Source organism: Carcharhinus amblyrhynchos, chromosome 6 (assembly GCF_965287045.1).
Source record: "Carcharhinus amblyrhynchos chromosome 6, sCarAmb.v2.hapA, whole genome shotgun sequence".
Taxonomy (NCBI): Eukaryota; Metazoa; Chordata; class Chondrichthyes; order Carcharhiniformes; family Carcharhinidae; genus Carcharhinus; species Carcharhinus amblyrhynchos.
The window spans coordinates 94719242-94863420 of record NC_137329.1 but is presented as its reverse complement, the minus strand read 5'-3'; the positions used below and the strand labels follow the sequence as shown (position 1 = coordinate 94863420).

At 44.0% G+C, this 144179-nt stretch overlaps 1 protein-coding gene across 1 annotated transcript; it reads left to right on the top strand.

Annotated features, from left to right (window-relative positions):
* The first annotated feature begins 66990 nt into the window (after positions 1-66990).
* LOC145344132 (sodium- and chloride-dependent GABA transporter 2-like) lies at positions 66991-137948 on the top strand. The gene is made up of 14 exons (XM_080191004.1): positions 66991-67339; positions 74670-74804; positions 82529-82669; positions 87927-88014; positions 92675-92807; positions 103809-103943; positions 106347-106450; positions 106889-107013; positions 113842-113954; positions 114956-115093; positions 121912-122014; positions 127850-127950; positions 130823-130993; positions 134711-137948. The coding sequence occupies exons 1-14, from the start codon at positions 67144-67146 to the stop codon at positions 134921-134923; spliced, it is 1896 nt and encodes a 631-aa protein (XP_080047130.1). The 5' UTR covers positions 66991-67143; the 3' UTR covers positions 134924-137948.
* The last annotated feature ends 6231 nt before the right edge of the window (positions 137949-144179 follow it).

Here is a 144179-nt window from a genome sequence, read left to right as displayed (position 1 = left end):
CCAGCCTGCTGCACTGTTCTGTGCAATGGATCAGGAGACATTAGTGGAGGCTGTTTAGCGAGCTCTTCGTTGGGTGCCTGGGTCTCTGTGAATCTCCATGCTGGCATGGAGGTGATTTGAATATTGAAATTAACATTTGCATCCAATTTGTGGGCCCAGGACTGAAATCTCCAGGTCCGCAAATTCCACCGCCCCCCGCCCCCGTCAACAGTGGTTCACTCCAGTGGGGTTTACTCCCCACTAACAGGCGGCCCGACACCACTGCAGAGAACAGAGGCCATTGAGGCCCCCTGCAGGTGGTCGGTGATAAGGAGAAATATCCTCTGGGCACTGTTAGCCTGGCAGTGCCAGCCTGGCCCCCTGGCACTGTCTGAGGGGTACACTTGGCACTGTCCATTGGCTATCAGACAGTGCCACGGGTCAGGACAAGAGGGGGTGGGGCCTATTAAGGAGGCCCAATTGGTGGAGGTGGGCTGTCCCACTGCCACTCTGCCAGAGGATTGCTGGGAGAGGGAGGATAGGGGATGATCAGGGCTGGCCATCCGAGTGGGGGAGAGGGAGGTTGGAACTGCCATGGGGGTGTGATTGAGCCTGTGAGGAGAGGATGGGGGGTTTGGGAAATTGGAGTGGTGAGGCCTGGGAGGCTAGCGATTGTGTGGGGAGGGTCAGTGTAGCCACAATGTGGGGTTGCAAGGCTGGCCAGAAGTCAGGAGGCCGGCAGTGTGAAGCCACTGCGCATGCACCGATCTCCACTCTGACAGATAGGCGCATGCATGGTGGCCTGCTCAGCACTGCGCTGCTGGCCTCTTCAGCAGGAATAAGGCCTACTCCCCAGGAATGCAAATCAGTGAGCTGGATTCCTAACCCAAAAATGATCCCACCATTTCAGCAGGGACTGAGATTGGAAGATTCTGCTCAACGTTATAGTTCGATGACCTTTCACCTAGCTTTCCCACCAAGGATTCTTTGATAGCACTTTCCAAATCTTTGACACCTATGACCTAGAAGGACAAGGGAAGCAGATGCATGCAAATACCACCACCTTCAAGTTCCCCTTGAAGTCACATACCAATTTGACTTAGAAGTATATTGCCAGTCCTTCACTGTCACCAGGCCAAAATCCAGGAACTGCCTCCCTAACAGCATTCTGGATGTACCTATACCACATGGACTACAGCAGTTCAAGGAGGCAGCTCACCACTACTTTCTCAAGGGCAATTTGCGATAGACAATAAAAAATGGTGACCTAGTCATTGATGCGCACATGCCATGAATCAATAAAAAAAACATTGACCTTAAAGGTTAACTCTGTTTCTCTCCAATAAATAATGCCTGACCTCCCACGCAAGAATCCCATTGCTTCAAACTACCTTTTTCTATAAGCTTTTAATGATGGCCCCTGTGTGACATTCATTATAAGTCTGCTAAATAAAAGTCATTCGCTTCTTACTGGTGTTCCATTCCAGATGGATGAGTTTTTTTGTTAGCTGACAACTGTTGCCTTATCAAGAGAACATCTTATCTTCTTAACTGACTTGGTTTTTCTGAAGTTTGTACATATTTCAAAGTATAACAATTATGTTGTTATCACTCCTATCAACTTGCGATAGACTGGAATCTGAATAGCTCTGTGATGCCAATTTATTAGATAAAGCACTTGATTCAGGATGGCACCATTGGACAGCCAAGGGCTTGATTCAATTTATTATTGTTGCATGTATTAGTATACAGTGAAAAATATTGTTTTTTGTGCACTATACTGACAAAATATACCGTACAAAGGGAAAGAGAGGAGAGGGCGCAGAATGTAGTGTCACAGTCATAACCAGGGTGTAGAGAAAGATCAACTTAATGCAAGATAGACCCATTGAAAAGTGTGATGGCAGCAGGGAAGAAGTCGATTGTTACGTCGTCAGACTTTTGTATATTTTTCCCGATGGAAGAAGGTGGAAGAGGGTATGTGTGGGCTGTGTGGGGTCCTTTATTACACAGGTACAGTAAGTGTAGACAGAGTCAGTGGATGGACAAAAGAGGTGAAATGTCTGACCTCCTTCTCTTTGTTTCACAACATAGGTTCTGCCAGTGAAACAAAGAATTCCTCACCATAGCCTCTTCCCCCATCATCCCCAACCACTGAAGGTGGTGGCAGCTGCCGGTACTACACCCACCTAAGACCTCTGATCGAGGAGGGATATAAGCACAGCTGAGTGATGAGGGTGTGGGCAGGCGGAGGGGAAGCTTGCAGATGGGGGAGCAGAGGACGGTCAGAAGCAAGGACAGAGAATGTTATTTCAGGACCATTCCCTCCAGCCTCCCCACTTTCCCCCTTCCAGGTGTTGGGTCTCTCAATTGGGCACTGAGTACCTTCAAACAAAGGATTTCTCACCCAGCCCGCAGCCTTACCCCCATTAACCCAACCACTCGCTTGTCACGCATTGCAACTCCTTGCCCGCCATTGGGTTAATGGTAGTGGTGATGGGATGAGACTCTTAAGTGGGCAATTCCTCAATTGGTGGTGGGGTGACAAAGATGTCCACAAGCCTTCTCATTGCATTTATTTGGGGTGGGGGCAGGCTGGCACCTGCCAATCTCCCACCCAATTTAAAGAACTCGCTATATTGAAGGGCACAAGATTCTAATCCAATGTTTCAGAAAAAAGAACATTGCAGGAAATTGATTTTAAAATGAGGCCTTGATTTAAAAAAAAGACACAGTTTTCTTCAATGGATTTTAAAACAGAAAAAATGTTCTGTATTTCCAGATATTCCAGATATAACACAAAATATTCTGTGGTAGAATTTACAAAAGCTTTGAGGTATAAAGAAATTGGCATTAAATAGTCTGTAAAGCACCAGTTGGAAGTGCCCAACTGAAATAAATACCAAGAATATTATCCCTGAATAACTATGTTTATTCAAACTCTTTGTCATTTTGTGTTGATGAGTTCTGAAATAATTATCTCACATTTCAAAATGTAGTGTTTATACCGCGTTATGGTGTACAAGCCTCTCAATACAAATGATCAGCACACTCCTTCTGTAATTGTGGTATGCTTTGTTTATTGATACTTCAATGAATATGACATCTCTGTTAGAATGAAAGATCGCCTGGTAGAGTGATCATTTTATTAAAATATGTGCCACGTTGGATATTTGTACAGGGTATTTCCATTAGGTCATCACAAAATGAATCATCAACAATATCTTAAGATAGAAATACTATGGGACAATAGGGCTAATGAAATATGTTGCTCCATATGTTCCACATTATTGTGGCTAAGTGACATGAAATCAACACTGGCTTGTGTTACAGGCATCTAACTTTAACACATTCTCAAAAGTATCCACGCCAATGGATTTCTATTAATGACCATTGTGTTTGTGTGCCCATTAACATCTTCCAAAAATGTATGGACGAAAAGTGCTACAATATTACAGGCCTGTGACATTTCCATTCTCTTATGTACTTGAACACAAAGAAATGACTGCTTAGCAGTGTAATCCATAGAGGAGACAAGACTGTCTAATTAATGAACAGCACTGTGGGTTTCAGTACTCTGATACTAAGATTAAATTCCCATGTCCTCAATGCCATCATTTATTTTTATGTAGAGATCAATAGTTGCATGAAATGTTATATTTTCAAAAGGGACTGTTTTATTAACAAGGCGAGGCCTAGACTGTTAAGTACCAATGTGCCAGCTTTCTAAGAGCTGGTAAACAGCAGCAGTGCAGTTATAGGCTTAGGAACCTCACATTGGAGATTACTCCGCACTTTGGTGATGGATCTATCAGGCAAAGACGCTCTGTTGGTTCACTCCTGAACATATTTGACTCTGAGTTCAGTGGGGAGAGAACTGATCTGCTGGGAACGCTTCAGTAGAAGTGTTACTATCAGTCCCGCCAGTTGAAAAGTACTGAAAAAGATGGGTGAATTGTATTTATAGATCTGCATGGGAACACCAAACACGTTAAACAGTCTCCTCCATGATACATTTTCAAATTATTTACTAGAATTAGGGCTGACATTAACTTTAGTTCTTTCATTAATTGATCAAATCAGAGACATGTTTTGTTTCCCTTAGAGTTTTGCATGCACTGATAGATCATTAAGACACCAACTCTATTGGAGCATACTTTTGTATTTTAATAAGTGATCATATTAGATGCACATAGCACACCATTTCCTTATGGAAATTTTAAATAAATGATGCATTAATGATAAATTGTTGGCGTGTCAAAATAAAACCATGGTGCCATCATTACTGGTAGAAAAAAATCAGCTCTATGATTAATTAATTAAGAATGATAAATGTGTGAAATAACATAAAGCATCCTAAATGTTTTATTGCTAATGGGTGGCAGTCTTATGCACTAACTGATGCACCAATTGAGATCTGTATGTCAAATATATATCTGTGTCTATATTGTATTTATGTGTAGGAAGAGAGGAAGAATATATACATATATTTCTATGGAAAAAAGACTGAATGATGTACATATGATGTATAAATATTTATATAAAATTGTTTTAATTATTGCACTGTGGCAGTTCAGCAGATAGGTGTACCAACATGCGATGCAAGGAAGTTTTTGGTTACAGATTGAACATGAAATGAGAACCTGATTTCAGCCCTGCTGAAAGGGGAGGGTCCACTGTGTTCCTAGTGTACATATAGTGACAGTTATCCCAAAGTGGCATTGGCAATGGTATGAATAGACACTGCTTTCTGTGTTCTCATGTACATTTGTGGTGTGCAATTCAGTGAACCAGAATGTGGTAAAAGGACAGCACAGTGATTAGCACTGCTACCTCACAGTGCTAGGGGTGCAGGTTTGATTCTCGGCTTGGACCAATATCTGTGTGGAGTTCTCCCCATGTTTGCATGGGTTTTCTCTGGGTACTCCAGTTTCCTCCCACAGTCCGAAAGACGTGCTGCTTAGGTGCATTGACCATGCTAAATTCTTCCTCAGTGTACTCAAGTGTGGTGACTAGGGGATTTTCACAGTAACTTCATTCAGTGTTAATACAAGCCTACTTGGTGACACTAATAAAAAGTAAGAAAAGGAAGCCTATGCCTGCTATCTTCTAAAATGTTTATGTCATAATTTTAAAATTAATTTATATGCAATTTCGATTTTAAATACTTTGCATCACTGGTGACTATTTCTCATCCCTAGTGACCCTAAGAAAGTTTGATAGAACTGAATTGATTTCTAGGTCACTTCAGGGAATAGTTAAGGGTCAGATATGCTAGTGTGAGACAAAAGTCTCATATAGACCAGACTGGGTAAGATCTACAGGTTTTGTTCCCCAAAGGGCATTCTTGATCTAATGGGTTTTTACAGTGATTTGATAGCTTTGTGGTCACAAATATTGACATCTACTTTTTACTTCCAGGTTATTGAAAAAATAAATTCAAATTGCCAAATTGCCATAACCAAATTTGAATCCATGTTCCCTAGAGCATTAGTCCAGTCTACAGATTACTACATCAGTAACATAACCATGCTGGTAACATGCTCAAATTGTACAAGTGTGTTGTGATGTGCTGTGTCTGTCTGCTTAGAATTATTGTATATAAAGCAATTGAAGTTTCTGTGACAGATCCACGTGTGCATGTCATCATTCAGATAACATAACGGTCAAGAGCGCTGGTTTGGAGTATTCGCAAACAAATGAACAGAATTGCTGGAATAATTTACACCTTTGCAAATTGGGTCGAGTGCATCATTTTCCCATAATGGGAACTAACTGCCCAGTTTTAATGTCGACTGGTTCAAACATTAATGAAAATTGGGAGTGAGCAGGAGTGGTCCTATAGCAGGTGCATAATGCAGTCACTTTACCACCCAATTGGTAAAGGTGAGACATTAATTGGAATTACCAAACCACAGCTAAAACACGGCACAGTGGCACAGTGGCACAATGGTTAGCACTGCTGCCTCACAGAGCCAGGGACTCGGGTTCAGTTCTCGGCTTGGGTCACTGTATGTGTGGAGTTTGCATGTTTCCCTGTGTCTGCGTGGGTTTCCTCTGGGTGCTCCGGTTTCCTCCCACAATCCGAAAGACATGCTGGTTAGGTGCATTGGCCATGCTAAATTGTCCCTCAGTGTGCCCAAACAGGCACCGGAGTGTGGTGACTAGGGATTTTCACAGTAACTTCATTGCAACATTAATGTAAGCCTACTTGCGACACTAATAAATAAACATTAAAACACAATCAGAATTCCACCTAGTAACAAAGGAATTTGATCCATTCAAGTTGTGTAAACCATAGGCCCTCATCTGCGAAGAATGCCATTGCCAAATGCAATCTTCCCCCAAAATCCTGGATTCCTATGTAATATCAATTATATTTGACTTAATCAGTCAACGTGCATCAGTCACCTGAACTGAGCAAAGTGCAAGTCAATGAGCAGCCTGGTTATAGTTTATTGATTATTTTTTTCAAGCAACATTGCTGGGCTGGGTTTGAATATGTTACATGTTAAATTTGTCAATCATTCCAAAACGATCCTGCTGGATGGCCAGGTATCCTTTCATGTGAAAACTTTAGCTCCATTTCTGATGATGCTGGAGGAAGACATGTAAACGTTCATAGCTACAGTTCTAACTATTGCCTACATAAGAAGTCACTCCCAATAAACATAATTTATTTGTTGGAGGTGTTTAAACATGATGAGGCACTACACAAATGCAAGCATTGTTACATTTTCAGTGCTTTGTAAATAAAATGCACTTATAATTATATTTTGATTGAAATTTAAGTCAATGCTGGTTTTCAATGTTCCTTTTGGCATCTGTTTGATTATGTAAATACTAACTAATTGGAAGTGTTACTTATTACGGTATTCAATTAAAACGTTAAACGTGACTATGACAGTTATTTATTTATTAAAATGTAACATCTTAAATTCAAACCATCAGAAAGCTAAACATGCTAAGCAACCTTAAGGATGGACTAGAGTCTGATTCATATCTAAAATGCAAACAGTTGAACATGCATCTGAAGTTGCTTCTTCCAGATGTGTGGTTTCACCTTCAATGATTAAAGGCAAACATTCCACAGCAACATTAATCTTTGTTAATTTTTCTCCAAGCGAGTTATGAGGTGAACTCTGTACTTGCTCTATTGTTGTTACCGTGGGTGAAGCTGATTAATTCAAGGTTCTCTCCAAAAGACTGGTGCTGCAGCACCCTTGGCATTTTCCTCTTTGCACTGTTGGGTCCCTTTTGGTTGTGTAGGATCCTGATGGGAGCCCTCTTTGCATTGGAAATGAGCCTTTACGCTGTGAAGTGTGCCTGTGTGGATTTAGAGGAGAAAATGGAAACCTGTTCTTGCTGGAATTCCATCCCAAATACAAGAATCCTGGCCTGTGGCTTGATGCATTGTACAGCTATTGGCAAAGTTGGTGATGTCACAGCCATTTCATGAAGGCAATTGTTGCAGTGGCTGCCGCAGGGAAATGCAGCCAGTGTCCAGGAGCATCAGAGCACAATCATAAGCACATCTTGCCTACTGCAACTGACTGTTCAGTAGCCAAGGCGGCCTTTAACTTTTAAAGCTAAGCATCTGAGCAATGCTAGGGTGGCACAATGGTTAGCACGGCTGCCTTACGGCACCAGGATCCCAAGTTCAATACCTGCCTTGGGCCACTGTCGTTACAGAGCCTCTCCAAGGGTTTCCTCTGGGTGCTTTGGTTTCCTCCCACAGTCCGAAAGGTGTGCTGGTTAGGTGGATTGGCCTTGCTAAATTCTCCCTCGGTGTATCCGAACAGGTACGGTGTGTGTGACTCGAGGATTTTCACAGTAACTTAATTGCAGTGTTAATGTAAGGCTACTTGGAATGAAATAGTGGATAACTTGTCCCCTTTAATGCATCATTTCAATATTCCCACTGTAACTTCTTCAAAAATTCCTGGAAATGTCAAGAAAGGCCAATGGCTAGGAAATTCCTCACCTAATCTTCCATTCATGATCACTCCATTGACATTCAATATCAGGTAACAGTGGACAGAAAATCCTGTGCGTGTTGTATTTGTTGTTATTTTGTGAATGCTTCCCTCTATGAATCAATCCAAAACGTCATGATCTGAGCTGTGTTTATCAGCTTGTAACACCTTGCAATTATCTGTCTTAAATAGATTTTACATTTGGTTTGTAGGGTTTGAATTCCAGTAAAAACTTACATCAGTGCATCCCAAACTTCTTCCCCTTCTGACCCCATGTTAGTGCTTTCAAGTTGGTTTGACCCGCAGCGTGAGAGTGTAAGTGGCGGGAAGGGGGTGATCATGGGCAAATAGTTTGTCCACAAGAGCTTTGATGCTCTGATGGGACCTTGGAATTAAGAATCATGCAGACACATGCAATGAAGCCTCAGCAATGATTCCAGGAATGACCTGCTGTTTGCGACAGCGAAGCACTGTTGTATCTGCTGCTTAAGCCATTGATATAAAGAATATTGAGTTGATACACATGGGTTTGTGGTAAACAACAAGCAGGTTTATTAAGAGGTGTTCACTGTACAAGGGGTGGATCCCAACTAAGGCAAAGCCCATGAAATACCCGATGACATCACAGTGATCATGTGATCACATCCTTATAGTGGCCGTAGAACAATACAACAACAACTCAAATTAATAACATTCCTCCCCCTTTACTTCTAGGGTCCACAACAGCAAATAACTATAGTATTATACATAGTCATCAAAATATTCAGAATATGGCAGGCAATGCATTATTACACTATAACAATACAATCAGTAGGAAAGACAAACTGGCTGGTGAGTACAATGAGACAACAGTGGTGCATTCTTTATGCATGCACATTACTGGTGCAGTCCTGATTTTTCCTTGATCTGAGCATCCAGTCCAGTCTCCCAGAAGTTGCCCCTCGCAAGTTCTTTCATTTGAACTACACCTGGATGTTCTTTGTGTAATTGTTCCAATACTCTTTGTCACAAGTTTGGAGATATTATCCTCATCCCCCACGGCAAGCAACTGCCCTGTACTGTCAACTAGAGTTTTCTGGAAACATATGGCTTTAATTTGGAATATATTTCAGATATCTGCCCTGTTAACACCATTTTCAGTACCTTGCCCATCACGGGATCATATCTGGTCTGTATTGGACTTGAGCTGCTGTCACTGGGTTGTGTTCTGTCTGTGAAAAATAGAACATATTGGAACCACTACTGGATGATTCTTATCACGGTAATCGTGATAGTGGATCACCATTAGCATGGCTCTCTGACTGACGGTACTTTACCTCATAGGAAGGTGTAGATAATATTAAAGACCATCGTTGAAGCCCGAATGCGGAAAGCACTAGAATACCTTTAGGTCGCCCAAAAATAGTTGTTAAGGGATGACGGGCTGTCAGCAATATGAAGTGAGGTATCATAGAGGTATTGGTGAAATTTCCACACTCCAACGATAAAGCTCAGTGCCTCTTTCTCAAGCTGATTTGATTCAGCACTCGTCAAGGTGCGCAATGCAAAAGATATGGTTCTTTCTTCCCCTGATGGTAGCATGTGTGACACCACCACATCAACTCCATACGATGAGGCATCACGGATAAGTTGTAATGGCAACTTCGTGTTGAAATGTACAAACACCTCTAGCTTCTTAGGGCTTCATTAGTATCCATTGTCATGCTTGCTTTATGCACAACAAATTATGCAATGGCTTAAATAGGATTGCTAGAATCAAAACAAATTTGCCATAGTAATTAATTCAGTTTAGGAAAGATGTTACATTTGTTGGTTGTGGAGCTTTCGTAGTTGCCTCCATCTTCTTGGGTGCCTTGGGCAAACCTTTGCAATTGATTACATGGTCTAAATATTGCACTGACATTTGAAAGAAATCACACTTTTCTTTCCTGACATAAAGACTGCGCTTGAAGACTTCAATGTGGCTCGTAGGTAAGTGTTCCTGTTCATTGGTACCTGTGATCAGTGTATCATCAAGGTAAGATTGTACCCCCTCTCAACTGTTTAAGATCTGGTCCATGGACTGTTGGAATAAAGTGGGTGATGATGTTATCCTATAAGGTAATCTCTTATAATGGAATAGGCCTTTATGTGCTATGATGGTTAGCAAGGGTTAAGATTCAGCTGCAACATTCATTTGCAGATGGGCCTGTGATGGGCTGATTTTGCTGAATCTTTCTCCTACTGCTAAGCCGGCAAACAAGTTCTTGATCAAAGGTAACATGAATTGATCTGCACACTGAATTGGATTGATTGTTGTTTTGAAAGCTACTCAAATACATATGGACCCATCCTGCATCATTACAGGGACAATAGGGGTGCCCAGGCAATGGTGGTGAAGGGTTCTAAAACTCTACAAGTTTCATTAGATCTGATTCCATCTTTGTTTGCTCTTGCCTCAAGGCCCTTAGGCTGCCTGTTTGTTTTGATCTTGAGTGTCACTTGTACTTTCACGGAACCTAAGGTAACCTCAAATACACTACTGTATTTCTTTAAGATGCTCTGCAGATCTGTTTTGGAATCAGGTAACCTGTTCATAACGCTCCAGTTCAACTTTATCTTCTCTAGCCAAGAGCAGCCAAAGAGAGCTGGAAAACTTCCTCAGACAACATGAAGTGGCAGCTGTATGGTTTGTCCACTCAACTCTACCTTGATGATGGTCTCAGCTTTCAGAGGCACAATTTCTTCAGCGTATGTCCTTAAGATCACATCTGCCGGCTTCAGTGGAAGATGCTACAATTGCAAGTTGAGATACAGAAGCTTGTACGTTCAACTTAGGAACAATCAGATCCTATGTGATTCACCTTGAATGGATAACACATTCAACTTCAGCTCTTCATCAGACTTTTGAACTATTTCTTCATTAATTTTGTTGTTCTTCTCAACCATTTTATACATTCTTTTAGTTAATTTTGTTTTATTTATCTTTTTAAATGTGGACTTTTTTTTCTGGACGTTCTTTTTGTAGAAACTTATTACCTCCAGCAAGATCTTACAATGTGACCAATCTTGCCAGAATTTTTCCATTGGCTGTATTTGCTCCAGCACTCAACCCACAAAGTGTCTGTCCTTGCATAGCGATGGCACGCCTGTTGCTGGGTAGACTTTCACTGAGTTGCTGCCATTTTATGGATCCCTGTGCCTGAGCTGAGCTGAGAAGTCTCCTGAGCAGCAGGCTCCATCGAAATAGTTAAATCCAGAACTGCTTTCAGACCCAAATTTCATTCAGTTAGTAATCTCCTCTATGTAGCCTTATTTCTCAGCCCACAAACCAGATGGTGTCTGATCATATCACCCAGAGTGTAATCAAATTCACAATACTACACGAGGCCTCCACAATAATTAATGTTTTGGGTGAAAAATGGTCCCATACTAATGTGGTTAATTTCTGATATGTAAACAACTGGGTTTCTTCGGCTGAACCAGACTACGGAGCAAATTATAAGTTTTACTGCCAATGGTACTACAAAAACAGGGACTATGAAATCCTCAGGAATCTTGTTTGCTTGAACATAATATTGGAATCTTTCTGCATAAGAATTCCAGTTTTCTGATTTTTCATCAAATGGACCAATGGCACCAAACTGACACGTCATTTTGTACAGACTCTGTGATCTACACAATACTTTTCCTAGAGTTTCCCTAGATGTTAAGTGACACTGATTTAATTTCTAAATTGAACCAATTGTAACAGTAATAACTAATGCTCAAATTCAATACAATACATGAATTAATGCTTGGAGTCTTTGCATTGCACTTTATTTCTGTGGCTTTCTTTGCAACTGTGCATGTGGCCAGCACTACAGCCTGACCTCTCCAGATTCCCCGATTACCTTTCCGGTGGAGATATTTCCTCCTGCCTCACTACCTTACCAGATATCAGGCTGGTGCCAGGTGTGACTATTGACCTGCTGCTAATTTTTCTCCAATCCTCAAAAACATCGAGGTTCAAGTTCCCAACAGTAAGAGCAGCTTCAATATTTTTCCTTTACTTTATATCCATACTTGTTGCTAGTTTTCTTTTTATCTTCTTGTGTATGCTGCTTTAGATGTTGATAATAAGAATGAGGGTTTTTTACAAAATAACAAGCAGGTCCATTAAGAGGTGTTCATGTACAAGGACTGGATCTCAACTAAGGCAAGGTTTGTGAAATACCCAATGACATCAAGGAGTGATCACATGATCACACTCTAAAAGTGGCCATGCAGCAACACAACAACAACTCAAATATATAACAAGTACCTCCTCCATTTTGAGCACAGCCAAGGAAATCCATGATTTCCCAGTCAGAGAACTGAATTTGATGACAAATCAGGGCACTAAAAGAACAGCCAGAGGACAGCAAAAAAGCTATCCCTTGATGAACTATTTAAGAACATAAGAACATAAGAAATAGGAGCAGGAGTAGGCCATCTAGCCCTTCGAGCCTGCCCCGCCATTCAATAAGATCATGGCTGATCTGTCGTGGCTCAGTTCCACTTTCCCGCCCTCTCCCCATAACCCTTAATCCCTTCTCTTATCAAAAACCCATCAACCCGCTTCTTAAAAATATTTAGCGAGGCAGCCTCCACCACTTCAACGGGCAGAGAATTCCAGAGATTCACCACCCTTTGAGTGAAGAAGTTCCTCCTCAACTCCGTTCTAAACCGCCTCCCCTTTATCTTGAGGCTGTGCCCCCTAGTCCTACTGTCTTTTTTGAGCGGGAAGAGTCTCTCCACCTCTATCCTATCCATCCCATTCATCATCTTATACGTCTCAATGAGATCTCCCCTCATTCTTCTAAACTCTAACGAGTACAAGCCTAGTTTATTCAGCCTCTCCTCATAGCTCAATCCCCTCAACTCCGGTATCAGCCTAGTAAACCTCCTCTGCACTCCCTCCAGGGCCAAAATATCCTTGCGCAGGTGCGGCGCCCAAAACTGCACACAGTACTCCAGCTGCGGCCTCACCAATGCCCTATACAGCTGCAGCAAGACCTCCCTACTTTTATATTCAATCCCCCTCGCTATGAAGGCCAGCATCCCATTCGCCTTCCTGACCACCTGCTGCACCTGCAAGCTGGGTTTTTGCGACTCATGCACAAGGACCCCGAGATCCCTCTGCACCGTCGCCTGCTGCAGTTTTTCGCCACGTAAGTAATAGTCCTTCCTACCATTCTTCCTACCAAAGTGGACCACCTCACACTTGCCAACATTAAATTCCATTTGCCATTTCCTGGCCCATTCGCCCAGCCTATCTAGATCCTTCTGCAGACTCTCCACACCCTCCGCACAATTTGCCGTTCCCCCAATCTTGGTGTCATCAGCAAATTTCGACACCCTGCACTCGGTTCCCTCCTCCAGATCATCTATATAAATGGTAAATAGCTGAGGCCCCAGCACCGACCCCTGGGGCACCCCACTAGTCACCATCCGCCAATCCGAATAGCACCCATTGACCCCCACTCTCTGCCTCCTATTTGACAACCAATCCTCTATCCACGCTAACACCCTACCCCCAACTCCATGTCCCCTGACCTTTTGCAATAACCTCTTGTGAGGTACCTTGTCAAACGCCTTCTGAAAATCCAGAAAGACCACATCCACCGGCTCTCCTCTATCCACTGCCCTAGACACATCCTCATAGAACTCCAGTAAATTTGTCAGACACGACTTCCCTTTAATGAAACCGTGTTGCGTCCGCCCTATCAAGCAATTCCCTTCAAGATGCCTCGCAATTTCCTGCTTAATGATGGATTCTAACATTTTACCTACCACAGACGTTAAACTAACCGGCCTATAATTCCCCGCCTTTTGCCTGGCACCCTTCTTAAACAACGGCGTAACATTAGCCGTTTTCCAATCTTCCGGCACTTCCCCAGAATCCAGCGACGTCTGGAAAATAACCACCAAGGCATCCACTATCACCTCCGCCATTTCTTTCAGAACCCTCGGATGCATTCCATCCGGTCCTGGGGACTTGTCCACAATCAGCCCCTCCAGTCTGTCGAGCACCACCTCTCTAGTAACAGTAATGTCATTAAGACCCTCCATTCCTACCACCTTTCCATCGCTAACACCCGGCAAATTATTCACGTCCTCCTCCGTGAAGACAGAAACAAAAAAGTTATTCAAGACCTTCGCCATATCCCCATCCCCTACCACTAGCTCCCCTTTCTCATCCTCTAAAGGACCAACGTTCACCCTAGCCAGCCTCTTCCTTTTTATATATTTATAAAAACTCTTGCTATCCTTTTTTATATTAAGTGCTAGCCCAGCCTCATAGCTTCTCCTACCCTCCTTTATCAACTTCTTTGTCAATCTTTGTTGACATTTAAACCTTTCCCAATCCTCTTCTCGCCCACTGCTCTTAGCTACTCTAAATTCCTCCGCTTTTAATTTAACACTTTCCTTCACCTCCTTCGTTATCCACGGCTTATTACCTCTCTTCCTACTGTCCTTTTTAACCATTGGAATAAATTTCTGCTGAGCACCAAGAAAGATCTCCTTAAAGATCCTCCACTGCTCCTCAGCAGACCTACCTTCCAACACATTCCCCCAGTCCACATTCGCCAATTCTTCTCTCATCCTACCATACTCCCCTCTATTCAAACAAAGGACGCGCATCCGGGAACCCACTTTCTCCTCCTCCATCTGCACCAGAAACTCCACCATACAATGATCACTCTCTCCAAGAGGATCCTTCACCGCAAGGTCCCTAATTCTACCCGCCTCATTACATAGCACCAGATCCAAGATAGCTCGCTCCCTCGTCGGCTCCAACACACACTGTTCAAGGAAATTATCCCGGCAGCATTCCAAGAACTCCTCCTCGAGCCCACCTCGTCCAACATGGGTCGACCAATCAATATGCAGATTGAAATCTCCCATAACTACTGCCGTCCCATTCCTGCACGCCGCACTTATTTGCGTGTTAACAGCCCACCCCACCTCCAGATCATTATTCGGGGGCCTATAGACGACACCCACCAGCGTCTTCCTCCCTTTGCTGTTCCTAATCTCCACCCACAACGATTCCACGTTCTGCTCTTTGGCTCCGATTGGGGCAGAAAAATTCACGACCTGGCTGGAGTCTCCGCTCGGCAGTCACCATTGCTGCCTTGTGGGAGCTCGTGACTCTAAATTGGGATCATGGCCCACATTTTGGGAACCGCTGACTGATCATACCCTATCCTCCTGGGGAAACCCACTATGCTTCCTGCAGCACCATTACGCTTGTATTTGATGGTGATATTGGAGTTTCCAATATAAGTGATGTCACATATTGGCTGCCATTTAGCCTTCTGCCCAATACAGCAGAAATGATTGTACCATAAGAGTTTTAATACTATGGGGCTATATTTTATTTTAGGTGGATTGTAAAACTGTGGCAGTCAAGACGCGTAACAAGCTAGTGATCGTTATTGGTAGTACTTCCTCCAAGGCTGTCATATCCCTCCTAATGGTTCACAGAACTGAACACAGTGCTCCAGCTGTGGTCTAACTTATGCTTTGTAAAGCTGTAGCATAATTTCTAAGATCAAAAGAGAAAATGCTGGAAATTCTCAGCAGGTCTGGCAGCAGCTGTAAGGAGAGAAAAGAGCTGATGTTTCAAGTCCAGGCGACCCTTTGTCAAAGCTAAAAGGCATAGAAAAGCGTATAAAGTAGGAGATATGTCCCACTAAATATCTCCCACTTTCTATACCTTTTAGCTTTGACAAAGAGTCATCTGGGCTTGAAGCATATCTGGGCTTGAAGCATCAGCTCTTTCTCTCCTTACAGATGCTGCCAGACCTGCTGAGATTTTCCAGCATTTTCACTTTTGGTTTCAGATTCCAGTATCCGCAATAATTTGCTTTTTCCATAATTTTTAAGTCTTGGTATTGTAGTCTTTGGATATGAAGACCAATATCCTGTTTGTCTTTTGATTATTATCTGTACTTGTTCATGACATTTTAATGATCTATACAGATGCCCCACAAGTCTCTTTGGATCTCCAATCACTTCTAGCTTTTCAAATTTACAAAGGAGTTTTTAGATCCCAGGTGGATGACTTCAGGCCTACTACATTGAAATCCATTTGCCTAGTTTGGCCCATTGACTTATCTATCAATATTTTTTAAAAATGTTACACTTTCAATGACACAGTTTACAATCCTGTTTATTTTTGGGTCATTGCTAAATTTGGAAATGTGGTTTTCTATCCCATTAGCGAACAAATAAGGTGGATAGTTGAGGCTAATACAGTTAGAGCATCTGTCCATTACCCCTGCAGTCTATCTCCTAATCAGGTCAATAATTTGTCCTCAGTGCCATGTGCTTCAGCTTTAGCTGTTGAAAATTACTCCCCACATCCTACTCTACAACAAAAAAATAAAAAAAAGCAAATAGTTCTAACTTTGGCTGTGACTGCAAAAGAGGACTGTTGACTACTAATTTCTTCACTGCTGTAGCACTCAACTTCTCTTGTATGGCTGTCACTACAATTGTCCCAAGTAGTAATTTGGGCAAGTTTTGAAAGTCTGTCATACCTCCAAATAAAATCAGCATGAAGTTCTTGTTATCGGACAACTTTTCTGAAATTGGGTACACAATATGGAAGCAGAATAAAGCTGCACTCAGAACGTCCCCACTAAAGATCACAAGGGAACAGATCTAGACAAGCAGGCAAAAGGACATGTTTTTAAAATGCAAACAAGGGCTAGCACACAAAGGGAACTGGACAAGATGGCACCTACAGAAACTAAATTAAAAGTACACCCCCATCTAATCAAATCAGCACCTCTGATCTAATCAAGTAAACCTCTATGGAGACACCTAAGGATTAATATAACTAAGGAAGCCCCCCTGGCCTCACAGATTTCCTGAAATCAGCCAAACACCCATTGTTCAAACCCTGGAGATTCTAGACCATTGATAAACCCATCAGACAGAAATGATTAACACGTTGTTACGATACTTGAAAACATCGAAACAGAATGGTCAGAGTCAAATACTGTGAACAAAACATTAACATTTGAATCATACAATGTGTCAAAATTCAAGTATAACTGTAGCCCATTGCGGCAGGCCTTTAGAGTGCTTTAGGGACAGTTCTGTTGTAAGTCCTGACTACACATCCGTCAACGTTAAAATAAAACTGTACTGTTGTTGAACCTGACTCTGAGTCTGTAGTAGTTGTGTATGCTCACTCGCGCTAACAGTCTGAAACAAAACTATGATTGCACACACCATTTCATGCACAGACTTCATAAATTAGCTCTTGAATCATGGCTTCTTTTAGGCATGCTGCATGATGGGAATTGTTTATTCCTGTCTGATGCAAACTGGAAACTGGAAAGGTGGCCAAACCATGGCTTACTGGGGAAATTTGGAATAACATTAGATCCAAGAAAGAGCCATACAAACTGGCCAAGAAAAACAACAAACTTGAGGATTGGGAACAGTTTAGAATTCAGCAAAGAAGGACCAAAGAACTAATTAAGAAGGGGAAAATAGAGTATGAGTGTAAGCTTGCGAGGAACAAACAAACTGACTGTAAAAGCTCCTAAAGGCATGTGAGGAGAAAAAGATTGAAGACAAATGTAGGTCCCTTACATTCAGAAACAGGACAATTTATAATTGGACACTAAGAAATGGCTGATAACAGTTTTGTTCTGGCTTCACAAAGGAGGACACAAATAAGATACCAGAAATATTGGTGGTCACATGACACCAGGTGATAGTCCAACAAGTTTATTTCAAATAACAAGCTTTTCAGAGCACTGTTCCTTCATCAGGTGAAGAAGAGCGGTGCACAGGCACAGAATATAGAGGCAGAGTGATGATAACCCGATACTCATAGGTATTCAAGATGGGCTATCGTCGCTCTGCCTACATATTCTGTGCCTGTGTGTCTCTCTCCACTTCACCTGATGAAGGAACGATGCTCTGAAAGCTTGTGATTTCAAATAACCCTGTTGCACAATTACCTGGTTTCAGGTGACCGCTCATCTTGTCCACTCCAGTCTGGCATCTCCACATCAGAAATGTTGGAGAACACAGGGTTTAGTGAGAGGGAGGGATTGAAGGAGGTTAGTATTAGTAGAGAAATGATGTTGGGGAAACTGATGTGATTGAAGGCTGACAAATCCCCAGAGCCTGATAAATACACCCCAGTGTATTTATGGAAGTGACCCAAGAAATAGTGGATGCATTTGTGATCATCGTTCAATATTCTACAGACTCTGAGATAGTTCCTACAGATTGGAGGTAAAAAAGGGAGGTAGAGAGAAAACAGGAATTATAGATCAGTGAGCCTGACATTGGTAATGGAGAAAATTCTAGAATCCAATATCAAAGATATTACAGCAAAACATTTGGAAAACAGTGGCAGGATCGGACAGAGTTGCATGGATTTATGAAAGGGAAATCATGCTTGACAAATTTATTGGAATTCTTTGAGGATGTAACTAGTAGAGTTAATAAGGGGGAGCTAGTAGATATGGTTTATTTTGACTTTCAGAAGGCTTTCGACAAAGTCCCACGTAAGAGATTAGCATGTAAAATTAAGGTGCATGAGATTGGAGGTAGTGTATTAAAATGAATAGAAAACTGGCTGACAGACAGCAAACAAAGAGTCAGAATAAATGGGCCTTTTATCAAATGAAAGGAAGTGACTAATGGGGTACCGCAGGGATCAGTGCTGGAATTCCAGCTATTCACAATCTATATTATTGATTTAGATGAGGGAACTAAATATCTCCAAATTTGCAGATGACAAAATATTGGATGGGGGGGCGTTGGTGGTGGTGGTGAGCTGTGAAGAGGATGCTGAGCTCCTTCAGAGAGATTTGGACAAGTTGAGTGAGTGAGCAAATGAATGGCAGATGCAGTAGAATTTGGATAAATATGAGGTTATCCACTTTGGTCACAAAAACAGGAAGGCAGGTTACTAGCTGAATGGCCGGGAGGTTCTGGAAAACTTCTGATAGGCTCCAATGGATTGAATGCTTTTGCAGACATTATGGCTGGAAGAGCCAGAGGAGAAAATGAAGGAGGAGTATTCTAAACTTTTCTAAACCAAGAACCAACATATGAGTGGGCTGCAGGGAGATTGTCACAGAATTCTACTCTATGCTGCAGGTCAGCACAAGGCCATGTACATCCTTGTCTGTGACTGTGAAAGCCACTATGGCTCTGAACTTTTATGTCTGTGAGTCCTTTCTCTTTTAACAGATGGCATGGCAACATTAACCAAGTGGTTAAGTTTCCAAAGGCAACTTCTTTATTTCTTTTTCAATGGATGTCTAAATAAAAATGTATTGCACAGTTTTGTACCAGGTTTACTGATAGTTGGAATGATGCCTTCATTTTGTGCCAGTCCTCAATCCTCCACCACCCCTTCTCCCCCTCTTTACACAGAGTATTGACTCAAAGGCTGCCTGCTTGAGAATAAATGCCATCCTTCCCAATTATGGCTAATGATACTTCTCAGGAACCGGAGCATAGACGCTGTGATGAGGTATAATCAGTGCCATTTAAATTTCTGATTAAAGAAAGCAGAGGTCTCCTGAAACAACATTTCCACTGCTCAAATAGGTTTGGAGGAGTACTCTGAGAATCCCTAGTATTATTTTTGTCTGCTGAGTTCTATGCTCCTTAATGGTCCTTCAAAGTAGAAAGACTGAGGTACTGACACCATAGGAACTTATAGCATAGGGGGCCATTCAGCCCACTTTCTTCAAAGAACTACCCAATCCCCCACATTTCTACCGCTAACTCAGCAAATTAGCCTTCTTTGATGATTTATTCAATTCATAAATTTTCTGATAGGATTTGAGTTCTCTGTTTGAATTATTATTCCAGTACAATAACCTCTATAGTACTGTAGCCTGCTATCCCCTTGTACCGATATTGCCCGTATGATCAACTCTTGCACCCTTTTCCTGTTACTTACTGACTGATACAATGTTGATTGTCTTTCATTATCACTTGAGTCATGTTTCTGCCAAAACTCCTGAAGCCTGCTTTGTGCTTCCAGTATCATCATCGATAATTTCACTTGTTTGATATGAGAATTAGTGAGCAATTTTATTGAGGAGTTGATTAGAGAACGTAGTTTGTTGGCTAAATTAGCTGAGCACATTATCTTCCAATCATTTCTGTTGTCTTGGCAATCAAATGTGTACTACATGCAAATATCTGCAAAACAAAGCCTAAGGTTTACTTAGAATATATCATTGCTGTTTCTGATACTCAACTCTCATTTGCAATATGCCTGAAACACTGTTATCTCAACCTGATATCGAACTGTAGTGTAAGTGAACTGAAAGAGAAATGAGATTCATGTCACCATGGCAACTGGACAGCCTGGGAGTGATGGTAAAGAAAAACAAATAAGAACACAAGGCTTGACTTACCCATATTTCGCTGCCATCCAGTGTATAAATAAAATGTGACGGAACTTACTCATACTCCTGTATCAGCCAAGCTATGAATTAAAGCATACTGTACCATTGCCTGTGTCTTCTGTTGCATGGCATAATAATGGATGCATTGATTTTACCTACACCCATTAGGAATTTAAGAGAGCCAAATATTAACTTGCAGTAAAGGTGCATTCAGATCCTGTGACCCCTTAGTGCATATAGGCACCTGAGTTTAGTTTGGACATCCACTGAAGTGGGACTGGATTCTGCCTCAGCAGTTTCGTAGCCTAATCTTTAGGACAGTCATGGACAGGGCACACAATAAATTCTTGTTCTCTTATTGGAAATAATTTCTTGCCTCTAACCCTCCCCCCTCTTTTATTGTAAACTGCAGGGGGGAGTATATAGTATGAAGGTTTGGGAATGTAAAAGGAACAGAAGAGAATATTTTCAAGTACTAACGGCAATGGCAATATTGATTAAACAGGAGTAGACAAGAAAATGGGGAGATTGGGGGAAAGGAGGGGTTTCCTGTTCCAGGGCATAACATTTGTTGTGTCTGGTCCATGACTGCCTTGATGGTTCAGCTACAAAACTGCTGAGACATCAGCAGCTGTATTGTGGAGAATATGCCCCTTTTGAGATTCCTTTGCATGATATCACTTTGTAAATCTTTCAAATAAAGGACATAAAACCTATTTTTGGAAAATAATTACTAAAATTTCTTGTATTCCTAAAAGTATTCCATTCATAGAATCCCCACAGTGCAGAAGGAGGCCACTCGGCTCATCATGCCCACACCAACAACAATCCCACCTAGGCCCTAACCTCACAATCCTCCGCATATTTACTCTGATAATCCCCCCTAACACTAAGGGACAATTTAGCACAGCCAATCAGCCTAATCCACACATTTTTGGATTGTGGGAGGAAACCAGAGCACCCAGAGGAAACCCAGGCAGACACAGGGAGAACTTGCAAATGCCACCCAAGGCCGGAATCAAACCCAGGTCCCTGGTGCTGTGAGGCAGAACTGTTAACCACTGTGCCACCGTGCAGTTGAACTCCTGCATTTAGCTCTATTGTAGTGAATGTAAATATTGCTTTATTTAATCAAATATATTATGTTGTTAATATTGGAAGTTAAAAGATATATTAAAGGTAATTATAATTTCCTTGGAAAAAACACAAAATAAAGAAGTGATTTATTTCCCTAGGAAGTGTGTACTTACATGATTACACTCCCATTTCTTTCCCAAAGCACAGAAGAGATACCTGCGCTGGAAATGTAGCATCAACCATCTGTAGGAGCGCACAGGCAGAACTTGCAGAAAGTGGTATCCACCTCACTTCTCTGATACCTTTCTGCATTTCCTGCACCCAGCTCCGTCATGGCATGGATGTTGCTGAGGTGAAAGTTAGGGGAATATGTAGGAGGAGTGCACTTGAATCCAACCTGGCCTTACAGGGGACTGCCTGATGATTTACTTTGGCAGGATAATGCAAGTGGGTAGAAAGGGAATCCTCAGGGAATCCCCTGCCCCAGCCCTGCGCACTGCTACACTGATGGGTTTGTTTGTGGGGGTGTGGGGTGGGGTGTGCTGACAAGGAACTCTGACAGAGGTAGAAATCTGGCATATCTAGGTTCTAATCTAATTTGCAGCACCCTCACTGGAGAGGGCTGTGAGTTTTTTTTGGACTTTTAAATAACATTACAACCATATTACACAGCACTTACAAAAAAAAGCATGATTTTTATGTTGGATCTTTAGATGGCTACGATTGACTTCACTGATCTGATATTGGTGACTTCTTAAATAGGCAATTTCAAGGGCAGCTGTGGGAGTGGGAATAATGTGGTTTGATCAGTTGCAGATGAGAGGTTTTGTAGTAAAGCAGGCATTGTTCAGTCTACGCAAGGGTCAATTGGTAACTTGTAAAAATGTTCATCTGCATGGGTGATGTAAAGTATGAAATTATTTTATGCCACAAGAGTATGAATTATTAACGTGCAGGCAGACTTACTCTGATCAAAACTGCCTAAAAATAGAAATAGCCAATTCAAAACAACTAGCCAAAATAATCAGCTGAGAGGAGTTTCATTTCACAAGTGCCCTCCCATTCTAAAGTACGTAATTCTAATTTCATTAAAGGGTGACTTGAGGTGGATTGAATTATCCTACTTTCTGCACAAGAGGTTTCAATCTGAATCTGGCTGAGGTTTGAATGACGGGCAAAACAGATAGTGAGAGAGAGATGAGAGAGAGGGGGGGAAAAGAGGAGATGCAGTCTAAATAGAGGCTCAGTGAAACTCCATGGATTGAGGTACAAAGTAGACTGTGTGTGAGTCCAGTGGAATTTTCCATTTTTGGTAATGAGCAGAGAAGTCAGTGCACTTCCTATTGGATGGCAGGAAAGCTGAACACACATGATCCTTTCCTATTTATACTTCCATGAGGAGCTTGGTGAATCTTGAGATGGGTTGACACGAAGTTGCCCGCCCCATCTGCACCTCATGGGATCAAAGATCCTAATGACATATCTAAAAGGCATCTGGACAGATGTTCTCTCAATGCAGGCTGCGAGCTCTGCATTACTCCTGAGGCCTTGCAGCCACAGCCCATATACGAAGGTGCCTTTCACTCATTCTGGATAAGAACATCACCAACAATACACCCAGGGTCAGGCCAATGCTTGCCAGCCTTTTGACCTTTCAGAGCCCCCCCCTGCCTTTTGTTGTACAGCAACTGCACCTCCTGGCCTTATGCAAACCAGCGATAACTACTCTTCTTCATCTTAGAGCCATTACCAAGGGAAGGTCACTTGCAACCTGTATCATCAACACCTCAGTGGATTTATGAATGGATTGAAGTGATACATTTAGTGAATATGTCCTTTATATGTTGCCATCCATCTCTAAGTCACTAGGCCAGTGCCAAGCACTTTGCCTGGCCTCTGTCTAGACATGGCATCCACACTCCACCCCTTCCAAGGGAAGGACATTCTAGGGTACCAGAGATGGGTGTTCCTTCTGTTCCTACTTGACAACACATAGAGACATTACTCTGTGATCAAGGTGATGAGAGCCATGTGCAAGAAGACTCACGCCAGAAATTGTCACCACAGCCCTCAAAATTCTATAGGGGTCCATGGCGTAGGCAGCATATGGAGACTAACTGCATGATCGCTTGTCAACCCTGACCATTCATCTGGAGACTAGAGGTTTGGAGTCACAAGTTAGCCGCTGTCCACCAGCTGTACCCCATGGAGACATCCACCTCCCTCCCTTTATCCCTGCCTCCGACTGCAGCTGATAGCATATTGCACAGAATGAACAGCAGCTCCACATCTTGTTGGGATCTCAATGTTATGAGACCTATGAATTGGGAACAAATCTGCAGTCTATGGGCTTCACCATAGACAGGATAGTATGGCTAATATCCAATTGACCCTTACTTATCAGGATGTCATTTGAGCTGACACTGAACTCCACCCACCTGAAAAAAAAATCCCTCTCACCTTGAGGGATCTCACTTACTGATTAACCACATGGTCAATGTAAGATTGGAAAAATGGTGTGTGTCACCATTCAGTCTCACTCCAACACCATCTACTCTCCCCCGACACCCACCAACTTCCCCTCGTCACTTTCGATCCACCCAACATCACCAGCCCTGTCCCCTCTGTCAGCCTAGAGCCTCCCCCTGATACCCTGGACCCTATCATTATCCACCTTCACTCATCTTCCCTCGCCTCTGAGCCAACACTCATTGCTACCCCATACCCACTCTGGGTCCAGTCCTCATCCATTTTCCAAACCACCTGACTAGTATCCCACCGTGGTCCTCCCCCCCACCCCTCAATAATGAGATCATCATCTGCCAGATTCTCACCTTGGACCTGCCACCTTATTGCACACCACTTCCCCACACCCAACTGTAACTGTTCCACCATTGATACAAAATATTACCCAGAAAGTGATGAGAGAGCATATAAACCACACCTCATGGTCAGTGTTACATTGGATAGACTTGTGTAGAGACGCAAGCATAGAGACAGTTTCTGGCTTGGACCTTTACACAGGCCCTATGCATAGCTAGAAGTTAATAAAAGCTAACTGTTGAACTATCTGACACTACAAATTCCCAAATAAGACTTACTGAACTACAGCCAACATCTTACAACATAACGGCATTAGATGAACTCAAAAGCTTACAGAGACTGCAGAAGAAAATTAAAATCCTGAAAAACTGAAAGAAAAATTAAACCATCATCTTGACCTGAAGAAAAGCTCAAGGAGTTATGGCACCAAAGGTAATCAACAAAGAAAAGCACCAAAGGCTTGGAAGCTGAAGGCAAATATTAAATTCCTCACTGCATTAGGGTACTCCTTTGACTATCTAGCTTCAATATCCAGCCTCAATAGAACTAATGGGGGCAAGTGGGGGGGGGGGGGGGGGGGAAGGACTTCAAGGTTGAAAATACATAAGTTTAAACATTAATCAAAACAAGTCAGGAGTGACATTGAACGAACAATCCTATCTGGAAAATGTTAGTTGCATCTCAATAAATCGGGTCAGATCTTCACAAAAAGAGGAGCCAATGTCCAAGGAAGAAACCAATCATTGAAAAGTTTAATTGGACAATTGAACAGGTTATGCACTCAGACTAAACCTGATGCCAATGTTAGGGTCCGAATCAGAAACTCTAAGGTATATTATGAAGTTAGACTAGATACAAACTATTTTTGACTTTGGCACTGTTGGGAGGAAAAGGTGTTCCACTCCAGGTGCAATTCTATTGACTCACTGGGAAGCTTTTATAAACATAGCCTTTATTTAACATTATATTTTAACCATAACAAAAAAATGTAACTTTTACCAATTGAAACATTTAAACATGACAAGATACAATTCTTAACTGCTAACCTATTTCTATTGGTTCCAATTTAAGCAATATTCCTCAGAGCTAGTCCCTTTCTTCAAAATCAATTAGCAAACAACAGGCTTATGTGCTGGTATGCAGGTTTCCTCAAACCTCCAGAATACCTCTTGAGAGACTTATCTATTTTCTAGCATGTCCCAGATTCCAATTTCCAGAGAGCGAGAGGGGGAGAAAAGAGCTGCTGCTCCTTGAAAATCCAAGCAGAAAATCCTTGCTTTTTCCCTCTGTAATCTAGCTCCTCCTATGAGGACATGACACACTCTTGTTAATCAACCTAATTAAACATTACTCTGAAACCCCGGGGAGCAACCCAATAAATAAACAAAACTGCATTAGCTCAGCTCAAAACAAACACCCCAATATCAATTATGCTTCCACATTCTCAGCATGTGTGCCACCTGGAGCTGATAAATCAGCACCATAATCAGAGCTGACATTGAAAACATTTGCTTCACAAGAGAAATGATGTAAATACATTTGTTAAAGGCACAGTATCATCACACCAGTTACATGTTGGAGCTGAATACCATGATGAAGAATGTCATGGTAGAGGAAGTTCTGAGGACAAACAAAACATTAAAGAAACTGAACTTGGAGAAATGGACAATCAAGTTCCCAGACCTGGATGAACTGAATGATATGAGATTGATTGTCTTCAATGATGTTTTGAATGCCAATCTTATGGATGAATATTTGCACATTGCAGGGTTTGTCAGATTTTTGGAAGGAAAGAATGATAGATCTTGTCCCTTGCCTTGGGAAGACAAGAAAATTAAAAGGGTAGTGAAAAGCCCCTTAGGGCTCAGAAACACTAGTGTTGGCTGAAGCCAATGATATGGAGGTTTACTTATCCAATATACTGACAGAAATATTGTACAAGGAACAAGGTGAGAAGAACCTGCTCATAGGGTGCTATGTTGATAATCAATCCTGGTGGGACAATATCCATTCAACTGTAAGTATCATGAGAACAGGCAAAGAATATACTTATCTAGCAGAGAAGAAATGTTGGGAAGAAGGGGGATTTCTATAATGCAACAAGTCACCAATTATCAAACTGTGTTACAAAAAGAAATGCTTGCTCCAAGAAATTGCTATTTTATATATTGTATCAAAGGTGTTTTATGTTATAGTAATAAAATGGAAAACTAATATTTGTTTTGTACTTATGTGTATATATAAATATGGTAGAGGGAATGTGGGATATATAATGTTGAGGCACATGACTTTGGTTCCAATCGTTCTGGATTAAAAAATGGTGTAACTGCATCTTTTTTCCCAAAACTTTAATTAAAAAGACAGAGAGGGGGTTTGTCAATGTATCAGCCAGCATGTGCATGCTTTGCTAATTACACAGTTGAGCTAATTGCATTGTTAAAGACTGGTGATGATCAGCTGATGAATGATCTACCTTCAAAAAAAAGGATAAATGGGCACACCTGGAACAGTTGGGGGAAACCATTAGGAGTCTGTAACTCTACTGAACTGTTTGAAGAATAAACTTGCTGATGGCAAAAGACAAGCTCCTATTTTATTCTTTCACCATATGCTATTATTGATCTTAACGTGAACGTTCACAGGGGCATCTGAGTGCTCACAGGGCGTATGAGCGTTCACAGGGTGTATGGGCATTCAAATGTTAATTTGTCAAGCTTAGTGGATGACTTTCAAAACCTTATTACATAGAGTTACTTCGACTCCCACACAGGAGCAGGCCAGTCATATCTTCTCCTATCTTTCATCCTCTCACTCTGGCAGTATATCTTTCCATTGCTTTCTCTCTCCTGTGGTGATCTCGTTTCTGGAATGTCCGCTCTCATTAACATGGACACACACAATCTACATCTGGTTTGCTGCAAATTTCCCTTGGATCATGATCTGACCATTGCCTCAATGCCGTCAGTGGGACCATGCTGAGCGCGAATTGGCTGTTGCATTTCCTAGAATACAACAGATTACACTTCAAAAGCATTCTAATTAACTAAAGAATTTTGGGATGCCAGGAAGTTATAAAAGATGCTATAAATGTGTGTCTTCCTTTTTCTCCTGCAGCTAAACTAACATGAAATGCAGAAACTGGTATCTGTAATTTAGGTGAAAATGTTAACACTGAATAATGGAACACCACTTATTTGCTGATTCAACTTATGCATTTCAGCATGTGTGGTTTATTTTAATTTTGAATGCCCCAAAATGAGGATTTACAATGTTTATTGTAAACATTAAAGCTTGGCTTTGCTTTCTTAAAGTTATATTGCACTTTCAAGCTCAATAGAAGATGTACCACATTCACCATGCCAAGTCAGTAACCATGGGCTTTGTTGAATTTTATGGAGCTTTTTTAAAATTAACTTTCCTGCTCTATAGAGCTGATGACATTTGCAAAACCCCAGTAGAAATTGATGGCTGAAATCATTGCCAATTTTATCAGTTACATGGCAGTTTAGTTGCTTGATGAACATCATTATTACAAGTGGTTTTTGATTAAGTGGAGATTGTTCAAAGAGACCACTGATTCTGAGGTTTAAACTATTCGGTGCTGAGAGCAGGAACACAGAATAGGATTTAGTTTAATTGGAAATACCAAGATACTGAAGTGATAACAGATGTTAAACGTGCAAATTTTTTACTTAAACTATGCTTTCAGAACAAAAAGCACAAGGACAAAATTAACAGATCTTGCTGCAAAACAAGGATTGAATTGAACAAATATTATATTGGGGTTCTGGAAGTCTTAACGCAGATTTTCCCTTACCCACCTCTCTATTGTGATAGTCCTCTACTGGCCCCACCAATCTAGTAGTTTCATGATCATTATGAATGAGATTACAATATTATTCCAGATTTGCGAATGAATTGAATTTCAATTTTCCCAGTTGTCATGGTGGGATTTGAAGTCCTGCTTCCAGAATGTTAAGCTAGGCCTCTGAACTACTATCCAGTGTTGCAATACAGTAAATGTGTGTATATGTGTACAAGGAAAAAGAAGTATAGTGAACTGTGATGGAATGCTTGTAGGAGATTGGAAGGAAACAAGAAACTTTGTGTGCCATGAGGCTAGAGGATGTGAAGGTTTCAGCAGAGGATGAAGAATATAGTATTCACACTTTGACAAACCTTTTGAGCAAGCAGTCATGAGCTGGGGGCTAAGTTCAGGAACATTGTCCCAGTGGCAGTGGAGGTCTTGTCTGGTGAGCTTGCTGCCCGCTGGTGGAACACAATCAATCCCTGTCTGTCCGCTGTGAGCATTACAGCCTCCCATGTGCTTCTGAGAAACTAAATCACCTCTGGGCCACTCATTTGATTTTCAAATTTTCCTATTATCTATAACCAGAAGGTACATCCCCTTTAAGAGGTGCTGGCTGCCTTTACAAAATGTCGGTAGAAGACTGATTTTCTGACACGTAGTGAATGAAGAGTGTTAGTAGTGCAAATGCACAACTGAATCCTTTTAGTATGGTGCCAATGCCAATTTCCTATGTTCCCAGGTAACAAGTGAACTGATGTCCACTCTATCCCCCACTATCAGCTTGCTTCTGAGGGTGATCAGTTCTCTAGGAATATCTCCAACCTGCCAGCTGTGTGTGTCCCTTTGGCGGGAAGTGGAGCATTGTTTGCTGGTGGTGGGATTCTCTGCTCCCACCGCTGGGAATTCTAATTGACATCACCCCACACGGGTGGGAAAGGCAGGATTGCACTGCCAGCAGAGCCAGATAATCCCACCGGCGTGAACGGCCAGAGAATTCTGGCCATCATGTTCTATTAGAAATTGCTGTTGTTAAACCATAATGTGAAGCTTGCATGTTCTCCCCTGGTCTACATGGGTTTCCTCCAGGTGCTCCGATGTGTGAGTTAGGCTGATTGGCCATGCTCAATTGAACCTAGTTTCGGGGGGATTAGCAGGGTAAATATTTGGGGTTACAGGGATAGAATGGGATTGTTGTTGAAGCCAGCTTGTTGGGTTGAATGGCTTCCTTTTGTATTGTAGAGATTCTATGATTCTATGACATACTTTAGATGGAATCATTCTCAATCTACTATCTGGTGATCCAAACAAAAGGTTTGTTTTCAGAGCAGTTTAGTTGTCTTTGTGACAGTGAATATTTCCAGTCCATTGAGCCAAGACAGTTTTGGAATAATAATGACAGTCACAGGAGTTATTTCCGCAAAGCAGAGACATTCCTACAGAATGCACTGCCTTTTGCTGGAGAAAGATAAGGCTGTCAGTTAAAATTGTTCTTAAAATGATTCAGATTTCAAAAAGATCTCATACGAATTTTCATAAATCCACAGCTTGTGACAATGTTCAGAACATATGCCATGGCCATCAAATAAATTGTTCATTTTCATTCAAAGCACAATCAGAGTGCTGCTACTCACAGCTCGGGCTAAAAGACAAATCAGATCAAATTCCTAAGGCAGATAATTAAATTGGTTGATGAGGGCAATCTAGCGGAGATTATCTTCTTGGATTTTCAGGGACCATATAATGTAACTCTACAATTGAGTCTCACAAAGGAGATAAGGTTTGTGGAATTAAATGTATATTTGTTAACTGGAATCAAAACTGACCATCAATTAAAGCCATTCACCTCGAATGTTATTCAGATGTAAGGTCATCAACCTGAAACGCTGACTCTGTGATTTCACCATTGTTGCTGTTATTAATATGTTTTAATGTATATATAATCATTTTCCTGTTATTTCCTCCACTTTTCACCCCTCCTCTTCAGAGGTCATGAGTCCTTTCTCTAGAATTGTTCTGCTGACATTGAATGCTTCCCAGCGCCTTGTCCAATAGGTCATTGCCCCTTCCTGGAGCCACCATACCAGACAAATCATCTAATCTATTAGACCCTAGTAACCCTAATAACTGCTTCCAGCATTTTCTGTTCTTAGTTAACAACAAAAGATGCTCTTAAACTGGAAGCCTGAGAGGTTACTGGTACATATTTGCAGGGATCAGTTCTGATTCTCTTGTTGTTCACTTTATTTATAGATGATACAAAGGAGAATATTTTTTGAAATATTATAAAATTTGCAGCAACTCCTCAGAGGCAGTGTGGTTCAGGTGGGTGAGAAATAGACCAAGAGTGTCCTGGGCGTGAGGTTCTACTTGATTACTGAACCCAGCCGGCTTTTCTGATAGTGTTAACTTTTCTTCCCTCGAGCTGAGCAAACTGTCCCAGTTTCTACTCAATCCAATGATTACTGCTGGAAGTACCTGGATGTGGATGCTGGACAAGCATAGGGTTGGTTTTGGTGATTCTCTGTAATAGATTAGTTGATTTGTCTGGTATGGTGGCTCCAGGAAGGGGCAATGACCTATTGGACAAGGCGCTGGGAAGCATTCAATGTCAGCTGAACAATTCTACAGAAAGGACTCATGGCCTCTGAAGAGAAGGGGTGAAAAGTGGAGGAAATAACAGGAAAATGATTATATATACATTAAAACATATTAATAACAGCTAGTGAGAGTATAAGATCCGCAGATAACATACAAAGCGGCTTGATTCAACAAAGAAGATATAAAATATTGGATATGAAAATAAAGCAGAGGTACATAAGAAAAGGAAAAAATTAAGTGTAACTATTGATGATTTATTGAAGGATACCACTAATGTGCATTTGGAATCAACAACATCAGTTACGACATAAATTATGGGACCCCAATGTATATTTATTGATGAAAATCCCAGCAAAGTCCAGCAAGGATAAAATGACATTCATAAGAACATATGAACTAGGAGCAGGAGTATGCACCTCGAGCCTGCTCCACCATTCAATAAGATCATGGCTGATCATTTTGTTGACTCAGCTCCACTTACCCACTCACTCACCATAACCCTTAATTCCTTTATTTCAGGACAGGCTTTAATGCAGCACTTTACTAGATTGATCTAGGTACCTGATGCTGTGCTTAAGAAACTCATTAGACCCCTTCAATAAGATTGTCCTTCACACCTTGTTCTTAGATACGTCAATGGGATAAGCAGTTGGCTCATTATCTCAATTCAAACTCTTCCAGGAGTCATTCAGGAATAAGAGTTTGGAATGAATTGAATGCATCCCCTGTATAAAGAAGCCTGGCTGGTCCACCACGCAATGACTCATTTAATTGAAGCATGTAGTGTCCAACCCTTGGATGGGGTGATGGTATAACTGTCTATTGTGCTGAGAGATGAAACAAATTAACTAAAGCATATGTTCAAGCTCAGTTCCAACAAAACTGATCAGATTGGAACTCGCTGTTGACCATAACATTAAACGCGTAGCCATTATTTTGTAAAGTGTGAGCTGCTTCTTGTTGCTAAGGGAATTGTTGTAGAAGCACCACAGGAAGTCTGCAATGGTCAGCCACCGGTAATCTGCAAAATAAGCCATTTTCTCCATGTTGCATTTACCCTGTCACACCAAGGTGCTCGTCACTTCCACCTCTTGGCAATTTGGAGAAGTGCATGTGAAACCTTATTTAAATCACTCAAGTAGATCCAAGTATTGCTGCAGTGTAACATCATGCAATGTTAATTAAAATTGTTCATATTGCTGTGAGCGGTCCCCAGGTGAGGTTAACCAAATTTGTTATCCCAGATGAGGAATGATGATGAACTTACTTCCTTCCTTTATTCAACCCCCTTGGCTAGTCGGAACAATATTAATTTTAAAAGGATCCCTTCCCTTGCAGATAACTTTTCCTCGGCCCAATATTTATCTTTTAAAGGAAGCCAACATAATCAGGCTTTCCTGAGAGTTTATTAGCTACTAAATGCTGGAAAATGATATTTCACACAGGCAAGACATGAGAATTGAATGCAAAGTTAAAAAATATATGAATTAGTCTTTGACCTGTTTGTGAAGAATAGATGGTGGAATATTTCAGCTGTTGCGGTTTATGATTTTAGTAGTGCTGATTTCAGCAGATGAATAGTTGGTTTGGCGATTCCAGTGCTCTGCTGTTTGTCTGAGAAGCTGCCCTGTTGTATTTTCAGCTGCGGCTTTGCTGAATTGACCTGTTTCAGCAATGAGAGAGTGAGAGGCTTTTGGGGGTCTGCTGCTGTCTTTCCTTCTGTGTCATACATTGACAGACCCAGCGCTAGTTGATACTCACCATGTCTTTAGCTAGCTTTTATCTCAGTGTATATATATATAGTTATATATATTCCTGAAAGTTGAAAATCCACAAACCAGTCTGGGGCATTCTTCATATCCTTCCTGCTAAGATGATAATCAGGTCCCATTGTCTCCACATGGGATGACAGTGAGTTCTTGTATGACTTGATATAGCCACGTTGTTCTCTTAGTAAATAATCCACCAGCCATCCAGCCATTGACTGAATTTATTTCCTCAGCCACCTCTGATTTATATGTCCATTTTTAAATCCATAGGTATTATTTAAGGCTTCAATATGTCCATATGTAATTCAGGGTTTTCTCCATCATTATTTCAACGCACATTTAGGTCTTTAAAAAGATTCCTCCTACAGTGACTGAAAATGAAAGCTTATATTGGCATTGGTGAGTAACACCTATATGAATGATGGAACCAACAGGCTAACTCCAGCCAGCAACAGGCAAAGCAGCCAACATAATCAAGGTCCCCACGCACCCCAGACATACTCTCTTTCACCTTCTTCTGTCGGGAATAAGATACTAAAGTCTGAGGACATGTACCAACCGACTCAAAAACAGTTTCTTCCCTGCTGCCGTCAGACTTTTGAATGGACATACCACGCATTAAGTTGATTTTTCTCTACACCCTAACTATGACTGTAACACTATATTCTGCACTCTCCTTTCCTTCTCAATGAATGGTATGCTTTGTCTGTATAGTGTCCAAGAAACAATACTTTTCACTGTTTGTGACAATAATAAATTAAGTCAAATCTTAAAAGACTGAGAACTAAACAAAGGATAGAATGATAAGGCAGTATAAATCATAATGTTAAGTCAATGTTAAGTCAGATACTAAACTAAAGAGAGGGAGAATGAAACATTAGTTGGGAGAGCAATAGAGTCAGAAAAGCAAAGCTCAAAAAAAATTATAAATTAATAATGATAGTTTAAAAATCATGACAACAGTTCAGAACCTAAAGGAAGGAGAGACCAAACTTTCTGATTGCCAGTCATGAACAATTATCATGCAATTAAAATGGGTCTTACTTTGCAAATTCCTAGACTTAACTTTATGTTGTAAGTTAAATGGATAACTAATGTGCAAATGTAACAGTGTCATGAAAATCATAGGATGGTTAAGGGGGAAGTGCTGTTTTTGCAAAGCTTACTGTGAAATGGCAGAAACCATCCCACAGACTATAGAAATTTGCTGTCTCTTGATCATCACAAATTGAGTGAGATTGACACTGGATAGTAACAAATAATTCACCTTTTTTAGCACTATCTGGATCATAAAATTAGAAAGGACAGCCCTACAGTGGATCCTTGGGGCAAACAAGCAATCATATCCTGCAAAACCTAATTACTCCTTGTTTTCTATTCTGGCCCTCATGTAACCATGTGGTTGCTTTTCATGTGCTTGAATCTTCTTACTAACGTTTTTGTCTTAACCTTCTCTCAAACCCATTTGCAGACGAACATGAATGATATCTATGCAATAATCTTCTTTGAATTTCATCACTTTCAGTTATTGCTTATCTGATCTTAGCCTGTTTTTAGTGCATGTTCTTGAATATTTGGTTTAGAAAGGGACGTAGCCAGACACTACTGGCAGAGTGGAAGCTGAGAGTCTATAAGGATTTCTCAGACTGAACATTTGGAAATAGCAGAGTCAAACAGAGAAGCAAAGTGTTTAAACTAAATAATTAAATAACCAATTCACCACTCAGGATAAAATGACAGATGGGACAGGCCTGAAAATGATCCTACAGCCAATACTTTTCAGCATTTTTGGATAATGAGAGTGGATTATATCATCTGAGATTGCTGCTATCGTTTAGCCCTTGGCCCAGGCATCCAGGCAGTCATTGTACAAGGCGTTGAATAATCAGAATTTAGCTGTTTAACATAAGAGTAAAAGTGGTAAGGCAGTCAACGAATTCACATAGTTCTAACAACAAGAGCATTGTCAAAGATATTTTGCACGTGGAAGAACATATATTAGATACTTAATTTTAAAGGAATGAAAATGTTATGGAGCATGAAAACTTGTCCCATTAAGCAGAGCAGGTGAATAGATTCCCACAGCAAAGAGCAAATACAGGAGAGAAGTTGATTCTTTCACTGGAGCAGACAGTACTGGAATGCATTAAACATGACTGGAGTTTTGCATGGTTATTTGAGATATCTGTGCTTCCAAAGTCTGGGATGTTAGTCCATAATAGGATTTAAAATGCTAAATGTTTCCTGATGTGGGTACGACTCCGATATTTTACTAGGGAAAGGAAAACATCTTGAAGACATAAGAGTTGATGAACACACTGCTGGTGAATTGATTACTTGCTAATTAAGTTCTGTTCCCTTGAACTATGCTGGTTTTTTTTATGGTCTGCTGCCATCATTCTTTATTTTCTCTGCATTAGTTGTTTAATGGAATGGCTCAATCTAATAAAGAACCATCCTTCTAAACTAGATAATTGTTCTTGTAAACAACTTTGTTGATGCATGATTTCAAGTTGTGAGCTTTGTTCATGAACTTTTATATTTTCTGTGTAAATTAACTTCGGTTAAACAGATTCAGTACTTCTGAAAGAAAAATGGAAGCGATTGGAAATGGGCAATGAGGAACTGAAAGCATAAAGATGGGTTAACATTTGGAATGGAATTTCCATAGAATCACAACAGCGATGAAGGAGGCCATTCAGCCCATCAAGTCTACACCAACTCTCTGACAGAGTAATTTACCCAGGCCCTCTCCCCTGCCTTATCCCTGTAACCCCACACATTTACCATGGCCAATCCACCCAACCTATTCATCTTTGAATACTAATGGGCAATTTATCATAGCCAATCCACCTAACCTTCACCTCTTTGATTGTGGGAGGAAACCAGATCATCTGGAGAAAACCCACACAGACACAGGTAGAATGTGGAAACTCCACACAGACAGTCACCCAAGGCCAGAATTGAACCCGGGTCTCTGACGCTGTGAGGCAGCAGTGCTAACCACTGTGTCACTGTGCTGCCAGGATCAGGACTATGAAAAAGTTGATTGTCTCTTTGGTCTAATTATACTAGAGCCTAGAACACACTTCCATGGCAACAAATGCACACCAGTTATAACTAATTAAAAATGAATCAGCATGTTGTTTCAAAGTACACAACAACATTCCAACAAGCAGAGCTCAAAATTAAGCTGCTAAGTAGTCAGACAAAGCTCAGTGCCAATGATGGCACAGATGGTGTTGAGCATTTTCCTCTCTATGAATAAAGCTAGGTGTCACCATTACCACGTGATGGTGAATTCTTTCTCTGTTCTACATATTGGTGATTTCATTGCCAACCCCTGTAGACCGATGCAAAATGACACAGATGAATTCCCTCTTTGCCCACTTTGCAACAATTGTGCCCTTCATGATGTCCCATTAAGGTGTGCAATCTGTCGCACACTCAGTTTTGAGGTAAAAAGTTGTGGGATCAAATCCCATTCCCAAGATTTTAGCATAAAACTCCAGGCTGACACTTCAATGCAGCACCAAGACAATACTGCACCTTTGTCGATGCTTTCTTTTGAATGAAACATTGAACTGAGGTCTATCAGCTCTCTCAGGTGAATGTGAGAGACGCCACTGTGTTATTTTAAAGAAGAGCAGAGTAATTAACCCTGGTGCCCTGGCCAATATTTACTCCGCAATCAACATTACTACAAAACAGGTTGGCCTAGATCTTTGAGTCAGTGGTGAATTTGCACATATTGCCACTGCCGAGGAAGATCTCTGTACCCTGATACTCTTGTTATAGAGTAGAGGCTGATACCCCTCTCTAAGAACTAACACTGAACACTCAGAGAGTGAAACAATCACCTTATAATCTGTACAAAAGTGCGTGTGAAGTGGTGTGACCTGCTCTTCAGCAACTTCTAGTGGTTAAATATATAATAAATCCCTGACACTCACTCAAAAATCAACATTTAATAATTTATTTATGTAACTTACAATGAACAAATTAACCAAACTATTAACAACCCAAATAAATCCCTTCTAACTATTTACTTTTCCTGAATAAACAAGATTCTAACGGTATGCTGTTCAAATAAATACAATTCCCATTCATTTACAAAAATAGAATTTAATCACTCTCTAAATTACAACCAGGTTTTGTGTCTTCTGGAATATTCTGGGCCTTCTCTGTTGATTCTTCTATCCGCAACCCCTTTTTCTTTGGTATCTTTGCTACCTAGATGGTGCTTTCTCCAAGACATAGATGAAGTTATGACAGTCAGTGATTCCTTCTCTTGGGAGCTGAAAGCTAAGAGTTGAGACCTGTTAACTCTGGCAGATGGCAGTTGCTATACTCTCTCTATCCCACTGCCCCCATCTTGATGACGTATCAATATATCCCACAATAGGATTGGTCCTACGTTGTCAAAACCATCAGATTTAAATTTAATAGGTTTTTGGTATCTAAGTGCCTGATTCATATTGATTGGCTAATTTCAAAAGCTTGTTGTCTTAGTAAAAACTTTTGCTGGGTCTTTCAATCCAAGTGTTTCAGTTTTGACCTCTCTATGTACTTGCAGTTTGAATCTTCAAAAAAACACCTTTCAACATACAATTTTACAACCACCAGATTTGCAACATTCTTTCCACTCTTCCAGCTGGCTTTTCTGATTCTGGCTGAAGCAGCAATGAATCAGAGCAAAGTCGATGAGTGCAGGGGAGACAGGCTCCTCTCATAAGAACGTAAGAACATAAGAAATAGGAGCAGGAGTAGGCCATCTAGCCCCTCAAGCCTGCCCCGCCATTCAATAAGATCATGGCTGATCTGTCGTGGCTCAGTTCCACATTCCCGCCCTCTCCCCATAACCCTTAATCCCCTCGCCTATCAAAAACCCATCAACCTGTGTCTTAAAAATATTGAGCGAGGCAGCCTCCACCACTTCAACGGGCAGAGAATTCCAGAGATTCACCACCCTTTGAGTGAAGAAGTTCCTCCTCAACTCCATTCTAAACTGCCCCCCCTTTATCCTGAGGCTGTGCCCTCTAGTCCCACTGTCCTTTCTGAGCGGGAAGAGCCTCTCCACCTCTATCCTATCCATCCCATTCAACATCTTATACGTCTCAATGAGATCTCCCCTCATTCTTCTAATCTTCTCCCCTCATTCTCTCCAGAGGAACAGCATAGAGAACACCCTCCTTTTTACAACATTCGCTGCTGCATTCAGGTAAATTTTTAAAAGTGAAATCTTAAAGTGAGTGAGTGGGTGAGTGAAAGTGTGAGTGGTGAGTGGATAGGTGACGTTGTGAATGAGTGGGTAGACAGCGGGATGGGCGCAGGTAGTTATGTTAGTGGGTAGTTGGGTCAAGTAGCTAGTTGGGTCAGGTTGAGTAGTTCGGTTAGGTTGGCAGTGCTTAGAAGGTTTAGGTCATGGATGTAGTTGGGTCAAAGGGGTAGTCAGGTCATTGGGAGGGTAGTTGGTTGGGGTGGAGGGGTAGCTAGTTTCAGTTGAGAGGCGAGCTAGGCTGGGCCGGGGTGTTTTTGGGTGAGGTTAGGGTGGGACTAGTTGCGTGTAGTTCTGGAGCAATTTGGGTTGGGTTGGTGGAGGTAGTCGGTTTGTAAAAAGGAGGTAGTTTAGTTAAGTTGTAGTAGGGTAGTGAGATCCTGGTATAATGGATAGTTATTTCATATAATCATAGAATCCCTGTGACTCTGTATAGTCCCATACAGCCCATGGAGTCTGCACTTACTCTGTGGCAGAGTATTTTACCCAGTGCCTCTCCTCTGCCCTCTCCCCCACCCTATCCCTGTAACTCCACGCATTTACCCTGGTTAATTATAGAGTCCCAGCAATGAATAAGACGCCATTCGGCTGATCGAGTCAGCACCGACTCTCTGACAGAATATCATGGAGAGAAGGTGCAAACTCCACACAGTCACTCAAGGCCAGAATTAAACCAGGGCCTCTGGAGCTGTGAGGCAGCAGAGATAACCACTGTGCCACCCAAGGGTGTAGTTGGATCATGTGAGACTAGTTGGGTGAGGGTGTAGTCAGGTTGAAGGGGCTAATCGAGTTGGGTCTGAGAGTACCAGGATTGGGCCAGGGGGAATAGCCAGGTATAGTGTTGGTCTGGCTTTGGGGGGGAGGGGGGGTTAGCTGTATCAAGCTGGCAGGGTGGTATCCGGGCCAGGTGTGAAGGTTGAGGGGGTATTCAGGGCAGGCCGGAGATGGGCATGTTGCATCACATGGGGTCAAATGGTGGGGGTGTTTTGTTGAATGTGAGATTTGGTCAGGTTAGTGGGATGTTTGAGAATTTTAAAAAATTCATTTGTGGGCATCACTGGCAAGACCAATGTTTATTGCTCATCCTTAGTTGCCCCATAGAAGGTGGTGATTAGCTGCCTTTTTGAACCACTGCAGTCAGACGTGCACATGTGCTGTGCTGCTGTGGGGAAGAGGTGGATTGAGTTAACCACTGAGTTAACTCAAGCCACCACAAATCTAGGCCACATCTCTGATATGAGATTAGTAGAGTAGATATTTGTGTAATGTCCTGGGCAGCTCAAGTCAGCCCATTGGAAGCTTAAACGTCCCAGGCAGTTACAGCACCTCTGGACTTATCAAGAGTTGTATGATCCTGATGTGCAAGGTCCTGATGTGCATTGCAGACTTAAGCCTGATTTTGTTGTTCTGGGTCTCAGGCTATTGGAGGGCACCTTATCATCACATTGTTGTTTTCGGGGAACTTGCTGCGTGCAAATTGTCTGTCGTGTTTCTCACATTATAACTGCACTTCAAAAAACACTTCATGGCTGTAAAGCACTTTGGGATGTTCTGAGGTCAACATGAAGGGTGCTAAATGAGTTGAAGATTTTCCTTTTCTGTGGCTGTGAAGCCATATCCTAATGATGATGTGTGATTCGGGAAGTGAAGTTAGGTGATGGCTGTGCTTTATTTACAGGGTATCCAAAGTACTTTGAGTGGTAGAGCAGGACCACAACATACAACCTGACTGTATCTCTGTGAAATATACATCTTCTGTTGATTTAATAACCAACTTTTTTTTCTGTATTGCAATTATATTGTGCTCCCCGTGAATGTAGAAAAGAGAAAAAAGCAATTATGGGTAGCGTGAATGAGTGACCAACACCCTAATTTAAACAAATCCGATTTTAGATACTCATCACCAAAATCCAACTATTGCTACAGTGAAGAGAGCAGTGATGTCTCCAAGCTAAAAGTTTTTTAAAAAGTTCATTTATTAGTGTTGTAAGTAGGCTACATTAATTTTGCAATGAAGTTACTAGTCACCACATTCCGGTGCCTGTTTGGGTACACTGAGAGAGAATTTAGCACAGCCAATGCACTTAACCAGCATGTCTTTTGGACTGTGGGCGAAACCAGAAAAAACCCACACAGATATGGGGAGAACATGCAGGCTCTGCACAGATACTGACCCAAGCTGGGGATCGAACCCAGGTCCCTGACGCTGTGAGTCAGCAGTGCTAACCACTGTGCCATTGCGTGTGGGTAGTTTCCCAGTTTCGATATAAGGGTAGAATCTCACAGTAATAAAGCAGTCTCTCCAGTGAATTGTTGTTCATTTGTCACAACTCATTGGTACCCATTACTGATCACCATGAACAGTTAAGGGCTAATAATCAATCTTCCTTGTATCCTGGAACAACATTCAATCAGGCTTTCGATATAAACAAGATAGCTTCAGGGTAGCACAGAGGGAAAAAAAAGAACATAGCTTATTTTCTGCTTTTGATGTCTGAGATTAACGAGACACTCTGTGCAAGGAAATGACTGAGAAGACATTAAGCTTGAGAGCTTAAAGAATAATGTTCTTGGTTAGTGTAATGAACATGGGCAAATACATTAACTATGGTTTCAAATAGTAATAGTTAATAAAACCACTCTTCAGAAGGTAAGAGAACAGTTAAGTCAGGAAGATTAGTTTGAGAAGATCAACATCGATGATTGTTTTTGTGAGTAGACTGTTTTCAAAGAATTCAGAAGCAGTTATATCATAATTGTGACATGGACCATTGGTACAGGCAATGTAAACCCGGGTATTCCAGGTATTCACAGGTTGGAAGATGTTGGAGGGAAGGGGTCCTGAAGAGGCTAAAGGACTCGCAACACAAATAAACTAGGTACCATTAAAGCGCAAGTGAACTATATTTATACAAGTGTCACAACAACCAAAGTGCATCTGCACAATGACATGTGAATTCAAAACATTTTAATCTGGTGTTCTCTACCACCCCTTCTTGATGCTTCCCCAACATCCACAGCAGGGTGGAGGCAGCCTGAGGATCAGCTTGTCCTGTTGTCTTGGATGACTTCAGCGAGCACCCTCAAGAAACCTGAGGCCCGGAGTGCCCAGGTTTACTTTGGCTGCCCTGCTGTGGGGGCAGCTGCTCCCTCTGCAGTCACATAGGAAGAGGCTGATGAGGTAACGGGCAGTGGGAATTCTGAAAGGCCAGACACTCTCTGGGTCTTGAGTACAGGTCTCCAAGAGGTGTTCAAAAGCTGCTCCTCCTCCCTTGGGTGCCCTGCCTGACTCTGAGGGAAAGGGTCATCCAAAAGGAAGTTGAAGTACACCACTCTCCTCTCGCATAGCCATTGTGAAAGCTCACCCGTGGTTACAGCGATGTAGTGTGGGTCTGCACGCATCTCAGCACGCGTCTCTTCGCTGGACCAAGTTTTCCATGGTATGCACCAGCATGGAGTCCTCAGTGTGCGCAAAGATCAGAATCACTTCATCAGAGAGCAGGTGGATTGCCTCCTCCGCCTTACGTGCCACGCTGGTAAAGGCCTCTCTCTTTGATGTTCTTCTGCTTCTTGTTGCCTCTCCAGCATTTTGTGCATGGCTAATTCTAGAGGCCTGTCATTGGACTCAGACATCACTCACCTCTTCCCCAGCAGTCCTCAGGGAGTTGGAGAACTTGACTGACCCTGCCTCCTCCTGATGGGGACACATGCCCATACAGTGACCATCAAAATGGAAGAAGTCCAGGCAAGGACCCTTGAATTACATGTGCCTCCCTGCACATGTACAATGACTGGACAAAGTACTGGAATGAAATAGAGAATCTGGTGAACTGATGCGGCAACAATAATCTCCCCCTCAATGTCAACAAAACAAGGGAGATTGTCATCGACTTCAGGAAGCATAAAGGAGGACATGCCCCTGCCTACATCAATGGGGATGAAATAGAAAGGGTCGAGAGCTTCAAGTTTTTAGGTGTCCAGATCACCAATAACCTGTCCTGGTCCGCTTATGCAGACACCATTTCTCAGAAGACTAAGGAAATTTGGCATGTCAGCTATGACTCTCACCAACTGTTACAGATGCACCATAGAAAGCATTCTTTCTGGTTGTATCACAGCTTGGTATGTCTCCTGCCCTGCCCAAGACTGCGAGGACCTACAAAAGGTCATGAATCTCGCCCAATCCATCATGCAGACCAGCCTCTCATCCACTGGATCTGTTTACACTTCCTGCTGCTTTGGCAAAGCAGCCAGCATAGTTAAAGACCCCATGCATCCCAAACATTCTCTCTCCCATCTTCTTCCTTCGGGAAAAAGATACAAAAGTCTGAAATCATGTATCAACCGACTCAAGAGCAGCTTCTTCCCTGCTGCTGTCAGGCTTTTGAATGGACTTACCTTGCATTAAGTTGATCTTTCTCTACAACCTAGCTATGACTATAATGCTACATTCTACCCTCTCTTGTTTCCTTCTTTATGAACAGTATGTTTTGTCTGTATAACATGCAAGAAACAATATTTTTCACTATATATTAATACATGTGACAATAATAAATCAAATCAAATCAAATCAAATCGATTCCAGAAGACATAGACTCAGTCTGGGTGTCCCAGATTTCCGAGATGTGAGTCTCTCACAATTACAGATGCGCTTTCCTCTTCCTCCCCTATGTCCTTGGTCCCTCATGGGCTAGTGTGACTACTGGACAGGACGTCGACCTCTTGCCTTTGCCCACTTCTTGCTGGCACCTCTAAGTGAGAGAGCAGAGAGGGAGTGACTGCATGAGTTGTTGCCAACATGGAGGAACGCAGGACCCTTACGTTTCTATATTACATACATGGATTCTTACTGAGTGGGAGCTGCCTGGCAACCTCTCTGTCTCTACAGATTCAGTCTGCTTCCTCCTTGGCCAGCTGGACTGCCAGCTTCTTGGAGTCCAAGAGGTTCTTCAGATCAGGTCCCCTCCGGTCTTCTCCCTCACTCTCTCTCTCTCTCTCTCTCTCTCTCCTATTATGCCATGGCTTTTTCTGAACAAAGGGAAAAGATGGGGTTGAGAGCCGTTGGGTCTTAAGTATCTTTTTCATGATTTCAGTTTTACAAATACTCCACTAGATTGTGTGCTGTGTGACTGATGTACTGCATGTCATTAGAGGTTCTTGCTGGTGCCCTCAATATCTGAACTCATACCCCTTCCCACCACTCCATCCCAGAATACTTCCAAGCTTTCTGTGTGGAAGGATTTGGGACCTACTGGGCTTTTGATGATGCATCACTTTATTGTGTTGGCATTGAGGCCCTCTCGCATTCAGTGAGGTGAATGTGAGCAGTTAAGCTATGAATGAGGTAATTCAATCATTTCCAACATTGCAGGGCAGTCCTCCAGTGGAGGCCCTGGGCACTGGCCTACCCTGGAGATTTCATCCCATGCTGGCTGGTCAGTCAGCTCAGCCTTCTCCTCCCATCCATCCTCTCCCAGCCTCCATTTCATTCAGGGATGCATCAATTAATCTGGGGCTGGAGGCCCCTGTGATTGGTGGGCCATCTTCTCCTTCAGCAGTGGGTAAGTATGATACCCGCATGCCTTCCAAAAATGGCACTCAGATAAGATGGCGGAGAGTGTGCCATCTAGACAGAAAATGACATGAAACCCCATCTGCATAATTAAAGAGGCTGGCATCGCACAATATGGCACAAATTCCCACTTGTCTCTGATGGGAAACATTCCTTGTTCCTGCCCCTGGCATAAGACTTGGGGCAGAAACCTTGTTGAATTGCACTGAGCATGGTGGGGGGCTTGAAAAAGGACATTTTATACACTGAGCACAATGGCCAATTTCCACATCATCATTATATTCCTACCACAATCTCCCTCCACAGATCCTTCCTGTGCATGTTTGATCTCGATAGTGTAGCTCCCCCCTCTCTCCATACACCTTCCTCCCTCTTACTCCAACATTCACTCATACACCCTCACCCTCTTAACATAAGAACATAAGAAATAGGAGCAGGAGTAGGCCATCTAGCCCTTCGAGCCTGCCCCGCCATTCAATAAGATCATGGCTGATCTGTCGTGGCTCAGTTCCACATTCCCGCCCTCTCCCCATAACCCTTAATCCCCTCTCTTATCAAAAACCCATCAACCCGCGTCTTAAAAATATTTAGCGAGGTAGCCTCCACCACTTCAACGGGCAGAGAATTCCAGAGATTCACCACCCTTTGAGTGAAGAAGTTCCTCCTCAACTCTGTTCTAAACCACCGGCCCTTTATCTTGAGGCTGTGTCCCCCTAGTCCTATTGTCCTTTCTGAGCGGGAAGAGTCTCTCCACCTCTATCCTATCCATCCCATTCATCATCTTATACGTCTCAATGAGATCTCCCCTCATTCTTCTAAACTCTAACGAGTACAAGCCTAGTTTATTCAGCCTCTCCTCATAGCTCAACCCCCTCAACTCCGGCATCAGCCTAGTAAACCTCCTCTGCACTCCCTCCAAGGCCAAAATATCCTTGCGTAAGTACGGCGCCCAAAACTGCACACAGTACTCCAGCTGTGGCCTCACCAATGCCCTATACAGCCGCAGCAAGACCTCCCTACTTTTATATTCAATCCCCCTCGCTATGAAGGCCAGCATCCCATTTGCCTTCCTGACCACCTGCTGCACCTGCAAGCTGGGTTTTTGCGACTCATGCACAAGGACCCCGAGGTCCCTCTGCACCGTCGCCTGCTGCAGTTTTTCTCCACGTAAGTAATAGTCCTTCCTACCATTATTCCTACCAAAGTGGACCACCTCGCACTTGCCAACATTAAATTCCATTTGCCATTTCCTGGCCCATTCGCCCAGCCTATCTAGATCCTCTCCTTTATCTCTTCCTTCACCCTCACACCTACTTCCCTTTGTAATTTTCTTCTCTGTCACACTTTCATCCCCCTCCTTCCCTGCTACACCCACCCTCCACATCTTCATCCCCCTTTCCCTGCCACACCCCCTTCCCTAAGACCTTTGACTCCTCTCCCCCCACCCATTCAGACTCAGGCCTCTCTGATTCAACTTCTCCTCTCCCCCACCCTCTCCGGTCATCCTCACCTGTCCATGATGAAGTTCCTGAACTTCTGCAGCAGGTTTGAAGCCTCAGCAAAGTCACAGTAACTGTGTTGAGATCTTCTGCTCTGCGAAGCCTGCTTCACAGAGGAGCCATGTGGATGAGGCTCCATCCATCAGACAATGCATGTGTTCCTCCAGGGTCCAGCAGTCGTAGACCTCCATCATCTTCCTCTCCTGGGATATCTACAATCTCAGCAAGGCCCCAAAGGTAAGTTCCAACTTTTGCATGACACAGTTTCCAGATGTATTCTGGACCGCAGGCATGATGGTACATCAGATGTGGGGGATGTTTCCTTTGCATCCCATTCACCGAATGAAAATCAGGTCCACACTGGCCTCTATCCATGGCTGACACCACTGAATGACCCCACTGTGCTTTCACATTGGTGTGAAACCAATTTTTGCCCTTCCAACCATCTTGTTCATTCATATCTTCAAGCACATCTGCCAACAATGGGGACGGTCAGTTTGGGCCCTCTTCCCAAAATGGTAAATTCTGCCCCTGAGATTGCAATCACATGCAAACCTGCTCCATTGCCAGTGAGAACGGAGAATATGGCACTGAGACAAAACTCCATTCACTGTAGCAACATTGCAGAATCCCAGCCATGGACAAGGCCAGAGGTTTACAGCCTATATGGCATCTGCACCATATTGCCTTGTCTGTTTGGAAAGTTGTTAAATACTGCATTGTCAGGCATTGAGCTAACTTTTAATCATCAGGTTAACAAGCAAGATAATTACAAAAAGTTGGCGCAGGAAATTATAATCTTTTGTTGATATTATCCTGAGCTCTCTGAGCCGCAGCTCTGTAGATTTAAATTATTCAACCTGCTTCCTATTTTTAAAAAAAGAACACAGGGCACAATGTTAATTATAAACCTATAAATCTCACTGCACTGTGAGGAAATTAAAGTGTCCCTCATGAGACATGATCAAGGTTAATCTTTAAAGATGGGTTTTTAAGAGGTAGCCATTATTGTTATATTAAATCGTGCTTCACTGGATTTTCTTAAGGAGGTTACGGCATTGATTTTAATTAAAGACTTGGGGAAAGGCAACTCCTGCATAAAGTCAAACCTGCCAAAGAGACCTGATGGGATGTAGGAGAGGGGCCAGAAGAATCCATGGCAAGTAACATTGCTTTAGTCCTTGGATTCCTTGTAGGCAAGGAGGAGCAGAAGTTCTCTTTTGGGCATCAGAAGAAACCTTTGGGTCTCTCTTATAACAGCCCTCCCCATCAATTTTTTCATCTTCCCTTAATCCTCTTAATCATTAATTAATACCAGGCTTCACTGGGTCTTTTCCCTGGACCTTTGGAGATAGTCTCATTTTGCTGCAACCCGTCAGCCTTAATGTTTACTGCAAATGATAATTACCAATGTGCATAAATTATGACAGGCTAAGAGAAGCTATGTCCAGGGTAGAAAAGTGGCAGTATAATTCACAGATCTGTAATATGATTGAGTCCAGATGGGAAGCCAATAGGGGCATCATGTCTGCAATGGATTTTTGAAGGTTAAAGTTAAAGTTTATTTATTAGTCGCAAGTAGGCTTACATTCATAGTGCAATGAAGTTGTTGTGAAAATTCCTTAGTCGTCACACTCTGGCGCCTGTTCAGGTACACGGAGAGAGAATTTAGCATGGCCAATGCACCTAACTAGCGCATCTTTTGGACTGTGGGAGGAAACCAGAGCACCTGGAGGAAACCCACACAGACACAGTTAGAAGGTGCAAACTCCATACAGACAGTGATCCAAACTGAAAAACAAACTCGGGTCCCTGGTGCTGTGAGGCAGCAGTGTTAACAACTGTGCTATTGTGCTGCCCTTGAATGATCCATCTGGCCCCAGTCCCCTGCTCTTTTCTGATAGACCAGCATAGTTTTACTTCACATGCAATTTGCTAATTCCCTTTTGAAAGTTATTATTAGAACATAAGAACATAAGAAATAGGAGCAGGAGTAGGCCATCTAGCCCATAGAGCCTGCCCCGCCATTCAATAAGATCATGGCTGATCTGTCGTGGCTCAGTTCCACATTCCCGCTGAACCTACTTACTCAACTTCTATGAATTCCAGATCATAAAAAACATTGTGTGTTTTTTAGGTACCTTCAGGTTCTTTTCCAAATCATGTTAACTGTATATTCTGCTTATGGATCTCTTCTGCCACTGGAAACTCTATTTACCCTTCAAAATCCTACAGTATTCTGAACACCTTAATCAAATCTCCCTTAGTCTTAACTGCTGTGCAACTTCAATTCTCAATCTCTCCAAATAGTTGAAGCATTTTGCTCCTGGTGCCATTCTAGTAAGTCTCATAGGATCCCATACGTCTGTTTAAAGCCTTCTCGACATGGCCTACTACCTTCAAAGACTTCTGTATGTGCAATAATCATACAAGCAGTGTGCTGGTTAAAAATGCTTCTTCACAAAATATTTCTTACACAATCAGTGTAATCTTCAAGACTTTTGTAGGAAATAGTCTTTCATAGACATTCCCATGTGAACATTGTACATGGTGAGGTCATTATTTCTACCTATTGTGTGAAGTTCAGCTGTCAGTTTGGATTCTCCTGACACTGCTGTACTGCGGATATTGAAGAAAGGCTCAGTGTATATTCCCCAATCAACGAACGTCAGATTAAAGACATGTCAATCAGTCAAGTTCAAAGTTTCTATCGTGTATGTAGGAACAGAATTACTTTCTGTTTACATTTCACCCAAGCCTTCTACTAATCCGCTAATACTGTGTCCATTTAAAATCTCATTAATCCCATTGTAAAATATCTGCATTCTGACTAATCTGCAGTCCTGTAGATAACTGAGCCCATGCCCCTACATACCTTATAACTTAGTGGGGAAAGACAGCTTCCACATCAGCCTTAGCTATTTTTAAGGCAATGTTACCCTTTCTAGCTAAAATCATGAAAAGACTAAAAGTAAATTCTCAGACTATGTAGTGGCAGTGCACATATCAAAGTTTCAAATCTATTTTCAAAGAGTGATGGGTAGGTTTAAAGACATGCCATCATTTTACATTTCTGCCACATTTTTGTGAAAGCTTTTTCTAATTTTGATTCCCTATGTCTATCTGTAGACTTGTTATGGCATAATTTCATTATCTGATCACTTAGTAGTTTTATGGTCAATCTGTGAATACTGTAGTCTGGTGGGGATTCATAAAGGCACCCGAAACATTGATCAACAACACAAAACCCACCGTTCATCCCTCGTTTTGAAACTGTTACTCAGAAACAGCTGGGGAACAAAATCCTGAACATTTTCCATCTTTCTTCTCCAGGACCATTGTGGAATTCCATTGTGTTGGCAATGACATGAAAGGTAGTTTCTGCATAAAATTCAACTTATTGTCAGTCTTTCAAAGCATGGTGTGATAACACAGGAGGAATTAATAGACATACAAAATCTTCCTTTGTACAATTGAGTTATATTTCATATTCTGCCTACCACAACACAAAACACCCAGAAACAAAAGATCACTCCATCCCACTAGCTCCAGGAGCACCCTCTGCCTCCCCACCAGGTGACCCCCCCTCCCCCAACAGACACATACACTGGAGGTAAAAGAGCTAAGACATTGGACTCAATAAATCACCCTTCAACTCACTGCACCCATCAACATCCCTATCAGGAAAACCCAGGAATCTTCCACGCATCACTTGACCTTCCCCAGTAGCCTACCTGCAACTGCCCCCCTCGACCCCCCCCAAAAAAAGTCTAACTCAGCAACTGACACAAAACATCCCCAGCCAGGAGACACAAAAAAACCTCTTCAACACACACACCACTTTGACATCCGCCCCAACCCCCAGTAACACAGCAAAAGTTCCTTATCTTACAGCCCCCTCCCTCTAACACACATCACCTCAACCCAACCATAAGGCAGAACCCACACACACACTACCCTCTTCCTCAAGGGGTCCTGACCAACACTTTCTTCCCCCAACTCTTTTTCCTCCTCCACACAAATTCCCCTCCCCCCACCCCATTCATTGCCCTGCACAAGAGAAAACTAAGAAGAGTAATAAAAAAAAGTAAAAAGGCCCAGGAGTCAAGAAGACAACAAGCCACAACGTTAGGGCAAGGCATCACAGGCGGCAACAAGAGTTGGACGTGAGCTAAATGAGAAGAGGCAGCGCATGAAGAAAGGGGACATGTTTTCTCTCTGTCCGACCCCAAAAAGACCTGCGTATAACTGGTGTTAAATTCATTTAAACCAGTCACACATGACACTGTATATAGGCAGACTGCCTACATATTTTATCCACTGCTCATATCTGTAATCATCCAGAGAATTAGTCAAACTGAGTGGAGACCCTGATGCAGTAAAAGTATTCTGACAGTTTATAAGTACACATGAACGTAAACTGTGTTGGTTTGATTTTTGATAACATTGAAAAGATTAGCCACTCACCAAATTATTTTTTTGTTTTTGAAAGCTAAACAAATAATGCTAGTCAGCGGCTCTAATAATATCTTACTAATTGTTTTTCAACCATTTGCCACAAATGCAAATACTGTAAATATTGTATAAATTAATAAAACACACACTGTTATTGGCACTATACAGAGATTCCACTTGCAGTGATGAATGTCATCATGCACATACTTTAGTTTACTTCTGAAACTATCTCAGGGAAACAGTAATGAATCTTTGGTTAAACTGCACACAACTGACCTTAATATGTCTCCAGCAAATAGTTCCAATCTTCCACTGTCAAGCTGGAGTGAAAGCCCTTATTCTGTCATGGAAACACTACATCAATGGTAGCTTTCATTATAGCCTACTGGAGACTATCTGATATCACCGAGATATTTCCAGAACTTTGACTCGCATTTTCAAGGTCACCTAGACATGGGATCGTTGAAATGATTTCGAAGCCAGCAGACGTATTGCAACATCAAGAGCATCGCTACGTGGGATGGAATGATCTGGAGCTAGTAAAAAGTATTTATATTGTGGAAGAATAGCCCTGAAATATATAGTGAAGGTAACTTGCGGACATGGCCAATCAATGCAGGGGGGTGGGGGGTGAAGATTGTGAGGGGGAATGGCAGGTGGTATGCTCGTGAATGTCACTTCCAATTAAGGGAGGGGGGCATTGTTGGGGAAAGCCCTTGAGACCTCCGTGGTAGGGGCTAGGGTGGAGATTTATGGTGTTCTGATTAGGGCACCCTTTAAATATGGCTCTCTGATCTCAGTGCAGCCTGGCATGGTGGGACCCCAACCCCTGAATAATGGCATGAAAAACACTCCCTTGATTTTTTTTGACAGGGTGTCATAAGATCTGGGGAGAAAACGGATCTGTCTCTCTGGAGAGAAACAAGTTGGCTTTCTCACCGGAAACAACACTCTTTCATTTTTTGCTAAGATGTTACCTTATAGCTACTCTTAAGTGTGGAAGCCCTGTGGCTTGAGCACAGCTACTCTGATCCCTGCTCTGATGGCTGAAATGCCAATGTCCCCTAGGTTTTGCAGCCTGTAAGAGTTTCGGCGAAGACAGCTGCTGGAGTGTCTGGAAAAATATATTTACTAAAGAGGCTTAGTAAGAGCTTCTTGAACTCACGATCAACCCCAGCAAGTTAGGCACAAGGCTTCTGACACAGTCTTCCTTCTGTGCACAGGGACATAATGACATTTCCTTTTTAGTGAGTTGTAGCAAATACAGACTGAACTTGTTGGAATGCAGCAACGCTCCTTTACTTTGGAGAGTTGGTCTACTTAAGGCAGCAATCATCAATTAGTAACAAATGTAATTTTAACACCTCAAGCCTATTCGGATTGGCAAACTAACAGAAAACAGTGAGTCTGGATAAATGAGTCACTTTCAAACTTGGCAAACCGTAACAATTGGAGTGCCTCAGGAACCAGTGCTGTGGCCTCAACTATTTACTATCTATACTAATGACTTGGATGAAGGGACCGACTATATTATAGCTAAATTTATGGACAACGCAAAAAATAGGTAGGAAAGCAAATTGTGAGGAAGGTACAGAGTCTGCAAAGTCACATGGGTAGGTTAAGTAAGCGATCAAAAAACTGGCAGATGGAGCATAATGTGGAATTTGGCAGAAAAAGTTGAAAACCAGAGCATTGTTTAAATGGAGAGGGACTGCATAGTACTGCGGCACAGAGGGATTTGCTGTCCTCATACATGAAACACAAAACAGTTAGTTTGCAGGTACAACAATAATTAGAAGGCAAATGGAATGTTTGCCTTTATGGCAGCGAGAATGAAGCATCAAAGTAGGAAAGTCTTGCTAGTAACTGCGCAAGACGTTGATGAGACTACACCTGGAGTACTGTGTACAGCTTGGTCTCTTATTAAATGACGGATATGGTTGCATTGTAAACAGTTCAGTGGCTGATTCCTGGGATGAAAAGGTTATTTTATGAAGAAATACTGAGCAGGTTGGGCCTATATTCATGGGAAGTTAGAAGAATGAGAGGTGATCCTATTGAAACATATAAGATTCTGAGGGGCTTGGTAGGGCAGATGCTGAGAGAATGTGTCCTCTTGTTGGGGGGGATCTTGAATTAAAGGGAACAGTTTCTAAATAGGAGGTCTCTTGCTTAAGACTAAGATAAAGAGAAATTGCTTCTCATGGATGATTGCTAGCCTTTGGAATTCCCTTCCACGGTGAGAAGTGGAGGCTGGGTCAATTGGGCAGATTTTTGATCTACAGGGAAGTCAAGGTTTCTGGGGGTCAGACAAAAGTGGAGTGAAGGCCACAGTCAGATTAATCATTATTTTATTGAATGGTGGAGCTGGTTCAAGGGGTCAAATTGTTTAATCCTGTTCCTATTTCTTACGTTCTTATGAGTTCATGGCTTATCTGTGACCTTACTCCCCATACTTGCCTTTGCTTTATTGCTTAATACCTTTAGTTAACAGAAATCTATCAATCACAGGTTTGAAGTTATTTGACCATGCATCATAAAAACTTCCTTATTTTATCCCTCTTTGTGTGCATAAGTATTTTCTAACCTCACTGCTAAATGGCCTGAATATAGTTTTTAAAGTATGACCCCCAAGACCTAGATATCTCAACCAGCAGAATTGCTTTTTCTCCATCTATTCTAACAGTTTCCCTTTGTATCTTGGAGCGCTTTGAGATTCTTCACCATTTCCTTTAATTGTTCCTGTTGATCTATCACTGGCCCCGCAAGTTGCGAGGATCCAAAATGGACAGAAAGTTAATGAGGAAGGACAGTTGCCACTCCTAATGGGAATTAATGATATCCTTTCAGAGAGCAATGTTGAGGAATGGAATCTTCAAAAGAGTTCAGCTTTGGTTCTGAAAAGCATATGCCTCTGGTAAGAGTATGTTTAATATATATGCCTGTTGCAGCAATTTCGCTAGGGATGAGCATTTTGCTTTCATTGTTATTGCAGCTTGTATCTTACAATCTCCACATACATGCCATCAATCTGCTTCAAGGACTTGTGAAGGAGTCAGATGGAAACTATTTGTATCGCTTTCTACTTATCAGTTGGACAGTAAGTAGTTTGACTCAGTCCTGAACACTTTATTTTTCAATCTGTTATAGTAAGGAGATGAGGTGGATATTTGTCACAAGAAATACCTTTATTGTATATTTTAGAATGTTGCAAAATAATTTAATTTTCTGTATTTTTGATCGTAATTCACGTCTTATGACATCAGGAATCTGCCGCGTGAACAATTGTGCTAGAACATTCCACAAAGTCTTATCCAGAATGCTATAGATGCATGTTTTTGCCACTCCCGTCATATTGTATGTTCTGACACATAACCAGAGATCTATGTGCTCACATGTGGACCTGACTGGTTTGGAATAGCTAGAGATAGAGGAATCTTAAGACTGTGTGATTCAAAATGAAATAAAGTTGAGGGTAATGAGACAAGAAGGATAAGATTGTTCTGTGTGATATTAAAATAAACCTGCTTATCTTAAATGAATCGATTAGGCCAAAAATCCGTCACCCTTTCAGTTCTGCAGATTACATCAGAAAGACCATAAATCAGGCTGGATCAGTCTCAGCTAGGATCTGGTTTTGTTTCCATCAGCTTGGGGACATTTAAGCCCCTGCTCACACCAAATTAAAGCCAAGTAGATGCAAGTAAGGTGGCTCAAGCTGATAATTTCTCTATCCCTGTTCTTTTTTTTTCACTCATTTATGAGATGTGGGTATTACTGCTTAGGTCAGCATTTATTATCCACTCTAACTGTCCTTGAGAAGGTGATGGTATGCCCTCTTTTTGAACCGCTGAAGTCCATATGGTTAGGTACACACACAGTATGCAGAAGGGAGGAAGTGTGTGGATTCGACCCAGCATCAGTGAAGGAATGGCGATATATTTCCAGGACTAGATGGTATGTGACTTGGAGGGAAAGTTCCACGTGTTCCTCTGTATCTGCTGCCCTTGTTTTTCTAGATGATGATGTTTGTGGGTTCAGAAGATATTGCATCTAAAGAGCCTTGGTGAGTTTCTGCAGTGCATCCAGTAGGTGGAACACATGGCTATCACTGTGCATTAGTGTTGGAGAGAGTGGATGCTTAAGGTGATGTCAGTCAGGCAGAATGCTTTGTCCTGGATAATGTTGAGCCTCTTGAGTGTTGTTGCTGCACTCATCCAGACAAATGGAGAGTATTCCATCATACTCCTGATCTGTGTCTTGTAGATGCAAGAGTCCTAATTTTTATCTGCTCTTGCAGCCATGGTATTTACATGGCTTTTCCAGTTCAGTTTCTGATCAATGATAACCCCAGGATGCTGTTAGTGAGGGATTCAGTGATGATTCAGTGCCATTGAATATCAAGGAGTAATAGTTAGATTCTCTGTTGTTGGCATGGTCATTGTCTGGCACCTCTATACTGCTAATGTCATATCACTTGTCAGCCCAAGTCTGAGTTTTGCTTATGTCTTCCTGCATTTGGACGTGGACTCCTTCAGTATCTGAATGGTGCTCAACATTGTGCAGTCACCAGTGAAAAGTTCCACTTCTAGCCTTATGATGGAAAGAAGCTCATTGATGAAGTAGCTGAAGATGGCTGAGCCTCAGACACTGCACTGAGGAACTCCTGAAGAGATATTGTGGGACTGAAGTGATGTCCTGAAATTGAGATAATTGACCTCCAACCACACCAACCATCTTCCTTTGTACCAGGTATGACCCCAACTAGTGGAAAGATTTCCTCTTAAGTCTCCTTGATGTCTCTAAGATCATTGAAGCTGAGTGAGATCGGATGTCTGGGCCTCACAGTTGGTGAAAATAGCGCCTGCCAACGTGATTAAGAATTCCACCTTAATCACTGAGCTGTATTCCAGATGTTGACCGACCTGCCAAGTCTTTCTAGCATTTTCTGTATTTAAGACTTTTAAAAAACAGAAATTTTCATTTTCCTCCCTAGAAACTGGTATTCACTTTTATGGACATTATTCAGACTCCAGCACTGGAAAGATCAACTCAATTTAAATCCTTAGGTATGGAGTTAGTTGCTGCTCCAGACAGCAAAAGCATTGTTTCAGCTGTACAGCTTTCCTTTACGTGCAAAGATTATTTATATGCTTTTTCTTGTGATAGTTGAGGGGAAGTGCTGAGGGAGAAACAGTGATTAGTTGGCAAGTGAGTGCTGATGATGGATTACAGCAATGTAATGCTTCGTTTCACCATTGATTGCTGTGCAGAGGAAAGATAATACAGAGCAGCCAAGCAATCGATGAGTACAGGTCCTCTAGCATGGCCAGGCAGCACTGCACAAAGAAACGACTGAACGTTGTGACTTAAAGTTCAATCTAAACGAACGCATTAGAAAAGAACATTCGCCATCTCATTCATATGAACTTTCGATTGGGCTCTTCTTCAGGCTAATTAATGGTGCAAAATTATTTCTTCTTGTCCTCTTTCTTCAATCTGGTAGCATTGTGAGACAATTTTTATGTCACATTTAAATCCAGCTAACAGGGTCCGTATTTTCCTTGGCCTGGAGTTTTGTTTTTTTCTCCGATAAGCTGCAAACAATTTATGTGACTTCAGAGATCATGGAACTTTGGGTGGAAGTAAATGTCATTCATCATTGCAATGGACCCGAATCTCTTCATTTGTTTTATATCAGTTCATCAAACTGTCCCCTTCCGGAAAAGTCTTGGCTGCAGTGAGGCCATGTTGCTGACTCGCTGATGTGAAAATTCTTCATCTATACAAGTTCAGACGAGGCTTGTCAACATTTAAAGTAAAGTTTATTTATTAGTTACAAGTAGGCTGACATTAACACTGTAATGAAGTTACTGTGAAAATTCCCTAGTCACCACACTCCAGCACCTGTTTGGGTGCACAAATAGAGAATTTAACACGGCCAATCCGCCTAACAAGCACACCTTTGGACTATAGGAGGAAATTGGAGCACCCAGCGAATCTGGTTGAAAACCACACAGACATGTGGAGAACGTGCAGGTTCCGCACAGACAGTGACCCAAGCTGGGAATCGAACCCAGGTCCCTTGTGCTGTGAGGCAGCAGTGCTAACCACTGTTCCACTGGGTCACCTCATTTCAGCTGTGACAAGAAAGAAAACTAAGTTGATGGTCTTTTAGGACAGGATCTTGAGCCCGTTTTCGCCATCCATGGGAATGGCAATGTGAGTTCAAAATGTAGAGAGTTTGGAAAAACAGGATTCTTGCCTGCACAATGGCCTTTTCCAATTTTGAGCTGAGCTTCCTGGCAAATTGATGTGGAACCCACCAGGGAAGGGAACATATGTAATTTCAATGCATCAGCATATCTTTAGTGAGGACTCAGTCTGGATATTGAGCCTGCACCAAACATTCAGATGGGCTGGCAGGACGTAATGCCACCACCAGTTACAACATGTCTAAATAAAACATGAACTTGTCACCGTCACCTCCGACATCGGAAATGAGCCCTCAGGCAACCATTATTTCCTGAGCAGTACAACATGCAAAGGGCAATAGGGAGAGTGCTGGAGGTGCAAAGAAGTGCAGCTCAGGGCAGGGGGTGAGGATTACTGTTGTCATTGGGGGAGCGGGGGAGGTGAGTGTGAGTTGCTCAGGGGGCTCACCTTACCTTCATTTTGGGTTGCCCCTTGCTCTGAGGGGATGCGCTGGTTGTCAAGCAGGCATCGCTTCCCAGTTCCTCCATGCTGCGCTACTGTTCCAAAAATAGTTGAGTGGATATCCTCCTACAGAACTGCAAACTGGGTGGGAGGCGGTCACAATAGAGGGGCAGTAATGGGAGCGACTTTGAGCTCCTGCGGTCCTGCTGTGTGAGAGGCCATGCTGCAAGGGCAGTGTGGAGATTTCAGTGATGTGGAGCTATTCTGCCTCATCTGCATTGAGACCCTGTCACTTGGGGAAGAAATGCAGTGAAATCTATAATTTTCACTCTGTCAATGGTGTGAGGCCAGGGGGGATTACTGGACAGAAAGTTCAAATCCACTTCCCTGTGAACTGGGACTCTCAGGTACAGCAGTGAGAGTGCATTGATTCCTCTTATGCAAGGCTGCTTAACTGCACAGCATTGAAGACCTCGAAGAATGAATTGTTTCAAAAGCTAATTGCATACCTCTCAAAATTCAGCAGTGTCTCATCAAGATGAATGTTGCTGCCAGAGCGACTAGCTGACAAATCTTGGTGGAGTCCAGCATGCCAGTTTAATGTCCAGCGCTAGATCTAGTTGCACAGTCTGGGAACAAAGGTTAATTTTTGGGACACAAACTCAGGAATGTACATGTGTTTTACAATTCAAGCCTCAGCTGTACATAGCTTGCACTGTAGAGAACCTCCAGCAAGGTAGGATGGTGATAGCTAGCATTATTCCCTGTTCAATATTATCTTTGGCACCATGTTTGACATTGTCCAGCAGGATGCAGACATTGTTGTCATGTGTTCCCTCTGATGTGCTATGCAAGGTCGAGATTTGTGTTCTTTTGCGGGTGGGAGGAGGGAAATGTGAGGGACGATAGAGGCTCAATACCATTCATCCTATTGCAGTACAGAGGAGGCTATGTGGGATTGTGGATGTAATGTCAGAGGGGGGTGGTGTGAAGGAGAGCAGAAATACACACAGGTAATGGGAAGCACTGGGATGGAAGTCACAGATGTATGGAGCGTTGAGAGCCATTGCTCTGTGATGACTCCTCAGCACACACGGTTGTGTTCTTACTCTTTCAGTGCATGATTCATGAGAATCATGGAGCCTGTTTTCTTTTGATTGGGATTGATCAGTAGCAGAGACAATGACATGTTGCTGCATGTGTCCAGCCTGCAGCTGTTCAGGGAGCAGGACCACACATGGAGGAACAATGTCGGAGACAGCGGCAGCCAAGAATCCTCCAGCGTTGATGTTCTTACCTACAAATACCCGAGCTGCTGTACCCGCAGAAGGCTGCATCTGTCCCAGGGACAATGGATCACCTCTGCTACATACTGCATGAGCTAGTACCACACGGAGCTGGAGGATATCCAATGCCTGTGGCCCTTAAAGCACAGCTGCTCTGAACTTTTACACTAGCAGTTCATTCCAGGACAGCACAGGGGGCATGTGTGGCATCTCCCAATCTGCCACTCACAAAAGTATTAGGGAGATTCAAGATACTCTTTATGCCAGGGCTGAAATATTTATCAACTGGGACCAGGTGAGCCAGAACGCCAGGACCATGGGCTTTGCTTGCCAAACAGGGATGCGCCAGGTGCGAGGGCTGATAGACTGTACCCACGTGGTGTTTAAGTCACCATGGCAGCATTCAGGGACCACAAAGGATTCCAGTTGCTCAACATCCAACCTGTCTGTGACCACATCATGCAAGTGAATACCCGTTTGCCAGGAGGCGCCCATGACAGTTACATCTTGGGCTGCTCGCAAATAATCCCAGCAGTCTTTGAGGGAGAGCAGCGGCTGGAGGGACGGAGAGATGGTTCCTTGGGGGTAGCGGTACCCACTCAGGAGGTGGCTGATGACACCAGTGCAGAGGTCACAAACATCAGCAGACTCGACACATTGAGTCCCAGGCTCCTACGCACGTGTTGGTGGAGCAGCCAGTTGGACTGTTGAGGATGTGGTTCCAATGCCTGGATGAGTTGGAGGGTAGGTGGTGGAGAGGGCAGTGGCTACCCTACAACACAAGCCCCAGAGGGTCTCCTGCATTATTGTATTCTGCTGCATTCTCGACAACCTAACGCTGTAGAGGGGGGGACCACCTAGACCTGGAGGAAACAAAATCAGAAAACGCTGGAAAATTTCAGCAGGTCTGACAGCATCTGTGGAGAGAGAATAAAGTCAATGATTCGAATCCGGATGACCCTTTATCAGAGCCTGGAGGAGATGGGTGGGCACCAGATTTCCTCGGTCAAGGAAGATGGTGAGAAGGGCAGTGGGCTTGATGATGCCGAGCAGGAGGAAAATGAATGCTGGGCAGTGGATAGGACCAGGAATGTCCGACAAGCAAGGGATGCCCTGATCACCTCTTGTTTCAGGGAGAGGAGGAGTAGCCGGTAGTGAACTCTCCCACAATAGGTGTAAGGCCAAGCTAATGATGGAGTGCCACCACTATCTAACTGTTTGGTTGCATATTTTCAATAGCAGGAGGCTGAAACCATTGGACTGACTCTGCAGGAGAATAATGATGAATAGTAAGGAAGACAAAGTGATCCTTCTGTCATTCTCTGCAATATGTTCAACTCCTGCCTCACAGGGAGCTGCATGTCAATGAATGAGCACATCATGGAGTCCACCAAAGCTGGAATAATAGTTTCAGGCACTGCAGACCCTTCTATGGCTCGGTTTTCACTTTCTTCTTACACCCAAAGATAGACAGGCAATCAGCCTCTTCTGCCCGGGTGAAGAGATGCAGAATTGAACTGCTATAAACTTGATTAATGGGTAGGGGGGGAATGTGTTTCTGTGGGTGGGCCTGTCTGCAGCAGGGCTTCTTTACTCTGTCCTCAGTGTGGCAGAGACATAACACAGCTATTCTCACACTCCACAGGAATGAAGCGCTGGGTGTATGCGTGGATCTGTCTAATTTGGCGGCATGGAATGACAGGGTGGAGGCTCTGTGAGTGAATGGACTGATTTATTATTTGTTACTGTATACAGTGGTGACCTTTCTACACTAGTGCCTACTTTCACCCATGCCAACTAAGTGCCTAACACTTCTTAATCTTCTTCAATTTCCCAACTATGTCCAGGTGTTTCCCCAGGATCTGCAGCTCAGGTTGAGGAGGCCTGGTGACTTCTATGCTGCGTTGCTGAGATGGCCTTGGCAGCCCCTCTCCTTAGGGAGCCTGGGCCTTGAGGGCCCTGGCCTACTTTCGGGCAGCATGGGTATTGCAGTGCTGCCTCATTGTTGTGTGGGGCTACAGGTGTCACTCACAGGAAATGGGGATTCAGTTTGGCTGGAAACCTCAGATTTTCCTGGATGGAAGGCTCAGGGCTGTGCACCAACACATCCTTATCCCTTAGGTTGCCTGATGGGCTCGGTGGATTTCCATGAGATAGAGGGGCAGCTGGAATGAGGTCCAGAAGCCCCAGCATCCTCTGGCACAGATACCCGTGAATTCCCAATAGTGCTTGCACCATGCAGTTGAAGCCATCTGTACTGCGGATGCCAACCTCACCGTATTGGTCTCATTGTGCTGAAGTGACGGGACCATCTCCTGGGACAGAAGACAATGGGACTCTTCCAGTTGGCCTTGTAGTCCAAGGAAGGATGCTTTCATCCTCCTGCTGATACTCGCGACTCTCCCTTTGCAGCTCCAGCAGCTCTGGGATGACTGGGTCCAAAGCTACATCATCGGGCAGTGGTCCAGCAGAGTCCTGATCTCCGGCATCCCTCCGAGTGCCAGTTTCCTGGGACATCCCTGCCTCACCTGTTGTGTATCTTCAGCTGTGAGGTGCTCAGCAGTAAGCAACCCAGAGCCTGTTTACTTAAGCACATCCTTGCTGCTGTCTTGTCTCTATTTTGTTTTTCATTTATTAATTTTTATGGTATAAGAATAAGTTACACTAACAATTCAACATTTTCCTGACTGCGGTTTCTTTTTTTTTAATATTGGCAAAATGGCTTTAGGCACATTTTCTGGTTTAACTTCACCCATGGAGAAAACTCAAGGCTGCTTGCTGGTTTGGCAGCTTTCATTTCTTGACATGAAAGATGTACAGTATGGATCATGAAACTGCTCCACTAGCCATTCACCCTGCCTGACTGAACAATTTACTCTGCCTCTGGATCTGTGTTACTCTGCCAAAACATAACTTAAGTAGCAACAAAAACAGAAAAATGCTGGAAAATCTCAACAGGCCTGACAGCATCTGTGGAGAGAGAGTAGAGCCAATGTTTTGAGTCTAGCTGACCCTTTGTCAGGGCTGCTTTGACGAAGGGTCATCTAGACTCGAAACATTGTGTTCTACTCTCTCCACAGATGCTATGATGTGGAGATGCCGGCATTGAACTGGAGTGGACACAGTAAGAAGTCTCACAACACCAGGTTCAAGTCTAACAGGTTTATTTGGTATCTTGAGCTTTTGGAGTGCTGCTCCTTCATCAGGTGAGTCAGCTGATGAAGGAGCAGTGCTCCGAAAGCTTGTGATACCAAATAAACCTGTTGGACTTTAACCTGGTTGTTGTGAGACTCCTTACTGCGTCCACAGATGCTGTCAGGCCTACTGAGATGAATCAGCATTTTTCTGTTTTTGTTTTAGATTTCAGCATCCATCGTATTCTGCGTTTGTCATAATGTAAGTAAGATCTGGTTTTGCTGGATTTCCACCCTCTTCCCAACATTGGCTAATTCTGTCAGTTGTAGCAGTTTACATTTTCGTTGGATATGGCCATCAATGGAGAAGGCAGGAAAGGTGGATGACGAGATCCCTCAATGTCCGACATTGATATTCTCTGTGCTCCCGAAGCAGGTCCCTACAAAAGTTAGGTCCATGACTGCAGCTGAGAGGAAGACAAATTTTATATGCTCAAAATACCTATGGGTATTAGTATCTGGTGCTTTGTATTTTGAATTGTACCAGAACTGCGTTTATCAGAAATATTTCTCCTAACTGGGGAGGAGCAAAGAGGTCAGAATGTGTATTAAAAACTATGAGCATATATACTAAAAGTGCAAAGATAACCTGGGGCTATGGAAGTTCAGGTATAATCCTTCAAAAACATGCGTGTGCTGGAAGAAATATTGTAAGTTGTGAAGATCAATCTACTTAGTTTGAACAAATGTAAATTTCTGGCTGCAATTGGCTTCATCTATAATGATAACTTAGCATAAATAAGTCTAATACGTAGCGATGGTGCCTGCAGGCCTGTCAAATGATATACGCATCAGGATAGAATAAGCACACAGGAGAATGTCTTGGATTGCTGTGACCAGCAGGCATAGAATGCAGACATATCCTATTGCAAGGGTATCATAACATCTCATTCAAATATCTTCACCTTACCCATGTCATAGTCTACTTAATTTCAAACAAGGAGAGGAATTGTTTGGCATCACATTTTTTTGTATCAGCTGGTTCAGTAATACAGCCCCAACCACTTAAAACATCCACAAGGGGTTTCGTATATCGTCAAAAAATGGCTAACCATGATCTATTTGTATCAGTTTCAATTTGAAAGTTGCAGATTATAGTCTCTTAAGTAGTCTATTTATTTCAGGGAAAAATAGCTTTGTTTACTTACCAGTTTATACTTAATTCATCTCACCTATAGACCTTCTTTTCTCTCTTATCAGTTTGCCATGAATTGCCTAATCAATTTGACACAGATTGTAAAGGTAGAGTTGCATTGACCTAGATGACCATAGGCTGTGACTGGTGGTGATTTAACCTGGGGTTCACCACACCTCAGGTGAGGGGCAAGGTTGAGAATGTGGGACCTTCATGAATAACTTCAGCTGATATGGGAATTGAACCCTCGCTGTTGGCATCGGGAGTTGGCCATCCAGCCAACTGATCAAAACTTAGCACCCCTCCCTTTAGATCTGTATTGTCTATTTCTCCTCTTTGTTCTTGCCAAAATGTATCAATTCACATTTCTCTGTGTTAAGTTTCTGCCACTTTGCCATTCATTTTGTCAACTGGTCTCTCTGCTTTTGAAGGTTATCACTATCCTCCTCACGGTTCATAATGCTACCAAGTTTTGTGTCATCTGCAAATTTTGAAATTGTGCCTTCACACCAAAGTCTGGATCATTATGCACCAAGGAAGCCAGTGGTCTTAACACTGAGGCTTAGGGAACCACAAAATGTATCTTCCTTCAGTCCCAAAAAACAGCCGTTCACTCTGTTCCCTGTGATTTAGTCATCTTTGTATCCATGCTGTCACTGTAACTTTCATTCCATTGGCTCGAACTTTGCTGGCAAACGTATTATGTGTCACTTTATTAAATGCATTTTGGATATCCATGTATACCATGGATGCCCATGTACACCATATGATTGCCATGGATGCCCACGTATACCACATGTATACTATGGATGCCCATGTATACCATGGATGCTCATATATGCCACATGTATACCATGGATGTCCATGCTTGTAATTTTTCAGGGGGATTCTAAAAGTCAGTTTTTTTTATATTTCCTTTTTTCTTTTCCTTCCTCAATCAAAGCTTTCTTTCCCACTCTTATTTTTTCCTGTACCTAATTTGACATTGTATACACCACATTCAATAAATCCTCCCCCTTTGGTCCTTCTTGTGTTTATTTTCCAAACCATAAACATTATTGGTTCAGGGGTTGTCCTATCAGTTGCTGCCCTTTCAGCAGCAGAATGGACAGATGTTTTTTGATCTGAAAGGTATAGCAGCAAGTCTAATAACGTCAGGTACCATTACGTGCCTTATGACAGGAAATTCTGAAAAATTCCTGTTCCTAGCTTTGAGGAGTCTTTCATTAAGAGGATAAAGATTATTTAACATGTTGTTCAGAGGTTGTAAGTTCAAGGCTCACCCCAGAGACTTGAGCCTATAATCGAGATTGACAGTTCAGTTTGGAACTGAGGCACCGCTGTTACTTTTACAAATTTGATGTTAAACTCATCTAGTTTCTTTATTAGTTTCAAGGTAGGCTTACATTAACACTGCAATGAAGTTATTGTGAAAATCCTCTAGTCGTCACACTCCGGCGTCTGTTCGGGTACACTGAGGGAGAATTTAACATGGACAACACACCTAACCAGCACGCCTTTCAGACTGTGGGAGGAAATTGGAACACCTGGAGGAAACCCATGCAGAAACTCCACACAAACAGTCACCAAGCCGGGAATTGAAGCCTGGTTCCAGGCGCTGTGAGCCGGCAGTGTTAACCATTGTGCCACCATGTCACCCACTGTCCCTGCACCCTCTCAGGTAAACAATCCCCTAAAAGTATTCAAATAAGAACACAGTGATCTCCTGTTATTCTTCAAACAGCACCACAAAACCGATGACCTGGTAATGTTTTCCATTGCCGCTGTGAGATTTTTCAGTACACAAATACGCTGCCATCATTTGGATATTAAAGTTGCCTGTAAAACACTTTGCAACCCTTTAAATTGAATGTGTTGGAAGTGCAATTGTTTCTTTCTAATTTATTTTTCAGGGGAACTGACTGCTGCAGAATACAAGCTCCCCCTGCAGATAATATCCAGTATTATTTCTTTGTGAACTTATGTCTGTTAGGTAGGCAGAGAATGCTGGAATGGGCACAGGCTCACAGCTCAGCCCAATATACCTCAGCCAAATGTTCTAATATGGCTGCTGGATTGAGATTTAGAACATTAAAAATCCTCAATTCAGAGTTCAAAGCTGGAAATTAATGAGTTATAGAGTCATAGAGTGCAGAAAATGCCCTTCGGTCCATTGAGTCTGCACCAACAATAACTACCACTAAAGGCTCACTAATCCAATTTTCATGCACTTGTCCCATACCCTTGAAAGTTATGATAGTTCAAGTGCTCATCCAAATATTTTTTAAAGGTTGTAAGGTTTTTGGCCTTCACTGCCTTCCTAGGTGTGTAACAAACGGTACTTATACCATGTACAAGATTAAATGTTAACTGCTAAGTGGTGTTGCAGGAGACTGGGTTCTTTGTTCCAAATCAGTACCATTAACATGGAAGGGAAACAGACTGTCTGAATACAAATTCTGACAACAGCTGAGTATCCCAAAGACCACCCTGAAAAAATGGGGAGTTAGAGCAGCATAGTGACACAGTGGTTAGCACTGCTGACTCACAGTGCCAGGGACCTGGGCTCAATTCTGACCTTGGGTAACTGCCTGTGTGGAGCTTGTGCATCCTCCGAGTGTCTGTTTGGGTTTCCTCCGGGTGCTCCGGTTTCCTCCCATAGTTCAAAGATGCATGGGTTAGGTGGATTGACCATGCTAAACTAACCCCTACAAGATGTGCAGGTTATGGGTAAACACATGGGGTTACAGGGATAAGGCCTGAATGGGATACTCTATTGGAGGGTTGGTGCAAACTTGATGGGCTGAATGGCCTCCATTTTCACTATAGGAATTCTATGACTTATGACTCTATGAGAGTGGGGAGCCCAAGTCCTGTTCTTCCTGGCCCCTCAAAAATAAATTTTGCACTTAGCTGTGAAGGTATCTGCTCCGTACCTGCTCCACTTCACCAGGCAGAATGCCTATAGAGGACTCTTCACCTAGTTAAACCGCTTTGGGGTGAACGCTGGTCTACATGACTATTTACAAGGTTTTGGTCACTGCCTCAACTTCTCAACACAATCATGTCAATTGGAAAGGCCTTGGAGGGAGTTCAAACTTCCCTTTCATAAAATGGCAGCTATTCTGCTCTTGAGCAGAAGTTATCACTCAAAATAATTCATTCCAGTAAATGTGTGACAAGTAAACACATTGCTTTAACATGTTTTCACACAAGAGGCGTAGATTAAATAGTAAAAGATACAAATAATTTAGTTATGTAATGTAATTGCATTATGTAATTGTATGAATTCCGTAGTCAAGAGACCTGCGATCTTCAGGATTAGTACAGAAATTTTGATATTTTTTCATGAGCAAGGATAAAAACTCTAAATGTAAAAGCCAAGTTTAAACTTAGCCAGGCTGTGTAACGTGCAAACTGCAGAGTTAGAACAGACAATATTCATGCAGCCAGGCCTTGGACAATTAAATTCCCATTGACAGGCCTGGTGCTAATGGCCATAATGTTTTCTCAGAATGAACCTCCAGTGAACCTGCTTTGTTAGAAGAATGCTACACAGACTTTGTGGCCCCTAGCTTAGTATGAGGCCAGAGGCATAATGTGACAAGGACAGCACTTAACAGTTAAAAGTTCAAAACCATGTTCTGTGGCCTTCAAACATGGAAAGTAGTCACCTCTTTGGATCTTCCTACCATCTGCCCAATGCTAGTACTGGACACAGGCCACAGAACCTTCAAGAAGGCCACATAGAGGAGGATAAAAGAGGCAACCTGGGGCCCAACTCTTGTTGCTTTTGCATCTTCTTCAACTGTGTCTCCAGACAGACAGTCAAGCGGCACAGTGTCCCCAGGTGAATTGATTCATCCACCCCACCATTACCTAATGGGGTCAAAGGTCTGGGTGTCATATGTAAATGCCATCCAAGCATAAACCTTCACTCTCTTCAGCCCAGTTCTCTTTTGGGGACTGACAGATGAAAGGAAGAAGGCTGCACCCAGGTTTAGCTCTAACTCCCTCGAGGCTTCAATAAGAGGAGTACACTAACATTAGTATGTACTGTACCTGAGACTCCACGGAGCACACCAGCCTCATCTGTCCAGCCTGGAAGGAGGTAGCAGAACAGGTCAGCGTGGTCTGCAACTGCCCCTGCTATCCAGTGCAGGAAGAGGATAAATAATCTCATCCCACTACCCAGTCCAACAGGGTAAGTGAACCTTTAGATCACTAAAATTACACTCTCATCATGGCATCATGCAGTCAAAGATCTACACTCCCCAGGGTTCTCACACTACAATAGGATATTTATCAACACAGATCGCCTCACAGATACATTCACATCCCATGATCTGAACTGTCATCCTCAACCGTTTCACCACATATATGGGAGGCAATGTTTCCTCTGTTCCATCCTTTTTCATTATGTTTGTTCCTTTTACCTTCATGCAGGCCAAGCCTACCTACTGTAGGACCAATAGGTCCCAGATTGGAAAGGGACGGCCAACATCACAGATGTATCCAAATTTGAGGAGAATGCCACCAAACTGGCTGGTGACAATAGGGATTGTTCCTACGGGGAAAGTGAGATTGGTTTCTCCCAGCAACCTAGTAGAGATGAGGCCTCCCTGAATTGATCATCTGCTGACATTCACATTGAGTGACATGCAATCTGGTATTCTGCCGACTCTTGAAGTAAATCTGTCTTCTTTCAGGCACCAGCAAGACTAGGCAGAGGAGTACGACTAACATAAGGCCTAGCCCCCCACTCCAGCCAACCTGAAACAAGGATGCCGAGGAGCCATTTGAAAAATCACCCGCATTCTCCACCATCGCAGAGGAACACATCTTTGTGGGTCATTGTTTTAGATTAGACTTGGAGCCCCTTTCTGGAGAACTCCACTGATACATCTCCACAGCAACAAGTGGGGTGGAATCAATGAAAATCCCATTGATATCAGTGTGACCTGAAGAACTCACCACTGACCAATGGCATGCAGTCTCCCACTGCTGAGAAACACACTGCAGGGAAGCCAGATCTTGCTCAGGGTGTATGAGTCATGGGATCACCCAGAGTAACTGGCACAAACATGCATTCTGTGCTTCTGATGATCACACGCACACAGCGAGTAACATATTTAATGAGCGTTCAGGACATAGCAAATGGGGTCGCCACCATGGATCAGCCGAAAACCCAACTCACCTTTCATGAAAGTGATGAGCGAGAAATTCCAAACTGTTTTCCCAATGGTGGGAATCTGATTTTTGGCCATTGTCCAAATTTTCCAGCCCCACCCACCATGAAACCCACCATGGAATGGAGGAGAAAATTCCATCCCTTGTTTTTCCTTTTAATCATCTATATTTGCTTAGCTGATTTATAATTGTTTACTTCCTTCTAAACTGTGTTTGAATGCTTTACTTATCTAGCTGAATTTGGCTGTTTCCTGTTTAATATGTGTTTTGGAACCTGACTTTGACCTGAGTAAATAATCATTGGAGATGTTCATGGCGCTGCTGTGTCATGCTGACACACTTACTGCTGTGAATATTTTAATTACCAGGCACCTTACTATTTATTTCATCTCATACCTTTCTTCTTCATTCACCTGGCAGAAGAATTTCAGAAAATGAACAGCGACATTGGGTTAATGAAACAAAAAGGGGTTGCCTCATTCCAGAACTACCTCCGTGAAAAGAACAAGAAGCTGAAGGAGAGAGAAAGGTGGAACAATAAGTTGGAATTTATCCTGTCGGTGGTTGGAGGATTAATTGGACTGGGGAATATTTGGAGATTCCCTTATCTCTGTTACAAGAATGGAGGAGGTAGGCTGTTAAAAGCAAGCAAATGGCTATTATAGCAAGGACAGTAAAACTGTAATTAAAGCCTTAGTGAAAGCACAAGTAGACTATCATGTGCCATGTAGAGATCCAACCAATATGAAGAATTTAGCATGGATAGAAAAATGCTCTTTCACCGGCATACTGCCTTGTCATAAAATATCAATACACAGACTTGAGAAATTAGGTTGATTTTCATTAGAATGGAGGAGTATTTGTATTGGAAATATGGAAGAATAGGACAGAGTAGATAGGAACAAAAGCACAACAGAAAATGTTGGAGAAACTCAGCATCTGTGGAGATAGAATAGAGCCAACGTTTCGAGTCTGGATCATCCAGATTCAAAACGCTGGCTCGATCTCTCCAGATGTCCAACAGCTGAACAGGTCAAACACATACACAGAAATGAGCTCAAAATAGTCTTGTGCATAGGTTAGGTGTGGCACATTTTCCAAAAAAATTTCAATCATCCTTTCTTATGCCTTCCTCTTTGGCTGGTTAATTTAGTTGCCATGTCTTAGTTTATTATTCCAGTGACCTGCTTCCTGGATGAAAGGAGGTTTAGTGATGTGCAGCTGAGATGTTTTTCCTGCCAGTGTGAAGGTCGAGATGGCTCTTATCGCTGAGTGACCTGCTGTTCTCGTGTTTGTCCAAGGTCTGCAGCTCCCCATTTTCAGGCATTGCAAGCTACCCGAAAGTAGCAGGTTCTTCTGGGAGTTAACATCTGTGCTGACACCCTACACCATACATCTTGTAGATGATACATGCTGCTCCCACTACGCGTCCTTAACGGAGGGTCTGAATGTTTGTGGAAGGGATGCCAATCAACCAGGCTGCTTTGTCCTCGCAAATGTCAAGTTTCTTGAATATTCCATCACACTCCTAACTTCTGTCTTGTAGATGGTAGACAGGCTTTGGGAAGTTAGGAGGTGAGTTGCTCACCACAGGATTCTTAGACTCTGATCTACTATTGTAGCCACAGTATTTATGTTGTTAATCCAGTTGAGTTCTGGTCCCTCCCCCCCCCACAATAATGGAGTCAGTGATGGTAATGTCATTGAATGCCAAGGGGTGATTCTTTCTTGTTGGAGATGGTCGTTGCCTGGCACTTGTGTAGTGCAAATGTTACTTGGATATTGTCCATATCTTACTGCATTTGGATATGGACTGCTTTAGTATCTGAGCAATTATGAATAGTGCTGATCATTGTGCAATTATCAGCAAACATTCACACTTCTGGCCTTACAATAGAGAGAACATTAATGAAGCAGCTGAAGGTGGTTGGGCCTAGGGCATGACGGGTCAATTAGACTCCTTCTGTGCTGTAACCATTCTGCAAGTCTGTGATTCTGTCTGTTTTCTCATGTTTCTTTGCTGGTTTGATCTTTCATTTCTCTTATTTTCTTAACCTTGCATTTAGACAGCAAGTGTTCATTATCCTACCATGCACACCTCCTCTAGACAGAGTTCAACTTGTCCCATTCATTACCTCTGGCCTTGCATCATTGAGTCTTTTTTTATTTACTCTCTCCTTCCCTCCAACCTTGCCAGAGTCTTCCTTTTGTTCTTCTTCTCACCCTCCCCACTTTAACTTGCTCAAAAACTATTACATTTCTATCAGTTCTGATGGAAGGTCACAGATGTGAAACATTGGCCGGAATTTTTCAGCCATTCTTGCCAGTCAGATCTACTGGTCCACCAACGGTAAACAGCCAGTGGAGGGAGTCCATACTACGGGAAATCCTACAGACTATGGTGGGATCAGTCCAGAGATGTGCAGGTTAAGTTGATTGGCCCTAATAAATTGACCCTAATGTCAAGGGGATTAGCAGGGTAAATGTGTGAGGTTATGGGAATAGGACCCAGTTGGGATTGTGGCCTTGATGGCCAAAAGACCTCTTTCTGTATTGGAGGATTCTATGATTCTATGGTTCTATGACCAGAAGTTCCTGTCACCAGCCAATGATGGGCTATCTCTGCTAATGCTAAAGATGTGCCGGGGCATGTGGAAAATCCCACCCATTAACTCTTGCTCCTCTCCACAGATATTACCTGACCTGCAGGCAGCATTGCAACCACACCGCCCCCCCACCAAATACCTATCAGTAATTGACTTGATTGTGAGAGAAGCTGAGTACCCAACTTGGCATCTGGGAAAGGCTGCTATCACTTTGTTAGGATTGAGGGAGACTCTGTGAAACTATCCTGGCTTCTCTCGGAACCTATTGGACCTTGATGGAGAGAAATTGTTTGCCTGGTTCGATCTTGGGGTTAGGCTATGAGTAATTGGCTAAGTCTTGAGTTAGACTGGTGAGAAGCAGGTTAGGCCCCAAGCAGAGGATTCAATAAACGTGTATATCGCAATATCAATTCCAAAAGGGCCTACATCTTAGCACAGAGAAATTAGTTAATTTTCAGACATTTGATGAAATAGACTTTTTTTCCCAAAATGATTATTTTAGGAAGGGAAAACTTAATTTAAGGCATCTTACGCCAATCTAATTGAAATATTCAGTTAATTGTAGAGCATGAAAATGTTTAACAATGTATGATTAGTGGACTATTCATTGAATGAGTGAATGAATGTCTGTTCATTACTGTGTAACAATGTGGAATTTATTCCTTCCCATTCACACTTTTGACCCTTTCCAACGTAATCACCCTTTATGACGCTAGGCCCTTGCTGCACGTAGTTAATAGGAAGCTCAGAAAGGAATCGATTAGTTACAAAGAACATTGTAACTTCACTGTTTTAAATCATGTCACCTTGACAATAAATGTACTGTTTGAATGTTGATTGTGAGAGAGAAATCATAGCATCAGTTTTATTAATTTTACCATACTTGACAGGATCATTGGATCACAGATCAACAATAAGATGATATGCTGCCACTGTGGAATATATTATGTCAAAATTATTTTTTGATTGTACTCTTGTTCTTAAAATGGAGAAATTTAAAAATTATTAACATGATTCTTTTCACTTGGGGCTGGATTTGTGGGACTAAGTTCCAGTGACAAGAGCTGCCAGCCTATCTGATTGTCCTGAAGCCCTAGCAGTGCCAACAGCACCAGAATTCCATGGTTGCTGCTGCCAGGACTGCAAAGAGCCATCGGGAAGAATATTATGGTGACTTAAGATGGCTAAGTCCTGGGCTTTTAGGGCAGTGAAGAATCAGAGAAGTTGGGGCAGGGGGAGAGCAGGGTGGGAGTAGGGTTTTCTGAGGACGAACACAGTAACAAGTCTGACAACACCAGATTTGAAGTAAACCTGGTGTTGTCAGACTTCTTACTGTGTTTACCCCAGTCCAACGCCAGCATCTCCACTTTCTGAGGGCAGACACGAAGGAGCCAAAGGGGGTTGATGACACCCTGAGGGAGGGTGCCCTCACAGCACACAAGACAACCTCTGAGTGATGAGCCCACCCTTCCATCTTCCTTTTTCATGGAAGCCATTTCAATAATGGTCTTTGTACACTGCCCACCTGCCACTGCCCAACATTTTGTGGCAGCGGAAGTGGATCATATCCCTTAAGTGCCAATTAATTGGGTCTCAAATAAGCCCAAGGACGGGTGATCTAGTGATTGAGTCACCCATCCCCTGCACTGTAGGAAACAGGTCAAGGCTGGGCGAGAAGGCGATGGGCAGATTTTACGTGGCGTGAAGACATACAAGTATTTGTTTAATGCCTCTGTCATTTCTACATTCCCCATGATAATTTTTCTTTTCTCTGATTCTAATGGACTAATGGACTTTTGCTACTCTCTTACTTTTATATAGTTATAAATGTGTCTTTCCTGCTCAGTTTTTGTTTGGCATGGAATATATTTGTTAGGCATTTTGAATTATTTCTTTAAATGTTTCCCACTCTTTATTTATAGCTGTATCTTTTAGATTATTTACCCTCATTACCTTCACCAGTTCTCTCCTCATACCGCAGTAATTGGCTTTGTTTAAGTTTAAGATTCTTAGTTATGATTGGAAGATGTCACTTTCAAATTTAACTTCGAATTCATGGTGTTATGAACATTATTTCCCAGTGGAGCTTTTACTACAAGATTACAAATTAAATCTGCTTCATTGCACAATATTAGACCTAAGACAGCTGCATTTCTAGTAAGTTACAAAATGTATTGGTCCAAGAACTTATCATGAAAACATTCCCCAGCTTATCTTCTGGACCATTCATGCACATTTGATTGTTCCAGTCTATACAAAGATAAACGTTCCCGCAATTATTACATTGCTATTGTTACAAGCTCCAATTATTTCCCGTTTAATGCTCCACACAACAGTATAACTACTTCTTAGTTATCCACATTAAAGTTCAACGGTATCGATGTCACATAGCTGCTTTTATCCAACTTTTTCAACTCTTATTTGTGCTGTGTGTGTGGGAGCTGGACAACTACTTAATTTGGAGCTTGCTTTCATAACTCTGAAATCCAATATGATTCATTTCTTCTGCACAGGCGTTGAAACATTAAACATGTGCAGAGTTAGTCACATCGGATTATAGACTTAATTAATTCAGCTCAAAATCATCTTTACTTTGCAAGTTCGCTGTTTGGCAATTATGTTTATAAAAAAATCAAAATTAATTGTTGAATTAGATGTGAATAGTTGTCAAAATTTTGACAGGAAACACCTTTAACTGGTTCAGTACAATTAACTGTGACACTAACAATACGGTAAAGTTTTTTTTAGGATCATAGAATCCCTAGAGTGCAGAAGGAGGCCATTTGGCCCATCAAGTCTGCACCAACAACATCCTGCCCAGGCCCTTTCCCCGTAACCCCACTATTTACCCTGCTAATCCCCTTGACTAAGGGGGACAAAGGTTAACTTAGTATGGCCAATCTAATTAACCCACACATCTTTGGAATGTGGGAGGAAACAGGAATACCCAGAAGAAACCCACACAGAGAATGTGCACATTCCACATAGACAGTGACTCGAGGCCAGAATTGAACCCGGGTCATTGGCGCTGTGAGGCAGCAGTGGTAACCACTGTGCCATTGTGCCGCCTGCAAATTATTTTGCATTTTTTCTATCTAATCCAATAGAACTGTCCTACAGTGTCTATTGATGTTGCTAACAATATCTAGATGACTACCAGTCGTGAAAATATTAAGCACTCGAGGGGAACTTTTCACAATGTTAAGGAAATGGTAAATGATTTGCAGGATTGTAAATAATTCCCTTGAACAATGCCCGGAGGCTGAAACTCATTAAAGCAGCCAAGTCCTGACACTAATTATCATATGACATGTTGACGTTACAAGTCACATGAATCTTGAATCTATTCTAGCCTATCTCAGTCATTGTGATGCAGGTAAAATTAGGATCAAAATTGATTTGTGGCATGTTTTTCTATTTTCTTACACTGCATAATCAGAAATGTTATGTTGGATGTACATGTTGATGAATGACAGTACTATTAATACACAATTTATCCACGTGTGCATCTTGCAAATATTGGGGTGTCTTATTAATGTGATTCCTCTGTATGGCAAAGCAATGGCTTAGTGGTATTATCACAAGACTATTAATCTAGAAAGTCAATGAATGTTCTGGGGATCTGGGTTCGAATACCACCACAGCATTTGGTGGAATTTGAATTCAATACAAAATGTTTGGAATTAAGAATCTATTGATGACATGAAACTGTTGTTGATTGTCAGAAAACCCATCTGATTCACTAACATCCTTTAGGAAAGGAGATCTTTCCTTACCTGGCCTGGCCTACATTTGACTCCAGAGCCACAGCAATGTGGTTGACTCTCAACTGCCTTGTGAAATGGCCTAGCAAGCCACTCAATTCAAGTGTGACAAGGGATGGGCAATAAATCCTGGCCAGTAAGTGATGCCCATGTCCCATTAATGAGTAGTAAGAAAAACATTTCTATTCAATTGAAATTAAAGTACACCCATGCTTGCCTCTAAAGTGGTCTGGCTTCTGACATTATTTTAAATAGAGCTTTTGCATTTATTTTTCAATTATTTCTTGGTTCTCTCTTCACAAGAAAACATAACTCAGGTCATTGTCATTTTCTAAAACAGTGACACTCGCCAACATAATCATTCATATTTCACATGAATTATTGCCAATTGCTTCTTCTTAAAGAGTATACTCCAATGCATGATAAGACAGATGGGTAGAACATAGAATATAGAGCATAGAACAGTACAGCACAGTACAGGCCTTTTGGCCCTCGATGTTGTGTTGAGCTTTGTCCAAAATCAAGATCAAGCTATCCCACTCCCTATCATTCTGGTGTGCTCCATGTGCCTATCCAATAACCGCTTGAAAGTTCCTAAAGTGTCCAACTCCACTGTCACAGCAGCCTGTCCATTCCACACCCCAACCACTCTCTGAGTAAAGAACCTACCTCAGACATCCCTTCCATATCTCCCACCATGAACCTTATAGTTACACCCTAGTAACAACCACATCCATCTGAGGAAATAGTCTCTGAACGTCCACTCTATCTATCTCCCTCATAATCTTATAAATCTCTATTAAGTCACCTCTCATCCTCCTCCACTCTAAAGAGTAAAGCCCTAGCTCCCTTAACCTTTCCTCGTAAGACCTACCCTCCAAACCAGGCAGCATCATGGCGAATCTCCTCTCCAATGCTTCCACATTCTTCTTATAGTGAGGTGACCAGAACTGCACACAATATTCAAAATGTGATCTCACCAAAGTCCTGTATAGTTGCACCATAGCTCGTAAATTCAAATCCCCTGTTAATAAATGCTAACGCACTATAGGCCTTCTTCACAGCTCCATCCACTTGAGTGGTAGGTCTAACAAACTGGTTTGTTTCTCAAGCGATAATTGACAGTTGAAAACATTCCCATGGTATTGCATGCCTTCTCCAGACATCACTTCAGTTCAGGGACTTTCAAAGCTTTGGTCTTAGAAAGTCAAGGTTCCTGTCCTTGATGAGATGAAATTCCACCAAACTGTAGCTTTTTTTTGGGAGGAAACATTTTTCTAAACGGAATGATTAACTTGTAAGAATGCCGGTATTCCAGAACAGTTAAAGCAACTCAGAAGTAAATATCGCAAATAAATTTACAGGATTTTCCAGGCCCCCAACTCTGAGACTGGAAATTCCCTTCTGAGGTCAACAGACCTTTAAACGGATTGTCCGGGTTTCCATTCTGCCTGCGACTATATGCCTATTAGGCAGGACTGGAAAACTTACCCTGCCGAAAAGAGTTGAGACATTCAGGACCAAAGTATATTTATGTCCACGCTGATAAAAATGTTTGGTTAATGCTTTTTACTATCTGCTTCCATTCAGGTGCTTTCCTCATTCCATATGTTTTATTCCTCTTTACTTGTGGAGTCCCAGTGTTTTTTCTTGAAATTGCCCTTGGACAGTATACTAGTCAAGGTGGAATCACAGCTTGGAGGAAGATGTGCCCCCTCTTTGAGGGTAAGTTGCTAAAGGAAGGTTCAACATGATCTGAAGAAACTAGCAGTGTGTATCGGAAAGTTTTTAGTCAGCGGAGATAAAGAAACAGAACTGGAAAACTATTAGATATAACTACATTTTAGAGTTACTTGGTTTGTTCTCCTTTTTAGATTGTCCATTATTTTAAGTTTTTAAGTTTATTTATTAATGTCACAAGTGGGCTTACATTAGCACTGCAATGAAGTCACTGTGAAAATCCCCTAGTTGCCACACGCCGGTACCTGTTCGGGTACATAGAGGGAGAACTTAGCATGGCCAATGCACCTAACCAGCATTGGCGCTGTGAGGCAGCAGTGCTAACCACTGTACCACCATACTCCCATCATTCAGTCCCAGCATCAAACCTCAGTGGTTGCTTATACTAAACATTGTTAGAACTAAGGAGAGTTAAATTGATGTAATGGTTATCTGAATTCAGACTGGGGGCATATCAACAAGCTGCAACAGAGAATGATATAACTTCATACTGTGCCATGATTGCTCCTATAGAGCAATTTAGCAATCCTGCTACCATGAAGCTGCACCACTTTCTGGTCAGTGTGACTGGGTAGATGATTGCTTCCATGGGGTAAGAGGCTGATTTTGTGTGACAACCAGTGTTCCATCTCACCATAACTGTTATCTTTTTGGATGTGGTAGGACTGTGGATGCGGTGTTTTTCCAACCGCTAGTCTATAGCGAGCTTGATCTCAGATTCTAACTGACTCTTCTGGTTGGAGATCTGGCAGATGGCTTTGCTTGTGATGCTTGTCATAGTTTCACATCCAGATAGAAGGATAGATGTCCTCTTTCTCAGGGTGACAGCGAGCTCCAGCCATAAAATGGATCATTTATCTGCTTAGGCATTTTAGGATAGCCAGATGTCCTTGATGCAATCGCAATATGTCAAGTCTCAGAACTCTTGAAAAGACCACTGTCTCATCAACCACACTGAGGTGACCTCTCTGTTCATGTTATTGTCTGAGATTGTGTGGCATGTATGCTGGCCATCCTTTGACACAGAGCTCCCTGATCTGGACAGCTGAGTCATGGCTGGTAAACTAGTGAGGACCAACTCTCCCAAAAGAATTTTAAGTGTCAAATTTGGTAAAACTGAAGTAAATTCTTCTCTGCAGATCTTTTCAGTGGGAGTTTCAGAATGAATCTCCCGCACTGTGCACTGCAGCGTGCTCTAGCATGAATCATGCTGAAAATCTGTGGGGGGGCTTTTCCCCCTGGAGAGGCTGGCAGTATAGCACTGAACAGGCTACATCTCACGCATCAATCTGTCAGTGCGGAGATTAGTGCATGCGTAGTAGTCCAGCACTGCCGGCCTCCCGATCAGTGGCCAGCACAATCGCTGGCCAGCCCCATGGCCCTGCAATGGTGCCCATCCATCCCCCTCCCCTTCATCTCAGGACTGCTGGCCTTAATCCCCAGCCAGCCTCGACACCCCCCTACATACCCCCAATGCCCCGATCCCCCAACCCCCTCTGCCCCAGCAGCCCTGATCACCTGACCACCCGCACCACTGCCTCATGGCCTGCCCCAATTGCTGGCCTCCCTCACTCTGTCACTGATTTCAATGCAGAGTGGCAGTGGGACCCCCCTCCCCCATTCCCACTGATCTCCCACCACAGATGCCCTGCCCCATTTAGGCCCTGTTCCACTGTGGACCTGCCCCTTGGCACTGCCCGATGCCCTGTGCGCAGTGCCAAGATACCCACGGGCATTGCTACTTTTCCTCCTGGGCAGTGCCAGGGGGACAAGTGGGCACTGCCAGACTGGCAATGCTCAGGTGGCACCCCCCATTACCCCCCAGTCACCTGGGGGCCTTGATGGCCCCTTTTGACTCCAGCAGGGTCAGGCTGCCAGCTCCCCTTTTGTGGGAGAAGGATAGGAAGAAAGAGGTCACTTGTGGCGAGAGCCCACTTGTGGGGAGCTATTATACATCCCGCTGGAGTGCACCAAACCTGGCAGGGGTGAGGGGGCATGGGGGGGCGGGGGAGTGGGGTTGGTGGGGGGTACTCCTGAGGGCCCGGAGACTTTTGCTGATCACAGGGTAAGCATATGAAAATGCTGCTTTGCATACTTTATACAGCTCCATGCCAGAACTCAGCGCCAGAAATCTGGCTGTTGGAGACTTGCTCAGGCAGTGATGACCAGCGGGAAGCGTACTAAACGGCCTCTGTTTGAGTCTCCCAGCCCACTGCACTGTTTTTGCATTGCCCCAAAGATTGTTGTCAATGTGAGGATTAGGCAATCTCTCCTCCAATTCATCATATACCCGCTATCCACCTCCCAGACCAGGAGTTTTCGCCTCCTATCCACCTCCCACACCAGGAGCTCTCTCCTCCTATCCACCTCCCACACCAGGAGCTCTCTCCTCCTATCCATCTCCCACACCAGGAGCTCTCTCCTCCTATCCATCTCCCACACCAGGAACTCTCTCCTCCTATCCATCTCCCACACCAGGAACTCTCACCTCCTATCCACCTCCCACACCAGGAACTCTCTCCTCCTATCCATCTCCCACACCAGGAACTCTCTCCTCCTATCCACCTCCCACACCAGGAACTCTCTCCTCCTATCCACCTCCCACACCAGGAACTCTCTCCTCCTATCCATCTCCCACACCAGGAACTCTCTTCTCCTATCCACATCCCACACCAGGAGCTCTCTCCTCCTATCCATCTCCCACACCAGGAACTCTCTCCTCCTATTGACCTCCCACACCAGGAGCTCTCTCCTCCTATCCACCTCCCACACCAGGAACTCTCTCCTCCTATCGACCTCCCACACCAGGAACTCTCTTCTCCTATCCATCTCCCACACCAGGAACTCTCTCCTCCTATCCACCTCCCACACCAGGAGCTCTCTCCTCCTATCCACCTCCCACACCAGGAGCTCTCTCCTCCTATCCACCTCCCACACCAGGAACTCTCTCCTCCTATCCGCTTCCCACATCAGGAACTCTCTCCTCCTATCCACCTCCCACACCAGGAACTCTCTCCTCCTATCCACCTCCCACACCAGGAGCTCTCTCCTCCTATCCACCTCCCACACCAGGAACTCTCTCCTCCTATCCGCTTCCCACATCAGGAACTCTCTCCTCCTATCCATCTCCCACACCAGGAGCTCTCTCCTCCTATCCATCTCCCACACCAGGAGCTCTCTCCTCCTATCCATCTCCCACACCAGGAACTCACTCATCCTATCCACCTCCCACACCAGGAGCTCTCTCCTCCTATCCATCTCCCACACCAGGAGCTCTCTCCTCCTATCCATCTCCCACACCAGGAGTTCTCTCCTCCTATCCATCTCCCACACCAGGAACTCTCTCCTCCTATCCATCTCCCACACCAGGAACTCTCTCCTCCTATCCACCTCCCACACCAGGAACTCTCTCCTCCTATCCACCTCCCACACCAGGAACTCTCTCCTCCTATCCATCTCCCACACCAGGAGCTCTCTCCTCCTATCCACCTCCCACACCAGGAACTCTCACCTCCTATCCACATCCCACACCAGGAGCTCTCTCCTCCTATCCATCTCCCACACCAGGAACTCTCTCCTCCTATCCACCTCCCACACCAGGAGCTCTCTCCTCCTATCCATCTCCCACACCAGGAGCTCTCTCCTCCTATCCATCTCCCACACCAGGAACTCTCACCTCCTATCCATCTACCACTCCAGGAGCTCTCTCCTCCTATCCACCTCCCACACCAGGAGTTTTCGCCTCCTATCCACCTCCCACACCAGGAGCTCTCTCCTCCTATCCACCTCCCACACCAGGAGCTCTCTCCTCCTATCCATCTCCCACACCAGGAACTCTCTCCTCCTATCCACCTCCCACACCTGGAGCTCTCTCCTCCTATCAACCACCCAAACCAGGAACTCTCTCCTCCTATCCACCTCCCACACCAAGAGCTCTCTCCTCCTATCCACCCCCCACACCAGGAACTCTCTCCTCCTATCCACCTCCCACACCAGGAACTCTCTCCTCCTATCCACCACCCAAACCAGGAACTCTCTCCTCCTATCCACCTCCCACACCAGGAACTCTCTCCTCCTATCCACATCCCACACCAGGAACTCTCTCCTCCTATCCACCTCCCACACCAGGAACTCTCTCCTCCTATCCGCCTCCCACACCAGGAGCTCTCTCCTCCTATCCATCTGCCACACCAGGAACTCTCACCTCCTATCCACCTCCCACTCCACGAGCTCTCTCCTCCTATCCACCTCCCACACCAGGAGCTCTCTCCTCCTATCCACCTCCCACACCAGGAACTCTCTCCTCCTATCCACCTCCCACACCAGGAGCTCTCTCCTCCTATCCATCTCCCACACCAGGAGCTCTCTCCTCCTATCCACCTCCCACACCAGGAACTCTCTCCTCCTATCCACCTCCCACACCAGGAGCTCTCTCCTCCTATCCACATCCCACTCCAGGAACTCTCTCCTCCTATCCACCTCCCACTCCACGAGCACTCTCCTCCTATCCACCTCCCACACCAGGAACTCTCTCCTCCTATCCATCTCCCACACCAGGAGCTCTCTCCTATCCATCTCCTACACCAGGAGCTCTCTCCTCCTATCCGCCTCCCACTCCAGGAACTCTCTCCTCCTATCGAACTCCCACACCAGGAGCTCTCTCCTCCTATCCACCTCCCACACCAGGAACTCTCTCCTCCTATCCACCTCCCACACCAGGAGCTCACTCCTCCTATCCACCTCCCACACCAGGAACTCTCTCCTCCTATCCATCTCCCACACCAGGAGCTCTCTCCTCCTATCCACCTCCCACACCAGGAACTCTCTCCTCCTATCCACCTCCCACACCAGGAGCTCTCTCCTCCTATCCACCTCCCACACCAGGAACTCTCTCCTCCTATCCACATCCCACACCAGGAACTCTCTCCTCCTATCCACCTCCCACACCAGGAACTCTCTCCTCCTATCCATCTCCCACACCAGGAGCTCTCTCCTCCTATCCACCTCCCACACCAGGAACTCTCTCCTCCTATCCACATCCCACACCAGGAACTCTCTCCTCCTATCCACCTCCCACACCAGGAACTCTCTCCTCCTATCCACCACCCAAACCAGGAACTCTCTCCTCGTATCCACATCCCACACCAGGAGCTCTCTCCTCCTATCCACCTCCCACACCAGGAGCTCTCTCCTCCTATCCACCTCCCACACCAGGAGCTCTCTCCTCCTATCGAACTCCCACACCAGGAACTCTCTCCTCCTATCCACCTCCCACACCAGGAACTCTCTCCTCTTATCCACATCCCACACCAGGAACTCTCTCCTCTTATCCACCTCCCACACCAGGAACTCTCTCCTCCTATCCGCCTCCCACACCAGGAGCTCTCTCCTCCTATCGAACTCCCACACCAGGAGCTCTCTCCTCCTATCGAACTCCCACACCAGGAACTCTCTCCTCCTATCCATCTCCCACACCAGGAACTCTCTCCTCTTTTCCACCTCCCACACCAGGAACTCTCTCCTCCTATCCGCCTCCCACACCAGGAGCTCTCTCCTCCTATCCATCTGCCACACCAGGAACTCTCACCTCCTATCCACCTCCCACTCCACGAGCTCTCTCCTCCTATCCACCTCCCACACCAGGAGCTCTCTCCTCCTATCCACCTCCCACACCAGGAACTCTCTCCTCCTATCCACCTCCCACACCAGGAGCTCTCTCCTCCTATCCATCTCCCACACCAGGAGCTCTCTCCTCCTATCCACCTCCCACACCAGGAACTCTCTCCTCCTATCCACCTCCCACACCAGGAGCTCTCTCCTCCTATCCACATCCCACTCCAGGAACTCTCTCCTCCTATCCACCTCCCACTCCACGAGCACTCTCCTCCTATCCACCTCCCACACCAGGAACTCTCTCCTCCTATCCATCTCCCACACCAGGAGCTCTCTCCTCCTATCCATCTCCTACACCAGGAGCTCTCTCCTCCTATCCGCCTCCCACTCCAGGAACTCTCTCCTCCTATCGAACTCCCACACCAGGAGCTCTCTCCTCCTATCCACCTCCCACACCAGGAACTCTCTCCTCCTATCCACCTCCCACACCAGGAGCTCTCTCCTCCTATCCACCTCCCACACCAGGAACTCTCTCCTCCTATCCATCTCCCACACCAGGAGCTCTCTCCTCCTATCCACCTCCCACACCAGGAACTCTCTCCTCCTATCCACCTCCCACACCAGGAGCTCTCTCCTCCTATCCACCTCCCACACCAGGAACTCTCTCCTCCTATCCACATCCCACACCAGGAACTCTCTCCTCCTATCCACCTCCCACACCAGGAACTCTCTCCTCCTATCCATCTCCCACACCAGGAGCTCTCTCCTCCTATCCACCTCCCACACCAGGAACTCTCTTCTCCTATCCACCTCCCACACCAGGAGCTCTCTCCTCCTATCCGCCTCCCACACCAGGAGCTCTCTCCCCCTATCCACCTCCCACACCGGGAGCTCTCTCCTCCTATCCACCTCCCACACCAGGAGCTCTCTCCTCCTATCCACCTCCCACCCCAGGAGCTCTCTCCTCCTATCCACCTCCCACACCAGGAGCTCTCTCCTCCTATCCACATCTCACACCAGGAGCTCTCTCCTCCTATCCACCTCCCACACTAGGAACTCTCTCCTCCTATCCACCTCCCACACTAGGAACTCTCTCCTCCTATCCATCTCCCACACCAGGAGCTCTCACCTCCTATCCATCTCCCACACCAGGTACTCTCTCCTCTTTTCCACCTCCCACACCAGGAACTCTCTCCTCCTATCTGCCTCCCACACCAGGAACTCTCTCCTCCTATCCATCTCCCACACCAGGTACTCTCTCCTCCTATCCACCCCCCACACCAGGAGCTCTCTCCTCCTATCCATCTCCCACACCAGGTACTCTCTCCTCTTTTCCACCTCCCACACCAGGAACTCTCTCCTCTTTTCCACCTCCCACACCAGGTACTCTCTCCTCTTTTCCACCTCCCACACCAGGAACTCTCTCCTCCTATCCACCTCCCACACCAGGAGCTCTCACCTCCTATCCACCTCCCACACCAGGAACTCTCTCCTCCTATCCACATCCCACACCAGGAACTATCTTCTCCTATCCACCTTCTGCTATATCAGGGAACCTTGGAACAATCTCTCTACTTGTTGCATCATTTTGACTCCTCTTTTCTTCTCCGCGAAACTTTAACAAATACTTTCAGGAGCTGCTCCAGCCAGAAGACACCTCAAATTTAGGAAGCAAAGGCTAGATTTAAATTGTGCATTTTAGCTTTAAGTGCTATTATCCTTGCACCAACCGGAATCTGCTCCTGATATATGGAGCACTGAGCAGAATGGCACTACTTTTTCAATTAGTCGGCAGCTCAGGTTTGCCTATTCCAAATTTTACTGCTAAATATTTAATAGTACACACCCTACCTCCAATCTTTTTAAGTATTCTTCCTTTGCCTGCTTTTCCAACTATACATCTTGTCATCAGTATATTTAAATATATGTAATTTCTTCCTTCCACTTCATATAGAGAAGCGATAGCAATGGATGGTTATTGTTTTTATGTAATTAAAGTCTATTGCAGCAATAGTGACTGTTTCATCAAGTTTAATGTTTGCATTATGATATCAAATTTACTTTCAGTGTGTTTACATTGTCTTTTCTCTCTGCAGGTATAGGTCATGGTACAACAGTCATCAATATCTATCAGGTTACCTATTACATAATTATTCTGACCTGGTCTACTTTCTACTTCTTCAATTCTTTCTCTGCTGAACTGCCATGGGCTCACTGTGGACAAGAGTGGAACACTGGTGGGTCTTGGGGGATAATATTGTTCTGCTATTTAATTTTTTTTAACATTCATTCTAGGCATGTGGGAATTGTTTGCCCATTCCCATTTGCCCTGAGAACCACTGCACTCAATGTCTGCATCTTTTGAACAGTGGATACTGGGGGACAAATAAGAATCCACCTTGGTTTTTGTTTTGACTGGATTCACATTTGGAAAGACCAGGGTTGGAATTTTCCATCCATTCACACTCTACTATAGCTTCCTCACAGCGCCAGGGACCAGGGTTCAATTCTGGCCTCGAGTCACTGTCTGCATGGAGTTTGTACACTCTCCCCGTGTCTGCATGCGTTTCCTCCCGGTGCTCTGGTTTCTTCCCACAGTCCAAAGATGTGCAGGTTAGGTGGATTGGCCATGCTAAATTGCCCCTTAATGTGCAAAGATGTATTGGTTAAGTGGATTAGCAATGGTAAATGTGCAGGGTTACGGGGATAGGGTGGATGGGAGGGCTTGGGTGGAATGCTGTGTTGGAGCTGCAAGAGAGGTCGGAGAATTTGATAATCAGCCAAATTTCCATTCACTGCTGCAGCATCGTAGAATCCTGCTGGTGTGAAGGTCCAGAAAATCCCAGCCCAGGTAAAGACAGGGGATTTCCTTCCCTAAAAGATTTTGGTGAACTAGCTGGGTTTTTATGGCAATCCAACAATCACAAGGTTAATTTTACTAACTTCAGCATTAAAGACCATAGAATTAATCCAGTGCAGAAAGAGGTCATTTGACCCATCAAGTCTTCACTGACTCTCTGAAAGAGCAATCCAGCTGGGCCCTCCCATCCATTAATCTTGTACATTTACCATGGCTATTCCACCTAACTTACACACCTTGGGACATTAAGGTTAGATGGCCAATCCACCTAACCCGCACATCTTTGGACTGTGGAAGGAAACCAGAGCACCCGGAGGAAACCCACGCAGACAGGGGGAGAATGTGCACAAACAATGACCCAAGGCCGGAATTGAACCCGGGTCCATGGTGCTGTGAGGCAGCAGTGCTAAACACTGTGCCACCCTATTCCATATTTTGTATTAAATTGAAATAAAATTCGCAAAGTGTCAAGATCACATTTAAACTGGTGTTCTCTAGATTATTATACTAGTTCTAAAGCATTTAAATTTAATCTTATAGTAATGATCCCTCATTCCAGACAGCACATGAACAAAGTCTTGGAAGAGAGGCATGAGTATTGGTGTTTGTGTCTTACTTAACTATAATAATGGAGCATGCAACCCATCAGAATCTTCAGGGTGATATTTTAAAATCCTTGAGGCTGCGGAGCTTCAGAAAGTTGATGGCTTGTTCAGTCAGAGCTCTGGTAGAAATTTTCCTCAGTGTCTGGGCTCTGGTTCCAAGCAAGAGTTATGACTCAAGTGGTAAGGTACTTCAATTGCCAGCCTGATACCAGATGATTTGAGTGGAGGAGGACTGGTGAAGGACAAATGATTCACGATTATTGTTCTGAAGATAGACCCAGTATTTTAATGATGTATTCACTGTGGTGAATTGCTTGTGAGCAGTGGGCAATCGCTCAGGATTGATATTAGCCCCTGTAAACTGACTGTGATTGTTGTGACAAGAGGGATATATTTCAATATGTAACTCTGTGAATAAATGTGTCAAGATTGGCTCCAGATCAATCTTTCACCAACTGGCTTTCTGGAATGGAACCTGCTTGTGGAGAATAGATGCCTAGAGGTGAACATTGCAAATCAAGGAAAACAACTCAGACAGTAAATGTAAATCTCGGTCAGCATTGTAAAAAATGGCAGAAAGCAAATGGAAGTTGCTGTGGTAGGGGATGTTTATCCTCTGATGTTTTTGAAGTAAGACTCATTTGACGTGTGGAAAAATGAATGAAGCGGATATGGGGAGACAGGTCCTCTCTACCAAAGTGGGAATGAGATATGAACTTAGCATTGTCACTTCTTGCCAGCAATATAGTGAGAAGTAAAATATCTTGTGAGATGGATGCCCATCAGTTGGTGAAGGTTTGGATCGTCCATAGGAGTTCATGGATGAAACAAGAAAGATGATTGGTTAAATATCTATAAGGCGTGGTCAGGATTTGTTGATTTTGTAAAATCAATGGTCAATTCCTGGAATAAGATAAGCAAAGCTGTCCCAGTGCAGTTACAACACTGGCATCTACCCAGCAATGTGGAAAAGTACCCAGATATCCTGAAATCAGGATGATGAAATCCACCACAACATAAAGAACAATAAAGAAGTTGGATGAGTTCTTCTCCATATTTGGGAGGCCAATGCAACAAGTCAGTAATAATGGATGCAATTCATATGCCAGGAATTTGTGGATCACCTTAAGAACATTGATATACAATACTGTAGGACTGCCCACATATCATCCATCCACAAAGGGATTGGCGGAGAGGCTAATACAGTCATTGAAACATGCCATCAAAGCATCAAAAGGTGAGGTTCACAATCCAACTTTCTCATGTCCTATGACTCATGCCACCACACAAAATTCATTGCTAATGTTACTCCTGAGAAGGAAACTGAAAACTAAGTTCTACCTACTCAGGCGGCACAGTGGCACAGTGGTTAGCACTGCTGCCTCACAATGCCAGGGACCTGGGTTTGATTCCATTCTTGGGCGACTGTCTGAGTGGAGATTGCACATTCTCCCCATGTCTGCATGGGTTTCCTCTGGGTGCTCCAGTTTCTTTCCACATTCCATAGATGTGCACATTAAGTGAATTGGCTATGCTAAGTTGCTCCCTGGTGTCCAAAGATGCATGGGTTAAGGGTATCAGTGGGGTTACAGTGATAGGGTGTGGGGTGGGCCTGAGTAAGATGTTCTTTCACAGAGTAGATGCAGGCTCTATGGGCCGAATCACCTTCCTCTCCACTATAGGAATTCTATAATACCACCTGACACCACGACAATTGTGGAGCAACAGCAACAAGCACAAGTTATTCACTGTGAACAAACATCAATGCTAAGGAGTTTTATATAAGAAGAAAGTGTTTTAATGAGAACCACCCTGTAAGTGAGAAATGGGCACCTGCAAACAGCCTAGCTAAGACAGGCCTGACTTCTTATACAGTGCAACTTGATGACAGAATATGGCGGAGACGCTGGGATCAAATCTTCACTTCAAGAAGTGAATTAATGGAGACGGACCATAAAGATACCTAAGATTGTGAAATTCCTGAACCAAGGATTATTACAAAACCAAGTTCAGATTCTACTTTATAGAACAACGAACTTCTATGGCAGCTGACAATGAAGCAATTTCACATGATGTACCTAGTACTTATGGAACAGGCTATTGAGTTTGTTAAAGATCTGACTTTAGAATATTGTGGGCAAATGTTTCTCACCCTGCCTACCACAGGAATCGAAGGAGGTGGACCATGCAAAGGTCCATTGACCTCAGATGGGATTTTCCAGTCTTGAGGCAAGTGCAGCCAGAAAACTCCACTGTACCTTACCAAAACCAAATCAAAGTCTGCCAAAAAGACTCTTGTATTAATTGTATGTATGTAGATAGTAATATTTGATAATCTAACTGATGTTCCTAGTAGATAATCATTCATGTTTAAAAGTTTGCTGTTGGAACAAAGAACAAAGAAAATTGCAGTACAGGAACAGGCCCTTTGGCCTGCACGGACAATGCTGCCTGTGTGAACTAAAATCCTCTACCCTACCGGGGACCATATCCCTCTATTCCCATCCTATTCATGTATTTTTTCAGATGCCCCTTAAAACTCACTACAGTATCTGCTTCCAATACCTCTCCCAGCAGCAAGTTCCAGGCATCTACCATCTTCTGTGTAAAAAAGACTTGCCACATACAAGTCCTTTAAAGATTGCCCCTCACACCTTAAACATATACCCCTGGTGGTTGATTCTACCACTCTGGGAAAAAGCTTCTGACTATCCATTCTGTCCATGCCCCTCAAAATCTTGTAGACTTCTATCAGGTCTCCCCTCAACTTCCATTGTTCCAGTGAGAACAAACCAAATTTCTCCAGCCTCTCCTCATAGCTAATGCCCTCCATAGCAGGCAACATCCCGGTAAACTTTTTCTGTACCCTCTCCAAAGCCTCCACATCTTTCTGGTGGTGTGGTGACTAGAATTGAACACTATATTCCTGTGTTGTACTACTGAAGTAAAGGGGGAGGGATGTTATGTATTGAGAGGCAATGCATCTCTGTATGATTAGTCACATGACATACTGTGATGTCACCAAAGGCATTTGTGGGTTTTATCTCCATTCCATGTTGGACTTCAATGTGGCAACTGCTCTTAAATAAATCTGCACTGCGTTGGTACAAAACCCACAAGGCGGGACCTTATCATCTTTGGTTTTATTAGTATTAGCTAATAAGCTAGTACTAATAAAGTCAAAATATTGAATATATAACAAAGCTTAAACTACAGTCAAACCCTGCAATGTCTTATTTGTGTCATAAAGCAAAATTTTCAGGTATTTTTATGGTACAAGTTGATGACTTCTTATGGGGTTGTCCTGCAGAACTTGAGAACTGTGTTTTTTTGGAATAGTTTTAGAATAGAATTTAAAATTCAGGCCCAGGGCAGTGTATTTATGGCTTTATGGATTTTGATACTAAGCAGAGTAGGTTTGATATTACTTCAAATCAACTTAGACACTGTTTCTCCCAACCAAATTAATTATGAAAAAAAAGGTTAACTTAAAAGACAGAGAGTGAACAATTGTGAAGTTTGATTGGTCAGTTAAAGTGGTCATGCACTCAGATAGATCAGCTTTTAGTGCATTACAAGGAAATACCCTAAAGTAGAGAAAATTTTAAGGGCAAATAAAAGGCTAAAAAGTATCTGGAGAAATGTGCACTTAAGTCCCAGTCCTTAGATGACCCAAAGAACAAGGAGCATTTTAGTGATGCTTCACATGCTCAATCTTCCTGAAGGCTATTCTTGTGCAGCTGGTTCCATCATACTGACTGACAAGACCAGCTCTCAAAAAGACTACTGATTGCACTAATGCTGTGCAAAAGGCCGCACGTGAGAACAGCTCTATTCAGTGAATCAGCTTCAAGGATCCTGCAGAGAAGAATTGCTATTTCTGGCATAGATGGCCACACTCCAGTGAAGCCCAGTGCCAGAGGAGCCTGATTTTCTAATCTTTAGAAGTTAGGAACAAATTTGTTGCATTGATATTTCAAGAAGATTTTATCAACTTCTAATTGTATGCTCCACCTTATGGATTTACAGATAACTGCATGGAATTTACAAAGAACTCCTCAGCTAACAATTGGACAAAAGGAGAAAATGCCACAATGCCTGTAACTGAGTTTTGGGAGTAAGTAAAGCTTAATTGCTACTGCCAATGAAATACCAGTGCATCTGACAATTAAAATTAAGCTGGTTTATCTTCTAGAAAGGATGCAGATTATTATCTTGGGGTGCTATTCCTTATGCATGGTGGTACAGTGGTTATCACTGCTGCCTCACAGTGCCAGGGACCCAGGTTCAATTCCAGCCTCAGGTAACTGTGTGGAGTTTGCACATTTTGCTCATGTTGCCCCTTGGTTACAGCGGATTGGAAGGGTAAAGATGAGGGGTTACGGGGAGAGGCCTGGGTGGGATTGTTCTCGGTGTGGGCTTGATGGGCTGAATAGCCTCCTTCTGCACTGTAGGGATTCTATAATTTTACGATTCTATGATAAAGGCCAGGAATGACAAAACTGCAGTAAATTCAGTGGCCCTGAAATGATACCAGAAGATATCACCACACAAACATAAAGTTTCAAATTTATTTATTAGTGTCACAAATAGGCTTACATTAACACTGCAATAAAGTTACTGTGAAAATCCTGTAGTTGCCACACTTTGCGCCTGTTCGGGTACACTGAGGGAGAATTTAGCATGGGCATTGTACCTAACCAGCACGTCTTTCGTACTGTGGGAGGAAACCGGAGCACCCGGAGGAAACCCACGTGGACACAGGGAGAACATACAAACCTCACACAGACAGTAACCCAAGCCCGGGAATTGAACCTGGGTCCCTTGTGCTGGGAGGCAGCAGTACTAACCACTGTGCTGCCCTATATATGTTCACCTGAAAATCCTTTCCCCACCACTGATTTCAGAGCAATTTCAAAATCAATATTGAACATTCCTGACTTTTATCAAATGGCTGCTGAGAATGAAAAAAAACAAATGATCTCTCAGTGTGAATAGGAATTAGATTTAAAATGATCACCTAATCCTCCAGTTAGTACCTCCTACCTCCCATTCCCCAGTCTCTTGGCATTTCAGAAGAAAGAGAGTAAGGCTTTTTCTGTAGATCTATCAGCCGTAAAACTGTGCCTATTCTGTTTCAGAATGGTCATGAATTCTTTTTCTCGGTTTTCTTTACTTCATTTTTAACTTTGTATCTTTAATACATTTGCTCACAAGACAATGAGCTATATCATTTGTCTTTGTCACAAAGATTGGTTGCAAGTACAACTACAATTTCTCAACAAGGGATAATTGTAAGAAATGGAGAGCATCTCCACATATTAAGCCGTTATCTGGCAGTGGTTACACTTGATGTCGCTGTGTGCCACTGTGTAGTGCAACCTGAGGAAGACCTCAACTTAGACAAAGCAATACAGCTGGTCAGACAAACCAAGGTCCAGAAACAGAACAGGGCAACACTGTGATGTCTGAGTGGAATTCTCTCAAAAAAACGACTCAGTGTCATAATGGCAAGAATAATGGGATGATCCATGCCAGTCTCTCAGGCATGCCCTGCACTGCAATCCTCCCACAATTTTGGAGTCAATTTTGGAGAGTTAGGAGTTTCAGTTCATCATGGGAGAATAGGTCTAAACACACCTGGAAACACCGGATCCAGAGCACTCAAGCATCGTTTTGCACAGGCACCCCCATCTCACAATGCATTGGGAACCCCCTCTCTTCTTCCATAGACATCAGAGACCCTTCTTCTCATTGGTGAAATTCTCTCCATCAGCTCCCCGACACGGGTCATAGGCATTGGGGCATCGGGATCCTGCCCAATGGGCACTGCCTGACCATGCCCCTGACTACCCGAAGGCTTCAATAGTCTCTGAGCTCCCAGGCATGGCCATCACACCATGTGTCCGCAAGTGGAGACCAGTATGATTCTCGCCATTCTGGAAGACCAGACAATCCTGTGCATTGGGAGTCAAATGGGCTTGTACATATTTAAATGCTACTTTACATATGCTAATCAACCTCATGCCCTTTCTGGGCATGATCCAGTTTAAGCCATTAGAAAGGCACTGCCAATTTTTAGGCCTGCACGCAATTCTCCAGGGTTGGTGCAATCTGCGCCGGGGTGGCGAGGTCAGAGAATCGGCTCTGAAGAAAAGATCAGAGCCCAGGCATCCTCCAGTGACTGTATAGTTACTGAAGCCCAGGAATGGAGAAGAAGCATCAGAAAAGAAGGTACAATTTGGAGGAAAGTATATGACACCATCAAACTCTGCCAGTTCTTTGACATCAAAAAGTCTCATCAGTGCAAGCCATGCCTTGCAAACATTGCAGAAAGCTTTTTCTATTGGCCACTTATGGAAGACATGTTGACTAGACTTCTGGCTTCCCAGTTTTCAAAGAAAAAGTCTCCATGAATTAAAGAATTTTTGCCTGAACAGAAAGAAAAATGTTTCCTGAGTGAGGCTAATGACTAACTATGCACTTCAAAATGTAGATGTCTTATCAACTTTAGACGCTAGAGTAAGTGGAAGAGTTTTATTGGATAATGAACCGTGGATACCAAGTTATGCCTGCAGCCAATAGAAACCTAGCTACACAGTCCCCAAGGAATTGGAGAAAAGAGTCCTGGGAAAGTTATAAGCAGCACTTCAATCCAAGGAAAAGCAGATATTGTAAATAGTGTATGTTCTATAGAATCAGGAATTCTCTCATTTTATAAGCCCTAATTTTATTAAGGAGGCAAAATAAATCATCAGCAATAATACAGATGTGATTTCAGAAAAGATTTCCCAAAACTATTTACAGATCCAAGATGACTTACAAATCAGTGTGGCATTACATTGTAAAGGGTTGCCAGACCTGTGTGTCCATTCACATTTAAGAAGTTATGGCATCCACTAATGAACATGTCTAACTACAGCTAGAAGAAATAAGTAGGATTGGAATTTCCTGTCACTAAGCCCAGAGAGTGGTGATCTGGAATGGCCCCAGTTCCTAAACCTGCGGGTACCTTCTCATTTTGTGTAGACTTAACCAGGCCATGGCAACGAAAATTTATCCAGTGTTCTTGACAGCTTGGCTAGCTGTCCAAATTAGCATGTTCACAAAACTGAACACCAAGAGTGACTCTTAGCAGGTGCTTTAGAACAAATATGAAAATGACTAATGACCTTCATTACTGTCTTTGAGAGGTTTAGTTTTGATTCTTTACTATTTGATCTAATGTCAGGACCAGAAATTTCCCAAATAACCATGTCTAACATTCTCCAGGGCCTCGAAGGAGAAAGACGTCACATGGGTGACATCCTAATGAATCCACTGAAAAAAAACATGGCCTGAGGTTGAAGTGGCCAGGGCTGTGGAAAGAGGGTCTGGCATTTAGAGTGCAATTGTCCCAAAATTTGTCAGAGAGTCAGGTTAAGACTGAAAACTGCGTATAACTTTCCTACTGCAAGGCCAAGTTTTCTCTCCAGATTTTTTAACGCTCAGTGCACAGAGAATCTGGGGGTGTGATTTGCACTGTCACTCTAGTGGGGGTATGTGGATGGGGCTAGCAAGGCTGGTTCCACAAGGCCCTTTAAAGTGTGCGCCCCGATCTGTGCTGAAAATAAACCACCCCACCACATCCCACACCCCATGAACACAGGGGCCCCCTACTCCTTCAAGCATTGGGATGGCCCCTCTACCCTCCATAAATGTAACAGGGTACCCCACAGCACGGGCACTGGGGAGGTCCCCCCACTCACAGCAATTAGAGCACTCCCCCCACCACAGACATTGGGAGATGGCGGGGGGGGGGGGGTGGCGGGGGCATTCCCCGCTTCACAAGCATCGGTGCACCCACCCTTCCCAGAAGCATCAGACTGTGACCCCCACTATACAAAAGTGGAACCCTTTAATGTGATTGCCCAGAGGGCCACCCTGGCACAGACAACCTGGCATTGCCACCCTGACACTGTCACTCTGGCACTGCTAGGTTGGCACTGATGCCTATGCCAGAGGGCAGTGTCAGATCATGTCCCTCACTACCTGGAGGCCATGCTTACCTCCGGCATGGTCATTACAACTGGCATTTGTTTTTGAAAACTAGTCAAGATTCATGCCAGCATGATGTCAAATCCTGTTTTTGGCCCCTCGCGAGATTTAGCAACCATTACAGGATTCTCAGCCATGAGTGTTAATTTCATGAAAATGTCTACTTGTTTCCCTGGGCATATTGTGAGCAGCAGTGACATAATGGCAGACCCGCAAAAAAAAATGACAGCCATTAGCGAATTCCTAATCCCTATACTAATCCTGAATTGGCAAATTGGTACAGATAATCAGACGGCAAAATTCCTCCTTAACCTTGCACAACTTACTGGACCCTTACAGCAGTTATTACAAATAACGCCCAAGCATGGTCTTGGAATACATTTTAGGAGAAGGCATTTCAATCATTTAAGAAAATGCTTAAATGGGGGGGAGGTGGGGGGGAGGCGTTAATGTTGTACTAAGGATTGTAAGGGTTAATGCGTGGAACTGTGTAAATAGCATCTCCCATAATGGTGAGTTAAGGGAATATATAATTTGGAGTGGAGAGGAGCATGTTCATGGCTTCGACAGAATAACACCTGGTCATGGGTGGCTGTACACAGTTCAGTTATACAAAATAAACCAGTTATTGTCTGATGGTATCAATGCCTCAGTAATCATTCCGAAGCTAGACTGATAAACATACAGCCTTATTAACTAAGAAACAACTGTAATTCTTCCACGTTGTTTTTCATTCAAAGGAAACGTGTCCTGAGGTTGTCGGATGGAATTGAGCATGTAGGTACTGTCCACTGGCAGGTAGCACTGTGTCATCTTCTGATGTGGATTATCTGCTTCTTCTGTATCTGGAAGGGAGTTAAGACAACTGGAAAGGTAAGGGGCTAATTTAATTAAATCCCTTTAAAAAATGATAGAGAGGCAACAGGAATGAAGTATTTTTCTGTGAATTATACAGGGTAGTTTCTTTAAACTAGATTGTATATGTGAAGAGAGAAAGGGAATCACATTGTGTTGCAAATTATTAAATATTTTGTATTGTGTTTTTTCATTTCATCAGTTACTGAAGCTGTGCACAGAAGTTCTAGTTGCTGTTGCTGATAGGATTTCCTCTGTCTTTCATTTTCATCTAAGGATGTAGGTGATGAATAAATCCAATTATTCCAAAGAATTTGGGACAAAAGGCTGGCATAGGGAAGGGGGCTATTGCTGTTGATCTTTTGAGTGTGATGGCAGTTGTATCGGGGGGTGGCAGTGACACTCCAAGGTGCTCCTGTGAGGAAAATGTGGCAGCAGCTGACAGGAGTTAAAGTTTATTTATTTGTGTCACAAGTAGGCTTACACCAACAGTGCAATAAGGTTACTGTGAAAATCCCCTAGTCGCCACACACCTGTTCAGGTACAGTGAGGGAGAAATACATCTAACCAGCACGTCTTTTGGACTGTGGGAGGAAACCGCAGCACACAGAGGAAACTCACACAGATGCAGGGAGAATGTACAAACTCCACACAGATAGTGCCTCAAGCCAGGAATCAAACCAGGTCCCTGGCAATGTGAGGCAACAGTGCTAACTACTGTGCCACCATGGTGCCAGGTTGAGTTCTCCATTTGGGAAGGTTTATTTTAAATCCATACTTTTGTGGTTGCAGCTAGCAGAGATCCTTTGAAGCACGAGCTTAACCTTGAAAACAGCTGTGTTCAGGGAAACACAATATTTCAACGGGGTCCTCAAATAGATGTTGTGCCTGTTATTTGAATAAATGGAGGACTTGTCTGTTTCAGGTCTGGGTGCTATATGCCTTTTTTTTGCTTAGTCTGTGGTGGGTGGTGTAGTTCCAACACAAAAAGAATGTTCACTTTCTACCTGTCATATTGGAGACTTAGGAGGCCATTAATGTCTGAAAAACAGGTACAGCACATTTCTGGGTTCTTTATTTTGATGAATGTCCAAAACTCTGTTTTGAATAAAACCCTGAACAAAATTATTCACACTATAGTCAAGTTAATATACATGTATAAAATCTCACTCTATGTTGCTTCAAGGACATATCACTGAAAAAAAGCAGCAATTTCATCTCTCCAGAGTATCTTCATTAAAGATCTGATTTAAAGCTACATTATGAAGGTCCTTATTAAAGGTCAATGTCCAAGAATTTTTTTTTCACTGCATGTGGGTTAAATTTTGGGGTGAAAGCGAGTGGATTCTCAGACCTCGCCCACAGTTGTGATTTGCTGACCTCACTGCAGTGAATGGGGATTTAGGTGATTGATTCATGTTGGCAGCAGATTTGTGACAGTTACCATTTGCAGTAACATACATGGTCTGTAATGGATGTTAATGGAGTTACTACCTTTTCTGCTTGTTAGTTTCCTGGTGCCTTGATGGCAACATGTGTTTAGCCTATGATATCCTGGAGCTGAGGGAAGCCAGCCAGCAATGCAAGTCTCTACATTCTCTTGTGTTGACTGCTATAGATAAATGGGAAAGGAACCCAGTCAAGCGGGATCTTCATTTCCCAAATGGTCATGTGACTATCTTCTAAGGCCTGATTACCTTTTGGGAGTTGTAGCTTTTCCAGGTCTCGAATCTGACACAATAAAAGAGGGTGGGTGTAAAAGATGGTGCCTTCTGGTGGAATTTCACCTGCTGTCTCTATCTTGAATTTACTGTAAGAACACTGAGGTTTCTATGCAGAAACAAATACATCAGGGCACTCCTTAACAGCCTTTTTTAATATTCCATCACAGAATGATTTGATGCTAGATTTCAGACTGACTATGTTAAGTTTATTTATCAGTTTCACAAGTCGGCTTACATTAACATTGCAACGAAGTTACTGTGAAAATCCCTTAGTTGCCACACTCCAGCAATTTTTCGAGTACACTGAGGGATAATTTAGCATGGCCAATGTACAAAACCAGCACGTCATTCAGACAGTGGGAGGAAAACAGAGCACCCAGAGGAAACCTACACAGACACAGTACGAGGTGCAGTCTCCACACAGACAGTGACCCAAGCCAGGAATCAAACCCTGGTCCCTGGTACTGTGAGTAAGCAATGCTGACCACTGTATCACCATGCCGCCATGGTTCTCCCAAAGGTATTCCAATAATTTGGACTGAATTTGGATTTACCTTACTGGTTCTCAATGAAGATACACACAAACTACAGCATGTCCCTTTCTTGTCATAAGCATAAAGGAACAAGTGCAAATCAAAACTTGAAGTTAAACATTGAGTATGCAAGTAGTTTAATATAAATGGATACAGCAAAGGTCATCCAACAGTCTGAATAACACACAAGTAATAAACAGTTTCTTAGTGAAATTAGTAATAGAGATTGTAACTGCAATTCAGCCATGTCACTATAATTCAACATTAACTGAACACTGATTACTGAATTATCATGTGGCAACTACAAATTGGTAAGGTTATGTGACTATATTGCTGAAACAGATAGCCAGATTATTGGGTTATGTCAAATGTTAGTTGTTAGAAATGTTTCCAGAGAAGGTACAAACCGTCTTTATGAACAGTATAGTTAAGCCAACCGTCTCCCTTCTCTCTGTTGCCGATAGGTATTGAGTCAATGAGCCTTTTCAGCAGCATTTGTTGTTTTCACTTGATGCTCCTTCAGTGAGCTTCCTTCGTTAAAGTTTATTTATTTGTCACAAGTAGGCCTACAATAACACTGCAACAAAGTTACTGTGAAAATCCCCTAGTCACCATCTCCAATGTCTGTTCGGGTACAGTGAGAGAGAAATTAGCATGCCCAATCCACCTAACCAGCACATCTTTTGAACTGTGGGAGGAAACTGGAGCACACAGAGGAAACCCATGCAGACACAGGAAGAACGTGCAGACTCCGTGAAGAAAGTGACCCAAACTAGGGATTGAACCCGGATCCCTGGTGTTGTGAGGCAACAGGGTTAACCACTGATCCAACGTCCTCTCACCTTCCTTGATCTTGTGCAGGTTTGTGACACTTTCAGCTCTGCCCGTATCTGCATGGTTTGGCATTCTCTACTACTTCTATAACGTTTTCTCTCTATCTTGAATATATGTTGTTTTTGACACCTCCTAGGTAATATCTACTTACAGGAAAGGCTTGAGAACACACAAGAACCTTTTTCTACCTAACAATAGGAAGATACGTCTGAGAATCTAAGTGAGACTCTTTCTTCTAATTGCTCTATTACTGACTAGACTTGTCAAACACTCATAAAGAAAAAAACATTCCTTCAAATGCTCAATCACAGTGACAGAGAAGAAAAGTAATTATTTGTAATTTGGTATAAACCACAGTTGGCAGAGCTATATACTATACATCCTCTGTCATTGTCTTTATCATGTTTTTCAAGAACAACTATCGTCACTTCCTTCTCGGATAAGAAAGAGGCTGAAATATCCAACCAGCTCATCAGAAAGGTCCAGTTTTGCTGCAACTGCCTCAAGTACGTCTTCGGTCTGGTCTGAGCTGAAAATATTGACTTTTACTTTCTGTCCATTGGACAAGTAGACATCAAGCTGCACCTCTTGTGTTGGAATCTGCTGTGTTTCAAGAACAACTATCGTGCATAGACGGAAGGTTCTAAACAAAACCTTGGCAATGTTGCAATGGAAAGTTGAATCCACATCTCCACACCTCCATTCTAACTACCAAACCAGAGCTGAAATCACTGATTATCATTGCTTCCTCTTCCTAATGTTAAATACTGGATGGTTACATGTGTTGCTCTTTCATTGGCCTGCAAACCGCTGCCACTGTGTGTTAAATGCTCCTGCGGAGGAAATGAATAGTAATTGGCTTCTGCAGTTTCCAGATTCTGCAGAGGATTTATGGGATTGACAGTAGTAATCACAGAAAGTTTACAGCACAGAAAGAGGCCATTTAGCCCATCATGTCTGCACTGGGCAAGAATCAAGTCACCCAGCCTAATCCCACTTTCCAGCATTTGATCTGTATAACACTGCAGGTTACAGCAGGTTAGGGGCATGTCGAGGTACCTTTTAAATAAGTTGAGGTTTTCTGTCCCTACCATTTTCAAGCAGTGAGTTCAAGACCCTCAAAACCTCTGGATGAAAATAATTTCTTAATCTCCTCTCTAATTATTCCACCAATCACTTTAATCCACGCCCTTTAGCCATTGACTCCTCTGTTGATGTAAATACGTCCTTCCCATGCACTTTATCCTAGCACCTGATAATTTTATACATCTCAATCAAATCTACACCAAGCCTCCTCTGCTCCAAGGAGAACAAGGAGAAACCTGGTGTTGTCAGACTTCTTATCTAGGAGAACAACCCCAGACTATCCAATCTTCCCTCACAGCTTCAATTTTCCAGTACTGGCAACATTCTCATAAATCTCCTCTGTACCCTCCCTAATGCAATTACATCCTTTCTATAATGAGGTGACCAGGACTGCACACAGTACTCAGGTTGTGGCCTAACTAATGTTTTATACAGTTTCAGCACAACTTCCCTGCTCTTATATTCTATACCTCGAATATAAAAGGAAAAGGATTCCATGTGCCTTCTTAACAATTTATTGACCCATCCTGCTACAGTCAGAGATCTGTAGGCAATCATTCCAGATTCCTCATGTCTCCTTAACTGTAATATTTACATTGCCCCACTCTTTTATGGCTGCCAAAACCAGTCCGCACATGTGCACTGGTCTGTGCATGTGCAGAGAACCATGCCATTACTATGCTGTACACAGACTGCCAGAAAGCCTCCTTCTTCTGTCAGTTTGAGCTAGTGGAGCTTTGTGTATAAGTCAATCAGAGCTGTGGGTGCAGGACTAATTAAATCATGTGTGGTTGTAGCGGTCTGGCACCTTCTGAATGAAGATATTATTGTAACTAACCGAGGTTCAGACTGAAAATGGGTTCCATCATTGAATTGGTGCCCGGGGTAATGGTCCACTGCATTTCTCAGTGGCCTCCTCTCATTTGGGAAGCTATATGGTAAACATTGTTAGGTACAGTGTGAGATTTCTTTTACTTGTTTGGAGACAGGGGCAGGAAATCTCTGACTGTTCATGCCCCAACACTGCTGCAAGCGAGGATGGAGAATTTGGTGCTTAGCTAAGTCTCTGTCCATTGCAGCAGGACCAGAGAATCCCACTGACGTGAACGGCTGGGTTTTGTCTGGCATTTTCTCAGTGTCAGCATTTGCTTAAAATATCTTTCAAACTTCATGGGAAAACATCTGTGGCGATTTAACAAGTTGGTCCCGCCGGTCAATTGATGTGGTGAGCCGGTAAGATCGGGCGAGGGGCAAAAACTCAGGTTAAAGGTGTGAAGTGATTCCAATATTCATTACATAACTTAAATATAATTAGTGAGTTCCAGGTACTATTGTCCGGGCTCACTTGCCCTTACCTGTTCGCTGGTCAGAGTTGTACCAAGTGTAATCTTCCGATAGCTAAAAATTATTGAAGCCACATGTAATAAGTGTCAAAATCAAAGTGAAATGACAGAGAGCCAAAACTCACTTCAATAAAGCAGTCAAATCATTGCCAGAGTTGAAGAGCTAGTCAGGTAACAAACATTCATTGCATTCAATAAAATACTGTTCATTTGGCAATTTGGAGCCCATGTAAAGCAGTCATCACCTTAATTATACACAGAGAAAATGAAAGACTAGATGTATCATTGCAACCAGATAGCCTGCTCCTTCACAGCAAACAGCTGAGGATGAAGTGTTGATTTTGCCAACTAATAAGGAACAGAACAACCATCAGTCCTGGAAGCCCCCAACAGTGGTTAATACTGCTTCCTCACAGCAACAGGGACCCGGGTTTGATTCCAGCCTTGGATGACTATCTGTGTGGAATTTGCACATTCTGCCCATGTCAGCCTAGGTTTCCTCTAAGCTCTCCGGTTTCCTCCCACAGTCCAAAGATGTGTAGTTTAGGTGGATTGGCCGAGCTAAATTATCCCTTAGTGTTCTAAATTATATAGGTTAGGGGGATAGAGGATTGGTTGTCAAATAGGAGGCAGAGAGTGGGGGTCAATGGGTGCTATTCGGATTGGCGGTTGGTGACTAGTGGAGTGCCCCAGGGGTCGGTTCTGGGGCCTCAGCTATTTACCATTTATATAGATGATCTGGAGGAGGGAACCGAGTGTAGGGTGTCGAAATTTGCTGATGACACCAAGATTGGTGGAACGGCAAATTGCGCGGAGGGTGTGGAGAGTCTGCAGAAGGATCTAGATAGGCTGGGTGAATGGGCCAGGAAATGGCAAATAGAATTTAATGTTGGCAAGTGCGAGGTGGTCCACTTTGGTAGGAATAATGGTAGGAAGGACTATTACTTACGGGGCGAAAAACTGCAGCAGGTGACGGTGCAGAGGGACCTCGGGGTCCTTGTGCATGAGTCGCAAAAACCCAGCCTGCAGGTGCAGCAGGTGGTCAGGAAGGCTAATGGGATGCTGGCCTTCATAGCGAGGGGGATTGAATATAAAAGTAGGGAGGTCATGCTGCAGCTGTATAGGGCATTGGTGAGGCCGCAGCTGGAGTACTGTGTGCAGTTTTGGTCGCCGTATTTACGCAAGGATATTTTGGCCTTGGAGGGAGTGCAGAGGAGGTTTACTAGGCTGATTCCGGAGTTGAGGGGGTTGAGCTATGAGGAGAGGCTGAATAAACTAGGCTTGTACTCGTTAGAGTTCAGAAGAATGAGGGGAGATCTCATTGAGACGTATAAGATGATGAATGGGATGGATAGGATAGAGGTGGAGAGGCTCTTCCCACTCAGAAAGGACAGTAGGACTAGGGGGCACAGCCTCAAGATAAAGGGGGGGCCGTTTAGAACGGAGTTGAGGAGGAAATTCTTCACTCAAAGGGTGGTGAATCTCTGGAATTCTCTGCCCATTGAAGTGGTGGAGGCTGCCTCGCTAAATATTTTTAAGACGCAGATTGATGGGTTTTTGATAAGTGAGGGGATTATGAGTTATGGGGAGAGGGCGGGAATGTGGAACTGAGCCACGACAGATCAGCCATGATCTTATTGAATGGCGGGGCAGGCTCGAAGGGCTAGATGGCCTACTCCTGCTCCTATTTCTTATGTTCTTATGATTAGCAGGGTAAAGATGTAGGATTATGGAAAAGGGTCTGGGTTGGATGCTCTATCAGAGAGTCGATGTGAATGAGATGGGCTGAATGGCCCCCTCCTGTAAGGATAGTATGAAATGCAATGGAGCAGCAGCAACACTCACCATGGCAACAATATTCACCACCAATCTTCCTGCATACCATTGCAAGACCTGAAAACTAGAAAGTTTGTGTGTGCAATACTTACGTAGAGACAGATGAAAAATGAGGCAGGCGAGAAACAGACTTTTATTCTTGGGTGATGGCTTTCTTTACTGACTGTGTAAATGAGTAACTTTCAGCTGCAAATTATAATGTGTGCAATGTATCTTTTTCTTGTTATGAAAAGGAGGCTGTTTGGAGAAATGCCTTTGTGCACTTCCTGCTTGTTGTGTTCTGTGGCTTGCCATATGTAACCTCTGATGTCATTCTGTTGTGAGTAAAGCATTCAGGGAGAAGCCATTTTGCCCATCGCATGGAATATTAACTGCCTAGACTGCAGGGGTCCAGGAAGGTGGCTCACCAACACCTTCTCAATTGCAATTAAGAATCGGAAATAAAAGCTAATCACTCAAACCAACTCTGCTGGACAGGACATGTTGTTTTTGTATGCCTGACACCAGCCTCCCAAAGTAATGTTGTACATGGAACTCAGTCTAAGCAGCAAACATTCAGGAAGACAATGGAAATTCTTTAGGAATGTCTTCAAAGTATTCAAACATTTCAATAAACTCATGTTAGTCTGTGCCTTGTGACCAACGAAAATGGAGTAGGTTCATACAGGAAGTGCCAAAGATTTGTTATAAATACACAGAGGTGAATTCAGGACTTTAGAGAGAGAGAGAGAGCACAAACCTTTCAACAACTCATCTTCCTGATCCACCAAACATGTCCTTCTGCAGAGTCTGCAAATTGCACATTGGAGATAGCAGAACCCATCTAACCTGAGTGGAGGCAAGTCATCCTCTATCTCCAGGTACAGCCTAAGAAGACTTTACCATTTCAAAATCCACTTCTATATCAGCCTTGACTTTATTTTGCTGAGTACAATGCTCCTCATACTCAAAGGTGGTATACACTCTCAGCTGAGCCCTTTCAACAAGTGCTCTTTTAGGAAAGACAGGATTTCCATTAGTGCCCTTGAATTGTCAGGTCCTGTGCTTATTTTTCAATACATTCAGCAACGCTTCATTAGAAGCCCCAGCATAGGTTTATAGGCATTTCTCAAATAGTGCACCTCCAATACTTCTTTACACCTTCCAAGTACAAATAAGGTGCAAATCTAGTAGGATTTCTCCAATTATGTTGGCTGCAAGAAACTCCTCTACAGTAGTGATGCAACAGAAAACAACTTCAGTCCACCCATATTAATCATCCAGTGTTAATGAGAAGAAAATAATTTTCTTTCTTGCCTTTTCTCTGCCCACAACACCAGGTTAAAATCCAGCAGGTTTATTTGGAATCACAAGCTTTCGGAGCACTGATCTTTCATCAGGTGACTTTTTTCAACTCACCTGATGAAGGAGCAGTGCTCCAGAAGCTTGTGATTCCAAATACACCTGTAGGACTTTAACCTGGTGTTGTGAGACTTCTTACTGTGCCCACCCCAGTCCAACGTCGGCATCTCCACATCTTATTTCTGCCCAGCAGAGGAGCTGTTTGGAATTCCCACTAGGGTTTGGGTTAGGGATATACTCAGAAATTGCCAGGCCGGTTTTGTCCATCCAGTTATTAATTTAAGGCTCAATAACCTTGAAACTATTCAAAGGAGATTCCAGCAATATCCTCATGCCAGGATCTAGCACTATAGATTCTAAATTCCAATCAGATATCAGAGACACATTTACACTGGCATTGGCACCGACCAAAATCTTTACAATCAGGTGACCCTTTGATGATGCTTCATACTCAGTGAGTGTCTGCATAGAGGTCAGCACCAAAGCATGTGTCTGGAAATGTTTTGGTCCATTGGGTGGAATTTTACAATGCTTTACGCCCATTTTGCAGCGGGAAAGCTTTGTAACATTGGGTGTAAAGCAGCAAGCGCGAATGGTGTCAGTTTCTGCGCTTGTCACTATTTTACAACACTTGGATTTCCGGCACGATCAGCCTGTCACCAGAAATGGGTGATTATTTTATTTAACTTTATGCGTTTGTTAATTTCAATGTGTTTAATGAGCCGGGTGCCCAATCGTCCGGGCTCACTTGCCCTAATGGCCTCGCCAGGAAGGGGTCTCTCTGGCAAGGAAAACATCTGCTCCCCATGCACGGGGAACAGTCGTGTTGGCCTCGCTGGTAGAACTGGATGCCATTGAGCCCTCAGGGGAGACCAAATGCAAGGCAGGGTGCCTCTTGGACAGTGCCAGACTGGCAATGCCACCCTGGGCGCTATCTGAACCACGTCCAAAATGGGTGTGTCGTCAATTTAAATGTATTTGTGTGCATTTAAATTGACTTAATAAGCTGCATATCCAACCTTACCAGCAGTTCTCCCTTTACCATCATGTTCGCCTGTCCAGATTCAGTGCGAAACAGACATGCTCGGCAAAGGTCTGTTTTGGCTGCTCCAGCTTCTGAAGAGGTAAGTTCAGAGCTTGCAAGGGATCTCTAACTCAGATCGGTGGTGGGGGGCGGTGGCGGGAGATGAGCCAGATTATTTTCTGGTGAAGGGGAGGAGGGAAGCCAGATCATTCTCTGATTGGAGGGGGGGGGGTGCGTGGAGGAAGGAGACAGGCCCAATCATTCTCTGGTGGAGGGGGGTGTGGGGAGGGGGGGGTGGATAGAGGCCAGATGGCTCTCTGGTGGGGAGGGAGGAGGAGGGAGTCCATTGGTTCTCTGGGGCGCAGGTGGGTGGAGGAGGAGGAGGAGGAAGGAGGTGGGCCAGATTGTTCTCTGGTGGGCTGGTGGGGGAGTAGGGGCTGGGGGGTGGGGGGGTAGGTGGGGAGGTCGTTGTGGGCAATTGACGGGTGATCGGTGGGAGCCATGATGTGGAGTTGCTGGCGTTGGACTATAAGTGGTCTCACAACACCAGGTTGAAGTCCAACATATTTATTTGGTAGCACGGGCTTTCGGAGCATCATTCACCTGATGAAGAAGCAATTCTCCGAAAGCTCCTGCTACCAAATAAATCTGTTGGACTTTAGCCTGGTGTTGTAAGATCACTTACTGATTGGTGGGGGGAAGGGGGTGATTGGTGGAGCACAAAGGAGAGCAGGGGGCCATGATTGGTCTGGGTAGTTGAGGCAGGTGGGGGGGGGGGGGTGGAATGGGTGGATAAAGGAGACAGTTATGTGTGGGGGTGGAGGAATGTCTGTGGGGACCTTCGCTCCTGCTTTTTGCTCCCGAGCCGCTTTATCCGCTCTTTGTGGCCTGAGAGCGATGTGACAGGGGTGCGCTTTTCAATTTTTTTTCACTGTGCATGTGCAGTTCAAAGTTTTGATTGGAGCTGCAGCATTTTGGGTGTACAAAGCCCTGCTCACAATACGAATCAGACACATGATTGTTTTTTCAGGCTAAGTGCATACAGGGGTACCTGAGAGCAGTTTTCTAAGTCAGATCTGAATTGCGCCCAGATTCAGCACTTAGAACCAAGATGGTAAAATCGGGCTCAGAGTGCATAAAATTGGGTGTGAAAACTGGCACAGAAAATGGATCTGGAGCTCTCACATTTTCAAACTAGCTGGACACTTAATGAAAATCTCGTAAAATTCCATCCATTGTGTTTGTCCATAGCTGGATCCAGCACCAATTTCTTTTGTGTGGTTTACTTTCTTTCTCAGGTTGTCTATTTCACTGCTACCTTTCCCTACGTGATGCTTGCTATCCTTCTAATCAGAGGATTGACATTACCGGGGGCTGCTGAAGGAATAAAGTTTTATTTGTACCCAGATATGTCCAGGCTGGCCGACCCTCAGGTAAAGGGATCAGTGTAAAATCTAGCTATTATCACATAACTGTTTGCTGCTCATAATTGTTCTGTCATGTTACTTGCACTACACTTAGATAAAACTTCAGTGGCTGCAAAACGCTTTGGGGCATCTGCTGGTCATGAAAACATTGTATAGGTATAAGTCTTTCCTTCTTTTAGATGTATTTATTTTTTGTTAAAAGAGTTGTAGCACCTGCAGTATATTTTTACACCATTCTGTGTACAATACCATAATTTCCGAGAAATGAGATGTCTCCCCAGGAACTATTCCACAGTCAAGGAACACAGATCTTTACTCGGTCTACTCGCTCCATACTCCAAACATTAACTGCCCATTCAGGGTGAGTCCCAACCAGCTCACCCAACACTCCAGGTCAGATGATCCATTCCCTTAAAGGGATATGCCCCGACATACATAACAATTACACAGATTAAACAATGTCCGGGGTAAACCCAGATGGGAATATATAGAAAACTACAATTTATCATTGATTGTTGCTTATTCCCATTAACTTGCAGATGACAACACAAAGACAAAAGCCTTGATTTCCTGGTTGTCTATAAGCTCAGCTGGTAGTTGGTGCCAAATTCTCTGTGTTCCCCAATGATTCTATCCGTCCTTTCAATCATTGGCTGTAGTTGAACTAGAACCTCAATAACCCGCTGAACCCTAAATGGGGCTTCCCAATGCTATATCCAATATTCATCTACCTCCACCTTTATTAAAAGGAGCAAGAGTTCAATGGACACAGTTGTATCCATAAAGTAGAGAGAAAAAGAGACAAGACTGTGTGCAGCAGAGAGAGATGTTGTGTGGAATCTTTCGGTTCTACCAGTGGTGGAAAGCTTAGTGGGGGAGGCAACTTTGGTGGGAGATCAAAAATCCATTTCTCAATCATGGGATGAACTGTTGGAATTCTGTTCCCTGGACTGTAAAGGTGGGTTAAAGGCAGGTTGAGTTTCCTGCCAAACAATGTTGGGAAGTCTTTTAGCATGTATTTGCATGTTATGCAGGCTCATCAAAAGGCTAGTTCGCTGGAATTAAATTCCCCTCCAATGAGAAATCAGAACATTTACACTTATAACTGTGTGCAACTGGTTAGGTGGACATTTCTCTTTGACAGTGAGTTGCCACAGCATTGTCCTGTTTGGGACATGTCAGTAAACACCATCTCGTGCTTCACACCTGGCAGCATCAATGGAGGATGACCACAGAAGGGAGGAAGAGTTAATGGGGAAGGGTGGAGCGGTAGTTGGGCAAAGGTAGAGAAGATAATGCAGAATGTTCAGATGCTGTCTAAATGTGGCGTCCAAATCTATTATGTAAGAAAGAAGCAGGTGACTTCCTGCCTCCAATTGCTGCGCAAATTGGCAAACTGAGCAGCGCAAGGTCATGCATTGTCAGCAGTCATATCCCCCAGCAGAAATCACCTCCATGCCACAGAACTTGGACACCAAAATGGAAGATTCCAACTATCAGCTCTGAAATTCTTTGGACATAAATCCTGCTGCCTCACAATGCCAGGGATCTGGGTTCAATTCTGGCCCTGAGTCACTGCGTGTGCGGAGTTTGCATGTTCTCCCCGTGTCAGCATGGGTTTCTTCCGGGTGCTCTAGTTTCCTCCCGCAGTTCAAAGATGTGCTGGTTAGGTTGATTGGCCATTAAATTAACCCTAGTATCAGGGGGATTAGCAGGCTAAATTTGTGGGGATACGGGAATTGGGCCTGGGAGGGACTATGGTCGGTGCAGACTTGATGGGCCGAATTCCTTCTGCACTATAGGGATTCTATGAGGCAATTTAATATGGCCAATCCACCTAATCCACATATCTTTGGATTGTAGGGGGAAGCCAAAGCACTCAGAGGAAACGCATGCAGACACTGGGAGATTGTGCAAACTTCACACAGATAGTCACCCTGGACTGGAATTGAACCCAGGTCCCTGGAATTGTGAGGCAGCAGTGCTAACCACTGTGCTACGTGCCCACCCAATGAAACCAAAAGCTCCCATTCATGCAAATACCTATATATAACATGAATGTAACTAGCGTTTTACCCCTTTCTGACACAAAAACACAAAATTAAACTCAATCTATACCTTATTTCTAATATTCAACAATAAAAACATAGATCACTTAAACTACCTCTTCTTGCTGACAATACTTTCTGGATACTGGAATGACCCTTTGAAACAAAAATGAGAGAAACTTTGCTTACATTTCACTCATTCTTGCATCAGATCCAGATTATCTGCCCACTGCAAAAGTTAGTTTCATCAAGAACTTTATTATTTACATGCATTATTGAATCGATGCAAAGATGCATTTATTTGTTAATGTAAATAAAGCTGATTATTACTATATATATGGTCACTTCTTCTTTGCCCCAGGTATGGATGGATGCTGGTACCCAGATCTTCTTTACCTTTGCTGTCTGTCTGGGTTCCCTCGTTTGTTTAGGAAGCTACAATGACTTCAATAATAATTGTTACAGGTATTTTGCTACTTGTTAGAGTTGGTTTAGCTCAGTTAGCTGGACGGTTGGTTAGTGATGCAACATGATACCAACAACATGGGTTCAATTCTTGGAGTGGCTGAGGTTTTATTTATGCCTTCTCAACATTGCCCCTCACAATGTGTGGTGATGCCCCGGTTAAATCACCACCAGCCGCTGCCTATTGTCATCTGCGCCTAAAGTGACTCTACCTGAATATCATCCTCTATTAATGTTTCTTGAACTGTTCTGAGAGTTTAGTTCAAAACATGTTCTGAGATTAATTCCATCCCACTGTTACTGCTTCCAGGAAAACCTCATTTCCCCCATGTTAACATTGTGAAAAGAAACATTATCATTATTACTCTCAATCCATTTTTAATACAAAGTTGCTCTTTGTAAAACTGCAGAGTTCTCTTATTTTGTTCTTGTCCTCAGGGACTGTTTGTTACTAAGTGCTTTGAATAGCGGAACCAGCTTTGTATCTGGATTTGCCATCTTTTCTGTCCTGGGATTTATGGCTTATGAAGAAGGAGTGCCCATTTCTGAGGTGGCTGCATCTGGTAAGGAGTTTTACTTTCGATGATAAAGTGATGTTTATGAGTTTCATTTAATTTGGGGGGTGAAAATGTTAAAGAATGGTGGGCTGAGCAACTTTGGTTTCTCTTTGTGCTTAAAAATGGAAAAGTAGTGGGACCAAAATGCAGTATGTGGCTGATGTAGCATCTTACCGTTTGGTTTCAACGCATTGCGTTTTTTGGATGGAGCTAGTACTCCTTTGCAAAGAGCTAAGAATCGTATTAATATATGCAAATCAGAGTCAAGGGCCCTATATTTCTTTGAACTCTTGTTAGTTATCTTGATACTTGTTATTAGCACCAGGATCTTCAGCTGGCCTCAAAATAACCATAAATAACCAGACATTATGATCGTGTCGGGTTTTTTTTTGCTGCTTAAATGAAAATGCTTTTAGTTGCTCTACATCATCATGACTATATTTAGGCTGGGATTTTCCGGTTCCCCCCCACAGAAAGATTTCTAGTGGCGGAGATGACTCACCATTGGCTACCGGTGGGCTCTTTCAGTCACAGGCCACTTGCATTGATTGCTGGCTGCATGGAACCCACCACATGGGGTACCTTCAGCGGGATGGAAGATCCCTGTAATGGGAAGGGCTGGAAAATCCTCTGATTTCCAGTCCAGCCCTTTTTTGAATCAAGTTTCTTTTATTGGCACAGCATCTTATTTCTGTGTGGCTCGTTGCATTGCAATTCGCCAACCTTATTTACCATACTTTTGTATGTACGTGATCCATCTGATAGGCCTGGGGAAAGAGGGTGACATGGATTAGCATAAAAAGGCATGGGTAAGCACGAACTGATATGCAGTAGCACAATGTACCACTTCCTTTTCATGCTCTGTGTGAGTGGATAAGTGAGTTAAATAAAAAAAAGGAAACAAAAGATGTCTAAACATCCCACTGTGTCAAGTCTCCAGCCTGGGCATCTCTCAATCTTTGTTCTCTTTATTAATAATTTTGGTTTGGTCTCAGTGTTTATAGAATTACAGAACCCCATTGTAGTCTGGTAAAGACAGAATATTCTGTACTTAATAAAACCTCCACTCACCAGATGAAGGAGCAGTGCTCCGAAACCCATGATTCCAAATAAACCTGTTGGACTTTAAGCCGGTATGGTGAGACTTCTTATTTTGCCCGCCCCAGTCCAACACCGGCATCTTCACATCTTAATAAAATGTCCTGCGCTGCGACCATTCCTGGCTCCTGAACTCATTTGGCTAAGCAGTGCACAAGGAGAATCTTCAAGATGCAGCCAAACTGTTGGCACCTGTATTTGTCATTCAACTCAGGAGTGGAGGAACACAGGAGGGTGGATGGCAATTCCTACAGAAATGTTTAATGAGTCAAGGGAGACCAAGGGAGCATCTCAAAACTGGATGCACTCACTCAAGACCAGTTTAAACAATAAAGGCTGAGAACTGTGAAAGGCTCACAGCAAAAGTGGAAGTTAGGCGAGGGGATTGTCGGGAAGGGGGAGCGGGGGGTATAAAAAAGGAGGTAGCGGCGTACAGCGGGCAGCGTCGGGAGCGGGCAGCGGAGTGAGTGGGAGCTGAATGAGAAGGGCTTTGGCTCGCTGGGCTTAGGCGAGAGCAGGCTTAGAGAAGGTGAGTGGCAGATTTCTACCTTTTGCCACATACAGGAGGTTGGGACATGGCAGGGGCTATGGGGAGGAACATAAGCTGTGTTAGGTGCCGCATGTGGGAGTTCTTGGTGGCATCACGCCTCCCGAAGGTCCACATCTGTGTTAAATGTTTAGAGTTGCAGCGCTTGAGGGCCCGGGTCAGGCAACTCGAGGGGTGTTTGGAGGATGCGTTTCTGGTCAGGGAAAACGAAGAGATAATGTCTAAGAACCATGAGCAGGAAGAGGTCCCAAGGGCTGAAGAGCAGGATGGGTGGACAACTGTTAGGCGGAAAAAGAGGAAGAAGAAGAGTAGTTATGGCCCCCCGGCCTCCCCAGTGGCCCCCCAAGATTCATCGACAGGGGCACAAAAGGATAGGCAGGAGGGCCAGAATGACTTAGAGGGACAGAAGGGGGCTGGCAAGGTGATAGTGGTAGGGGATGGGAGGGTCCAAGGCATTGACAGGAGGTTCTGTGGGCAGAGGCGTGACTCCAGGATGGTGGTCTGCCTCCCTGGAGCAGGGGTACAGGACGTAATGGAAAGGGTAGAAGGAATTTTGAAAGGGGAGGGGACCCAGGCAGAGGTAATAATACACATAGGGGAGAGGGACGTAGGAAGGAGGAGTAGGGTAGATGTACGTAGGCAATTTAGGGTGTTGGGGTCCAAACTGAAGAGCAGGACCTCCAGGGTGGCATTCTCTGGGTTGCTGCCTAGTACCAGCAGGGCTAGGAATGACGAGATCATGCAGCTGAATGCATGGTTGAGGGATTGGTGTAGGGTAGAGGCCTTTACTTTTGTAGACCACTGGGCGGTATTTATGAGAGAAGGGCAACTGTGGAGGAGGGGTGGAGAGAATTTGAATGGGAGGGGAACTAGTGTCTTAGCAGGGAGGTTAGCTGGTGTGTTTAGGAATGGTTTAAACTAATAAGGAGGGGGGGTGGGGATGTGACTGATAGCTCATTAGACACTGGGGCCGGGAGAGAGTCGGGTGAAAGGAAAATTATCAGGGAGAAGGAGGTTCTGAGGGACACTGATGGGTTGAACTGTGTCTGTTTCAATGCGAGGAGTGTGACAGGAAAAACGGATGAGCTTAGTGCCTTGATATTTGTGAGGAAGTTAGATGTGGTGGCAGTAACAGAGACGTGGTTACGTGAAGGGCAGGACTGGCAGCTGAATGTTCCTGGGTATAAGTGTTTTAGGTGTGACAGAGGAGGGTTGAAGAGAGGTGGAGGGGTGGTACTGTTAGTAAAGGAGAACATCACAGTAGTGCAGAGGGAGGATAATGTGGAGGAGTTAGGGATCGAGTCGCTGTGGGTGGAGTTGAGGAATAAAAAGGGAGAGATTACGATGCTAGGGGTATACTATAGGCCACCCAACAGCCCGAGGTCCGTGGAGGAAGGTATTTGCAGGGGCATTTTGGATAGGTGCAGAAAGAATAAGGTGGTTGTAGTGGGTGACTTTAATCTTCCTGGAGTGGATTGGAGGGGGCCTAGAGCTGGGGGTACGGAGGGAGAGGAGTTTGTAAAATGTGTCTTGGAGGGGTCCCTAGAGCAGTATGTAACTAGCCCGACTAGGGAGGGGGCTATACTGGATTTAGTGTTGGGTAATGAGCCGGGGCAGGTGGTTGAGGTTGAGGTAGGCGAACATGTGGCTAACAGTGACCACAAGTCCGTCTACTTTAGGATAAAAATGGAAAGGGATGAGTGCCGTCCGAAGGGGAGGGTGCTGAACTGGGGGAAGGTGCGTTATAGCCAGATTAGGAGGGAGCTGAAGGACACTGATTGGGAGGGACTGTTAGCTGGCAAGTCCACGGTTGGCAAGTGGGAGGCTTTTAAGGGCAAACTGAAAATGTTGCAGGAAAGGCATGTGCCGGTTAAGCGGAAGGATGGGAAAGGTAGGATTAGAGAGCTGTGGATTACAGGGGGTATCGAAGACTTGGTCAGGAAGAAGAGGGAGGCATATGTTAGGTCAAAACAACTGGGTACGGAGAGTGCGCTGGAGGAATATAGAGAGAGTAGGAGGGAGGTAAAAAGGGGAGTTAGAAGGGCGAAGAGAGGGCATGAAATGGCTTTGGCTGATAGGATTAAGGAAAATCCAAAGGCATTTTACTCCTATATTAGAAGCAAGAGAGTGGTTAGAGGGAAAATTGGTCCTCTTAAGGACAAAGGAGGGGAGTTATGTATTGAGTCGGAGGGAATGGGGGAGATCCTGAATGAATACTTTGGGTCGGTATTCACGAAGGAGAGGGGTTCGGTGTCGTGCAGTGTCTTGGAGGGAGCTGTGGATCACTGGCAGGAAATATCTATTACAAGGGAGGAAGTGCTAGGGCTTTTAGGTAGCGTAAAGACGGCTAAAGCTCCGGGGCCTGATGGTATTTATCCCAGGCTGCTTAGGGAGGTGAAAAATGAAATTGCTGGGCCTCTGGCGCAAATCTTTGTCTCTTCCTTGGACACAGGTGAGGTCCCAGAAGACTGGAGGGTAGCTAATGTGGTACCACTGTTTAAAAAAGGTAGTAGGGATAACCCTGGAAATTATAGACCAGTGAGTTTGACATCGGTGGTAGGAAAATTATTGGAAAAAATACTTAGGGGTAGGATGTATGAGCATTTGGAGCGTTGCGATCTGATTAGGGATACGCAACATGGCTTTGTTAGGGGGAGGTCTTGCCTTACGAATCTGGTAGAATTCTTTGAGGAGGTGACAAAAACGGTTGACGATGGGAGAGCCATTGATGTCATCTATATGGATTTCAGTAAGGCGTTTGACAAAGTCCCTCATGGTAGGCTGGTAGAAAAGGTTAAGGCACATGGGATACGAGGACAGGTAGCTAGGTGGATTGAGAACTCGCTGGGCAATAGGAGACAGAGGGTAGTTGTTGAGGGGACCTTTTCGGGCTGGAGGCCAGTGACCAGTGGTGTGCCGCAGGGCTCAGTACTGGGACCTCTCCTCTTTGTAGTATACATAAATGACTTGGAAGAGGGCGTACGTGGTGTGATCAGCAAGTTTGTGGATGACACCAAGATGGCAGGGTTGGCGGATACTGAGGTGGAATGTCAGGTGATACAGCAGGATATAGATAGGTTGGTGCAGTGGGCAGATAGGTGGCAGATGGAATTTAATCCTGACAAATGCGAGGTGATGCATTTTGGAAGGAATAATGCAGAGAGGAGCTACGTGATAAAAGGTAGACCGATTAGGAGTATAGAAATACAGAGGGACCTGAGAGTGCAGGTTCACAAGTCTATGAAGGTTGCGACACAGGTAGAGAAGGTTGTGAGGAAAGCTTATGGAATGCTAGCCTTTATAGGAAGGGGTATAGAGTATAGGAGCTGCCGTCTAATGCTTCAGTTGTACAGAACGTTGGTTAGACCGCATTTGGAGTACTGCGTCCAGTTCTGGTCACCTTACTACCGGAAGGACGTGGAGTCTCTGGAAAGGGTGCAGAGGAGGTTTACCAGGATGTTGCCTGGCATGGAAGGACTGAGTTACGAGGAAAGGTTGGAGAAACTGGGACTTTTCTCCTTGGAAAGACGGAGATTGAGGGGAGACATGATAGAGGTATATAAGATACTGAAGGGAATAGATAGAGTCAATAGTGAGAGGCTGCTCCCTAGATTGGGGACAATTACGAGAGGTCATGATCTAAGGGTGAGGGGGGAGAAGTATAATTTGGATGTGAGAGGAAGGTTCTTCACGCAGAGGGTCGTGGGGATATGGAACGTGCTACCGAGTAGGGTGGTGGAGGCAGGAACGTTGGACTTGTTTAAGGTTTACTTAGATAGACACATGAGCGAAACAAGGATGGAAGATTATAGTAGGGGGTATTAAATAGGGTCAGAGCCTCGGGAGACACCGGAAATGCAGACTTACATGTTAACGTTTTTGTCTTTTTATTCCGCAGGTGGAGGTCCACCTTGTTGTCAAACAAGGGGCATGCACACGGTGGGTCGTGCGTGGGCTGCTAGCTGCTATCACTGCTAGCTGTGCAGATACATGGATTTGGGCCTGTGTCTGTGGGAGTTTGCGCATTCTCCCTGTTGTTGCGTGGGTTTCCTCCAGGCGCTCCAGTTTCCTCCCACACCCCAAAGATGTGCTCTTAGGCTGATTGGTTTTACCAAATTGACACTATTCTCCCCTGAATCTGGCTAAGTTAGGGGTTCCACTCGTATGCACGCAGGGCAGGGTAGGTGTAGGAGGATGTGGCGGCGCGGGCTCGTTGGGCCGAAGGGCCTGTTTCCCGTGCTGGGTTGTTCTTTGTTCTTTGTTGCTCCACTGGGGTGCCTGCAGCCGCTATTGAATCTCTTTGAGCCTTACGGTTCCACTTTTGCTGTGAGCCTTTCACAGTTCTCAGCCTCTATTGTTTAAACTGGTCTTGAGTGAGTGCATCCATTTTTGAGATGCTCCCTTGGTCTCCCTTGACTCGCTAAACATTTCTGTAGGAATTGCCATCCACCCTCCTGTGTTCCTCCATTCCTGAGTTGAATGGCAAATACAGAGGCCAACAGTTTGGCTGCATCCTGAAGATTCTCCTTGTGCACTGCTTAGCCAAATGAGTTCAGGAGCCAGGAATGGTCGCAGCACTGAACATTTTATTAAGATGTGAAGATGCCGGTGTTGGACTGGGGCGGGCAAAATAAGAAGTCTCACAATACCGGCTTATAATCCAACAGGTTTTGCTGCTTAAGGCTCAAGACGGATTCCGAGACGGAATCAAATGCTGCCAGCTAGGGTGTCGTAAGGCTCAGTCTCGGATCTGCAGCATATCAGGATGTAACAAACAGTTTGGTATTGTGTGTACGACGGCCGGAAGGAGCCGCAAGTGAGACCAAGAGGGGAAAGCAGTTGGGAAGATGATGTTAAGTGATGAGGCGCAGTGGAATGTTCCTCACTGACTTGTAGAGAAGAACCTGAGAAAAGGCAGTTAGGCCTCTTCAGGCAAAGTGTGATAGAAATACTACAAAAAAGCAGAAGATGATAACTCCAATTAATAATTTTGAAATCTGAGACCAGTGCATTTATATTAGGCAAGAGTACAAAGGGTTATGGAGCCAAGACAGGCAGATGGAATTAAAATACATTTCAGCCATTATCTCATTGGATGTTATAAAATCCCAAGGGTCTGAATGGTTTCTGTGTTCTTATTTCATTTTCTGATTGTTTTACTAAGCGTCAGCTATTTATCTTGTCCATAGGTCCTGGTCTAGCTTTCGTTGTCTATCCAAAGGCATTGACATTGATACCTTTCTCTCAGCTCTGGGCTTGTTTGTTCTTCATCATGCTTATCCTGCTGGGTCTGGACAGTCAGGTACTAGTCTGAAAGTAGCCAAGGTTCAACTAGCCGTATCTTATGTCTAATAAGGAATCTCTTCATGACCATTCATTTTAACTTTACCGACTGATGCTGCAATGTTTCTTATTTGAATTGATAGAAATTCTTCAACATTTTGGGCATTGTGGTAACAACATTAACTTTTTTACTGTCCAAGGATATCAGCCATTGTCCGTTTTGTCTGACGACCCCGATTGCTTTTCCTCTGCAGGGTCATGAGCTCAGGGTCTGTGTATGGGAGATGTTGGAATTGGGCACAAGGTGAAATCAGAGGTCATGCTTCAAGACTGAGTTCACAGGACCAGGAATGGGGGGATGATTGAGGTGGGGCTGTGAGATTGGAGGTCACAAAGTTATAGGGCCGTGATGTTGGGGTGAGAACTGACAAAGATTGGGTATTTTTTTTAATTCATTCATGGGCTTTTGGCATTATTGGCTAGGCTAACATTTATTGCCCATCCCTATTTGCTCTTGGGAAGGGTGGTGGCGAGCTGCAATCCATGTGTTGAGGCTGTGAGGCTATGGGCGTGAGGAGTTGGGGATATCAGCATTTGGAGACTAGAAAATCTCCTCAGACAGGAGAAGGTTAATGTGATTCAAGGGTTTTGATAGAGTAAATAACAGATGAACGATACTTGGCAGGGGATGAAAAGAATTTTTTTGATAGAGCAAATCTGGAAGACACTGCTTGGAAAGGGTGTGCAATACAATTCAACAATAAATATGAAGATGGAATTTGACATAAACCTGGAATGTACAGGATTATGGGGAAAGTGTAGGATAGCGGAAAGATTTGGACAGCAAGCCCACCTAAGCACAATGCGCTGAGTGGCCTCCTGGGAGCTGTAAGACTCTATAAATCATAATGGTTTCCAACACTCCATTCCCATTATCACATCTTCATGAATAGAAAACTATCTGTTGTTTTAAATATTGCCTTGTTTACCCTTCTGCTTGGTAATTCATCCTTGTTTTAGTTTGTAGCTGTGGAAAGCTTGGTAACAGTAGTGATAGACATGTATCCCGGGATTTTCCAGAAAAGATATTTCAGGCAATTACTTCTCATGGGCATTTCACTCTTTTCATTCGCTGTTGGGCTGCTGATGGTGACAGAGGTGAGTGCTCGGTTTCCTGTAATACTTAAATGCTTTGAACAACCTTTGATTCTGTACAAGGTGAAATGTGTCTGATAGGGTTAACGTCTAATCTAGCAGCATAAACACACAACCTAGAACTGATTTTACATTGCATTGTCAGAATTTGCCGCTGCGATGTATCAGAGGATGCATAGGTCATCACCCAACATTCTGTGACTCTCGGCATGCTACACAGTGTGTCAGACACCCAGCCACCCCTCTGCGTCAGACACTCTGACCAGCCTCTCCTTTGTATCAGGTACCCAGCCTCTCCTCTGTGTCAGACACCCAGCCTCTCCTCTGTGTCAGACACCCAGCCTCTCCTCTGTGTCAGACACCCAGCCTCTCCTCTGTGTCAGACACCCAGCCTCTCCTCTGTGTCAGACACCCAGCCTCCTCTCTGTGTCAGACATTCAGCCTCCCCTCTGTGTCAGACACCCAGCCTCCTCTCTGTGTCAGACACCCAGCCTCCCCTCTGTGTCAGATACCCAGCCTCCCCTCTGTGTCAGACACCCAGCCTCCTCTCTGTGTCAGACACCCAGCCTCCCCTCTGTGTCAGATACCCAGCCTCCCCTCTGTGTCAGATACCCAGCCTCCTCTCTGTGTCAGACACCCAGCTTCCCCTCTGTGTCAGACACCCAGCCTCCCCTCTGTGTCAGACACCCAGCCTCCTCTCTGTGTCAGACACCCAGCTTCCCCTCTGTGTCAGACACCCAGCCTCCCCTCTGTGTCAGACACCCAGCCTCCCCTCTGTGTCAGACACCCAGCCTCCCCTCTGTGTCAGACACCCAGCCTCCCCTCTGTGTCAGACACCCAGCCTCCCCTCTGTGTCAGACACCCAGCCTCCCCTCTGTGTCAGACACCCAGCCTCCCCTCTGTGTCAGACACCCAGCCTCCTCTCTGTGTCAGACACCCAGCCTCCCCTCTGTGTCAGACACCCAGCTTCCCCTCTGTGTCAGACACCCAGCTTCCCCTCTGTAACTCAGTAACACTGAGCAGATACCAGGACCTAGGAGGAGAGATGGATGGGTTACAGTTAGGAAGAGTGAAAAGAAAAGGAGTCATGGCACTAGGACCGCCCCGGAGGAATTACCCCGGAATATCAAGGGTGGGGTGACAGCTGGGGTAGAGAAGGCAAGGGAGGGAGATCAGAATACCTCGGAGGAAGGGAAGAGTGCAGGGTGTGAGATAGTGGTGGGGGATGGGAAAGTCAAAGGGATTGACAGGCGGTTCTGTGGGCAAAAGCGGGACTCCAGGATGGTAGTCTGCCTCCCTGGAGCAGGGGTACAAGATGTTTCAGAAAGGGTAGAGGGAATTTTGAAGGATGGAGGGACTGAGTCTGATGTGATAGTGCACGTAGGAGAGAAGGATGTAGGAACAAAGTGCAGGGGGGACATACGTAGGCAGTTCAGGGAGTTGGGGGCTAAGCTGAAATGTAGGGCCTCCAGGGTGGCGTTCTCTGGGCTGCTGCCGGAGCCTGGGGCTAGCAGGGCTAGAAATAATGAGATACTCCAACTAAATGCGTGGTTGAAGGATTGGTGTAGGGCAGAGGGTTTTAGATTCGTAGACCACTGGGAAGTCTTTATGAAAGAGGGGCAAATATACAAGAGGGATGGGGTACAGTTAACTGGGAAGGGTGTGCATATCTTAGCTGGAAGGTTAGCTGGAGTGTTTCGGCAGGGTTTAAACTAATATGGAGGGGGGGTGGGGAGGTGGACGGAACTGGGATTGGGGATAGGGTAAGCCCGGAGGGTAAGAAGAAGGATCAGATTGTTTCTGAGGGTCTTCGGTGCATGTGTTTCAATGCTAGGAGTGTGACTGGCAAAGCAGATGAACTGAAGGCAATAACGTTCAAAAGGAAGTTGGAAGTGGTGGCGGTGACAGAGACTTGGTTAAAGGAAGGGCAGGACTGGCAGTTGAATGTTCCCGGGTATAAGTGCTTCAGGCGTGATAGGGGTGGGTCGCTGAGAGGTGGGGGAGTGGTGTTGTTAGTTAAGGATTGCATCATAGCAGTGCAGAGGGAGGGAGGTATAGAGGATATAGGAATCGAGTCGCTTTGGGTGGAGTTGAGGAATAGGAAGGGAGATGTTACTATATTGGGTGTGTACTACAGACCGCCCAACAGCCCGAGGGCTGTGGAAGAAGGGATAAGCAGGGACATTCTAGATAAGTGCAGGAAGAATAGGGTGGTGGTAGTGGGAGATTTTAATCTCCCCGGGGTAGATTGGAAGGTGCCGAGATCAGAGGGTGCTGACGGGGAGGAATTTGTACAGTGTGTAATGGAAGGATCTCTGGAGCAGTATGTGGATAGCCTGACCAGAGAGGGGGCTATACTGGACTTGGTTCTGGGGAATGAGCCTGGGCAGGTGGTTGACGTTGAAGTAGGAGAGCATGTGGCTAACAGTGACCACAACTCTGTCTGGTTTAAGATATTAATGGATAAAGATGAAGCCTGTCCTAAGGGGAGGGTGTTAAACTGGGGGAGGGCTAGATACAACCGGATTAGGCAGGATCTTAAAGATACGGACTGGGGTAAGCTGTTTGATGGTAGGTCGACGCTGGGTATGTGGGAGTCTCTCAAGGGAAAACTAAAATCTTTGCAGGAAAGACATGTGCCGGTCAAGAGGAAGGATGGGAAGGGTAGGATTAGAGAGCCGTGGGTAACTAGGGATATTGAGGACCTGGTCAGGAGGAAGAGGGAGGCGTACATTAGATCTAGGCATTTGAGGACAGAGATAGCGTTAGAAGAATACAGAGAATGTAGGAGAGAACTTAAAAGGGGCATCAGAAAGGCAAAAAGGGGCCACGAAATGGCTTTGGCGGGTAGGATTAAAGAAAATCCTAAGGCATTTTACTCCTATGTTAGAAATAAAAGGATGGTTAGAGGGAAGATTGGTCCTCTCAGGGACAGAGGAGGGGAACTATGCTTGGAGCCTGGGGGAATGGGGGAGATCTTGAATGAATACTTTGCGTCGGTATTCACGCAGGAGAGGGGCCTGATGTCTGGTGCTGTGCTTGAGGAGTTTGAGGATCCGTTGAGGGAAATAGTCATCACGAGGGAAGAGGTGTTGGGACTTTTAGACAGTATAAAGACGGATAAATCTCCGGGGCCTGATGGCATCTATCCCAGGCTGCTAAGGGAGGTGAGGGATGAAATTGCTGGGCCTCTGACGCAAATCTTTGTCTCTTCTTTGGACACAGGTGATGTCCCAGAGGATTGGCGGATTGCAAATGTAGTACCGTTGTTTAAAAAGGGTCAGAGGGATAACCCAGGGAATTATAGGCCGGTGAGCTTGACTTCAGTTATAGGCAAGCTAATGGAGAGGATCCTCAAGGATAGGATGTATGAACATCTGGAGCGCTGCAATCTGATCAGGGATACGCAGCATGGCTTCGTTACAGGGAGGTCGTGCCTTACGAATCTAGTGGAATTTTTTGAAGAGGTGACAAAAACGGTTGACGAAGGACAAGCCGTTGATGTCGTCTATATGGATTTCAGTAAGGCGTTTGACAAGGTCCCTCATGGTCGGCTGATAGAAAAGGTGAAGGCTCATGGGATACAAGGCCAGGTATGTAGATGGGTGGAGAACTGGCTTGGGAGGAGGAGACAGCGAGTAGTAGTGGAAGGCTCCTTTTCCAATTGGAGGTCTGTCACCAGTGGTGTGCCGCAGGGCTCGGTACTAGGACCTCTTCTATTTGTGGTATATATTAATGACTTGGAAGAGGGGGTAGGTGGTGTGATCAGCAAATTTGCTGATGACACTAAGATGGTTGGATTGGCGGGTACTGAGGAGCAGTGCCTGGCAATGCAACATGACATAGACAGGCTGGTAGATTGGGCAGATAGATGGCAAATGGAATTTAATCCGGAGAAATGCGAGGTGATGCACTTTGGCCGGAATAATGTGGAGGGGAGTTATACGATAAAAGGTAGAACTATCCGGAGTATAGATACGCAGAGAGACCTGGGGGTGCAAGTGCACAAGTCCCTGAAGGTGTCGGTGCAGGTGCAGAATGTGATGAGGAAAGCGTATGGTATGTTAGCCTTCATAGGAAGAGATATAGAATATAAGAGTAGGAGTCTGATGTTGCAGTTGTATAGAACGTTGGTTAGGCCTCATTTGGAGTACTGCGTACAGTTCTGGTCGCCGTACTACCGGAAGGATGTAGAGATCCTGGAGAGAGTGCAGAGGAGATTTACCAGGATGCTGCCTGGTATGGAAGGGCTGTCTTACGAGGAAAGATTGAACGAACTTGGGCTGTTTTCCCTTGAGAGACGTCGGCTGAGGGGGGATCTAATAGAGGTTTATAAGATTATGAAGGGGATAGATAGAGTAAATGGTGGTAAGCTTTTTCCGCTATTAGAAATGGATAGAACGAGGGGTCACGGGCTTAGGGTGAGGGGGGCTAGGTATAAGACAAATATTAGAGGGCAGTTTTTCACGCAAAGGGTAGTGGGGGTGTGGAATGCACTACCGAGTAAGGTGGTGGAAGCAGGCACGCTAGGGTTGTTTAAGAGTCACTTAGACAGCCACATGAGCGGGCTACATATAGGGGGATATAGCAGGCCTTACTAAACATTGTAGGCTTGGGATTACGTTTTTGCCTCAGGGATGTTACAGTCTTTGCCTGTTTAATAATGAATTTTTTTGTCTCCACAGGCATTTAAGTCCACCTTGTTGACCAGCAAGGGGCATGCATGCGGCAGGTTGTAGTGGGCTGCTCTTGGACGTTGCTTCGGGAGTTGCCTATTGCTTCATGTCGTCGGTGTGCTTAAACTGGACCATCTCGAGGGCAACATGACAGCTCAGAGACTATCTCTGTTGCTGTGCGGACACATGGATTTGGGCCTGTGTCTGTGGGAGTTTGCACGTTCTCCCCGTGGTTGCGTGGGTTTCCTCCGGGTGCTCCGGTTTCCTCCCACATCCCAAAGATGTGCTTTTAGGCTGATTGATTGGGTACTAAATTGTCCCTCAATTGGACCTCCCTGGTCCTCACACATTAGGCTTAGACTAAAATCATGAATAGGTCACTGAGACAGTGGGACGGCGGCGCAGGCTCGTTGGGCCGAAGGGCCTGTTTCCCGTGCTGTGTTGTTCTTTGTTCTTTGTTCTTTGTGTCAGACACCCAGCCTCCTCTCTGTGTCAGACACCCAGCCTCCTCTCTGTGTCAGACACCCAGCCTCCTCTCTGTGTCAGACACCCAGCCTCCCCTCTGTGTCAGACACCCAGCCTCCTCTCTGTGTCAGACACCCAGCCTCCTCTCTGTGTCAGACACCCAGCCTCCCCTCTGTGTCAGACACCCAGCCTCCTCTCTGTGTCAGACACCCAGCCTCCCCTCTGTGTCAGACACCCAGCCTCCCCTCTGTGTCAGACACCCAGCCTCCCCTCTGTGTCAGACACCCAGCCTCTCTGTGTCAGACACCCAGCCTCCCCTCTGTGTCAGACACCCAGCCTCCCCTCTGTGTCAGACACCCAGCCTCCCCTCTGTGTCAGACATTCAGCCTCCCCTCTGTGTCAGACGCTCTGAGCCTTCTCTATTTGTCAGAGATTTTGAGGCCCACCGTTATGTCCTCTGTCCCTGCTGTGGCCACAAGAGGGGCAGTAGTATCACTACCACAACTAGAGAGACAGTGGCAGCAACAGTCAGTGCCAATGCTGCGCACAAGAGATTCACCATCCAGTGTGGAAGGAGGATTGTTGCCAGGCTAAAGCAACAATCTCATGATTCTAAACTCAGACTCATCAACCTATCAAACATTTATTGACATCTCACTCACTGCCAACTCAAGAGACATCACCACTCCGTCTCTCACACACACACCCTCACACCTCCATCTGGCCTCATCTCCTGTGGAGACTGCCTCCTGATCTCTCACTATCTTGAAGCCACTTGCACACATCAGCATGAACACACACACACACACACACACACACACACACACACACACACACACACACACACACACACACACACACACACACACACACACACACACACACACTAGGCTATAACCACCCAGTTCCCCAGTACTGCCCTAGTCCTGCAACCTCTTGCCTTGCCTGAGACCACTCCTCCCCCTTATCCCCAAGCAAGCTCTAGCTGTTGTGAAACCACCTCAGCCTGATGGTTTGTCTGCTAAGTAGAGATTTGTACGTGAGCCCCGCCAAGAATGATGTAGTGCCACATGTGAAACCTGCCGCTGGTGACGGTGGGTGCTGCCTGAAGCAAGATAGACAAGCATACCCGAGAGAAGTACACCCTACGTGGTGACATCACCTATGTTCAATTGTGAAATGCGTTAGTGCCCAGATGATCCAGTGTGTGGGGGGAGAGGGGATGATTCCAGCAGAGAGGCACAATGAAATTAAAATGCATTTAAATTATGTTCCTGACGTTGGATGATGGAAAATGTGACCTGCCATTGACAGGCACCTTGGACAATCACAAACTGGTTTCAAGGCAGCATGAGACCCACCATAACACCTGACCTGACTCCAATGGGGACAGAAAAGTCCTCCCATTGCTTTTAAATGATTTCAGATTTGAAGATCACCATGAAATTTTAAATTTGGAGCATGTCGATATTGCAAATAAATTTCCACTACTAAAGTGTTCAAATATTATTAAACTAGCATTCACAAAAGATTGAGTGAGCCTTCTACATCATTTTATAGTCAATGGGTAGTGATAGTTGATTTGGATTTAGCTGTTTATTGTCACTGTTTACCATTTGAAATGTGGCCCTCTTCATTTTACTGAACCTGAGACTTTTACTTCTCCTGTCCCTCTCTCAGAATGGCATGTATATTTTCCAACTATTTGATTACTATGCAGTCAGTGGGACAACTGTGCTATTCCTGGCAACTTTTGAAACAACCTGCATCAGTTGGGTATATGGTACGTATATGAATTAGGACGCATGATGAAATAATAGAATGAACTCAAAGTACTTTGGAAGATTGTGACTGAGAGGAGAGGCATGCTGGCCCCAACTTTAACTCCAAGTGGGATTTAAGAGCAGAGAGAGGGCAAGTGTTGCCCTCTCTGAGGGTATTAAGATACTTGCTTCCTTGTCAGGTGGGATTTTACAGCCTCACTCGTCCCAAAACTATAAAATCCCACCCGAGATTGACACACCTTTCCATGATCTGCCCCTCACCTGCTTTGCTTCCAGTGGCGGCTGGGGCAGTAAAATTCCAGCTGTTATCTCCTAAGCAGCACCTGTATTAATTCACAATTGTTTATGATTTACATAGATGATTTGGAGTTGAGGACCAAGTATAACGTGTCAAAATTCACAGATGACACTAAGATGAGTGGCAGAGCAAAGTGTGCAGAGCACGCCGAAAGTCTGCAAAGGGATATAGATAGCCTAAGTGAGTGGGCAAGGGTCTGGCAGATAGAGTACAATGTTGGCCAATGTGAAGTCGTCCGTTTTGGCTGGAATAACAGCAAAATGGACTATTATTTAAATAGTAAAAAATTGCAGCATGCTGCTATGCAGAGGGATCTGGGTGTCCTTGTGCAAGAATCACTAGGAGTTGGTTTGCAGATGCAGCAGATAATTAAGAAGGCAAATGGAATTTTGTCCTTCATTGCTAGAGGGATGAAGTTTAAAAATAGCAAGATTATGTTGCAGCTGTATAAGATACTGGTGAGGCCACACCTGGAGTACTGTGTACAGTTTTGGTCTCCTTACTTGAGAAAGGATATACTGGCACTGAAGGGGGTGCAAAGAAGATTTTCTAGGTTGATTCTAGAGTTGGCTTATGAGGAGAGACTGAGCAGACTGGGGCTATACTTGTTGGAATTCAGAAGAATGAGGGGAAATCTTATAGAAAGATATAAGATTATGAAGGGAATAAATAAGATAGAAGCAGGGAAGTTGTTTCCACTGGCAGGTGAAAGTAGAACTAGGGGGCATAGACTCAAAATAAGGGGGAGCAGATTTAGGACTGAGTTGAGGAGAAACTTCTTCACACAAAGGGTTGTGAATCTGTGGAATTCTCTGCCCAGTGAAGCAGTTGAGGCTACCTCATTGAATGTTTTTAAGGCAAGGATAGATAAATTTTTGAACAGTGAAGGAACTGAGGGCTATGGTGAGCAGGTGGGTAAGTGGAGCTGAGTCCATGAAAAGATCAGCCATGATCTTACTGAATGATGGAGCAGGCTCAAGGGGCCAGATGGCCTACTCCTGCTCCTAGTTGTTATGTTCTTATCACATTAGCTTGGATGGTTAAGACCATCCTGTGGAGATGCTGACGTTGGACTGGGGTAAACACAGTAAGAAGTCTCACAACACCAGGTTAAAGTCCAACAGGTTTATTTGGTAGCAAAAGCCACTAGCTTTCAAACCTGTTGGACTCTAATCTGGTGTAGTGAGACTTCTTACTGTGTAAGATCATCCTGCCAAGGAGTAACAGCAGAGGCCCTTTGGCAGCAGGAATGGAACCAACGTTTCCTCACCACAGATCCATTGCTTTCCCACCCAGCTTCATCCTTAATCATTTCCACATTGGCCAAGGCATTTGTTCTGCAAATTGGCACAAGTGGGACCTTGCAGGGAGCCCAGACTGCTACTGTAGTGCATCCCAATCAATGACTCACATCATTGGAGACTGCCCCCTGAGAATATTCAGCAGAGGGCTGAGACAGCTCCATTTAGCTCCATTCAGCTCATCTCCACCTTCTCAAGGGCAACTAGGGACGGGCAATAAATTCTGACCAGCCAGCGATGCCCATGTCCCACGAATGATTTCAAACAATATTTAGCCACTGCTGTAGCTGTTCGCTGGCACTGTGATTATTGAATTTTCTAAAACAAAATTGCTGTCAAAGTGTTTAAATCTGATTGGACAAAGGCAGTCACTAAGACAGGTGGTTTTCAGTTCCAGGTGCCACTTAGACTAAAGCTAGACTCAATCCGCCACAGATAAACTGAATTGAAAACTAAACTCCAGACACGGGTCTGATTTTGAATCAGGGCAGAAATCTGTGTATGTTACTCTCAAACCCTGAAATAGAATCCTGGGGAGATAGGGGACCTATTCTTGGATTCTTACCCAAATCTGGCCAGATCTACTGCCTGGCAAATAGGTGGTGGGAGGAGTGAGTTTGATAAAATAAGGCTGCAGCCAGGGACACGTAAGATTAGGAATGTGGCGTCATAGTGGTCAGTTGTGGGAGACAGTATTTAGAGCGAGGTATAAATATGATGGGGGCCAGGCTCTGGAGTCTTTCTGGCTCCAATTGATGGAGGAAGACATAAAGCTCAGGGCAAGTGAGAGCTGAGTCTTCCTTCTGATGCCACAATCTTGCTCTGCTCAGACCACGCCAAGGATGTCCCAATAATAAAAGGGGTAGGGGGCATGAGTATGGTTGATGGCATTCCTGCAAATAGGGTCCAGGTGAAGGCTGGGATGAAGGCACTTTATCTGAATGCACGAAGCATTCGGAATAAAGTGGATGAGCTGGTGGCGCAGATCAGCACAAATGAATATGATCTGGTGGCCATTACAGAGACGTGGCTGCAAGGTGACAGGGGCTGGGAGCTGAATGTCCAGGGGTATCAAGTGTTTAGGAAGGATAGGAAGGAGGAAAAAGGGGGGGGGGGCGTAGCTCTGCTGATTAAGGATAGCATCAGGGTGGTAGTAAGGGATGATATAGGAACCAAAGAGCAGAACATGGAATCGTTGTGGGTGGAGATTAGGAACAGCAAAGGGAGGAAGACGCTGGTGGGTGTCGTCTATAGGCCCCCGAATAATGATCTGGAGGAGGGGCAGGCTGTTAACGCGCAAATAAATGCGGCGTGCAGGAATGGGACGGCGGTAATTATGGGGGATTTCAATCTACATATTGATTGGTCGACCCATGCTGGATGCGGTGGGCTTGAGGAGGAGTTCCTGGAATGCTGCCGGGATAGTTTCCTTGAACAGTGTGTGTTGGAGCCGACGAGAGAGCGAGCTATCTTGGATCTGGTGTTATGTAATGAGGCGGGTAGAATTAGGGACCTTGTGGTGAAGGATCCTCTTGGGAAGAGTGATCATTGTATGGTGGAGTTTCTGATGTAGATGGAGGAGGAGAAAGTGGGTTCCCGGACACGCGTCCTTTGTTTGAACAGAGGGGAGTACGGTAGGATGAGAGAAGAATTGGCGAATGTTGACTGGGGGAGCGCGTTGGAAGGTAGGTCTGCTGAGGAACAGTGGAGGATCTTTAAGGAGATCTTTCTTGGTGCTCAGCAGAAATTTATTCTGTTGGTTAAAAAGGATCGGAGGAGGAGAGGTAATCAGCCGTGGATAACGAAGGAGGTGAAGGAAAGTGTTAAATTAAAAGCGGATGCGTTTAGAGTAGCTAAGAGTAGTGGACGAGAAGAGGATTGGGAGAGGTTTAAATGTCAACAAAGATTGACAAAGAAGTTGATAAAGAAGGGTAGGAGAAACTATGAAGCTGGGCTGTATAAAAAAGGATAGCAAGATTTTTTATAAATACATAAAAAGGAAGAGACTGGCTAGGGTGAACGTTGGACCCTTAGAGGATGAGGGGGGGACTTAGTGGTAGGGGATGGGGAAATGGCTGAGGCCCTGAATAACTTCTTGTTTCGGTCTTCACGAAGGAGGACGTGAGTAATTTGCCAGGTGTTAGCGATGGAAAGATGGTAGGAGTGGAGGGCCTGAATGACATTATTGTTACTAGAGAGGCGGTGCTCGACAGACTGGAGGGGCTGTTTGTGAACAAGTCCCCAGGACCGGATGGAATGCATCCAAGGATTCTGAAGGAAATGGCGGAGGTGATAGTGGATGCCTTGGTGATTATTTTCCAAGCGTCGCTGGATTCCGGGGAAGTGCCGGAAGATTGGAAAACGGCTAATGTTACGCCGTTGTTTAAGAAGGGTGGCAGGCAAAAGGCAGGGAATTATAGGCCGGTTAGTTTAACGTCTGTTGTAGGAAAAATGTTAGAATCCGTGATCAAGGAGAAAATAGCGATGCATCTTGAGGAGAATTGTTTGGTAGAGCAGACGCAGCACGGTTTTGTTAAAGGGAAGTTGCGTCTGACGAATTTATTGGCGTTCTATGAGGATGTGTCTAGGGCAGTGGATAGAGGAGAGCCGGTGGATGTGGTCTTTCTTGATTTTCAGAAGGCATTTGACAAGGTGCCTCGCAAGAGGTTATTGCAGAAGGTCAGGGGACATGGAGTTGGGGGTAGGGTGTTAGCGTGGATAGAGGATTGGCTGTCAAATAGGAGGCAGAGAGTGGGGGTCAATGGGTGCTATTCGGATTGGCGGTTGGTGACTAGTGGAGTGCCCCAGGGGTCGGTGCTGGGGCCTCAGCTATTCACCATTTATATAGATGATCTGGAGGAGGGAACCGAGTGTATGGTGTCGAAATTTACTGATGACGCCAAGATTGGTGGAACGGCAAATTGTGCGGAGGGTGTAGAGAGTCTACAGAAGGATCTAGATAGGCTGGGCGAATGGGCCAGGAACTGGCAAATGGAATTTAATGTTGGCAAGTGTGAGGTGGTCCACTTTGGTAGGAATAATGGTAGGAAGGACTATTACTTACGTGGTGAAAAACTGCAGCATGCGACGGTGCAGAGGGACCTCAGGGTCCTTGTGCATGAGTCGCAAAACCCCAGCCTGCAGGTGCAACAGGTGGTCAGGAAGGCTAATGGGATGCTGGCCTTCATAGCGAGGGGGATTGAATATAAAATTAGGGAGGTCTTGCTGCAGTTGTACAGGGCACTGGTGAGGCCGCAGCTGGAGTACTGTGTGCAGTTTTGGTCGCCGCACTTACGCAAGGATATTTTGGCCTTGGAGGGAGTGCAGAGGAGGTTTACTAGGCTGATTCCGGAGTTGAGGGGGTTGAACTATGAGGACAGGCTGAATAAACTAGGCTTGTACTCATTAGAGTTTAGAAGAATGAGGGGAGATCTCATTGAGACGTATAAGATGTTGAATGGGATGGATAGGATAGAGGTGGAGAGGCTCTTCCCACTCAGAAAGGACAGTAGGACTAGAGGGCACAGCATCAGGATAAAGGGGGGGCGGTTTAGAATGGAGTTGAGGAGGAACTTCTTCACTCAAAGGGTGGTGAATCTCTGGAATTCTCTGCCCGTTGAAGTGGTGGAGGCTGCCTCGCTCAATATTTTTAAGACGCGGGTTGATAGGTTTTTGATAGGCAAGGGAATTAAGGGTTATGGGGAGAGGGCGGGAATGTGGAACTGAGCCACGACAGATCAGCCATGATCTTACTGAATGGCGGGGCAGGCTCGAAGGGCTAGGTGGCCTACTCCTGCTCCTATTTCTTATGTTCTTATATTATAAATTGCATGAATCAAAATTAGCTATTGGGAACATTTCGGCCCATCATGGCTCAGCTCCTAACAGTTTTAGTCTGTTGTTGAAGATGCCACTGTGCTCTCACTTAGACCTGGAACAAAAGCTATAGGTGAGATTCTAATGTTGTCAAGGGGTCGTGATCAAAGAAAGACCCTATTGTCATCCTGTTCTTGCTCAAATGACAAGGTTAAATTCAAGAGCACCTTTAAAATTAATCAAAAATGTTCCCTTTCATGTACAAACAGAAATTCAAATTCTCCTTGTTTATCTGGGAATGGATGGGATTATAAACTAAAGTAGAATGACATTATTATGTTGCAAACAAAAATGCCACGAATAAGCCAATTGTTTTCACATTAGAGCAAACTCATCATCCAATTTACTTTATTGTTCAGGTGTTGACCGTTTCTATGATAACATAGAGGAAATGATTGGATACAGACCCAGGTCATACATCAAGTGGTGCTGGCTCATCGTTACTCCAGGAATTTGCCTTGTAAGTTTCTCATTCTTTCCAATTTTATTCCAAATAGTTATATCAATGAAAGCACTTCAGGCTGGCTTTCATCATAATGCAAAAGATAAGGGACAACAGTTTCCATTTAACTCAACCATTTTTCTTCCAGCTGTTCTCAAAACAGTTGAGGAACAGAAGAGGAAGAGGACATTGAATAGAGATGTGTCCCTCCATCTACTGCTACTGAGAGATGGACCTCCAGGTCTCCAGCATTAGGTGCAGAAGTTCACAGAACTTTAAACACAAATGATGTCTACAGCAAATTGAGTTTATACGATCTTTTGCACTAGCCATTGTTCTCAGTCCCCGTGAGCAGGGGTGTATTTGTTTGAGCTTACAGTGAAAAGAAAGTTATTCCAGGCAGACAAAATTAGGATAGAAGATAAGATCATGAAATTGGCAAGCATTGAACATCGGGCTTCTGAAGATGTTAGTCAGGTGGTTGGGCTGGATCGGTGGCTCCCTCTAATACCCTCCTGCAAGGGTCTCAGTCAGTGTGCTGGCTGGCTGTATTTTCCAGAATATGGTTCTCTAAAGAGGTGTGGACGTTAAGAATGGCGAGGCCATGGAAGGAGACAGCTCATCAGGAGATGAGCAGGAGGAAAGAGGAAGAGGATCTGACATTGAATAGAGATGTGCCCCTCCATCTACTGCTACTGAGAGAAGGACCTCCCAGACTCCAGCATTAGATCCTGATTGACATTAACGAAGTGACAATCTGCTCTGCCTGAATGCCAGGCCTATGGCTCCTCTGTGACATCTGATTTCCCTCTAGTGCTGTGGGAAACTTTGGCAGGGCTCACCTTCTGTCTAAGTTGCAGCCTCTGATAGCTACTGTGGGGTGTCTAAACGAGTCCTATACTTCATTTGACCCACCTACTTTCCTGCTCCCCTTGGTTGCAATATTGCAGGAAAGCCATCTTGACACCAATTAAAGGCTCACCCTGTGAAAATCTGAACTTTAATCAGTTTATCACCTGAGGTATGTTTCTCATCCTGAAGCCCCTGCAATAAAAACCTCAGCTCTTTCTGTCTACTCAAACAAAACCTTTCATAATTTAAAAAGAATCTCCTTTAGGTAACCACCCAGCCTTGTCTTTTAAAGGGAAAAGCTGTCCAGTCTGTTCATCCTTCTCTAATAGGTATAAATTTCAATTTCAGTTACCATTTCTGGAAATAATTTTTGCACTCAAAGTTTCTATTTTCCCATTCTACTTCTTTGGAACTGACGCCTTGTTCATGGTTTTCTTTTCTTATGGTCTAATTAACTTGTGTTGATGTTTTTAATGATTTATGTATTTGTATTCCCACATTCTCTGAGTGTTCCAGTTTCTTCCCACTACCCAAAAATGTGTGGGTTAGGTGGATTGGCTTTGCTAAGTTGTCCATTATTGTCAGGGGGATTAGCGAGGTAAATACATGGAGTTACAGGGATAGGGCCTGGTTAGGATTTTTGTCAGTATAGGCTTGATGGGCCGAATGGTTCCTTCTGTACTGTAGTGTTTCTATGGTTCTATGATCTTTTACTCCTCTTCCTCATTCAGATTCTTATTTTCCAGGTAAGTTCCCTCTTTATTTTTTTACCAACCTCAGACATGTTGATGTTGAAATTCATTTGCCAATTACTCCCCATTCTGTGTGTTTGTTAAAATATTCTCATAATTTTTACAATCCTCTGACTATCCCCCTCAAGTTAGTATTATGTGCAAATTTATAAATAGTCTTTTATTTACGAAAATCTAAATCAATAATATAAATTACTAACAACAGTATGCCACCTCTTAACTCATGAAATTCCCCTTTCTTAGCTTCTACTAGCTAGCTATCCATTCTGCTACTTGTCCCCTGATTCCACATACACTCTTACTATTCATTTGAATTGTATGTGGGATCTTCTTAACAGCTTCCCTGATACTTTCAATGTCATGTTTGCAAATGCCTTCAGATCTCTCTGTTCCTGCACCCTGTTAAATTGTGCAACTTTGTTTATATTTCTTTCTTATTCCTCCTGCCAAGATAAATCATTTCACAAATCTCTGTATTACATCAATAGTCTGTCTATGTCCTCCTCAAGTCAATTGCTATGCCCATACTGTTTCCTACATTTTTGAGTTTTATGTCATCTGTAAATGCCCATGTCTAGGTTATTAATATATTGTCAAAAAGAGCAGTGATTTTAACATCAATCTTGAGGAACACATTTCTCTCCATTCTGACAGATAACAATTCAGCACAACTCTTTGCATCCAAGCTGCCTACACCTTTATTATGTGATACTTTGAAATGTTTTTTGGAAGTTCAGATGCACAACATCATCCACTCTCTCCATTACCTCAAGAAATAACTCAATCAAATTAATATGAGAAGTTAATTTAGGTTAGATGGAAAAGGAACTGTTAATCCCAGACCATTAATATCTCATCAGGTGGATCTTGTTCAATTTACTCCCATGCAATGTTTGGAGTTTCTTTTCTGTGAGGCATATGTTTTCTTTTCATTGCTTTTTGGTGCTTTCTACGCTGTACAACATAGCAGGAGGATAAGAGGCCTACTCCCAAGGCTTCACAACTGGTAACAAATCACTCACAGGTAAGATGTCTACAGAAGCTATACCTATGCTGATGTTTCCCTCTAGTTTTTGCAACCTCCCTACACAGAAGAGTTTGCTGACTGCTTGCTGATTGTGACCTAGTCAGGATTAGTAACTTTCCCTAGTTTCCCACTCCAAAACTGCAAGCAGAACTCAATATCTTGCCTCTTGTTCCACAACTCTAGTGTGCTTTCTCGCAGGTTGCCTGTTTGCTGGGTACCTGAGTCAGCTGGTAACTTGTTCATGTCTTTTTTTTTGCAGGCTATTTTCATTTTCTCATTGATTAAATACACTCCTCTCAAATACAACAAGACATATGTATATCCAGCATGGGGCTATATTCTTGGCTGGTTGCTCGCACTCTCCTCCATGTTGTGTGTTCCCTCCTGGACCCTCTATAAGATCTGCACAACCAAAGGATCCCTTAAGGAGGTAATGTATTTTATTCATAGATTTTGAACTGAAGCTAAGTCTTTAATATGTTGGAGACTGTGGTGCAACCGGGATTATCAGAATGTTAAGTATGGATGATAGGTTATGGAAGCTGAGAAATATTGTATTTATATCTGTGATAAGTCTACTGAGCTTGAAAGTCCTGAGATATTCTGGAAGTGCAGGGTTAGGATTGTGCCCACCAGCATGGGCAAAATTGAACAAGGTCATGTCATTGCATTTATTTCTTGAGGCAGCTATGAGACCCAGCATCCCATAGAGCTGGGAAACACAGCAGGAACTTATCACTGAGGCTGGGGTGTCCAGAATCCTCACTATGCTCCTGCCCCCTATATAGATTTGAGGCACATCCTCTTCACTCCCTTTTGTAACAGAACTGATCAACAATTTTGGGGACCCAGGCAATCAACTGATACTACATCGGGTTCTGAATAAGTCAGGATGCTTGAACTCCCAACAAAGGGAATCCCTAGCCTAAGTTCTCACCATGATCGTTGTCTTGTCCATTAAAATTTGGACCCACAAGCTTTACATAAGAACATAAGAACTAGGAGGAGGAGTAGGCCATCTAAACCCTCAAGCCTGCTCCGCTATTCAATAAGATCATGGCTGATCTTTTCGTGGATTCAGCTCCACATACCTGCCTGCTCACCATAGCCCTTAATTCCTTTACTTTAAAAAAATTTATCTATCCTTGCCTTAAAAACATTCAATGAGGTAACCTCAACTATTTCCAGGGGCAGGGAATTCCACAGATTCACAACCCTTTGTGTGAAGAAGTTCCTCCTCAACTCAGTCCTAAATCTGCTCTCCTTTATTTTGAGGTCATGCCCCCTAGTTCTAGTTTCACCTGCCTGTGGAAACAACTTCTCTGCTTCTATCTTATCTAGTCCCTTCATAATCTTATGTTTCTGTAAGATCTCCCCTCATTCTTCTGAATCCAATTAGTAGAGACCCAGTCTACACTCATGATTTCCATATGGTGATATGACTGGACGCATCAAAGATATTGCATGGTTTTTGCCTTCACCATGCGGAGACCCCACACATCGGAATAGTTCACCTAATTTTACATGCTCTGTTGTGTATATGCAACGCCTATCCAGTAGCATAGTCACACACAGATTTTACTTCGAGTGCTTTCCTGCTTTACAGGAGCTCCTTTCCTGCTCTCGTGTATCTGCAGAATAGTTACTGAAAATTTGCAAGTGGATAGCAATTTATTGCCACCATGAAATGCTGGCATGAGATTTTAAACCCTCAAGCTACAAATTGAATCACTAACCTATATTGAGCAATTTTCTTTCACATAAATTGTTAGAAACACTTCTGTGTAAATATTTCAGATAACATTTTTATTGATGAAAAGTAATGTGTTAATGAAGCCTTTCATCTTGCGTTTATCAGGACAAACACAAAAATTCAAATTCTAAACTATCACATCAATTTATACTGCCACAGTAAAGGATGCTGATTGGATTACAAGTCAATTCTGAATGACTGAGGTGTTGCCTTAGAGAAAGCACTATGGAATTATGGACTCCCCAAGTTCCTGGGTAATTCAAAAGGCACAAAGATATTCCTTTTTTTTTGGAAAGAAGAGGGTCCCTATGTATGAATGCATGTTCCTTCTAGCAAGCCTGAATGAGACACATTAGCACACTCAAGATTGTTCAGCAGATGCTGCCAAATCGTACAATTGAGTATAACGGTAGATGTTTTGTCCTGGGTTTTGCAGGCACTGAGTGGTTGAGTACCATCTGCCTATTACTAATGACCAGAGAAACATGTTGTTTGTGACAGTGACCTCAGTGCAAATGCTCCTGACAAATAACCCGACTGATGCTGCTGAATTGAAGGAAGTAGTTGCCTGTCCAGGTGCCATTTGAATATAGTGCCTGAGCCTTCAACCCTGTGAAGTAACAATACAGCCAGTGAATTCCTGTCTGCTTCCGGCACATGATTGGCAGGGCCCCTCACCTCTGCATAGCTAGTTGGCTGGCTACCACGTAATTGGACATGAGCAGTCGTTCCCCATGGAATGGAAGCCTAGTGTACTTCCACCATCAGGATTCTCAGGATAGCACATTGATTAGCACTGCTTCCTCACAGGGCCAGGGACTCGGGTTCAATTCCTGGCTTGGGCCACTATCTGTTTGCATGTTCTCCCCACATCTGCGTGGGTTTCCTCAGGGTGTTCCAGTTTCCTCCCGGAGTCCAAAAAATGTGCTGGTTAGGTGCATTGGCCATCATAAATTCTCCATCAGTATACCCGAACAAGAACTGGAATATGGCAACTCAGGGGTTTTCCCAGTCATTTCATTGCAATTTTGAAGTAAGCCTACTTGTGACACAAATAAATAAACTTTGAACAATAACTCCATGCGAGAAGATAATTCCAGCCACCAAATGAAACACCCTTCTGCTCAATCCACTCAAAGATTTCTGATTAATGAGTGTGGAATATTTCTCCCTGTTCTTTGTCGTTCCCTCCTCTGAGGGTAATTCAAGTTAGACACCAGAATATCTGTCGAAACCTATATTCTAAATTATTCATTTCTGACAAGTTACTTTCTGATGTGCTGTAACTGTGGTCCCAGCAGCATATGAATGATGTTATCAAGCTGGATAGTTCAGCCCTATTTCTGTCAAATATTCTGGTTTGGAGCAGTTTGCTTTTAGCAATATTGCATGAAGATTACAGTAAGGTTTGAACAGTTCATTTCTCGAGGGAAGATACAAGTAGCTGATTTTCTTTATTGTAGATGACATGTTTCATTATTATACTTGACGTTCGGCCAGTTCAGTAGATGTTCTCTTGTATGAAATATGCACATCAAAACATATTTGCATACATATATATTGAAATAAAACAGTGCCCTTGAATGCCAAAATAAGCCAAATAAAGTTTGGGAAGTTAAATCATGGAGGCAGGAATGGGCAAACAGGTGGCAGTGGGGCAATGCAGGTTGCACGCTTCCAGACTCAACTAGAGAGTAAGGTTCCTGGTATAGTTTTGTGTTACAAGAGTATTTATCGGGAGCGATGATGCAACCGTCAGTGAGTCCTGCGTGATTTTCTGTCCATTAAAATTTGTAGATTAGTAGAAAATCACACAGGATGCATTTAACTTAGTTCCAAAATTCCCGAGGTCAACAGGTTTCCCAAAATGGACTCATCACATCTAGACTAAGTTCTCGTTTTCGTTTTATTCATTCAGGGGACATGGACGTCACTGGTTGGCCAGCATTTATTGCCCATCCCTAGTTTTTAGAGGGCAATTATGAGTCAACCACATTGCTGTGGCTCTGGAGTCACATGTAGAACAGACCAGAGAAGGACAGCAAATTTCCTTCTCTAAAAGACATCAGTAAACCAGCTGTGTTTTTCTGACAATTGACAATGGTTTCATGGTCATCAGTAGACTCTTAATTCCAGATGTCTTTTATTGACTTCAAATTTCATCATCTGGCATGGTGGGATTCGATCCCACATCCCCAGAATATTAGGTGAACTTCTGGATGAATAATCTACCAAAAATACCATTAGGCCATCACCTCCCATGTCTCATTTGACCTCTAAATTTTGACCAGTGTGCAGAGCTATGCTCAACATGTTAAATTGTCAGTGAGAGCTCCTGTCTCTGATGTATTTGTGTATTGATTACCAACACCAGCATGTATTTTTCTCCTGAAGCGTATTCTTCACCACATTCATCCCTCTGATGATTTGCCACAGTTCAAGAAATTGAAGAAAGAGACATTGCTGTGTGCCAGTCCAAAGCTTGATCTCAAACTCTCTGCGCTGGCCACTCAGGATGGCCTGCTGGAGAATGCAGATGTTGAAGCTGCAGAGAGGGACAACAATGTTGCAGAGCAATTCCATCCTGAAGCGATGTCCAGAACTTGATTAGCCTCATTCAGAAACATAATTTCAGTCCTGACAGGGCATCAACCTGTCCATCAGGTGCACCGTGCAATGTAATCCACCAAGTCTTTTCTGTCTGTTTGCCCCCAAATCAAAACAAGTAAACATCAGACATTCATGCTTGCAATCCGTTTGCCAGAAGAACCTGCAGAATTTATTCAGAAAGCTTTCTCTGCTGCATTCCCAGAACCAGAATTAATTTATACAGAATGTTAAGTCTTCACAGCAACATCTCCATCAGTGTCTACAGGATTTCATGGTCTCCGGGTAAATGCTAAATCCAGAGGATTGAATAAGAAAATGATTAATAATGTATCAGTGAAAGTCATCCGCAAGCATAACCACCTTAAAGATCTTCTTGTATAACATCCTGGAGAGGTTTGCCATCATTCACAGAACTGGTCTTGCCTGAGCTGCAGGGACTGCATATTCTAGTTGTTATGATCGAATGATCAAACAACAATCTGGGGAAATAGTTAAATAAATGTTTCAGATTAAATGATTTGAGTTAAATTCATGCTTCTCTGACAGAATTCTGTAATTAATTTTTGAATAATGTCAATTTTAATAGCCATTTCAATAGGAAAACTATTTCTGTAAACAAACATGTGACATCTTGTAAAATATATTTGCTTAAAATTAAATTTTATTTGTCAAAGCTTGTGAATCTCAGAAAAGTGAAAATGGGAGAAAATATAGAGCTCTTGCAAAATGTGCTTCTAGTTCAGGTCAAAGAGCGATGGAGAATAGGGTAATATTACACAGTGAAGGTGACCATCTCCCACTCAAAAAACTGACGTTTCCTCCTCTACCAAAGGCCTCTGGTTGCATCTCTACTGTGCATCACACATAGGACAGTAGAATCCCTACAGCATAGAAGGAGGCCGTTTGGTCGATCAAGTCTGCACCAACAAGTTCTTACCAAGGCCCACCAGTACCCAACCCCACCGTTCCCATAACCCCCATGCATTTACCATGGCTAATCCACGTAATCTACAAATCTTTGGACACTTAAGGGCAACCATTTATCATGGCCAATCCACCTAACCCGCACATCTTTGGACTGTGGGAGGAAACCAGAGCAGCTAGAGGAAAGCCACGCAGACATGGGGAACTTGCAAACTCCAAACAGATAATTACCCAAGAGGTAGCAGTACTGGCCACTCTGTCACCATGCTGGTTTGAGGGTCAGGCTTAGATTTTTTTGGCCCTTTTCCCTTGTTGCAACCATTGCTGACTGAGAGTCTGCGATGGGAAAAGTAGATAGATGATAAACCCTGGTCCACCATATGGAAGAAGAAGACTATCCTCTCTATAACGGACTTCAAAACAAATTGTGCTAAGTATTTGGTTTAATCCCAGGCCTTTAGTAAAAAAAAAAGTTTTGGGCGTAGTTATCCCTTCATTTACAACTCATCAATTGTTTTAGTGTATTTCCCTCCTCTGCAACATGGGTGGTGTAGATCCATTGACAGTACCCCATGCGTCATCCTGGCCCACTGGACAATTCACCAGCACAGCAGACATTTTCCTTCATTATTGATAACTTTTCTCTGACTAATTTGCGGAAGAGAATTTAAACGTTTGTGCTGAAGTTATCTGCAAAAGTGTCTCAAACCCCTGAATGATAACTTGAAACATTGGTACTTAATGGTGTATATTTGTTTGGAATAACGTGAGGAGCAATGTAGAACCCATTGAGAAACTAGTCCAATCATTGTGTAAACAGTATCACAAAAGAAAAGAAAAATTTATGACAAGAAAGATCAATATCTGCTATGACACTTAAATATATTAACTAAACACCGCTTTGAATCTGAAATTATCTCGTTCCCAAAACATACCCATGTTCCCTGAACTCAATAAGACACTTCCTTTACCAACTAACATCCAAATTAATAACTCTATGGGTGGGACTTTTCAGGCTCACTCGCCCCAAAACCAGAAAATCCTACCCAAAGTCAACAGACCTTTTCATGGTCTGCCCCTCACTTGTTCCGATTACTGTGGCAGGCAGGGCGGTAAAATTCACCCCTATAAGTTAAATCCATAAGCTCATAATTACCGCACAATACAGTTTAGATGATCAAGCCTGAGGAAATGTCCTTTGCTGGGGAGTTCAGCAAAGGTACAAAACCAAGAGAAGGTCTGCAATCTATTGTGGCTTTAAATGTTAGATGGAAAAGGCCTCTGTGGCTCTGATCGTAGATAGAACTGGCCTCTCTGAAGATGTTGGCCTGTCTTAAAAACTAGCCTGCACCCTCATTGTTGGCAGTTATACTCTTCAGCCACTTTGATATGTCACTCTTTGGATTCAGCTATCTTCCAAATTCCTTGCCTTTAGAAGTTATCATTTTGTATAGTCCTACAGGTCTCTGGTCAACATTGTTTCTGTATGGCAATTCGCACTTCAATTTCTCTAGATGCCTGCTGACCTTCTTACTGGGCAAGTTATATCTCAATGTTCCTCTAGATGCTACTAATCATACTATTTGTCTGTTATTTTTGTTTTCATCTCAAGTTCACTGTTAATCTTGTCAACTTCCAAATTCCTAATAAACGGATGATTTCTGGGTGGCAAACATAATTCAAGATCGTATATGGTGACCACAATCAGAGTGGCATGGTGATCAACAGAAGAGTACCTTTGTGAGGCATGTGCTTCAACTAGACTGGTAAACAAGAGGACCACTGTCCTGTTACAAGCATGATTTCACTGCCTGGATGGGTTGGGAGGAACACTGTACTCTGATCCAGAACAGGTGATGAATAGCTTCATTTGTTTTGCCTTTTAAAATGTCGCACTTCAGGAAGGAGTGCTTTGATATGACAGAGAAATGCTTGTTTGTTTGCAACATGAAACATTTGCCCATACAATGATCATCATTGAGAAGTCCTTCCTGACTCAGGCAAAGGCATCAGATACAAATGATCTCTGAAATGTTCTTTGGCACCATGGCCTGATGGCTTCCTCCCTCATTTGCAAATAAAGGGCCATTCTCTTAAATCACTTTGTCCTTGGCTTTTTATTATCTATTCATTGTTCCTTCAAGAAACAACCAGAGAGCCAGCAAACCTTGCAGCAAAAGTATATTATTAGTTGTAAAGTACTTTGGGATATCCTGAGGTCATGAAATGCACTATATAAATGCAAAGCTTTCTCTTTTGAAAGCCCTACAAAGGACTCCAGGGGTGCAATGGCCCTTATGTCATGTCAGCTTGCTTCTTATCCCCATGTACTACTCGCACAGTGATCAAATGAGAACAGTCAGAGACCTGGCATGGGGTCCCTATGTCAGAAATGCCAATATCATGCAGCCATAACCCTTGGGACCATATTTCTTCAATGGAGAGCTCTGATGTTTCACAAATCACTTTGATTCACCATTGGCAGCCTTGCCTTCAGCTGTCCAGTCCCCACAGGTTCTAGCGTCCCTCTCTAACACCTTCCAGCTCTCCTAATTGTTCTATTGCTTCAAAGTCCTCCTTGAACCCATCCCTTTGACCAAGTTTTTCATTATCTGTTACCTGTTTTACTGGCTTGGCATCATTATTTTTTTGATTGCGGCCGTGTGAAGTTCTTTGAAATGTGTTTCTATTTTATGGTGTTATATAATGCAAGTTATTTCTGTTTCTGAATGCTTTTGAAATGCATCATCAATCTTATAACATCAACTTTGGATTTCCATTTTATGCTTTCATACCATTGTACTATTTTCACCAGCAGAAATGAAGAAATATTACATATGTATTCAGCTTAAGCTTAGATTCCAGGTGTATAGTCAAGGTGGTTCTTGACTTACTTACTTCACAAAACTGATATTGTGCTCTTTTACCTGGACTCTCTCAGGGGAGGGTTTAAGGGATCCTAGCTGGATGCTTAAGGCACACTTGTGGCTTCAAATAATCTTGTAAGTTTTCTCAGATCACATGGTCACAAGGTTCTGAAGTCAGCGGAAATGTCCTGAAGCTGTTCTCCAAGAGATTGCCTTGTGTTCTGTTTTCCCGTACTAGTCCAGCTAGGCACTGGGTCTGTGTTAGTGGTGGCCACACCTGAGACAAGTGCAGTGCATTGTTATCCAGAATTGTCACATGGAGGGCCAGGAAAACCACCCCTATATTTTTCGAACTGACCTTTATGTCTTGTACGATATAAGCATTATTCATTCAATTGATTTCCATTTTATTCATTCATGTGATGTAGGTGTCATTGGTAAAGACAATAACTGCCCAATCTTAATCATATAGTGCTTGATGGGCTGAAGCACCTCTTTCTGTGTTGTAAAACTTTATGTGTCCTATTTTACTGTTTTGATTCAAAGTGCTGAGCAGACTTGAAACTGGGAGTGTTTCAGATCCCACTTTTGGACCTGTTCTCAGGTGCCGCCATACACACTCTACCTGAAAAAATATCAGTGAGTCAGAATCACACTGCACAAGCCTGTGGGCAGGGCTTAATGCACCCAAAATCTTGCAACTCTGATTGGAACCTACAATTGCGCACGTGAAGAAAAAAATGACAGACTGTTGCGTTCCCTGCCACATCCGTCCCGGGCTGCATTATGCACCCCCTCCCCCACCCAATAGACATTGCCCCAACCCCACAATATTACTGACCCACTTAACCCCTCACAACCCCGCCATGCAGAGCAATCACAGGCCCCTTCCCCTTTTTGCCCCCCCACTGATCTCAGGCAGAATAGCAGCAGACCTGCCTTTCACCCCCACTGATCACAGGCAGAGTGGCAGCGGACCCCCCTTTCACCCCCACTGATCACAGGCAGAGTGGCAGCGGATCCCCCTTTCACCCCCACTGATCACAGGCAGAGTGGCAGCGGATCCCCCCTTCTCCCCCACCGATCACAGGCAGAGTGATAACTGACCCCTCTTTCACCACCCCACACTGATCTCAAGCAGAAAGCCATCAGAAGCTAGGCATTTACCTCCTCACTAACCATCACTGATGGAGCACCCAAATCAGACTTATATGGAGGATGTCTGTTTCACCATAAGAACATAAGAAATAGGAGCAGGAGTAGGCCATCTAGCCCTTCGAGCCTGCCCCGTCATTCAATAAGATCATGGCTGATCTGTCGTGGCTCAGTTCCACTTTCCCGCCCTCTCCCCATAACCCTTAATCCCCTCTCTTATCAAAAACCCATCAACCCGCTTCTTAAAAATATTTAGCGAGGCAGCCTCCACCACTTCAATGGGCAGAGAATTCCAGAGATTCACCACCCTTTGAGTGAAGAAGTTCCTCCTCAACTCCGTTCTAAACCGCACCCCCCCTTTATCTTGAGGCTGTGCCCCCTAGTCCTACTATCCTTTCTGAGCGGGAAGAGTCTCTCCACCTCTATCCTATCCATCCCATTCATCATCTTATACGTCTCAATGAGATCTCCCCTCATTCTCCTAAAGTCTAACGAGTACAAGCCTAGTTTATTCAGCCTCTCCTCATAGCTCAACCCCCTCAACTCCGGCATCAGCCTAGTAAACCTCCTCTGCACTCCCTCCAAGGCCAAAATATCCTTGCGTAAGTGCGGCGACCAAAACTGCACACAGTACTCCAGCTGCGGCCTCACCAATGCCCTATACAGCCGCAGCAAGACCTCCCTACTTTTATATTCAATCCCCCTCGCTATGAAGGCCAGCATCCCATTCGCCTTCCTGACCACCTGCTGCACCTGCAAGCTGGGTTTTTGCGACTCATGCACAAGGACCCCGAGGAACCTCTGCACCGTCGCCTGCTGCAGTTTTTCACCACGTAAGTAATAATCCTTCCTACCATTATTCCTACCAAAGTGGACCACCTCACACTTGCCAACATTAAATTCCATTTGCCATTTCCTGGCCCATTCACCCAGCCTATCTAGATCCTTCTGCAGACTCTCCACACCCTCCGCGCAATTTGCCGTTCCACCAATCTTGGTGTCATCAGCAAATTTCGACACCATACACTCGGTTCCCTCCTCCAGATCATCTATATAAATGGTAAATAGCTGAGGCCCCAGAACCGACCCCTGGGGCACTCCACTAGTCACCATCCGCCAATCCGAATAGCACCCATTGACCCCCACTCTCTGCCTCCCACCTGGATTCTGGATGGGCGAACATGGTGGTAAAGGGCGAAGTGCCAGTAAAGTTGGGCATGCACCCCATTAAGTCAATTTAAATGCATGCCAAAGGGGGAATTGATGCAGAGGCGGACGTGGACTGCACTACTCACCTCACGCCTGACTTTACCAAGTTTTTGCACCTGAAAACAGGCGCAACGTGATGATAGAATTGAGCCCTTTGACTCATTGACTATTGAGAAACAATAGCTTTCTTCATTTGTTGCAGTCTACTCCCACAGCTAATCCCACAGATTTCCAGAATTGTGAGCCAGCAACACTGAAGGAATCGTGAGTGATACGTTTCTATGTCAGAACAATGTGTAACTTGAAGGCGAACTGGAGGAGGTATTGTTTCTGTGAACCTACTGCCGTTGTCTTTCTAGTTGCTAGGGATTGTGGGTTTGGAAGGTACTGCCAAAGGAGTTTTGGTATGTTGCTGCAACGCATCTTGTAGATGGCAGTCATACCGTGCTGCTGATGAAGGAAATAAATGTTTAAGTGATGGATAAGGGTGCCACTGAAGTGGATTGCTTTGCCCTGGATGGTGTTGAGCTTCTTGAGTGTTGTTGGAGGTGCACTCTTCCAGGCAAGTGGGGATTATTCCATTACACTGCTGACTTACACCTTGTAGATTTACTTTAGGGAGTCAGGAAATGAATTACTCATTTCAGAATATCCAGATTCTGGCTTGCTTTTTTAGGCACAGTATTTATGTGGTTGACCCAGTCAAGTTTCTGGTCAATTGTCACCTCTAGAATATTGCTGGTGGGGATTCAGTGATGAAAATGCCACTCAATGTCGAGTGGAATCGGTTAGGCTTTCTTTCTGGAGATGGTCATTACCTGCTATTTGTGCGCCATGATCATGACTCGCCCCTTATCAGGCTAAGTTTCAACATTGTGGGAACATAGGAATAAAAATTTTTGAATCCTTGAATCTACTAATCCATTTAATGAGATAATGACTGATCTGCAATCTAGCTCCTTATACATGCCTTTGCTGCACATCCATTAATATATTTAGTTAACAAAAATAGCTATCAATCTCAGTCCTAATTTAACAATTGATCCAGCAACAATCTCTGTTTGCAGAAGAGGGATCCAAACTTCTACCAACTTTTGTGGTGTAGAAGTAATTGATGGATGTTTTTGAGAACGGAAAGTATTTACCCAGAATCATAGAATCCCTACAGTTCAGAAGAGGCCATTCAGCCCATTGAATCTGCACCAACTCTCTGACAAAGTAACAGACCCAGGCCCTTTCCCCTACCCTATCCCTGTAATCCCATACATTTACCATGGCTAATCCACCTACACATCCTTGGACACTAAAGGATGATTTAGCATGGCCAACCCACCAAACTTTGTTTGGACTGAGGAAGGAAGCTGGAGAACCCGAAGGAAATCCATGCTGACATAGGGTCAACATGCAAACTCCACACAAACAGTCATCCAATTGAACCCAGGTCCTGGAGCTGTGAGGCAACAGTACTAACCACTGTGCCACCCTGCCACCCCAGTTGTGTCCCTGTTTGAAGACTTAGTGTTAGAACCTTTTCGTTTATTTAGTATATTAATGATTTAGACTTAACTATGGGTGGCACAACTGCAAAATTTCAGGCGACATAAAAATTGGCTGTGTAATTGATAAAGAGGATAGCTGTGGACTCCAGAATGATATCAATGGCTTAGTTCAGTGGGTGAAAAAGTGGCAGATGGAATTCAATCAAGAGAAAGGTGAGGCTATGCAATTAGGTAGGGAAAAGAAAGCTAGGGAATATACAATAAAAGGGAGGATATTTGAAGGATGAAGGAAGTGAGAGACCCTTGAAATGCATGTCCACAGGTCCTGGAAGAACAAGAAATAGGAGCAGGAGTAGGCCATCTAGCCCTTCGAGCCTGCCCCCCCATTCAATAAGATCATGGCTGATCTGTCATGGCTCAGTTCCACATTCCCGCCCTCTCCCCATAACCCTTAATCCCCTCACTTATCAAAAACCCATCAACCCGCGTCTTAAAAATATTTAGCGAGGCAGCCTCCACCACTTCAACGGGCAAAGAATTCCAGAGATTCACCACCCTTTGAGTGAAGAAGTTCCTCCTCAACTCCGTTCTAAACCGCACCCCCCCTTTATCTTGAGGCTGTGCCCCCTAGTCCTACTGTCCTTTCTGAGCAGGAAGAGTCTCTCCACCTCTATCCTATCCATCCCATTCATCATCTTATACGTCTCAATGAGATCTCCCCTCATTCTTCTAAACTCTAACGAGTACAAGCCTAGTTTATTCAGCCTCTCCTCATAGCTCAACCCCCTCAACTCTGGTATCAGCCTAGTAAACCTCCTCTGCACTCCCTCCAAGGCCAAAATATCCTTGCGTAAGTGCGGCGACCAAAACTGCACACAGTACTCCAGCTGCGGCCTCACCAGTGCCCTATACAGCTGCAGCAATACCTCCCTACTTTTATATTCAATCCCCCTCGCTATGATGGCCAGCATCCCATTCGCCTTCCTGACCACCTGCTGCACCTGCAGGCTGGGTTTTTGCGACTCATGCACAAGGGCCCCGAGGTCCCTCTGCACCGTCACCTGCTGCAGTTTTTCGCCCCGTAAGTAATAGCCCTTCCTACCATTATTCCTACCAAAGTGGACCACCTCACACTTGCCAACATTAAATTCCATTTGCCATTTCCTGGCCCATTCGCCCAGCCTATCTAGATCCTTCTGCAGACTCTCCACACCCTCCGCGCAATTTGCCGTTCCATCAATCTTGGTGTCATCAGCAAATTTCGACACCATACACTCGGTTCCCTCCTCCAGATCATCTATATAAATGGTAAATAGCTGAGGCCCCAGCACCGACCCCTGGAGCACTCCACTAGTCACCAACCGCCAATCCGAATAGCACCCATTGACCCCCACTCTCTGCCTCCTATTTGACAGCCAATCCTCTATCCACGCTAACACCCTACCCCCAACTCCATGCCCCCTGACCTTCTGCAATAACCTCTTGTGAGGTACCTTGTCAAACGCCTTCTGAAAATCAAGAAAGACCACATCCACCGGCTCTCCTCTATCCACTGCCCTAGACACATCCTCATAGAACTCCAATAAATTTGTCAGACAC

What these genes read in the sequence shown, in the direction of transcription:
- LOC145344132 (XM_080191004.1), top strand. Translation starts at nt 67,144, where the DNA reads ATGAACAGCGACATTGGGTTAATGAAACAAAAAGGGGTTGCCTCATTC. An exon ending in CCTGTAACTGAGTTTTGGGA is followed by an intron (nt 88,015 to 92,674) that starts GTAAGTAAAGCT and finishes TTTCATTCAAAG; the next exon opens with GAAACGTGTCCTGAGGTTGT. An exon ending in CCAGGCTGGCCGACCCTCAG is followed by an intron (nt 103,944 to 106,346) that starts GTAAAGGGATCA and finishes TCTTTGCCCCAG; the next exon opens with GTATGGATGGATGCTGGTAC.